Source organism: Esox lucius, chromosome 18 (assembly GCF_011004845.1).
Source record: "Esox lucius isolate fEsoLuc1 chromosome 18, fEsoLuc1.pri, whole genome shotgun sequence".
In the NCBI taxonomy this organism is placed as follows: domain Eukaryota; kingdom Metazoa; phylum Chordata; class Actinopteri; order Esociformes; family Esocidae; genus Esox; species Esox lucius.
Genome location: NC_047586.1, coordinates 11,011,568 through 11,117,772, shown reverse-complemented (window position 1 = coordinate 11,117,772; position 106,205 = coordinate 11,011,568). Strand labels below are relative to the sequence as shown.

Here is a 106,205-nt window from a genome sequence, read left to right as displayed (position 1 = left end):
TAGTGTGTTACTAATGGTTTTCTTTGAAACTGTGGTCCCAGCTCTCTTCAGGTCATTGACCAGGTCCTCCCATGTAGTTCTGGGCTGATCCCTCACCTTCCTCATGATCATTGATGCCCCACGAGGTGAGATCTTGCATGAAGCCCCAGACCGAGGGAGATTGACCGTCATCTTGAACTTCTTCCATTTTCTAATAATTGTGCCAACAGTTGTTGCCTTCACACCAAGCTGCTTGCCTATTGTCCTGTAGCCCATCCCAGCCTTGTGCAGGTCTACAATTTTATCCCTGATGTCCTTACACACCTCTCTGGTCTTGACCATTGTTGAGAGGTTGGAGTCTGTTTGATTGAATGTGTGGACAGGTGTCTTTTATACAGGTAACGAGTTCAAACAGGTGCAGTTAATACAGGTAATGAGTGGAGAACAGAAGGGCTTCTTAAAGAAAAACTAACAGGTCTGTGAGAGCTGGAATTCTTACTGGTTGGTAGGTGATCAAATACTTATGTCATACAATAAAATGCAAATTAATTATTTAAAGATCATACAATGTGATTTTCTGGATTTTTGTTTTAGATTCCATCTCTCACAGTTGAAGTGAACCTATGATAATAATTACAGACCTCTACATGCTTTGTAAGTGGGAAAACCTGCTAAATCAGCAGTGTATCAAATACTTGTTCTCCCCACTGTACCTGTCCCAAAATGTTTCAGTGACAATAGTTGCATTATTCTAAGTCAGTAATGTAGTCTGATTATTTTAGATTTTTTTATTACTTTCTTCTTGAGAGGCATGATAAGATGTCTGACAGGATTCATCCAACATATTTGGGGTCATCACTGTAGTGGTCACTGACGTATGCTCAGCCTTGCTCAGGTGTAATGAACTTAAATGGGCATCTTTTTTCAACTCTGATTGTAATTAAGAAAACAGCTACAATTGTGTATTAAAAGGTTTATTTTCAGCTATTTCATAAAAAAAAAAATGTAATCTGACTTGTTAGAATATTTTGCTGGTAAGGTATTGATTTCACCAAACCTCTGATCAATAGTGTTTTCCGTTATTTTGTTTGACCCATATATTGACCGTTTTGACAATAAATAAAGATTGTTATCGTTAATCTTTACAAAAGTTATTTCTTTGACTTTCTGAGAACACCTACTGCATTTTCAATTAAAAAATGTCTCCAATGGGTTTTGTTGGATTGCATTTAAATCTCCTACTGTGTCCTTCAGGCACTACTGGACACGGAAGTGGATATGAACATTGTCTTGTCTTGTGTTTTTGTGACTGCTTGTAATGGCCTATTTGTTAATTTGCCTCGGTGGATCCTGATAAGCTGAGACTTTGTTGTACAAGTCTCTGAGTGTTTGTCTTTTATCAGCAAGAGGTGAGTGGCCTATTCAGACGCTACATCAATTAGACAGTAAACTGATCCATTTATTGAGCGCCACTTGTTAAATAAAAGCTTTTCAGATCAGGATTGTTTTGGTTTTGTGTGTGTGTGTGTTATGTTCCTGCCTTGAATTACATTTAAGGGACAATTTTTCATTGTTTTCCAATAGAAATACAATTAATGAATTGGGAATTATTACAAACCATGTAATAGATGCACTTCATAATTTAAATAAACATTATGTATACCTTCAGACCTGTGTTTTGTATTCAGTGCCTGCCTGTAGCCTATTTGTCCATGCCTGTCCGAGGCATCATTGAAGTCAAATTAATCATTTGCTTCCTTTATGCTCCTCTTCCCTCACACAAGCTTAGAGCATGACTGATCCATTTCAATGTGATGCTTTTGTGAGGACACCCTCCCAGTCTCTATGGCAGCCCAGATGAGGTTCAGTTGCTTTAGGACATGTGATGTCTAGAGAAATGGCCAGGTGTGGACTGGCTTTGTTAAAGGGATGAGGGAGGGGACCTGTCGGTCTACAGTGATAATGTATTCAGGCAGGTCACCCACCAGAGCAAGCACTCAGTGTAACTCTAACAGTAATGCTCAATGAAGGCCTATAACTGAGCTCTAAAATCTGAAATCCAGATAAGACAAATATATTTGCACCAAGGATTCACATCATGTCTTTTATACTGTAGTTGTTCTATAAAGTTGAAATTGCAAAAAAAACTGTTGCACTGTGAATCAAACTCATAACTGTCCATGTGTGCTATTTAAAATGTAAATATGTCTATTTTTTTTAAGGCCAGTGATTCCCATTTGTGTTTAATTTATCTCAATAGTTGCAGGTGTTCTGTTCAGAGACCTTCCTGTAAAAAAGTGTGTTAAAATATTATTGGTGGGATAATTCCATTTTGTGTTTTTTTTTTTTTACCTCACTAACAATAAACTATATGTCTAATAAAATTAATTTAATATAAAAAATGAATCAAAGCCTTCTAATGCATCTGAAGAATTGTTGACCAACTGAACTAATGGTCATTAAACAGAACAGAGGAAAAGGTCTGGTCTCCATTCTCTGTGTCTCCATTCTCTGTGAAAATACAATTTGTTGTTATTTGACCTTGAGAAAACAATACACACTTCTATACAAAATTCACATGGAAGAAGGACCCTGCTCTTCCTTACAGAAAAACAACCCCTTTGAGTTTAATAAATGTTAAAATATATATAAAATACACATATATAAACTACTTTCTACAAAAAAAAACTCGTTTAAACAGCTCCTTCAGATGGGTAAATAAGTTCTATGACACTCTCATGGCCAGACTTGAGGAGAGAGGGGAGGTATGTGCAGCACAAAAACGCTGTACATTCTTACCCTGAAGAATGAATGTCCTTCTACATCTATGGAGAAAATACTGTAATTCACAGAGCATAAAAATGCTATCATTACTGTGAAACGTGAGTTTCATACTGTGTTGAATATGTTTGAACGCTAAATCTGTTCTATCATCTGAAGCCCTCAGGACTAAGATTATATTTGCGTAAAGCATTGTTCCGAGATGCTGAGAAGCAAAGATTTAATATTCCACATCTCAGAATCAGGCACGTAACTAGGGACTCTTAGTGAGGTCCAACTTTTCAGAAAGTTCAAACTAATTTACAGCATACTTCAAAAACGTTACAATGTGATTTGAAGACGGCATCTGTCCTGTGTAATTACTTGATTTATTTCCCCCCTTTTATGGGGGCACAGCACGTAGGTTATGACTACTCCTCATGAATAACCGACGTTATCCAAATTATTCTCATTTATTCATATATTTATTATTATACTGAATTAAAATATACTTAACAACTGCTCGATGTTCTCAATCACGTTAATTCGTTTTAAACGAAAAGCGAGCTTCTTCGTTGGTTACAGTAGCTACGTAACTTTAACGGCAAAAAAGCGAGTCGCTCCGGCCTGGAGTTGCTACCGGTTGCTACGCAACCATAACAAGCGGACGTCCAAAATGACTGTCACTACAGAACTACGGCTACAGTTGATATAAAGGCAAATCATAGCTCTGGGACAATATTTAAAGGAAATATTTTTTTATTTTTACCGCGGTCCGGACTTGAAACAGCCAATGAAGTGCTCATTTTTTCCCATTTATATCGTACACGGATTTTTTTTCAGACTTTCTGAGCTTTATAATGGTTAAGGTTTTCAGTCATCACTTGCCACTGACTACAATACAAAATGGACTTATATTATCTAATTTTGAATAGTTTCTCTGCACTGAACTTTTAGGATGAAAAATAGATTATCCCCATGAACCCATAATCACTAATAGAACGCTAGAATATTTAAATTATATATATATTTGAGAAAATAACCTTTGTTCTTTCTAATCATGTCCTGAAATTATGCATATTGATACCCCAGCTCTGTATGACTGAATTGCAGAATATTATCAAATACATCTCCAGGTGAATTTTTGATGAAACTATAATTTCTATACTCTCAGCATGCTTTGATGAGGGAGTTATTTTTGTCATTTCATCTACCTGTTTCCTGTGTTTGTGTTTTTATTGTGTTAAGAGATGCTACTTTATTGACTTCTCTCTCCACCTTCATTGGCCTGACCTTCCATTATAAGTTGCTTAGAGACTGCTGGAAAAAAAGAAGTAGGTTCTCCCACCAACCTTTTGTATTCCTTTGCAGTATTCCGAATGTCTCTCTTTTGTCCGGCTCCCTGACATATATTCGGAGGTCGGTACTCCTGTGCTGCTTTACATTTCATAATGCGTTATTCTCCTGTCTGTTGGCCTCCACACAAATTCTATGGTTTTCATTGTCTGCCAACTTACCTCTCTCATTCATATAATATGAGACAATGGCCTTGGGAAATGAGTACAGCATTTTCACTGTCCTGGTTGGGGATCCTCCTCTGAGCAGCTGGGATTATTTTACTAAAATCTGCGCCCCCAATAAAAGAAATAAAAATACATCTATGGAAATACATAGTGTTTCCGGTCTGTCTAAAATCACCTGATGGATTTGATTGTTCTGTATTTGCACCTGTCTGTTTTCAGTGTGAATAAGAGGAATATGTAACATACTAATCTTTTTCCTCTTAACGAGCCAATTTATGAGCTGTCTCCTAGGACATGTGTGGATCTTTTCATCACTAGGCAATGCCCTCCCTCCTGGCCCTTGTGTCCCCTCAAGGCGTTAGCATTATATGAGCATTCAATTAAACTCTTTGGAGATGGTAAAAAAATGTAGCACTGCAAAAAAATTGAGGAAATCAGTCCTTTTCTTTCCAGCTGGAAGCTGAAAGAGGCCGAATGATTCTTAATTAGCAGATCCAGTATGTTTAATTAAGGAGATGCTGGGGCAACAATATCAAGACGCTGCCTAATCAAAACTTTAGCCATTCAAAAAGGACCAAAGCTACAATGTGAGCAATGTTTTTCAAATGCTGTACTTTGGCCTGCATAATTATATGTTTTATAGCACCAGGACAAATGACCCGTGTGACTTCTAGCAAATGAATACTTTAGATTGGCCCCTGAGCAACTGGAATATATTCCTCAACAAGTGTCTTCTAGCTTTGCCCCGGCAACTGGAATGTATTTACCCATCTCTGTGTCTGAAGGAACCATTCCATAAATCAATGACAGTGATGGTGTTGCTTGATAATTGACCGAATATTCATGTAATTATTTAATGTAATTATCTGTAATTATACTGTACCAGAATCAAAGTGACCTTTATAATGGGCCACAAGCAAATACATATTTACTTTATCAACAGGGTTTCCATTTAACTTTCAATGACAGTACTTGTCAGGAAAACCAAAATGCTACTACAAAATAGGTAGCCAACAGGAATGATGGCTCAAAATATGTTTGTTATCAAAATAGTTTTTTTTCCACTGAGGAAGACAGGGCCATCATTTATTCCTAAAAGGTCAACAGCACATCCCTAGTTCGTATAACTGTTCTCCCCGACCACAACCCATCCCCCCAAAATACATACACAGCGCCCCCCCCCACACCCCCATCCTCAGTCTGTTTCTTCGTTCTCTTTTTCAGCTGTCCTACTAGGGTTACAGGGCCATTTCTAACTTTGTGCCTGTCCAGGACCGCTGAGATGAGGCCACATGACCGTTGATTCATGTGGGCGCCCATAGAGCTGTCACTTTTAAGGCAGGTGTCGAGAAATTGACAGACAGCCTGTGCAAAGAAAAAGACTCTGACCTCATCCTGAAATATTGTAAGATCATGGCCCTGCTGGTCATAGGACCCAAGATACTGACATAAAAGTGTTTTCAAAATATTTAAATGAAACCTGATCCTGTCTGAGTAGGAATCATATCAAGAGATATTCGTTTTTATTGTGATTGCTTATGTTGCAACATTTCTCTCAGGTTCTTTTGGATGGTTCTTGATCTGTATGGTAGTAGCATCATAGATTCTTTAGGTACAAGGTTATGTATAACCTGTCCCCTTTTTTATTTAACGTTAAGATATGAAAATATTTATATCTATTCCCCCCATGTGAACTAATCAGATATACACTACTGTTCAATAAAAATGTCCTTGTTTTTTAAAGAAAAGCTAATTTCTTGTCTATTAAATAAACATCAAATTGATAAGAAATACAGTGTAGACATTGTTAATGTTGTAAATGACTATTGTAGTTGGAAACGGCAGATTTTCAATGGTTAATCTACATGGGCGAACAGAGGCCCATTATCAGCAACCATCACCCCTGTGTTCCAATGGCACTTTGTGTTTGCTAAACCAAACTTATCATTTTAAAAGGCTAGTTGATCATTAGAAAACCATTTAGAAAATGTGTTAACACCACTGAAAACTGTTGTGCTGACTAAAGAAGCAATTCAAGTGGCCTTCTTTAGACTAGTTCAGTATCTTCAGTGTCAGTGTTTGTGAGTTCGATTACAAGCTCAAAATTGCCAGAAACAGAACTTTCTTCTGAAACTTGTCAGTCTATTCTTGTTATTAGAAATGAAGGCTACTTCCCTGTGAAAAATTGCTAAGAAACTGAAGATCTTGTAAAACTGTGTACTACTCCCTTCACAGAACAACACAAACTGTCTATAACCAGAATAGAAAGAGGATTGGTTATTAATACAGTAAGCAATATGCTCATAGCTTGGAAAAACATACTCCTTACAGGAATGGAAGAAATAAAGAGTATGGGTCATAGTTTTAAAGTTAAGCTAACTACTTACAAAGCTGTTAGCCAAAGCTACCATAACAAAGCTAAGCTGGACTGGACGAAGATTGTTGAAACAATTTGACTATCATGTTCAGCTTTTGAGCTGGCAGCTAAATGAAGCCTGACTTATTTGAGAATTCAGAACAATTTAAGGAGACTTTGGAATTGACAGTACAATCAATGAAAAACATATCTGCCATAATGAAAGGTACAGTAATAACTCAGTTGTTTATTTTCTGTACTTTGATTCAATCAAAACATTGCGAAGAATGGCCTGCCTGTCTTTGCCTTTGAGGTTATACGCACAGAATGTCTGTCTGTGATTGTCTCTCTGCATGTTTGTCCCTGAGCACATAAGGTACAATCTGGATAAAAGCACCCACTAAATGACTAATTATAAAATAAAAGTCTTATAGGAGGGTACTGCTTGTTTGTACAATCAGACAAGTAAAGGGAGGGGAGCGATTTAAAAGTTGGTCACCACTTTTTTTGACAAGGCCAGTTACATTATAATTTATTTGACAAAAAATGTAACTTCATTTAAATAATTACCTGTGTGTCATTAAATACAGGTGGGCTGACGTGCCACAGTGGAATCTGCAGTGCAGTCGAATGATGCTGACCACACCTGAGGGAACATGGACATGTAAGACTCTCTTCATCCAACTGGTCACTGAGTTGACTGCCTCTCCAAACAGTCCCATCTCAGATATTGGGGTGTTGAGAAGAAGTTTCTGGTCAGCCTGGCTTATAGAAGTAATCGCCAGCCGCAGGTGTTGGTTCTGGACCACTTGGGTGTTCAGAAACCTCTTTAGTAAAGCAATCATTCTGAGAAGGTAACACCTTCTTGGTTCAGAACACACTAGGTGCCTGGGCCAGATATAACAGCCATGCCCTTCTCCAGCACCCCATTCATGTGAACGACACACAGGTGGAGAATTAGTGGAAACTTTGAATGCCAAGGGTTTATTCCATGACATCTTAACAACGTCATCCAACAAAACCAGAGCTAGATCATCCTTGGCTCACTTCTGCCTCTTCCAATACTGCTAGTCCACCTTTTGTCCTCCTGTGAAGGCTGCTTATATCAACACTGCTTATAATAAATTGTGTGCTTATGGGTGTTAGCCTATATGGACGCTAAAGGAGGAGTGGGTTTATAATACCGTAGTTTATACTAGTTTGGCTAGCTTCGCACGTGCACAACTAGTTAAGTTTGTTAATTGAATGTCAATTGTCATGTGTGATTTAGTTTTTATACTATAACAATATAGCCTTATAATTATAACAAGGATAATATTGCAAACAGATGAGAATTGCAAATAATCTGCATACCCAGACAGTTACATTACCTATTTAAAATGAACACACAGAAAAAATACAATTTGCTTGGCTTTCATTTTTATTTAATTGACCAAAACATACATCTGTAAAGTAGGCTAACTACTAGACGATATACCAATACCTAACTTCGCCAGAGCATTGTTATTACTATGGTAACAGACGCAAACTCAGCCACTGTAGCTGTCATGTGTACACATCGCATGGGATTACACATGGTAGGGGGATTTTTCTCGCGGTGCAGTTGTCGCTTGCTGTGGCCGGTCTGCATGTGCCTTCAATTGAAGCGTGCAAAAGCAAGATTGCGATCTGCCCTGACAAGAAAATACAAACATTTGAGATTTTTTTTTTTTACTGGATATGTGACTCTAACTCCTTATTAACCTTATTTCAAAACTGACATATATTCTACAAAAACAAACGAGAATCAAACCTTATTTGTGGGATTTCAATGTCAATTTCAATTCCAATACAGTATACAGTATGTGATGAATATTTGTGGTGTGGAATGTATGTTGATTCCAATATTTGATCATAACATGTTTAAATATATGTCACATTTAAATATGTCATTAACATATATGATCATATATATTAAATATATGTTAAGTCTTTAAATGTATATGGCCATATATATGGCAATATATGGCCATATATAAGATATCCCTATGGGAGGCATTAGCAGCTTAGGTATTTCATGTTTTTGGTAAAAACACTATGCTGTACGGTTTTAATATAAGATGTTTGAAACAAGCATGAATAAACCAATGGAGCGTAGTTGTTTAGTAGAACTTATCCTTACCTGGCCCAACAATATTTACTGGTCTGGAGCACATGCTATTGCCAGTTATCTTTTCAATGTATTCCAGAAAAATTAGGTGATGGATTAATATCTGCTATATTTATTACATTATCACAGGTTAATTAGGCACCTCCTAACTTGACAACATGTATTCTCATCTAGCAATTTTCCTTACCATGGCAGTCATTCTAAACGCAGGTTGTGGGTGAATAAACATTCCTCTAAGCCTTTATGAGGTTATTTTTTGCCACTTCAAATAAAAAAAAATTAACAAATGGCTTAAGGCAAGGTCCATTTTTTACCTGTACTATCTTGTCCCTTGAGGCTCACTGTTGACTCTTTTAAAGCATTTAATCAGCCATGGAAACAATAACAAAGCCCTGCCCCTCTTTTTGTTAAAGCTGAGGAATGGGGCTGAAGTAATGTAACCAGCACAAAATTGATACACAGAACTACTGAAATACATGATCCCTTAATTAAAATACACAACTTAAACAGCTAAATTCAATTTTTACAAGCTGTGTCCAGTTTTATTGAGTTCCCTGAGGGACACCAGAGGAATCAAGAATGTGTCTTATATCGAATATGATCCCGCTGATGCAACACTGTTTAACACTCAAGGCATAACTGTTACATTTCAGGGAGGACAGAGACTAACCAAATCATTATTCTTAACCACTTCCCACAGTAAAAAGAAACACATATCATTTCCATTTTGTTGCCCCATTCCTCCAAACCATCATTTAAGGGATTTTTAAGCCACCTGTCCTGTCTCCAGGAGCAATATGGGGAGTGTTAAGTGGAACAGCGGAGACTAAGGAGATTTGCTCCTCTACAGGGGGGAGAGACCACACAAAAGCAGCTACTGCTCTGAGATAGATTTAATATAGATAGATAGGAGGATAGATGGACAGACAGATAGGTAGATACAGTAAAGAGATAGAAAGATAGGCAGATAGATAGGCACCGACTGACAGACCAACATAAACAGGGGATCCTTTCTCTTATCAGAAGAGAATGCAAATCACTTTGCACCCCTCGGTGCCTTCCTAGTGATCCGGGCCATGGTGTCGGGCTAGAATCTGGATCCTGGAAAAATTATAATGGCGAGAGTGAATGGCTAAACTGATCTGATCCCCGTAACCCTGTAGGTCCTGCTGAAGGCTGGGAAGCATGGTGGTTTAAGCCTAAAATTCTCAAGATTCCCACAACATAGCAGCAATGCTTTAGAGAGTTTCTGCAGCTTGTTATGTGAGATGCCTGGGATGGTTCCTGTAGTGTATATTTTCATTTAGTCTGAATGCTTGGCACAGTGTCATCGTAAACAGAGACCTAGGTAGACACTGATGGCATTCTTAGTTTGCACTTCATGTGATGAAATAAACCATTCATTAACATATCTAATTTACAAAGCCGGGAGACAGGTTTTAAACCCAATGAAATGAGTAAAAAGCAAATATTATTATTACATATTACAGAATCTAGGGACAGCTAGGTATAATATTTGGTGAGTGCACTTGTTTAAACATTTTGGCTATTGAAGCGATCATTTTGTTCAATTGAAAAATTATTATAAATGAATGGAACTCAACATTATGAGTTCATGGTGAACGTGAAAAGGTGAGTTTTCAAATAAGTGACCTTTATTGTAGAAAGTCTTGAGTTTCCGAGTGAGGAACAGGTTTTGAGTGAAGAACAGCAGGGTCAAAATTAAGAGATCACTGCAGATTGAACACTTCTGTTCCTCTCTCACAACTTTCCATTTCAACCTTTTTGGAAAGGAAAGAAAAAGGTGCAGTGGTCTCTTAATCTTTTCCGGAGCTGTATGTATATATATATATATATATATACATACAGCTAGAGCTACATACATATACATACTGTCTCCCGGCTCTTCTGATATATATATATATATACATCATTTTATTCTAACCTAAGTTATTTTTGCAGTGTTGATTGTGGCGATGGTCGATGGTGACCTGTTGTACAGGGGTTAGCTGTCATGCACATGTTGTTATGTACCCAAGTTGCGATTCCATTCCCCCCATGTCTGTCATGCACCTTGTCTCCAAGTATGGTCACTATGAGGGAGCTGTCACTGGGGGCCTTTGTGGGAAATTAATGGCCGACAGAGAAGGGCAAAAAAGACAGGACAGCTGCCTCTGTCACCACCCAGACCGGGCTCCTGTGAAAAGCGCCTGTCATATCATACAACGCCCACTGTGCTCCAATGTTCCTTAAACCTTCTTTCCTGTTATACTATTATTCTGCTCCCTTAAACATTTTCCCATTTTCCGCTGTGCATTATCAGCTCTCTCTGTCCACGAAGGTTTGATGATAAACTAGTTTGGGTGGGAGCTAAAACGCCAAAGGCCTACAATATGTCACACAATGTTGTTTTTTTTCACCCGCCGTGTTTGTTTGTGTCATTAAATAACGGTGAGGTCATCTCTCTGGCTATTCAGTCCTCGGTGCGACAAGTCACGTGGTGTGTAAGCTAAGATGTTTGGTTTGTCCAAAAGGGGGATGGGGTCTGTCCAACTTGTGTTCCCATCTAGTTGGCCATGTCTGCAAACTAAGTCATGCAAACAAGGAGAGTGGACAGCAGCAGTGGGCTTGCCTCGTCAGTCCACGCTGGCCCCTATAAATAAGCCACAAGTGTGACTGAACGGATGGAGCCAAGCCCAAATTCCAGCTCACAGCGAGACAGTGGCCTTCAATCCTAAGGCCATTAAGACACCCATTTATACATTTGTTGTTGGACCATATAAACTGTACCTCTGCATATCTCATATTTACATACTGAAACAAAAGTTAATTAATTAGCTAAAACGTATCCACTTTATAGAAATGTATATTATCGATATACTTTAATGTAAAGAATCAGAATCAGTTGAATACCAGTTAATTGTATGCCCATCATTTATTGAATAAACCAGTTTGGTTGGGTTTTCAGTTAGCAATGTCTGAAAATGTGCCTATTTAACAAACACATCACCATTATAACCTTGCATCCGGAGGACTTTCCCTTCAGCTGGTAAATAACAATTTTGTAAAGGGGTTTAAGACTGAAGTTAGATTTCACTTAATAATATGTGGGGTTCTTTCAAAGTTATCACTAGATACTAACCTAGGGACATATTGCTCATTGGAGATTCTCTTCTCCTTCCAACGAGGCATGCTGTCTTCAGCTCCTAATGGCCCCTGATAAAAGAGGTGTTGAAATCAGAACCACAATGGGCAGTTCAAAGTGCAAGGACAAGCCTTCCCATATGGGCTGCACCCTCAAGCTCAATCAAATCAGCCCTGTTTCATTGTGTTAAACAGTTTGCATTTTGACCTCCTACTCTCCGCAGCAACACGGGAAACATCTCTTCTTGTCCTTGGTAATATTTTGCTCACAAAAACGATTTACTCATTGGTAGCCGCTCCATAGATGCCTTATTGACATGCTGGCAATCATTCCCAATGATTTTGTATTTCAATCTGTCATTGGACAGACAAGGCTTGTGAGGACTAGCCAGTGTGAGATACTGACAATAGCTTTCATGATATAATCTGATAGTGATGGGGGGGGGCACTGAAATTCCCAGCGAACGGGATCAAGTGATATCTGTTTGGCCATGGCTGTGAGTCCAGAGAAGACAGGGGTCAGTTGATTCAGACACTAGCTACCTTCATTCAATAGACTTAGCAAACATGTACATAAGACCAGGGTGGGTTGTCACAGAGGTAGGTTCTAACACTGCTCAACTATAACTAAAAAATAGTTTGTAATAATTGTAAGATAAACAAGGTGTGACCTCTGTAACGTAGGAGAGGTCCCGATTTGACAAGAGCTTCGTCTTTCCTCGTACTATTGAATAAATTGTTGTGAGGTACACTGCACTGCTACTGAAACACACACACACACACACCCTCCCGCCCCATATTACCCAGCTCTAACCCTCAGCTGTCTTCTGAATCACAGGACTGATCACTGATGGATGGCACATGACCGTGACGCTGGGCCACGACTCTCCTCCGTCCAGCCGCGTCTCTCCTTTGTTGGAAGTGAGCGTGCGTTGTTATGATCTGGGCCACCCTAATTTTAACAGCTAATGGGCTCGCTCCTCTCTGGATCCAGGTCCCTGACCAGAAATAGGAGGCGCCTGTGGCAGTCACGGGATTGACAAGGGGCAAGACCCCAAGCCAAAACACATTTGAGCCGGTTGGAATTTCTTGCCGCCGTTGAAACCGTGGCGCTAAAGTCTTTCCCCTCAATTTCTTCCTGACTACTCCACAAATGACCCCTGGTCACCCACCCACCTCATCCTTCCACCCCGTCATCGCCCCGGGTTAGAAATGTACCCCACCCGTAGGTGGCAGGAAAAGATATGACTTCAATATGCACCAGTGGGTGACGTGGGACTGTTGTAAGGCAGCTCTCTGCGGAGCAGGCAGTGTTGAACGTTTCTCATGCCCCACCTCAGAATGACACCACTTGGATGGCTAGGAAATATTTTGATGCAATTTACCTTTCACCAATAATTAAACATCGGTGAGTGGCCAATTTGCGGACAAGGCTGCCCTAAAACCATCAGACGCACACACACACACACATATATACACTGGACACCTACGCTGCTGATGAATATTGCAGACACGCAAACACTGCTAAAACTCAATGCTGAAACACATAATGCAGATATATGCAGTGCTGAAACAGACACACTCAATGCTGAAATACATAATACATACACACTGCTGAAACATACAGCTCCGGAAAAAATGAAGAGACCACTGCAACTTTTTCTTTCCTTAATTTTAATCCTCACTCAAAACCTTCTTTTTCAACTTTTTTGGAAAGGAAAGAAAAAGATGCAGTGGTTTCTTTAATTTTTCCGGAGCCGTATAATGCAGATATACACACTGCTGAAACAGTGACACTCAATGCTGAAACACGTTGGGGACACTGCTGAAATATTGTACTTCTGACAGACCACCCTAACCCTGCTGAAACACACACTCAATGCTGAAACACGTTGGGGACACTGCTGAAATATTGTACTTCTGACAGACCACCCTAACCCTGCTGAAACACACACTCAGTGCTGAAACATAAGTATGTAGTGAAGTACCGATAACTGACAGACACACTAAACAGAGGGCTCACTGTCAATAAATTGCAATACACCCTTTAGCTTTAACATATAGTGCTCGCTACAATTGGATGAAATTGGATAATTCCTGTGAGATGTTACCTTAAGATGCTTGATGGTAAAAGTCCATGATGGATTTTCCACCATGATGAATTGTCCAACATTTACAATTTAGTGAGAAAAAAAAACTACTTCTCTATTAAAAAACTTAACATGACCATGACCATTTCACTCCTATTTACTATACTTTATGTACTTTTCTCTATGCACACTTTCTTTTGGGCATGATTCCTTAAAATATTTGTTTGCATTGAAGTCTCTGTTTAGCCCGTGTGTGGGTTTTGATTCCTTCTAATATTTCTTTTATTTTTTCATTTAACCTTTATTTAACCAGGTAGGCCAATTGCGAACAGAGCAACGGCGACCTGGCCAAGATAAAGTATAATAGTGCAAAGACCACAATAAAATGACACATAAAATACACTAAGTATAAAATGCAGGATAATTGAAGTAATTAATAGAAAAAGTCTGTGTATGGTTTGTGCAAAAGAGGTCTGTTTAAAGAAAGTAGATCAATAAATACGCAGAGGTGACACAGCAATAGTAGTGGGACAGTAACATCTGAACATGTGTTAAATCTCAATTAACTGTGCAGGTAATGATGTGCAAGTATGCTTTGGGGCACGGCAGAGAGACAGAGGCATACAAAATGCAAACACACAATGTACATATGCTAAAATGAAGGAGGAGAAATGAACATGTGCAATGATCAGAGAGCATCTTTAACCACAGTTTCTGAAAGGCGGTGAAGGAGATGGGAATTTCCAGTTTCAGGGTTTTTTGCAATTCGTTCCAGTCGCTGGCAGCAGAGAACTGGAAGGAGTGACAGCCAAAGGAGGTGTCGGCTTTAGGGATGACCAGAGAGATACACCTGCTGGAGCGCAGACTACTCATTCTGAGTGGGTTTTGTTATAGTGACAAGTGAACTTAGGTAAATTGGGGATTTACCTAGCAATGTCTTATAGATGAGCTGATTGATACCAGTGGGTTTGACGTTGAGTGTGTAGCGAGGGCCAGCCAATGAGTGCATAGAGGTTACAGTGGTGGGTGTTATATGGAGCGTTGGTGACTAAACGAATGACACTGTGGTAAACTACATCTAGTTTGTTCAGGAGAGACTTGGATGCAGATCTGTAGATGACATCCCCAATGTCTAGAGTTTGTAGGATAGTCATTCTCACACGGTCATGTTTAGCAGCGTGAGTGAAGGAGGCCTTGTTGCGGGAACAGGAAGCCAATCCTGGATTTAATTTTAAAATTGGAATATTCCTGTTTTGAAACCTACGCATCTGGGAAATGATACTATCTATAAAGAAAATCCAATTTAAGAGCACAGACAGCCATTCACTATCAGAGTGATACAACTTGGTGTCTATCATTGCAGTGTTATACCTGCTGTGTGTTCTGCACATGAGAAACAAACTTTGTAAGTGGATCTCCATTTCTTAACCCTAACCCTGTAGTCATAGGACAGGAAGGTTGCCTGGGATAAAACAACAGGGCTACTTCCTAGACCACCTGGGACAACAACAGTGTTGAATGACACAGCCAGATCTGAATCAGTCTGAACTCGCTGAGCCCTGTCATTCAAGGACTAAAGGCATTTTGAAGTTTAGGGTCAGGTTTGGAACCGTGCGTTTCAAAATGCCTTGGTGTGTTCCCTAAAATGGAGAATCAGTCGTATTATATGAATATCAAACTAAATTAATTCTCAGACTATCAATGCCTTTTCAAGCAGTGCGTAAGGTGGCGTAATGTTTCCTTGCCTCAAAGAAAATACCCATTTGAAGACTAAACCAGTAAGAAAGCAGCAACTGAATTGTCAAGGTTTTCTGTTTGAGAGCTGTGGACAAGTTTCTTTCAGCTTCTGTAGCAAACCAACCATCACTGCCCCAACCAGTCACTCACATACACTTTGAAAGGACTGGCCTTGCTTTACATGGTTTGAGAATTACTTTACAAAATTTGTATTTATTAGTTAAAATAACAATGAACGTACTTGATGTAGTTTGGTCTTTAAAAGGAAAAGACTGGCTTTGTTAGAAGACATTCACATGATGACCAACATCACATGAATGTACAGTGGGGAGAACAAGTATTTGATACACTGCCGATTTTGCAGTTTTTCCCACTTACAAAGCATGTAGAAATCTGCAATTTTTATCATAGGTACTCTTCAACGGTGAGTGAATGAATCTAAAACAAAAATCCAGAAAATCACATTGCAGGATTTTTAAGTAATTCATTTGTATTTTATTGCATGACATAAGTATTTGATACATCAGAAAAGCAGAACTTAATATTTGGTACAGAAACCTTTGTTTGCAATTACAGAGATCATACGTTTCCTGTAGTTCTTGACCAGGTCTGCAGCAGGTATTTTGGCCTACTCCTCCATACAGACCTTCTCCAGATCCTTTCAGGTATCGGGGCTGTCGCTGGGCAATACGGACTTTCAGCTCCCTCCAAAGATTTTCTATTGGGTTCAGGTCTGGAGACTGGCTAGGCCACTCCAGGACCTTGAGATGCTTCTTACGGAGCCACTCCTTAGTTGCCCTGGCTGTGTGTTTCGGGTCGTTGTCATGCTGGAAGACCCAGCCAAGACTCATCTTCAATGCTCTTACTGAGGTTTTTTATCCATGACGGCGTAGTGTGTTACTAATGGTTTTCTTTGAAACTGTGGTCCCGGCTCTCTTCAGGTCATTGACCAGGTCCTCCCGTGTAGTTCTGGACTGATCCCTCACCTTCCTCATGATCATTGATGCCCCACGAGGTGAGATCTTGCATGAAGCCCCAGACCGAGGGAGATTGACCGTCATCTTGAACTTCTTCCATTTTCTAATAATTGTGCCAACAGTTGTTGCCTTCACACCAAGCTGCTTGCCTATTGTCCTGTAGCCCATCCCAGCCTTGTGCAGGTCTACAATTTTATCCCTGATGTCCTTACACACCTCTCTGGTCTTGACCATTGTTGAGAGGTTGAAGTCTGTTTGATTGAATGTGTGGACAGGTGTCTTTTATACAGGTAACGAGTTCAAACAGGTGCAGTTAATACAGGTAATGAGTGGAGAACAGAAGGGCTTCTTAAAGAAAAACTGTGAGTCTGTGAGAGACGGAATTCTTACTGGTTGGTAGGTGATCAAATACTTATGTCATGCAATAAAATGCAAATTAATTATTTAAAAATCATACAATGTGATTTTCTGGATTTCTCACAGTTGAAGTGTACCTATGATAAAAATTACAGACCTCTACATGCTTTGTAAGTAGGAAAATCAGCAGTGTATCAAATACTTGTTCTCCCCACTGTACACTGTCAATAGTATTTTAATTTTACTTTTCAACCAGGAAAATTGATTAAGAACCAATTCTTATATTCAGCAACAACCTGGCCAAACTAAGAGCAATTAGGGTTAACTCTCTTGCTCAGGGTCAGAATGACATAGCTTTAACCTGGGACCTTTCGGAAATTAGTCTGATGCCTTAACCACTAGGCAACCTTGCCTCCCCGAAAACAATCATTATCAAATAAGTCTAAATAATATAGCCTCCATTGTCCTGGTTGAGCATGTACACATCTTAGTCAGCCTGGTGTTTTTTTTAATGAACTCTATTAGACTACTGTGTGGCGTGTCCAAAGGGATAAATGGGTGGATGAATAGAGTCAGTGTGAATGTAGAGGCCTGGAAATGGCCTGGCAGCAGCTCCACAGCTGACACTCCCTCCTCACTCGGTTAGAGTCACCCCAATGTGTCTGGATTTCCACATTTCCTCCCCACGTCCAACCACGACTTCACTGCGCTCTAATACTAGCGACAGGTGTCTTCCACAGGAAGAGTCTGTTGGGGCTCTGCACTGAGTAGCAGGCTTCTGTTACGCCATGCCGTGCTATGTAGCCGCGGCCCTGTTGAATCAATCGGACACACTGAGGGCCCATTGTTTCCTAATTGTCATAATATTGTTGGCTCCTGATATAGCAAGCCTCCTATTCAGAAGTGATGTAATAAGAAACGAGTGAGGTTTGTTTTATTAATGATCAGTATGTATTTGAAAGTATCTCTATGTGAAAGAGGAACAGCCATATACCACCTAGGATTTGACCTATGACCCCTGAACCCATGTGTCATCTTCTAAGCAACCCCTCAGTGAGCCTAGGACTTATCCTCCCCCTAGTTTTAGTGACCTCCTGGAGGAATCTGTGGCTGTTCTATGCAGTTTAATGGCTTACTCACACACTGCTGGACTGTGTGTGGCTGTGTAGCTGGGACAGGTGTCACAACACCATGAAACAGAAACTCTCTGTTTCACATTTCACACTGTAACTCCCATCAGAGACAGTTGTGTGCAGGGCTTCACACCCAACCTAACACTGGATCCCAGCGATAATCATTGTGACAAATGACATTCAGATTCATTCAGTTAAGAGGTGAAACATTACATACTGTACATGCAGTTTAGAAGTATTTTAATGGTTTAAAATACTCCTGAAAAAGGTAGTGTTAGTAATTATTTGAATAATACACTGATGAGCCAAAACCTTAGGGACACTCACAGGTGAAGCGAATAACATTGATCATCATCGCGAATGTCTTTGCGTGCCTCCCCTTTCAGCAGCTCACCTCACCTCACCCCTCCACACCTCTCTTGGCAGCAGCCTAGGATGAACCCAGGCCAAGGGACCCCCTCCCTCATGGGACCTAAAAATGTATTGGTACAGACAGCCCCTGGGTCGAACACAAGAAGAGATAAAAGCAGTCTGTGAGGTTAATTGTCCTTCCAAAATGTCCATCACTTATCCTTTGGTTGTGTTAAACTGTTGACCACTAGTTACAAAACACCTCACCAATTAATCTCTTGCCTTTCTTTAGACATTATGTTTTGTTTCAAATAGAGTGTGTTGCTATTTAAGCCAGGACTCTGAAAAAATAAAAATAAATGAATCTTGCTAGGACTAACCTGGAAAATAAAGGTTAAATAAATAAAATATGTACCTGGTGTTAACACTTGTTTCTTTGTCATAAGGCAATTTGTGTAGTAAATTAGATACCATTCACTGACTAAAACCCCTCGTTGTTTCTGAAGGTGCAATATCAGAAATGTAACATTATTTCAAATTGTAATATTATATGACTGACAGGTGGTTGCCCTGCCTCAGAGTGAGTATAATGTTCAGGAAAGGAAATGCATTTATCACGGGGAACTTTACGCTCCCCTTTCACACAACATCCCTCAACAATGCCTGTCTTTACCCTATGTCTTTACCGTCCGTTTCCCTACCACCTGCAGTAGATTTTCAGTCAATTATTTCGCTCAGTGAAAAGGAAATGATACGCCTCTCACAAAATTCAGAGAACACTTTAATCAAATTACGTTTTTGATAACTGTTAAAAAACAAGATGACAGATGATTATGGCACCAACAACGATGATGAATGTGCAAGTGCCCGGGACACCCATCAATTCATAAAAGGTACTTTGTAGAACATGGACAATGCACAGTGGACTAGACAAAACAGAAGTCAGCATGTGTTGCATGCATTCCGCTGTTTGACCAGAGTGATACCTCCAACTGTGCGGTGGTGTTGGGGGTCAGTTTTCATCTGAAAATCCAGAGCTGTTAATTGTGGGTTAAAGACGGCTGGTGTGTGAGAGGCCTGGTTCACCCCGGCACAGCACTGGGCTGGCGGTTTCCCCCCATGGTCATATTTCTGCCACAGCCAAAAAGGTTAATTGGGTGCAAAGACGTTGTCTCATCCGACTAGTCAACAGAGGACTAGACTCATCTTTACCTTGGATTTCCTTTGTGATTTGTCCAGAATATTTCTGGAGGATATGTTTATCAAGGCTTGTGTCACTTTATTGTTTTACACATTTAAATAGATATTCAAGGTGTAGGGAAACAAATGTGAAGCCCACAATGATCATGGAAGCAGAAAGAGCTTCTGAATATAGTCATCACCTGTTTGACCAGGTTCACAATAGACTAGAGTCGCATTTCTCTACAGTAGCTTCATTCTCGTGCCACTTTTTGTTTGTTGTGAAGTGATCTAAATGTGTGATCTCGATCTCTCTGGTCAGAGCAGGTGGAAGTGACTTCTGCCTGTATCCAGCAAGCGTCACAGAGAACAGGAATGCCAAACATTCCAGCCACGTTCCTAATCAAATCAAAGAGATGCCAGGCAATAACCATCATTGGAAATGAATAGAGTTAATTTACATTAAAAAAATGTCTCTCAAAATAGTTGGTGAGGTGAGGTGGTTGTGTATTCACATCATTCAAGCTCTTGATAATGCACTCTGACCCTGACACATATTGTTACCAAACTATTTCACACTGTGACCTTGGAATCTTACAGGCCACTGAGGGATTGTGGTCCTGAACTGTGTGAGACTGGAGACCCGCATTCCTTGTATTATTTTTTCCAATCTGTTTACACAGTCAAATAGCACTAAAAAAATTATGTTATATTCCTTATGACGAAATATCACACTCACAGTGTTCCCATTTTGGGGTAATCTGGGTGAAACCATTCATGTCCCTACAGAGACCTAAATTATACTGATAGTGCTCCTGCCTAAAATACACTCAGGGGTGTTCTTAAAAAGCTTCTATGGCAAAGATAAACATGGTCTTATTAATAGGCCTTAAGGCTTACAGCAGACAAATGAAGCCTGATGCCACATGTTTATCTATCCAGGGATCATCAGTGTAAACCTATTAGAGTATAATCGTAAAAAAGTTATATAAATAATTGAGATCAACTGCATGTTTTTTACCATAATTTGTCACCGGTGAGTGACTACTGCCTTAAGAAAACTTCGACTACAAATTCAATTCGCATGATATGTGAGACATTTGCATAATGGCCTGTAATACAAATTGAATACACCCAGGGAACATGCAGTTGCGTGTCAAAGAAATGCATTCCAGCCAACAGTTGATATCCGATCATACAGTAAACATTCTTGTCTTTCCACTGATCTATTTGGCAGAGCACCACAGGCTTTTTTCATTTACAGTAGCATCTTGCATATCATGACAGTGGCCTAATGAAACCAATCCACTGTATACTTAAAGAAGACAAAATACACAAGGTTGTGAAGTGCTTTTGCTCCCTCATTGGTCAGATCGGATGCAGGCTCGTCCATAGACTCGCAGAAACGGCTGGCTGTGTAAAGTCTTCAGTTTTGCCCGCCACGCGCTCGCTGTCGTACTGACTGCGCACTCCAGGCTAAAGACCCGACCGCAGGACGTGCAGCGCAATTTGGATATAAACTCTCCAACGTTTCAAATTACTTTGATTTCTCCACGTTTTGAAAATTACGCCTCTGCAATCTCAAATGAAGCTTCTGCTTTTTCTGTCAAGTTATCATCCCTGAGAATTCTCTATTATTTTCGCAATGAGCTGCTTGGATGTTATGTATCAAGTATATGGTCCTCCGCCTCAGCCTTATTTTGCCGCAGCATATAGCCCATATCATCACCAGGTATGTAATTACTTGTTTTGTGTTATTTAGTATATTGGCGTACGTGAAAGTTTTAATCAGACTTTAATTGACCGCGAACATTTTGGCGTGGTCTATTAAATGAATCTGCTTGACAGGGAGCTAATAGCCTAGACCTTATTAACAGTTATCTAAAAAACGAATTACCCCATTGACAATTGGTGGCCTAGTTTTGATTAGAATTAATTAATAATTAGCCTAATTAATAATAATATGTAAACACAACCTTCCTTCTTGTCTTCTTTAAGCCCATTTGTTATTTTGAAAACATTTGTGTATTGTAATTCAACATTTTATTTTGCATGTTACTTATAAAAAAATACACTATCTGTTCTGTTTTGCAAAAATCATTAGATTTTACGTACGTTACCAACTAATTAATTTATTCTACTGCAATTTGTGGTATTTATATAGACCTATATGTATACTACTTTAGGCATATTCTGAATATATTTAAATTACCGAGATATATCAGCACAAGTCAATACAAAAATGACCATGGAGGAACTCGTAGGTATATTTTAATACATGTTTGCAACTTTTACCAACCTTTCAAGTTTTTCGCTTTTTTATTTTAAAACGATCTGTAGACGAGTTTGCCATTTAAAACTCTTTACGTTCACATAAAGCCTGGCCTTGTACATTTTATTCATAACGTACAATGAGAAAGAGCGGCAATTAATTAGCAGTGCTCCAGTAAACGATTTCGTTGGAACTTAGCATATCCTCGGATACAATTGGTTAGTGTCATTTAATATATTTAGTTAAGGCTTGTGCACGCACGATACCCAGCATATATTGGCTAGTCAGCGTCCATGTCTTTTAAAATTGCTACTTGCTTTAAACCTCTCAGTCAATATACAAAAGCAGATCTTAGTTTGCACAGAGAGCAGGTTTTCACATTTCAAATAGTGCGAAGTCTTTTTTAGAGAATGAATAGGCTACTGATATTCACTTCACGCTCCCACTTCACACAACAGCCTAATTAACAAATTAACTGTCCACGGATTAAAATCCATAGCTTGTACTTGAATCCAACCACTGTCTCCTCCAAGAAAACTTACAGTAGCCATATTAAAGAGGATCATCTTGAAAATTGCATTTTATTTAGAATAAGTTGGAGTTTATAGAGGTCACTACGTAACGCAAATACGCAGCTATGGGACGGTGCAAACAAAGTGCAGAAATGTCACATCTTGCTGTCACACAAATGTGCTTGTGAAATACATCTATATGATTGTAAACTGGTGCCTTGAAATTAATAAAATACAAGATGTCAAGGCTATTACATACTGACGTTTGTTCCTCCCACGTTCCAGAAACTGGCATTTTATTCAAAAATGCAAGAAGCCCATGAAAGCATCAGCGGGGGCAGCTCGTTCTCGAACTTTCCCGGGCCGACGATCAAGGAGGAGGACTGTGCGCGAGAGAAAGAACACCCTCCGGAAGCTGAGTACCTGAATTCGCGATGCGTGCTCTTCACTTACTTCCAAGGGGACATCAGCTCCGTTGTGGACGAACACTTCAGCCGGGCCCTCAGCCAGTCTAGCAGCTATGCCCCCGGGTCCGCAAGCAACAAGTCCACACGAGGTAGCAAACCACTCCAAACACCTGCCTGAGAGACGTGTGCGGGTTCATTTTACCTGATGATAGCCTATCAGGGATCGTCAATTTGGTTCAGACTCCGGACGCATTCTTTTCATGAGCGGATGCTACAGTGGCCAAAACATATAAAAGTCCAAACAGATAAAACATTTGTCTACACCATATTATTTCTAAAACCTGCATACCTCTAGGCTATACCATAACATAGTTTAAGGTATCTCAGTGTGTGAGAATTATTTCGAACAGATTTCCTACATTGAATTTACTTGTATGCAGATTTCCTGGTGTTTTTACAGTTTCGTATGTCCTGCATTGCTTCCATAACTTTGACAGAGGGATAACATAGGCTAACCGCAGCGTCTTGTGACTATATTTAACTTTCAAGTTAAAGGATGTTTTTCCATGAAATACAGCATTAATTGGGCAAGTGGTCTAACTTAGACTAGTGTTTGTATGCAAGTGAGTTTCGTTTTTGGTGTGTTATTGTGTTCACATCATACTCAAATAAACGACCTTTTTAAAGTTTAGATTTTTGAACAAATACAGGAATCACGTTTTGCTCCATAGTTAGTTTTTTTGCCATTCTCTCGCATGTGTGTTTGATCAAAGTGGCAATGGAATCATAAAGTCAAACAAAATTGATGGGCATAATATATTGCTGTAAATAAAGCAGTTGAAAATATAATAGCATGTGAGTCCGGCTCTGACATGTTTATATATTGTTGGGGAATTTGTAGCGAGGTTTAGGTATTATTTCTCTGTTGCTTGTTACTCCCTAAATAAAGTAACCATTTACCTACCATTTTCAATTTTGATCAAACCTGAGGAATAACTTACAACATACAACATGCAATGATATGTATCCATTTATCTCCTTTTTGCCTGGTTTATCCTGAATTTTGTTACATCCTCAGAAAAACAGGCTTATCCATCCTAACGCACAGATTCATAAACTTTCAATAATTAATTTAACATTTTTTGTTAAATTAACTTCATTGCTAAATCAAGCTATACACGATAAAGAGTTTCAATATGTATATCTTTCATTGCCCAGATGGATCATTCCCGATGAGCCAGAGGAGTTTCCCCCCATCCTTCTGGAACAGTGCGTACCAGCCCTCATCCCTGAGCAGTGCCTTAGGAGCTACCCACTCAGAGATCCCTTTCCCTGGGGAGCCTTATTCATCTGCCTCCTTACACAGCCACCTCCACCAGGCCACCCCAGAGTCCTGGCACCCGTCCCATCACCACCACCACCACCCCTACTCACTCAGTGGGGCCATCGGCACGCAAGGCTCTGGATACCCTCGACCCAGCATGCACGAGGTCTACGGCACGCACTTTGACCCCCGCTACAGTTCTCTGCTGGTTCCTTCAGTCCGCCCCCACCGTCTACCTCCGGCCACTGTCCCCGGGCCCAGTGCTGCGCCGTGTGAAATTGGAAAGAGCGAACCGGCCAGTTCGGCCTGGACCGGGGCCTTCACAGGGGCGGGGCCGGATATTGCCCTCAACGTGGACGCAGGTAACTACAACTTCAAAAGAACTACAACAACGGAGTGTTAACTCTTTCGGAAAGTAGTGGTGATTCACTGCAGAACAGCTGAGTTTTATTATCCCCAAACCTTCACAGTTACTTTTGTTTGCTGTGTAGTTCATTTAAGGTAGAAGTTAAGAAAATTAACTACTCCTCACACCGGTTTATGCTTACATTCATAACATTATGCATGGTTTCTTTCTTCCCGGGAAACAGTTGTCTTGTCAAGGCCACTCTCCAACAGTAAGAAAGACAATGTCTCTTTGCTTCACCAGCTTGAGTACTCTCAGTCTGCTTTTCTTCCTAGGAGGCTTATGCTTTTTCACACCTTTCTGCTTGAGGGCTTCCTCCTTCTAAATATAAGCCATTTGTCTACCTCTTCCTAATCTTATTTTCTTGCCCTCCCTTCCCTTTTTCTCTCTCTTTTTTTCTCTTTCCTTTCCTCTCAGGTCTACAGGCTCAGGATAAGAGCAAGGACTTGTACTGGTTTTAAAGTCCTCCTGCCCCCTTCCAGGCCTGAGCTGGCTTCTGTGTTTCTCTGCACTGTATGATGTTGACAGGCATTTTCTGTAACAGATTCTAATCTCACTTGCAGCTCGACGCTACACCCTCTGTGGCAGAACCATCCTCAGCTGAAATGACGCCATTGTGGATATCCCCTGCTGGAAATACAGCAAACCAGGAAGAGAATCTAAAACCCAGTCTCTCCTACTTAAAGAAATGTGGTCTAAGGACTTGTTGGACAGCTTGGCTGAAATACTCAGTGGTACGACTGACAACTGTTATATAGCCAAGACCAAAAACTTTCAACTCCTCCGAAGAGGACACTTGTTGAAAAACAAAAGAGAAAACCCTTTCATGGCGAAGATGTGACACAGGAGCATGAAATAAATTTTACATGAGCATACAGTGAATGGACAAGATTAGCCATTGTTGTTTCTTTATCCGCAAAAGGAGAGGAAGCGATAGAGGAGCATTCTCTGACATGACTGAAGTGAGCAGCGGCTATTTGAAGCCACTTGACTCTATCTATGTTGCCTCCCCAGCAGCTGTCAATGACAACTGTTTCCGAATGGACATACACAATCTTATAGTGTTACTGCTGTGTTTGACCAGGGGCTCCAAAGTTCATAAAAGGAGCATTTTGTCATATCTGGACCCCGACTCGCATGGAACAGCTGGTTTTGACTGGTGACTACGAGGAGGAGGAATGGACAGGGGGGGTAGCGGAGGTGGACGCAGAACTCGGCTCTGTACTGTATGTCTGTGTGCAATCAATGGGCAGGGCTATATCTCAGAATGATGCATTAAAAATGTAAATCTTCAGGAGTTTATTCCTCGTTTATTTTTCGGTCGTCGCAGATTTCAAGCAGTCAAATGATTACCCATGGTATATTGTATTGTGAACATATTAATATATTACCTTTTAAAATGTTTTTTCCTTGATACAGTTCGGATGTAAAGTCAATGTGTTGTCAGCCTGTAATTATAAAGCATTGGCACAATGTGATTAAAGCTCAACTCTAGATTGCATGCTCTCTGTCAACTGATTAGGCATACATGTGCAGGGCAGATAAAACGGCTGATCTATAGAAAATATTATTTATAGACATTGATTCTGGTGTTCAGTGATGTGTGAGTTCATCTGTAATTGGGTTTTTGCAGCTTGTCAATATCATCAATGCTGATGCTTCACTTCAATATTGTCAAAGCTGATGTTTCAGCTTGTCAATACTGTCAAATGCTGAAGCTTCAACTTGTCAATACTGTCAATGCTGATGTTTCAACTTGTCAATACTGTCAATACTGATGTTTCAACTTGTCTATACTATCAATGCTGATGCTTCAACTTGTCAACTCTGTCAATGCTGATGCTTCATCTTGTCAGTATTGTCAATGCTGATGCCTCAACTTGTCAACACTGTCAATGCTGATGCTTCATCTTGTCAATATTGTCAATGCTGATGTTTCAACTTGTCAATGCTGACGCTTCAACTTGTCAATATTGTCAATGCTGATGCTTCAACTTGTCAATATTGTCAATGCTGACGCTTCAACTTGTCAATATTGTCAATATTGTCAATATTGTCAATATTGTCAATGCTGATGCTTCAACTTGTCAATGCTGACGCTTCATCTTGTCAATATTCTCAATGCTGATGCTTCAACTTGCCAAAACTGTTAATGCTGTTAGATTATGTCCACCTTTGATCTATGAACAAAATCATAAAACCGGAAAGTAAGGGGAGAAGGTCTTTATTTGTATTAGTCCAAGATGTTAATCTTTAGGTCTTACCAGTTCACCAAATAATCCAAAGTTTAACACAGTCTTTTATGCCAGAACACATAGGAGTCGGTCAATGATCATGTAGCCAAGCATTGGTCCTCAGACCACTTAACAGTAATGCTCCAATCATGTACTTGCATCGCATGTTCATACCTCCCTTATGGTCTTGTATAGTGTCCTTGGGTCTATTGATGAGTCGCATGACGGTAACATGCTTCATTTCTAGAGGTGTGGACAGGATGTGTGGACAGAAGGTGTGGACAGAAGGTATGGACAGGAGGTATGGACATGAGGTATGGACAGAATGTATGGACAGGATGTATGGACAGGATGTGTGGACAGGATGTATGGACAGGATGTGTGGACAGGATGTGTGGGCCCCATCAGTAAGGAGGGTCCCATGTTCTACGTATTTTCCTTTGTTTGGTTTTCAGCTAGCACTTCCATGCGTTGTGTTAAGCTTTTCATGCCCATATACTTCCGAAGCGCTGATGCTTCAACATGTCAATATTGTCAATGCTGATGCTTCAAATTGTCAGTGTGATGGCAATTTCTAAAGGGCATTCAATACATCACACCAGCAGAAGTGAAATATTTGTACAGAACAGTTGCTATGCACATTCAACTCAGACGTTCTTGAGGATAAGCCAAGGATCTTCTTTTTTTCTAGTTAAGGTCACAATACTCATCACCACCTACATTTTCCCTATAGACATACTTTTCTCTGTACAATCCGATCACACAACAGATAACGTAATGCTCGAAAGAAGAGAAATACAGTGGTTGTTGGAACACTCATAAGAAACAGGCTGAAAAAGGAAATTGGCGGTCAAACAAAAGAAAGTGTGATGCTGCCGCCATATGTTCTCTTTCTCAGATGTCCTTTTGGTTGTGTGAGTTTAGCACTGGACAGCTGTAGATTAATATCAGCTTCTGACAAAAGTGATGAGGGATAAGAGAGGGGTGTGGGTTCTCCCTCCCCAGGGTACCCCTAACAAAGGCCTCTTTTCAGAATGTTTTTTTTCTCTTAAATTATCCTGAAAAAGTTTTTTAGCAGTTAATGGGATAAAATGTGCAATTGGCAGGTAAAATAAGCTACATGATGTCAGGGGTTAATTACTACATGATGTCTGCTAACTGCAAAATAGATATTTTACTATCTTAACTATCACTGTGTAGGCCAAGAAAATGTACTGAATCAAATGTTGTTGGTCCTGCCATCAAAGTGGGGGATTTTCAATGTCATCTGAGTAAAATATAATATATTGGTTGTTATTATGGCTACAGAACTAGTTAAATAAAATAAAAAATTTAAAAAGTATATATATATATATATATATATATATATATTATACTCTGTAATAGATTGGTGTGTACCCAATTACAAACAGTTTGAGGCTGAGTATGCCACACTGTGTGAATGAAAAATTGTTAGACATGTTTCAAAGCTGTCGGCACTCAATGCCTGACTCTGACCTTTTACCAAGCAGTCCTCTGGGACAGGACAAGCAACAGTCTTTAGCGTGGTTACAGAGGAAGTTCACCCTTTTTTATGAACATGACAGGGCCAGGGTGTGGAACCAAGCGCAGACACAGAGGCAGAAAGGAGATGAAGTTCACAGATGTTTAGTGTAGGAATAGGCAGTCTCGTGGTTGGCAGGCACGCAGAGGTCAGACGATGAATCAGAATCCTAGAGGTACAGAGGAATTGTCTGGTTTGAGGTTGAGGGCAGGCAAAGGTCGTAACGAGGCAGAAGCACAGGGGTCAGGCAGGCTCGGGGGGTCAGGAACAGAAGGGGTTCGGTAACTGGGAAGGCTGAGCAGAGAACGGGTAACAGGAAACAGGTAACACGGGAGTAAACACTGGAAACGCATGAAAAGACAATACGACCTGGCAGCGGGGCGAACACAAAACACAGGCATAAATGGACACGAGGTAACGGGAACACAGGAGACACTTGGTGGGGGGGACAACAAGTGAGACAGGTGAAACCAATCAGGGCGTGACAGTACATGGTCTTATTTTCACAGTCTGTTTTTGTACATGACCCTGAATTACATCAAGATATCATTCTGAATAATGTTGCTGTACCGAATCCTGATTTGCAGATTTTTGTTGTTGTCAATAACATTATGGGGTTATGGCACAGTGGGGGTAAGAACTTAACATTTGGTAAAAAGACATAATCCACTGTAACATTCTAATGTAATGAGAGTTGGCTTCAAGTATTCTGAAGTATTAAATAGCTTGCATAAATACATTTTTTGAATGCAATGTAGACATCAAACACTATGGCCCAAAGTTCTCTTTAACACATGAAATATGCAAATAACAGTTTGGCTAACAGAACAGAAAGAGAGAGAGAAAAAGAATCTCAGGTTACAAATTGGGAAATCTTCCCCTTTAACAAATAACACAATTGAAAGCCAAAACTCATAATAAATCTGTGTTAGTGAGCACTTCTCCTTTGCCAAGATAATCCACCCACCTCACAGGTGTGGCATATCAAGATGCTGACTAGACAGCATGATTATTGCACAGGTATGCCTTAGGCTGGCCACAATAAAAGGCCACTCTAAAATGTGCAGTTTCACTTTATTGAGCGGGTCCGGGGGGGTCCAAAAACCAGTCAGTATCTGGTGTGACCACCATTTGCCTCACGCAGTGCAACACATCTACTTCGCATAGAGTTGATCATGTTGTTGATTGTGGCCTGTGGAACATTGGTCCACTCCTCTTCAATGTCTGTGTGAAGTTGCTGGATATTGGCAGGACCTGGAACACGCTGTCATATACGTCGATCCATAGCATCCCAAACATGCTCAATGAGTGACATGTCCGGTGAGTATGCTGGCCATGTAAGAATTGGGATGTTTTCAGCTTCCAGGAATTGTGTACAGATCCTTGCAACATGGGGCCGTGCATTATCATGCTGCAGCATGAGGCGACGGTCGTGGATGAATGGCACAACAATGGGCCTCAGGATCTTGTCACAGTATCTCTGTGCATTCAAAATGCCATCAATAAAATGCACCTGTGTTTGTTGTCCATAACACACGCCTGGCCATACCATAACCTTACCGCCACCATGGGCCACTCGATCCAAAACGTTGACATCAGCAAACCGCTCACCCACACGACGCCATACACGCTGCCATCTGCCCTGTACAGTGAAAACCGGGATTAATCCGTGAAGAGAACACCTCACCAAAGTGCCAGACGCTATCAAATGTGAGCATTTGCCCACTCAAGTTGGTTATGACGACAAACTGCAGTCAGGTCGAGACCCCGATGAGGACGACGAGCATGCAGATGAGCTTCCCTGAGACGGTTTCTGACAGTTTGTGCAGAAATTCTTTGTTTATGCAATCCGATTGTTGCAGCAGCTGTCCGGGTGGCTGGTCTCAGACAATCTTGGAGGTGAAGATGCTGGATGTGGAGGTCCTGGGCTGGTGTGGTTACACATGGTCTGCGGTTGTGATGCCGTTTGGATGTACTGCCAAATTTTCTGAAACGTCTTTGGAGACAGCTTATGGTAGAGAAATGAACATTCAATTCACGGGCAACAGCTCTGGTGGACATTCCTGCATGCCAATTGCACGCTCCCTCAAAACTTGCGATATCTGTGGCATTGTGCTGTGTGATGGAACTGCACATTTTAGAGTGGCCTTTTATTGTGGCCAGCCTTAGGCACACCTGTGCAATAATCATGCTGTCTAATCAGCATCTTGATATGCCACACCTGTAGCATATAAAGATGTGGTATTTAGACAGATGTGTGAACAATATTTAAGAGAAATAGGCCTTTTGTGTACATAGAGAAGGTCTTAGATCTTTAAAGATGGGGGCAAAAACAAAAGTGTTTTGTTCAGTGTAATTAGAGATCGAGCGGAATTGTGATTAACATTATCCTAAAGCACACAGACCCCCATGTCCTTTAACAAAACGCGTGAACTGGGGCCAGTTGTCACCATGCTTGACCTTCAGTGGGAGTGGGACAATGAAACCAGGTCAGTCAGGTCCAGGCACCCAGCAGACAGCCAATCTACCTAAGACACTGTGATCACTGTGCATATTAATAACTCTCGGCTTCTTTGCGCACATGTGCTATAAGCCCTGTGTCATGTTGCAAATTGAAATGTGCACAGTGATAGATGGGCTATCATATTTTCCTAAAGCATTTTCCTACATTGGCTTTCTCAATACTGTCAAATACACAATTGACTGTATCTAGCTACAAGGATTTGTAATGTCCAAGATGGGCCTACCCATCAACCAAGGCCTGTCGGTTTATGTGTGCTTACGTAAACCAACAGTGGTGGTCTTAACCGTGCAACCGTATACAGTTGGCGCTCTTTCTGTTTGTTTGGTTAGAATATCATTACCCTTGGAATCAAAACATCCATCTGTGATTTTCAGTCTGTAACAGCTGCAGGGATGCCTGCCTCGCCATAGAACCTTTGACAGTTGAATAGTTAATGTAAACACACGCCACAGAACAAGGTACGGGGGTTATGTTGTTGTTCCACATCCCGATCTGTCTCACGCCCTCTGCTGCGTTAGCCTCCTCTCCGTCACCGTCCCGTTGGGGGGGGGGGCACCGGGGTAACGGTGGGCCTCCACCACAGACAGGATCACCACGTGATGGGCTGTAACATGATCCATCCTGCGATGTTGCTCTAAAGCCTTCTTAGCCGACTCTGTTCAGCCTGTTTTGAGAGGAGCCCTCCTGACCGCCATCACGGCGGGTCATGTCTCTTAAGCCCCTGTCGCTCTCTCTCTGTCTTGCATGCAGTCCACTTTTGAGAAGAAAATAGTTGAGGCTTCTTATGAAAGAAATGTATGTCTACGATGGGCCCATGTAATGCAATGCAATTAAGCCAATGGTTTGTAAAGATAACAGTCGACAACATAAGCAACTTCTACATACATAATTAATCATGAATATAATAAAATACAATATATCCAACCACCATTCCACCAAAGGCAGGTCTTAAAATGTGTATATATATACATCATTAAATACTTTATATATATATATATATATATATGTATATAAGTATTTCATAATGTATCTGGGAGTTTGCCTTTGTACATAAACAGTTTGATAATACAAAGAGTTGGGGCTCGTATTGTAAAACATGATTTGCCAGCTCCCAGCGGGCCAGTTATCACCCCAGGGCCTCTGTCATATCACGGCTGTAATGCCTACTACTTGGCCCTCTCAACACCATTGAACAGAGGAGTCGGATGTTGGAGTTTGTGTAATAACGCCTCTCTCTGGTTGTCGAGGAATGCCAACCATGCTAATGCTGGGGCTACAGAGCAGCTCTGTGGAACATTCAGACCAGCCACGTGTGCCACATGGCTGACAATTCTCACATTAGTGGCCATTGGCATTTTTCGCATTAGTCAACATAAGCACTACAAATGCGATCTTGGATCCCTTTCCATTTAGCAGTCCACCTGGTGGTGCTATGGAGCAAACCTATTTTGTATTTATTTTTTATAAATCTTCAAATTTAATTATGTAATTTTTTAACTAAAACATTGCTACCAACGTTTGATTTTGTTGCTTTAAAATGTTTGTGATACTGAATATCCACATAACTACTTACCCAAGGAGAATGGATACGCTCCTCCACCAAGACTATATCATCTGACTAGATCATCTGACTAGATCATCTGTTTTTGACCTCAAACTAACATTCCATGTCAGAGGAGGACAGTGGATGTTACTTAACAAAAAGCTGATGGAAGACCATCCAGACCAATGCAGACGACAGGTCTTCAGAAAACCAATGGTCTCTATGAGGGTCTACTTTAGAATAGCACTTTTACCCCAAAGAGACCTTAAGGCATGCGCAATGTGTGTCATTAGTCATGTGAAACATGGTAACCACAACCTCACAGTGGAATTACAATTGGAAATATTATACATTTGAAAAAAGTAACCATTAAGACTCCTATAACGCAGTATGTTTACATAAGCTAAAGCCAAAACCACTGCCTCAAACAATGCAGTGCAATACAGACATTACATTTCAAGGTAGACTTGGGGGAGCTGGGGACTACAAGAGTATACCGTCTACTTTTACTTTTCAGCCATGCACTTGCATCTCAGCACAGATCAGTGTTAAGTGATAATATCCCATTTCACTGCAGCGCTCAGTGTTTGCGTGTTAACTGAGCTGGAACACTCCTAACAATGAGAAGGAATCCTTCATGTCTTGTTCAGGGAATTCCTCACATATCTAATACTCTTTGCTACACTCCTCTGGGTGGGAGAAACAAAGTCAGTGGTTACAAATGACTGACAAAATGACAGAGGGAGGTTACAGAAGATCTTGTGGCATGAAAGAGGCCTCAAACACAAATTGTTGACGAAGAAAGCGGTTTTTGTTAAGTATTTTTATGTGAAGCTAAGATGGACCCAGGAGCCCTCTAAAACAATGGCTGGGATTGTGAAAATGACAATGAAGAAAAATTCACTTTCAAGTCCCAGTGTCAAAGGAACTCCAGCCAGAAAGAGGAAAACTTTCCACCTGCAGCCGTACGAAGGAATCACAGATTTTATTCTGTAGCTTTATTTAGTATTTTCATCATTTCCTTTCCAAAGCCTTCCATTTTAGCCAACGACTGTCACCTGCCCCCTGGATTGTGTACAGTGGGAGAGACTGTAAATGAATGTGAATTTACACACAAACACAAAACTTTCTCTGGAACTGGAGCCCTTGGTGAAATACATGCATCAACAAAGTCATTGACAACCCACATTAACAAATCACTAAATGTATGAACTTGTTGTCAGAATCGGCAATTACTGACCCCAAATAAGTGAAATTAAAAGAGAGTAGAAAGAGAGTGGGAGTATGGAAAACCAGCTGTGGTGGTCGTTGGCCAAGACTGTACCAAACTGTCCGTTGTTAAATAAAACAAATCTTTTGAAAGGCATACGGTGGAGTGAGTTTTACTGAGGTTTGTTTATAGGGGAATTTACAACACTGGCATCTGTGAATGTAAAAATGACAGTAATGTGTACAAAATACATGCCAACAAAACGTTAATTCATACTTATTAAAATCCATTATACATTTTACAAACAGATTTAGCTATTCAGGTGTGCTGTCTGGAGAGTCAGAGTTAGAACATTAGAGTAAACACGAAAAAAAATTTAATCTACCAGAATCTCCCAGGGAGTGAAATCTATTTTCTGTTGACTGAATATTCCATAGTCAGAAGTTGAGGGTTAGGAAAGAAATCAAACAAAACAAAGCTCACATGCATTAAATGCATTATTTATTTTCATAAATGTCCATCTAGAGCTCAGATTGTACTCCCTGCTTGTTCCCCTTTGAGCAGTGTGTATACTGAGGACCACCTCCCAGTGGGATATAATTTGAGGCAGCGTTTAAACTGATGTGCCACACATTGAGCCCCGGGATTAAAGGACCACTTCATTCCTGCAAATTAGGAGGGCAGATTGAGATGGAAAACTAGGGTTTTCAAAGGGAGGCAGCTGGTTACATAAATCATAGTCATATGAGCGGAGGTGAACTTATACAGTACTGCGCTCCTATTTCATACACCCCCCAATGCATTCACTCTCACTCACACTCAGTCTTACACACACAGATGCACACGCACGCATGCACTTCATCCACGTGCACTCTGTTCAAGATCCTTTCCCATGTTATGAACACTGGCTACAGTATTATTTGCGCTGGAACAGAATCCCATTCAGATTATGGACATGACTGTCCAGTTTGAATCGTACCCGCGTGGACTTTGTGTGTTCATGTTCATTTTAGGTCACTTTGTTTTATCCACTGCACCGTTTAGGGAAACCGCATTTTCTCACAAACGCAATATCTCACATAATTTGCCCAAGGGACAGCATCTGTTAGTAAGTGCAAGCATGAAATAAACATTGAACCCCCCCCGAGATGCTTTGTTAGTTGGGTGATACCAAGCACAAGCAGGGAAGTAGCTGATGTGGCGCGAGAGAGTCTAAGTAGGTAAGCAGAGCCCGGTCAGCCACTCTCTAAGATGGCTGCCATGTACAGTATCCCCTTGCTCTATCTGATTTATGAGACTCTGTGGACCCCATCTGGCCAACATGCCATGGTCCACGGGACCAGCAGCTAGGCCACCGGGCCCTCTTGCCCAGCTGTTTCAGAAGCTCTCCGAGGCAGTGAAAGCTTGGCCTCTGGCGGGCCCCCTCAGCCAACATTTCTGCGTCAAGTCGTATCTGTAAGATGAAATTGTTCCCATATATTGCAATCACTTTATTTTTAATATGATGGACGCTGGATCTGCCAGTTTTCCATCTCAAAGCGGTAGACCTGTCTGACAGAGGGTCCCCTTGGAGATAAACCGAGTGTGTGAGCTAGAATGGATTATGGAGTAAATACATGGGGGCAGTGGAGACTTCTCCTGCCAGAGGAGCACTCCAACATAGAGAAACAGTGGATAACAACATGTCGATTTCTGTTTGTTGCTGTAATTGATCAGGTGAAGAATGTCTTTCATGCATGTGTGCATAAGTGTGGGGTGCCTCTAGGTGTGGCAGGACCACAGAGGAACGCCTACTGAAAAAGGGCCTCTCACTCACACCTTTTGACTTGCGCTGTCCGTCCGTGCCGGGTGAGGAATGTTGAGAGCCAGCAAGCTAGAGTGCCGGGTCCCACACAATGCCCGGATTAGATGTCAGCTATTCTAAACGTCAACAGTTCTTCACTCTCCGAAGCCGCACCACTTTTTCATGTCCCATGACTTGCTGTGATAATGGTAAACAAACATGGTCTTACCTGGTCAGGTAATGTGAAACCCCCCTACTTCCTGCTCTGGCACCCCTAAGAGCCCAGGTCCAGTCCCCCACACCCCCCACACCTCCACACCCCCCACACCCCCCCCACCCCCACACCCCACCATTAGTGTTGTGCCCCAGGGTTGGGGCTTTGGAAATGGATGAAGTGGTCTGGGGGAGGGGCATAATTAAGCTCGACTGTCGGAACAGCAAAGATTGGAGAAAACAACAGAAGAGAGCAGAGAGGGAAAAAAAACAGGTAAAGGATGAGCAGAGGTTGGTGAGGTGTGAAGGCGAGGTGGGCTCAGAGCACCATACCTGCAGGGATCCTCCACTGGCCCAGGGAAATGGTAGAGCCTGACCAGGGGATGGATGGAAACTAGAAGAACAGAGGGTCTGGCAGCTTCAACAGGATGAGGGTCAACAGGGGTCAAAGTGCACTGGGGTTTTGTCTTTCTTGGTGAGGAGGTTGTTTAAAATCGAAACAAAAAACAATGTACAGATTCGTTGAACTTCACGGATGTGATTTCTCACTGCTAAAGGCGTAGGAAGTTAAAGGTTCCAAGTTCCAGAGCTTACTAGATTCACACAGTGACTCACTGTCCTTGTTGCATATGTTACAAAAAATTGGTTTAGGGCCTGTTACAACATTAAACGATATAGTATCATTCAAACTTTCATAAGTGACCTCTAGGATAACAAAATGATGCGGAAAGGACATCTTGTGAGATATGTTAGCTGTGGGACAACCCTGTCATGACAGGGATGCGTATGTCGGCATGATAGCGACAAGGCTGAGAGTGAGAACACGTGGGTGACAGAAATTAGAGGCCCGGGTCGACACCAACATGCTACTGGTTGTGACACATGTAGGCCCAGTGCTGGCCAAAACACAGACCGGGACTCTGATGAACAGGTGGGCATAGCGACCTGTCAGCCTGCTGGAGATTGATGCAGTGGGTTAGAGTGAGGCCGGGTATTCTCTTACAACGTGGACAGCTGTGCTGGGCCCTGCCTCAATGGGACGTCTTTTACAACAACAGGACACTCCGGGGCCTTGGGTAACGAACTAGTTGAGCACTGACGTTCGTCCAAATCGGCGGCGACTTGCATCCCATCTTTCCCGTCATTCTTTTGATTGTCTGAAGGTTGATAGACAGTGTGAAGGGAAGCAGATGTCATTGACAGAGAGAGGCTTGTAAATTCAAGGAGCCACACAGCAATATTGCTCATCGTCAGTCTCATTAAAATTCATTTCAGCATAAGTTACTAAACCAAAGTACCATTGTAAAACATTTCGGTCACACTTCATGATATAAACTTTGTGCCAGAGATAGAGCAATAGAATCGGATTAAGAATAAGATCAAGAACTACGCCTGCAGTAACAGAGTAACTTTTTCTCTATATGGGTTACTGATCATTTCTGCCTTCAGTTGTTTGGATTTACTTAAAAAACCTAGTTAAACATTGGTTGAATACAATGTCGTAGCCTAAAATGGTCCTGAAGATATACAGTAACCATTTCACATTGCTCGCTCATCCAGGAAGTCTGTCGAATCAGGGCTCGAGATGACACGCTCCTTTGGCTAACGACATCAGTAGAACTTGCAGGCGCCCAATCCGTCTAAGGGAGTCTCTAGAGCATGATGAATCAAGGAATTCCCTGTCGGCCATGACTTCCCGACCCAGGGCTGTGTTGGGTCAATACGCACCCCCCGCCCCTTTATGGGACTCCCGGCTTTGGCAGGTGGGGCTCGAACATGATATGAACCCAGTTTTAAGTGACGCAACCACACCGCAATGCAGTGTCTTATGTTGCTGCGCCACTCGGGAGACCCTGTCCTAAATACATTTGAATGATGTTTAATTGGCTAAAATGTGCCAATTTTGTTTTTGCTTGGATCTCAAAATAACACAGATTGTCTGATTTGTCCTTCTGCTTTTATAGGCTTCTATGGATAACAAGAATGTAATTGACTTTGTTTATTTGGATGGCAACATTCTTGGAATGACTTGTGTTATTTGACAGCAAAGCAATTATAGTTCACGTGTATACTCTTTGAAAGCAATTCTTTATCATTGTAAAATATATTTAAAGGACAGATTAAAAACTTTAAAAACTATTTTCACTTATGGACTGGCCACAGAAGAACAGTTTTTAGTCCTTAATAAGTTTTGAGTCCTTATTAAGCCAAAATATGTTCTCTTTTAAGTTCATTCTTTTATCAAAGCTTGGTCACTTTGATATCGCAGGCTGATAAGGATGAACATGCCTCCATGTCCAGTGTATGGGTCTGCTCGGGTGAATTAAAATTCCACAACCATCAAACCTCCGGTGTAGCTTGTTGCCTCCTGTCTGTGCTGCAGAGGTGCAGGTGTGCTGGGGCCAGCTGTATTTAAACCCACCCTTGGTCCTGTCCTATTTAAACAACAACATCTCAAAGGACACAGGCTGGGACACAGATCTGTGAGAAATAAAGAAACCACTTATTTTTGTCAATGCAGCCCATTAGAACCCATACGAAACCCTGTGAAAGATGTCAGCATCCCAGTAATTAAACTGTGCAACTTCTCTATGGCATGGAATGTCTTTGTTGCCAGTAGTGGCTTTCGCCCATTTTTCTGTCTGAAATTAAAGCATTCAGGAAATCTGAAACCTCTGCAGTGCTATTCGGCTGCAGTGGTGTCCCTCTCTGGACGAATCCCAATTGGCAACCTATTCTATACATAGTGCACTACTAATGACGTGAGCTATGTGTGTTCTGTTTAAAAGTGGTGAAGTACATAATGGATGGAACGCCATTTGGAATGGAGCCTTTGGCAATCTCTGCACAGATTGATACTGGAAATGAACAGAGCAATTCACAAAGAGTTTATTGATCTACAATTCTAGATGGAATATTCACCACACACATATTTAGTAGGAATTCTTTACATTACATTTTTGCCATTTATTAGGATCTCTGGCAACTACTGTCTTAGCAGCTCTTCTTCTTAGGGTCCAAACAGAGATGCATTAATCTTGTACAGTTAAGTATCTAATTTGAATACACCCTGTTTTAATTTCACAGCATTTTTTGCTTGCTTATTGTTGAAAGTTTAAAAAGGGGTCAGAGTTTTATAATTTACACTTTTGCATTTCCAGCAGAAAAGTTTGTCGTTTACAAATATGCTAAAAACATGTGTCAAGGACATACCTTATTAAGATGCACCCTGGATTTCTTTCAAACAATTTCACCCAGTAGTTGTGAGTAATATTGCTCATGAACCTCAGCATCCCCCTTGCATATTTTGTCATCCAGTAGTTTATTACATCACTCATTAAAATAAAAGTCCTCCCGGATGGCACAGCAGTCTGAGGCCCTCTTCAGTAGCACTTGGCTGTCTACACAGACAGTATTTCTGTCATTCATAATTCTGATATATCAAGCAACAACAAGTAATGATGCAGACTCTTCCCCCTCTCTCTTTCTCTCTTCTCTTTCCACCTCCCTCATTGACCCATTCTCTCCCTCCCTCCTCTCTCCTTTAATTTAATGTCATATTCTTGATGTGTTTTTTTTTTTAAGATGCCAATCTTTGGTTGTTGGAGTCACATATATTGAAGGTTTGGCCTACTTATAGAAATTGTTCTAAATCTAGACATTCAGTTACAAAGCATTGTTTAAATATTACTCATGTACTGTAAATGTTGAGCTAACCAAGACCCCATAGACTGTAGAAGTGTCACGTAAATGTCACTGTACCTCTCAGGAATCAGTATGAACATAAATCGGTCAATTACGTTCACAATCAACACATCCCCAGTGCTATTGGTCCTTAATGACTCGCTATTACGTTGTTCCTTAAGGTACTATTACGTTGTTCCTTAACGCTTTGCTGTTATGTTGTTCATTAACGTTTTGCTATTACGTTGGTCCTTAACGTAATCAACTGAAAATGAAAAATACCCTGTTACAAAAAACATTTACGATTAACGTTTAAGTCAATGTTTCAAACAATCTTCAAAATTAGTCAGTAGTTTCCTTGCCAGTCCATCTACCAGTATGCATTGACTTGTAATCTCATTGTGCGCTTTCGACATTCGCGGTACTATCCTTTCCACCCTGAACCATCCTGGACTATAGCAATATATCGGTCTCATTCGGTAAGGGACAAACGAAGAGACAAGTCGCGTTATTGTTTATAAGCAGGATTCTACACAGTGCCCCTTTAACTCCTACAGTAACAGTTAAATATAATTCACATAAGAATTCATATTGCTGTCAATAATATACATTCCTATTGCTGCACGATTATTTTCGTATTGTAGCAAACGCTGTTTAAATTAGATACTGCATCTACTCGTAATGATTAGTCAGTCACAGTTTACAACTCATATTCCACATCCAGCTCTCACAATTCATGTACTGTTGGAACACTGAGTTTAGGGGTAACAACATTTTATGATTATTTTGGAGCTGCTTGTGCTAACAATGGCACTACCTTCAGTCTGCTCACTCTTCCTCCATCTCAAGGCTTTTAGTGCTTAACACAGAATGATTCTTTCTGTCCTTATGTCCTTCCATCTTTTCCACATTCAAGTATAGAAATCGTCTAAAATATATTGCAGCAGTCCAGGGTTTAGTTCAAAGATGGAAGTGTGAGTGCATGAAAGGATACAGTAGCATTTGTCCAATGCTTCCCTTTCATTCCTTGAAGACAGTAATTTCTCCTTCTGTTGGCTTTTTTAAAAGCCTAATTTGAAAGTCCAAAGAGATAAGAGACTTGTACAACAGAACAGCACAAACACGACTGACAATCAGCACTTGATGTCTAATTGGCCAGATGATAACTGTTTGTACATCACTCCCATCTGTCTTATAGTGTGCTCAATTTCCCTTTCTTTGTTATTATGCTTTTACTATCCAGTTACATTCCCAGTCTAACAAGACGTTAAGCAAGCACAGTCTTCATGAAAATGGTAGGTTTCAATCTATGAAATATTTATCCTACTTTCTGATGTATGGTGGTTCATTTAACCAGCACTTACCAAGTGGAAACATTATAAGATAGTAGTGTGTGATCAGAGAATCTGGCCCCACTCAGTCAAATCCAGCAAAGACTAGGGGAAAGGACTATGTATGGTCCAAAACCAGCAAGTCACAATATAAATCCTCTTGTCAAGGAGGTGTATTTTCTTATGGCCAGCCTTTGTGTTACAAAAACTGCCGGTCTAAAGAGACATAACAATGAATGTCTCAACGACATTCCATCTTCGTTTTTCGGAGAACTGGTACATTGCAGTTTCTGTCTGTAATCTTTTTAATAATTAAGGCTAAGAAGTGTACACTAGTGTACAGAACTCTTGAAAACAAAAATAATAAAGAGGTACTGAAAGATTTTTATTGTTGACAGACATTTCGTAGATTGTGGTTGTGGCTAATGCCTTAATTTACATTTTGTCTGTGCTTCTTTCCATTCAAAGCATTCTGCCATTTATTTTGCAAATATTGCTACTCTCAACAAAAATGTAAACTAAAGGTTAACTTTTTATTTTGTGAGTCCCAATTTCCACCTGTAGATACTAATACTATCAATAGCATTTCATGAATCAAAGAATATTGCGATTCAATAAGATTGCTTCTCAAAGTAAAACACACTAAACGTTTTCTGGAATACATAACTTTTACATACACTAGAAGGACTTTAACCATGGCTGCAGATCTCTCTAAATGCTAAGAAACAGTGCAGCCTAGTGTTAAATGTTTCCTGACCTGAATTTTGAAAGAAGCCCCAAGCCAAGGACATTCAATATGCTGTATCTTTGGATCACATTATACCAACATGGATGACAGGGAAAGCAAACATTTTAACACGTTCAAATTAGTTTGGGTTTTGAAAAGTCTGTGCCCATGATTAGGAATCCAATGCAGGCCTATTCATGTTAGAAGATATTAAATAAAACAACAATGCTCAAAGGAAATGCACAACAAAGACAACATCTGAAAACTGTGGGGGAAGAAAATAAAATATAAAATAAAAAAACTTTACTGCTGAAAGAATAAAAAGGTAAGAATTTGTTATCCTAGGTCAAAATTTTAACTAGTGGACATATTTTATTTTTAAAATGTGTTCTAACCAGTCTGTCCTTGCAGGCCATTGGATATAATGCCTATTGTGTTGTGAAATTAACATACAAAACTTGTTGGCTTTTGCATCTTAAAAATGAAATGGAACATTGAACAAATCCATTGCAGAGAAAGCCTCAACCATTCTCTTAATTAAAAGAGAGACATTTTCAATTGTGATCTGAAAATGGGATATTGATTTAGCAAAAATCCTGAATGGGGAAGTGCCCTCTCCTCTCTACTGAAACCTTGGAAGAAAAAGTATTAAAGTTCTTTGGTCCCCATAAGAAAGACATGGCTGACCTTGAACTTTATATACTATGACAATACAGGCATTCTATTTAGTTTAAACAAGGATTTAAAGGTACAATATATTTTACGTCAATGTGTAGCATTATTCTGAAAATAGTATTATTTATACTATCCCCTCTTTTCTCGATCACTCGAGCACATTTCTTATATGAACTGCTTTTCTTGTCTTGGTATCTGGCTTGCATAAAAATGTGCTAAAATGTAAGTGCAACTGTCATCAAAGAACACAACATTCACTGTGTTTTGTTCAGAGATTAAATGTTGCAAATGTTTGTACTGAAAATGTAGTAAAAATTACAATATACAGAAATATCTAGGCACATGGTCTGCTGTCTACTGTAATGTATATATTTTTTTACAAACTTGCAGCTACGCAGATATGCAGAGAAGGAAGTTTAATTACACGTTATTCGTTATGCTTTGGTATGAATTGAGGGCCAAGCTATTCCTTATAATGTGGATCTGCTGTGATGAAAAGTGTACAAACCTATGCGGGGCACAAGCCTATTGAATGACTGGAATTGGACTGTGATGGTACGTTATATGGGAATTAATATCATTTTTCATCAGTACTAAAATGTAATTCTATATATGGAATTGTTTGGTAAGAAATGCTTGAAAAGATTACCCATAATTCTGCACATTTTGATAGCTGCATTTCCAAATGTGATCATGATGATAGCTGCAAAGATGTTACTGCAAAGACTTTAGTGTCATGCGTACACTGTTTAAAAAAAAGTTTGAACGTTGTTTCAGATTTCAAAATACATTTTATTAAAATGTTTTTCATTATATATTCAGATGATGTCAAAATAACACTGAATTCCAGAAAAATAACAATCTGTTGTGTAATAGCTGTTAGAGAATGTATTCCCGAAATATCAGCTAGTTCACTTTTCATTCAAGCCTTTCAGCCCACAATTAATTCAGAGTGAATTAATTAATGCATTCATCTTGTTTTATTAAGCATTTTTTCCTAAAAAAATTTACTTATTAGCAAACTCAGTGGTAGTACAAAAAGACGTGATTCTTTTTGTTTTTTTGGGTTATGGAATAGTATGGGTTATGGAATGGTTAAGATATTAGTATGGGTTATGGAAAGGTTAAGATATTTTATTCAGTATACTGAAAAGGTAAGTTTGTGAAAAGGTAGGTTTAAATACTTTTTCACAAGATGCCAGGGATTCTACTGTTCTAGCATCAGAGAGAGGTTAATTCAGTAATTGACGATTTAGGACAGAAAAAGCATTAAATGGGCACAGCTGGATTTGATTCACAGTAAGAATTGGGCAGGAAAGAGACTGACCTTTCTGAAGCGTTGTTCCCAGCCACTGTGCTTTAACATCTCATGGCTTGCTCTTTGGGGTTTTAGGCTGGGTGTCGGACTAAGCACATAGTGGCTGCTGATGTGAAATGGGTATTGCACTGGAGGAATGAATGTAGGGATATGGAAATGGTAAAACAGTTGCCAGAAGTAAACCATTAACTCTTCCAAGCAGGGATATTGGGAGGGTTATCCAGAATTATATGTCTGCTTTGAGTTTCTCTATCAGAGAGGGGAAGTTCGCTTTAAACATGGAATTATCTTATTTTGTAACTTCAGTCCCCATGTAGTTACATTTGTCTGGAGAGAATGGGAAATCTGCCATAGAATTTCAGAGAGAGAACTGTGCAGTAATATGATATTACTATTCAGATTATGAGGCCAATTATCTTTATGTATTTCATCTGAAGTACATTTATATCTATATTACTGAGCTACATGATATGCAGAACAACCTAAGACCAACCAATGAGAGAAAGGTGGGGCTTACATGTTCTTCTGGAAAATAAAATCAACCAATTAAGAGAAGCCAATTAAATACCCACCTGATTTCCTCAACTAAAATATAGGTGTGTGGATCAATCATATTACTCAACTTGATCCACTATGACGAGAAGTATGGTATGGCTGACCTTCAGTGAATTCTCTAACAGTATAAAATGATGATCGCTGATAGAAATGGCAATTTGATTTGACAATCTGAGGCATTAATCCATCACTGTATGTCCTAACGTTTCTTATTAAGTTTACCTCCACCATTGCGTCTATGAACTGTGGCTTTTGCCACTGGCTGTTTTAACAGGTTATTAGCCAGTAATAGGGTACTAGCAGTGGCGTTGTTAGGCCTGGGCGTCCGGGGCTATAGCCTCGGATCTTTAATGAATAGCCTCGGATCTTTTATGAATAGCCCCGGATCTCAAATTGACAAAAAAAAATAAAAAAAGAGAAATAGCCCCAGATCTATTCATCTATAATTCCGATCGCGCATTATGACAATTTAGACTTCTAGGCCGCTAGCGCATACACCGAAATTTTCCGCTTGTACATTTACAACCCTGTACTTTCTGTCATGGACGGGGCGGGTGGATGTATTGTGATCCTAGCAACGCCTCTGATTACTAGTATCTACTAACGTCCTAGGAATAATCATAAGAATTGAGCAGTTGCTAGCGAGACTGAAGATGAACTTTTCCATCGCAGTATACAGTTTCAGTTAAGGCTTACCATAACGTAACTACTGTATGTTGTAGCCAGCTAATGTGTTTGTCTATCCTGACCCAAAACGCATGCACGGATGCATACTTCGAAAGTCCACAAGAAACAGTCGCAATATAAGCGTAAACTGTTTTATTTCAGGATTACAATAATGTAGTTATTGGAGGTTTTAGCCTGCGAAGTTTTCGTCTATACCGAACAATTCATAATGCGTACTTGGCTTCGCCTGCTAGGAGATATAGTTCGCATGTCCGTGTCTCTAACCACTACACAAGGTATACTCAGTCACTCAGTAAGAGACATTCGCTCTTCTTGGCCTGCTCCGCTTACGCGGTCCGGCAAAAACACAACCCTATAATATTTAATGTTAGAAGGATCTTTAACGCAACAGCATAGAACATTTTATATCTCTCCTCTCCATCAAACACTTCTTCCAAGACTGTGTTTCATCACTTCAACAGAGAGAATGTGGAAGTGCAATACTCATTTCCTTCAGAGATCCTGCATTCTGTGAATATATAAGTCCAAGTCCTCCTGATCTATCTTTGAGAAACTGTTCTTATCTGAGGGATTGTATTAAATCATATTTATATAGAGAAACAAAGCAGTAATTATGAACGTTTAGTTACAAAGCACATAAATTATATCCAGACAACTATGTAAAAAAGATTGTTGGGATTGAAATAACTCAACTGTAGGCTACTCTTTCCTATGGAAAGCTAACTTCTCCCCTCTGGTGGACAAACTGAAAGCAAAACTACAACGAGAGCTGGGAATCCAGACCATAGATGATATATAACTGGAAGGGGCCTTCACCTCTTCCGAACAACTGAGAGAAAAGAATAACCTACCTACATTTAAATCATTTAGCAGAGGCTCTTATATGAAGCAACTTATACAGTACTGAGTACATGTATTCTTATACCGACCTCATAGGGGAATTGAAGCCATAATCCTTGTTTCATTCATTCAACCTATATGCAATCTCTATTTCTTTGACACATTCCAATCTGTCAACCCACTCTCTACTCTTTTACAGTATATTCTTTCCACAGTTCTGTGAAGAATGGACTATGTTCACATACAATGGATATAAAAAGTCTACACACCCCTGTGAAAATGCCAGGTTTTTGTGATATAAAAGACTGAGACAAAGATATATCGTTTAATGTGACCTATAATCTGAACAATTCAATTGAAAAACAAACTAAAATCTTCCAAGGGGGAAAAATGAAAAATAATTCCTTACAATAACAATAAAAAGTGTGCACACCTTCTTATAACTGGAGATGTGGCTGTGTTCAGAATGAACCAATCACATTCAAATTCATGTTAAATAGAAGTCATTACACACCTGCCATCATTTAAAGTGACTCTGATTAATCACAAATAAAGTTCAGCTGTTCTAGTAGGATCTTCCTGACATTTTCTTAGTTGCATCTCAGGGTAAAAGCCATGGTCCACAGAGAGCTTCCACAGCATCAGAGGGATCTTATTTTTGAAAGATATCAGTCAGGAGAAGGGAACAAAATAATTTCCAAGAATTAGATATACCATGGAACACAGTGGAGACAGTCATCATCAAGTGGAGAAAATGTGATGTAAAACAATGAGACAAAGATAAATCATGTCAGAACTTTTTCCACTTTTAATGTGACCTATAATGTGAACAATTCAATTGAAAAACAAATTGAAATATTCGAGGGGGGAAAATGTTAAATGTAATCCTTACAATAACCTGGTTGCATAACTGGGGACTTGGCTGTGTTCAGAATGAACCAATCACATTCAAACTCATGTTAAATAGAAGTCATTACACACCTGCCATCATTTAAAGTAACAACAGAGACGTTACCAAGAACTGGACGTCCCTCCAAAATGGATGAAAAGACGAGAAGAAAACTGGTCAGGAAAGCTTCCAAGAGGCCTACAGCAACATTAAAGGAACTGCAGGAATTTCTGGCAAGTACTGGCTGTGTGCTACATGTGACAACAATCTCCCATTTTCTTCATATGAATGGGCTATGGGGTAGGGTGGCAAGACGGAAGCCTTTTCTTACAAAGAAAAACATCCAAGCCCGGCAGAAGTTTGCAAAAACAAACATCAAGTCCCCCAAAAGCACGTGGGAAAATGTGCTATGGTCTGACGAAACCAAGGTTGAACTTTTTGGCCATTATTCCAAAAGGTATGTTTGGCGCAAAAACAACACTGCACATCACCCAAATAACACCATACCCACAGTGAAGCATGGTGGTGGCAGCATCATGCTTTGGGTCACTTTTTTTCAGCTGGAACTTAGTCAGGGTGGAGGGAATTATGAACAGTTCCAAATACCAGGCAGATTTTGGCACAAAACCTTCAGGCGTCTGTTAGAAACCTGAAGATGAAGTTCACCTTTCAGCACGACAATGACCCAAAGCACACATCCAAAGCCACAAAAGCATGGCTTCACCAGAAGAAGTTTAACGTTTTGGAATGGCCCAGCCAGAGCCCAGACCTGAATCCAATTGAACATCAGTGGGGTGATCTGAAGAGGGCTGTGCACAGGAGATGTCCTCGCAATCTGACAGATTTGGAGAGCTTTTGCAAAGAAGAGTGGGCAAATATTGCCAAGTCAAGATGTACCATGCTAATAGACTCCTACCCAAAAATGCTGAGTGCTGTAATAAAAGTGCTTCAACAAATAATTAATTTAAGGGTGTGCACACTTATGCAACCAGGTTATTGTGAGTTGTTTATTTTTCATTTTTCCCACTCAAAGATTTCAGTTTGTTTTTCAATTGAATTGTTCACGTTATAGGTCACATTAAAGGTGGAAAAAGTTCTGACATGATTTATCTTTGACTAATTCTTTTACATCACAAGAACCTGGCATTTTAAGTATTTGATTCACTGCCAGATTTTGCAGATTTTCCTACTTACAAAGCATGTAGAGGTCTGTAATGTTTAACATAGGTACACCTCAACTGTGAGAAATGGAATCTAAATCCAGAAAATCACATTGTATGATTTTTTTATAATTAATTAGCATGTTATTGCATGACATAAGATTTTATCACCTACCAACCAGTAAGAATTCTGGCTCTCACAGACCAGATTCTTTAAGAAGCCCTCCTGTTCTCTTTGGGGATGCTTTTCTGCAAAGGGGACAGGACGACTGCACCATATTGAGGGGAGGATGGATGGCGCCATGTATTGCGAGATCTTGGCCAACAACCTCTTTCCCTCAGTAAGAGCACTGAAGATGGGTCGTGGCTGGGTCTTCCAGCATGACAACGACCCGAAACACACAGCCAGGGCAACTTAGGAGTGGCTCCGTAAGAAGCATCTCAAGGTCCTGGAGTGGCCTTACCAGTCTCTAGACCTGAACCAAATAGAAAATCTTAGGAGGGAGCTGAAAGTCCGTATTGCCCAGCGACAGCCCCGAAACCTGAAGGATCTGGAGAATGTCTGTATGGAGGAGTGGGCCAAAATCCCTGCTGCAGTGTGTGCAAACCTGGTCAAGAACTACAGGAAACGTATGATCTCTTTAATTGCAAACAAAGGTTTCTGTACCAAATATTAAGTTCTGCTTTTCTGATCTATCAAATACTTATGTCATGCAATAAAATGCAAATTAATTACTTAAAAATCATACAATGTGATTTTCTGGATCTTCTAAATGCTTTGTAAGTGGGAAAACCTACAAAATCGGCAGTGTATCAAATACTTGTTCTCCCCAGCGTATATACTGATATAAACCAGTAGGTGGACTTCACTATTTGCAGTATTCATTTCATTTGGAGAGATGCATATCTACAAGGCCATATTTTATTGGGGTGAATAGAGAAACATTCAGCTGTATAGGCAAGGATATTATAAAATAATATTAAGTTCCTCACTATTTTTCTATTCATACTCTGAAAGTCTGAATACAGTAGGTCAGCAGTAAAAAAAAAAAAATCAGAACGTTAAATTAACCAAGGACTTCATTGCTCCGCAATTGCTTTATAAAAACACACTGTCTGATAGGCCTCAAATGCAAAATGAGCTGGCATGTAAATATGTTAAGTAGGACGGGTCAATGAGAATGACATTTTAATGCAAAGCATCTCCAAGCAGTTCTCTGTGTGTCCATGCCCTTTGAGATGTCACTATGCACCAAACCCACACAGGCTCAGGGAACCTCTCTACAGGGAGCAGGCTGTACAAATACTTGCTGCTTGTTAAAGGAAAAATTTGATTTTTGTGTCATGTGAACAGATTCACTCTTTGTATGTCAGTCTCATCTGAAAATAACCTTTCATAGGAACCATAAGAGGTTTTGTATATTATAGCTAATGCCTACACATTCAGATTTACAGATTTAAAAAAAATCCTCTACATTCATTGTCAATAACAACTATATTTTGCTATCGTTTACAACATTAGCTACATGGTCAATGGTACATGGTTGCATTTGTGCAAGACTCAACTGGGCAGACAATGTCTCATTTCTAAAGGACAGTTTTCAATAAGTTATTTCTCATTTTTACCCTTTATCTATATATCAGTGGAAAGCTATGATTCAGAGAAATGTGTATGGCACATCTTTGACCTTTGGTGTATACCAGAATTATCTGCACAAACTGCTTTGAAAATAAGATTCAGACATTACCACCACAGAAGCATTTTCTGGGGAAATAACTATATATGTAGGAAAAATATTTGTAGTATGTAAAATGTTAAAATGTTCATAGTGATCTACTGTAAACTACACAACCACATTAACAAAGTGTGATTAATTATTCAAAGAACTGTGGTAATCAAGTGCATAAAAAGCTGTCTGAATCTGGGATTTCTGAACATGTTATGATTTGTAATTGCAATATTTAATCTTCAAACAAGCAATTGAATGTAAAGTAAAATGTTTCGAATAACTTCCCTGTTATCATTTTGGGAGCCCAGAGTGGAATAAGGCTTTGGTGGAGTAGAAGAATTTCACTATTGTACAACTTGATTGTAAATGGTTCATCAGCCTGCAATTGTCTATTGGCCTAAAAAAATACTATAAACCATGTCGATTCAATTAAGCCCGACCCAGCCTTTGGCTCAAGGCCTTAGTGATGGGAAGTTCGACTCTTTTCACTGACTCGGATCTTGTTGAGTCGTCCAGTAAAAAGTTCGATTATTTCGAGTCATTACATTTATGTAAGTGATTCCCGAGTCACTAAAAAGATTCATTCAAAACAGACGAATCGTTCGCGAACTGCGCATGACTACAAGGACTAAAAGTAAGCATCGAACCGATCTTTGCCTGAGCGCGGTGACTTTCTCCCGGTCTTCCTGCTTGCGAAAGGTTCATTTGTGGGTCAGGCAGACCGCCAATTCGAATTAAATTGTCTTTGAATTAAATAAAATAACCAACGGTTGTGCAATTTGCTCATTGACAGGCATCAATATAGTGTAAACGCAGGGTGAGATCCCCTTCCTTACCCACATCACCACCAGCGAACTGTTAGCGAGATCTAGTGAGGTTATATGCATATTTCCATCCAAAATAGAGTGCCATAGCAGAATCATGTCAAAAGTAGGTGGTGACCGTTTTAAAGCCCAGTTTCTTGAAAACCGTAAAACCGGTCATTGTAGTTAAACATGCCTCGCTCCCAAAGATAACGATTAAAATACCTATTGGTTTCCTTGTGCCATGTGCCTGCAGTGCACAGACCGTGCTCTAGGTGGAACCATAGTTTCACATATCAATTAATCTACCAAATAATTAAGATTAAAGGCACTGTTACAATTTACATTTAATAATCGAAAGAATAAATGGAAAAACGTGAAGAGAATAGGGCAGAAAATTCGCAATACTTTAAGGAAAGTGCAGTAAATAGAGTAAATTGAATTTGGATAAAGAAATTATTAATCGATCATTATCAATTGCCATCAGACTCACCGTACCTCCGCAAATAAAATGTAATTCGCTTGTTTCAATGAAAATAGAGCTTTCTGTAAAGAGTCCCCAACACCAAATCAGTATATACAATATCATAAACCTTTCAGCACAGGTATGTAGCTGAACTCAGCAACATTTTTTGCTGCCTATAAACGTGTACTTTCTTGGCTACTCAGCAATTGCCTACTATCTCGATACTTTAGGTTACTCTCCCCCAACGTAACCACACAGAGGCAGTCTGACTGGTCTGTCGACCAAACCACTGGGTGCCGCCTGTGGATGTAACACGGAAGAGTTAATTCAAGGAATTATACACGGGAGAAACAGTCGAGATAGAAGCACAAGGAGCGCGTCGGGAGTTACAGCAAACCTTCCTAAAGAACGATATTCCCCGAAGACGAGACAAATGTGTCTTCATATACACATTCGGTGCATAACGTCGGATAAAAGCTGAGATGTCTGGAAAGAAGAAACTTCATGGATTCTTTGTCGTTTGGTCAATACTTTCCGTGTTCGGCGAAAAACCCGGTAAGCAAACAAACCGTTCGATTATAATATAAATTGCTTGTTTCTAGGATAACACAACATATTAACTTGTTTTTTTCTAGGTGTCCTCTCAATTCATGCTAAGATAATACTATTTATTAAGGCGTTGCTCCGGTAAAACGTTTCTCTTAACTTCATTCCTACTTAGTATGCCTTCAACACATGGTACACCAAGGGTTAAAACTGAGTATTCTGTTTGGCTAGTTTATTAGCCGCGAATGTAGTGTACTTGCCAATAATGAAATGTAGCAATAGTATGTTGCCTATAATTACTTCGTATGAAGTAAATAGTGTGTTTCTTACATTGCAGCGTTATTAGGCTCTTCGAGTTCAGTTCGATAATGCAAAACGTTGTGTGAATCTTAAATATAACCAGTCATATTGCTACTTTAATCTTTCAAACATAACTTGAAACTTGTTTCTAGGCTGTATTATCACAGATGAGGACAGTTGAAACTAAGCATATCGTTTTCACCAGTTCAATTGACGCCTGTTGACATGGTTTAAAATGCACGAATCTTCCTTCAGGAAATGTTTCAACCTTTTCTCCAAGTAGCTTGTTGTCAGTTTGGACCTCTTTGGTCTATCACACAGGTGTTAAACCAATTCCACGGAGAGCCTAGTGCATGTTGTTTTTGCCTTTAAATTGGTTCCTAGTTCAGACCTTAAACAACCAGGTGAGGGTACAACCTAAACAATTAGTAACCCAATTAATCAAGTACAAGATGAAAGCGAAAACCTGCAGACACTTGGCCCTCGGTAGAACCAGTTCAACACATGTAGACTATGTTGTGTGCATGTCCTACATACCTATCTACATACCTATCAAATGCAACCCTACAATCCCTTAGAAGACAGGTTACTTTCACTTGTGACTAACCTCGCACAGGGAAGGGACTGAATGTGGCTTTGACTATTATAGCTGTGTAATTAATGTCCTTGTCCCAACATTGATCAGGCAAGGGTAGGCTTTCCTAGTAATTTAGCCCGATATGCTGATAGTAGGTTATGTGCCTCAGAATTACAATGGAGCGGGGCCATCTTTTTGTGCCTGTTTCTCTGTTGTGTTGTCCCTTAGTACCAAGCGGCCGGTGCTGAACAATGAACTGCGGCTCCACGCATGCCTTAACATTCACAGGCCGACAGCTCAGGACCCCTCTCCCACCACCTCTATGGCATAATGTTGATTAAGGATTCAGTTGTTTTAGGCGCCCATTGCTCACAAGATCCAACACAAAATGAATCTAGATTGTGCGCTAGGGAGCTGCTAGAGTTAACCGTACATGCACTGAATGGCAGGTTTTTCACCTCACCTTTTGGTCAGTGATCCGGTGTGTTAGGTGCTGGGCGAATCTGCTGCCCCCGCGTCCCTGTTGTCACATCACTTCCACAGCAGGCCGTTTGAGGATCTTTTCATGTTTGTCCTGAGGCCTGTCAGCCAGGCGTTCAGTAGACGCAGTGGCATTTGAAATGTAGACGGCGTGATTACTTTCTCTGATTAGTGCATTTTTCTGTCGGCTGGTCTGTATCAGTTTGCCTGGATTTGAAGAAGGATAGATGGATGAATGGATGGCAGGGTAGCTGAGCATCTGACCAGGAACTGTGAAGTTGCTGTATCAAATCCCCAAGCCGGCTAGGTTTAGAAATATGTTTGTTCTGTCTCTTAGAAAGGCAGTTAAACCTAATTGCTTCCAGGTCGTTGCTGTAAATGAGTGTCGTACTTACCTAGTAAGATAAAATATATACATGGAGCTTAGCGACCTTGCTATGTTCACTGTATGGAGAAAAATCATTCCTTGCTATGAATAAGCATTCTCACAAACAAGACCTAAAATCCGACTGAAAACTGCAACTCAGGGGCTCATCAATAGCCTTAGTGGGCCTGTTTGATGGGGACGCTGTCATGTGTAAATATTTGGTTCTAGGTATTTAAAGTGCATGTGGGCTAAAGCTCTAAAAACACTCCAAAAAATCCCCAGTCCAGCATAAGCAAAGGACACGAGATTGGTTGTTATTGTCCCAAACAAACCACTAACTAAAAAGAGTCTTGAGTGGATCTTAAAGGGCCCGTTTTGCCCTTCTCTGTTTATACAAATACGGTTGGTTAGCTGTGCAGCGCGGGTATAGTCAACCTCTTACCAGGACTTGGTCTGTCATTGTGGTGATGTCACCGCTCCTGCACCTGCCCCAAGGTGGGTAGATTCCATCCCACTTGCATCTGGACTGAGTTCAGCCTTGGACCACAAAGGCCACTGTGTGCCTGCTCAGTGTGTGGAGCTGATGTAACCATTGCTGCTGCGCGTCAGGAACCAACAGCTGCCATCTTGTGTTTTTCTTCTTTAAGGTTAATTTGGCTATAGGCCAGCTCATTTTGCTTTCATGTTAAAGCAATATTTTTATTGTTTTTCTTTTTACATTAAATGTGATTTTCCTTAGACATTCTGTGGAGATGCCTTTATTTTAGGCCTTTATGTTTTTTGTTACATTAGCATAGGACTTGCCATTAATGTCTAGACCCTGCCATGTGTGGTAAATCTGAGTTGAAGGACCAAGCTCGAAAGCAAACCCCTTGCCCTGACCTCGTGGCCACAGGGATGTGAACCAAATTATATCTTTTATAATAAATAGGACATCTGTAGCAATATGCTCATTTAGTAGCAGCACATTGCCACTGCACTGATAAGATCACGGTTAAGATCACCTTTTCACTATTGCTAATCAATAATCAATCATTTCACAACTACATGAAATCTATAGGGGTTAGAGGCTAGAACTGGGCCAGTCTAGTGACTGGTCCCCCTGGGACTGAGCTTCCCTGAGGCCCTTGCGTGCCTGTTAGTGCTGTCACAGGTGTTAGGACCACACTCACAGGGACAGAGGATTAACCTCCCTGTAAATGGGGTGACCTTGTCACCAGGGTGCTGGGCCAGGCCCCGAGGCGTGGGAGCCAGTGGCACGCATCATTGCATGCACCAACACACGCGAACGCGCACACACTGCCAAAGGGCGCCCCACACCTACAGGATTCTGGCATGGCCCCAGCAGCTGAGCATCTCGGAAAGACACCCCGCCTTGTCAGCCGCCCAATGGGGTTCCCCAGTGGGGGGCTGTTGCCTTTCTTGGAGGCTGCGGGTCTTGGGCTTTGCTATGCTCTGCAAAATCGCAACAGGTATTTCATTGCAGTGACTCTGTTTTAACTTGTCTTTTTGAAAAGATGTTGACTCATGAGACATTGGCACATTTTTATTCACTGTGATTTATGTAATTAACAATGTCTTCCAATATCTCTCATCAGGGGTTATGCTATATTTCTGTCTGACACAACAGACATCTTCACCGTGTGTGTGGTTTCACATGTCTTCACTTGTCTCACTGCATACATTTCTGCGTAACATGAGTGATTCTAGAACAGAAAAAGCACATTGATGTCTTGTACGGTCAGAAAGTCCCACCATAGAAGAGTGCTTTGAAGGGTGGATTTAAAAAAAAAAAAAAAGAAAAAGTGAGAGAATAATTGAGAGAATCAGTTATCAAACATGTTTAGGACATTTTGATTCACCCAGGCCAGTTTTATACAACACAACCAGTTTTATACACCACCAAGTTCACTCTTTCTGCTACAAAGCAAACACAGCTTTTTTATGAATCTTGGTTTGTAAGTGTTGTGTTGATAATATGCTAATTAATGAATATTAAAAATACATAAACATTAAAAATATACTGTTCTTATTTGGCAAATGAACTGTAAGTCACTTTTGTTTGTTATCTGGTGGGAAGTCTGTGTTTTGTTAATTTATACTGGCTGTTCTGGAATGTTGCTTTCTTTGATAATTCCAATTTGTTCCTTATTTCTATATTTTTGGCATAGTGAACTAGTAATGTTGGCTAGCTGACTAAACATTGTCCATTACTAATGAGGAGGTTTGTTGTAGTGTTACTCAAGTGCAGGTTTAGCTATTAATGCGCAAAGGTGATTGTCCCCTCCCAAAATTTTAAGCATACCGTTTGACAGCCTTTTGTGTTTTTGTTTGCTTTTCATTCCACCAGGTGTTTCTCATCACGCTCTAGCGAGTCTTAAAATGTGTATTTGAAATAAAACGCCAACATCTCCGAACCTCCACTCTGTAGGTGACGGCTGTGGTCACTCCGTGCTGGGCCCGGAGAGCGGCGTCCTCTCCTCCAAGAACTACCCGGGAACCTACCCCAACAACACCTGGTGTGAGTGGAAGATCCAGGTGCCGCATGGCAAGAACCTGGTACTCCGGTTCGGTGACCTGGACGTGGAGGCACGGGACTGCCAGTCGGACTACGTCAAGGTCCTCAAGGGGGGCTACGGAGGCAGTGGTGAGTTGAACGTCCCGACCGCGGCTCAGGATCTAGCTCTGGGGTGTGACCGAGCTTGCTAGCTAGTTGCGGTGGGGCTTCACAGACGGCCACGGTGTTAACAGCATTCCTTCCACACAGATGAGAAGCATGTGTCAGGCCGAGCTTCCCTGTTCTCCTTGTGGGGGATGTGTCTATATATAGGGCGCTGGAGGAGGGAGCGGAAGTCTTTGTTGTACTTGAGAATTGCCGCTCACAAAGGACAAACGTGTGGGTGATCCTGCTGGTGTGACGGCCTCGCGACGTGCTTGTCACAGGATCAGTTACCTTGAGATGTCTACGTGCTATGGAGGGGTTTGTTGGTGGGTTTGACAGGTGCATCTAACTGCCCTTTAATGTAGGGAATTCCTGCTTGGGGACTTTCATGGCCTTGGACAGTGAATGCATGTTTAGAGTGTTTGGGCTGAATAGACAGTCTTAACAGATAGAGGGCTCTTGGCCGAGTTGTGCTGTAATGCACTGTGACAGTTTACTGGGAACATAATACTGCTTTCCAGTTTATTGTCAGTTTCAGTGCTCGGCAAGAAAGGGTGATTCGTTTGAGTGTGGCGTTTTGCGAGGGCCGCGAGTCATAACCTGAGTACAGCGTCAGACTACTGCAACGTCTAGGTTAGTCATGGTATTTGCTCGGGCAGGTAATGAGACGTCTCGGGCTTTCTCCGTGTTAGTGAAGCTTAGCCCCGCACGGCAAGCATTTGTCATACGGCACTATGGAAGGAAGTGTCTCCTCCAGACTGCCACTAGCTCTCCAGAGTGTCTGCCGGGCTGGAGTGCAGAGCAGGATATGAGCTGAGGGTTGTGTGAAGTTGCCAGAACCATCATACCGCGGTGACTGATCGTGTTGCAGCCCACCCACAGCTGAGGTTACCAGTACAGCGGTCAGGGTGTCAAAGGCCCCTTGTCACCTCAGTGGTGAGACATGCCTTTGCTTCTTTCCTCCGCTGCTTCCTGGTGGAAACATTCAATTACCAAAAAGGCTTTACAACGTGTGACACCCGGACACATTACCGATATTTACTTTTCTCACACGAAGTGGTGTCTGGACCGTAGGCGTGTTTGCGGACGTCTTTGAAACGCCTGATATGACCCGTGAATCACTGTGAAACCCTCGTTGTTGACGCGTAGTTCAGGGACACGGCGGATGTGTGACATCCTCCCAGAGGCTGTGGCGGCCACGGATCTGTCGAGTGACGGCGTCGTGTTACTTCATTGTTGTCAGGTGAAAGCAATGCCACAAAGACCTTTGAGTAACCAACACACTGGCTGCCTGGCTTGACCCGGTCTTTGAAAATGCCCCGGGCCCATCTCTGGCTCTGGTCTCTCTTTCACTCTCCCTTTGTCTGCCCTGCATAGTATTTACAGTCAGATTCCTGTTGCTGACATAAAGGAGGGATTATTTTTTTTTCCTGTATGAAAGGGAGAGAGGAAGATGGGTTTTGATGACACGATGTGATTTGGCTTATTGGGGCTGAAAAATGGAGTGCCTGTCAGTGAGGCCTGGAGTGGAATGGGGGATAGAGGCAGGACTGCCGTCAGGAATCCCAGGGCCCTGGACAGAATATTCTTGTTTGCCCCACACCACCCACCCACATGTTAGAAACAGTATCACAATTCGGCCCAGCCAATGTACTGCATGCCAACTGTTCTTATGAAATACCTGTGCTGTTCTCTCCTGTGTCAGCATCTGAGTTCTGCGGCAGCCTGAAGCCTAACCCCAAGGTGCACACAAACTCCAATGAGGTTATCGTCCAGTTCCAAAGCGGACGTCACATCTCGGGCCGAGGGTTCCTGCTGTCCTACTTCACAGGAGATCACAAAGGTTAGAGGCTCTTCTCTAGAATTACGTCCGCACCAATGTTTATGTCAAAACACTGGTTGAATGGTGACCGAGGGCAGCTGGGGCCACTGGTTAAACGGGGACCGAGGGCAGCTGGGGCCACTGGTTAAACGGGGACCGAGGGCAGCTGGGGCCACTGGTTAAACGGGGACCGAGGGCAGCTGGGGCCACTGGTTAAACGAGGACCGAGGGCAGCTGGGGCCACTGGTTAAACGGGGACCGAGGGCAGCTGGGGCCACTGGTTAAACGGGGACCGAGGGCAGCTGGGGCCACTGGTTAAACGGGGACCGAGGGCAGCTGGGGCCACTGGTTAAACGGGGACCGAGGGCAGCTGGGGCCACTGGTTAAACGGGGACCGAGGGCAGCTGGGGCCACTGGTTAAACGGGGACCGAGGGCAGCTGGGGCCACTGGTTAAACGGGGACCGAGGGCAGCTGGGGCCACTGGTTAAACGGGGACCGAGGGCAGCTGGGGCCACTGGTTAAACGGGGACCGAGGGCAGCTGGGGCCACTGGTTAAACGGGGACCGAGGGCAGCTGGGGCCACTGGTTAAACGGGGACCGAGGGCAGCTGGGGCCACTGGTTAAACGGGGACCGAGGGCAGCTGGGGCCACTGGTTAAACGGGGACCGAGGGCAGCTGGGGCCACTGGTTAAACGGGGACCGAGGGCAGCTGGGGCCACTGGTTAAACGGGGGCCGAGGACAGCTGGAGCTGTTAAATAGTCAGGTGTGCCACAGCTAACCTAACCTGACTTCTCTCTGTTGGGGCAGTGTTTTTTCAGACAGCATGTTTTAACAGGTAGTTCGATGTAAGCAACACTGACGTGCTGATCCAGGAGATTATAGGAGTTTATAAACTGGTTTTAGTGGATATTCTTGTTTCCAACGTTATCTTGTTTACGTGTGTGTGTGTGTGTGTGTGTGTGTGTGTGTGTGTGTGTGTGTGTGTGTGTGTGTGTGTGTGTGTGTGTGTGTGTGTGTGTGTGTGTGTGTGTGTGTGTGTGTGTGTGTGTGTGTGTGTGTGTGTGTGTGTGTGTGTGTGTGTGTGTGTGTGTGTGTGTGTGTGTGTGTGTGTGTGTGTGTGTGTGTGTGTGTGTGACTGTCCCAGAGGGCTTGAAGGAAGCAGGGTCATTATCCTGTTGTGGTGATGGTGTCCTGTTGTGGTGGTCCTTTCTGCTCTGCAGGGACTGGTTTCCTCTGTCTGCTTTGCTCTGAAGCCACTGGTCTCATGATATTTTTATCTCCTCATGGTCTCTCCTTTGTTTCTCTTTTGTCTTCCCTCAGATCTGCTCACATGTTTGGACAAAGGCAGCCATTTCTCTGTCTCAAAATACAGGTGAGGGTTTTCAATGTCTGAGACCAGCCAGGTATCAGTCTTTTCTGTCCTTGATGATAGTTAAATTTTTCACTAAATGCATCGTGGGCTTGAATGAAAGAGGGGGATATCCACTAAGCCCATTAGGTCCCATTAGCTTCTATTAATGTTGATAGACACTGTCTCTGGTGTGAACAGATTATACTGACTCCCCACTCCATCTGGGGAAATGTACAGGATGGATCTGTGCATTTTCAACAAGTGTGTTCTATTGTTGTCTGCCTTCACAGGAAGTACTGTCCGGCAGGATGCAAAGCTGTGGCAGGGGAAATATCCGGTGACATTTCCCAGGGTTACAGACATGTAAGTAATGTCCCCCTACTGTCCTCCTCAAAGGGAGCCTAACCTCTGGCTTTTTACTGGGTGTCACCAGGTTTGTAAGGCAGACAGAGACGCCGTTTAGTCCCTCCCTCCCCCCTGGGGAAATAGTAACCATGGACGTTTTATTTACGAGGTATCATCTGTTCCCGACCGCAGTTCTGTGGTAACGGGTGCTAGTCCACGGAAGCGGCCACAGACACGTTTGTTTGTTGTTGATTTTGTTAGCCCGTCCTTTGTTGTCAGAGGAACTCCCGGACGCTCCACTCGAAGCAGTCTTGTCCTTAGCCCACAGGTGCCTGGATTAATAATGGGTCTACTGAATGGGTCAATGCCAAAGCCTCGAGGGGAAACTGTGGGCCCCAGGCTAGCCGGTCATTGCTGGTGCTTTTGTCTGGCTGTTGCTGTGGAGGTGCTTGGGACTGCGTTGCCCGCGGGTGCTCTGAGAGCCCGTAGGGGGCAGTAAACCAGGCTTCTTTGTTCCCCCGTCACACGCACACAGAGACTGTGTGTGTGTGTTTTTTTCTTTTTGTTGATGGGTAATCTGTTTATGTAACAGTGTTTCATTCATTTGGTGTTTTTTTTTTTGGAGTAGAGCTGGGTGGTGTTGTTTAGTAGGTTACATCACAGGACGGCCAAACCTTCAGGGCAACGCAACTGTGAAAGCGGGTCGAGCTGCGCTGTTTGGATGTGACTGGATCATGTGTTTTGGCTTCGAGGTCTTGAACCGTAGACTTTGGGCCCTTGACACCTATCTAACTGAAAATAGGAGCTAACACTACAAGACACGTTAGAAGTGATCAGACACACACACACAGATTACAACCAACTATTTAAGACCTAAGCTCTGTGAGAAAAGTCCGGTCACTGACTTTCAGTTGTTTCACCAAAATCACTCCAGCGCTTTGGCTCCTCCTCGATGGTTGTCCGGATGCAGGTCATGTGGGCCACCTGGAGGGGTGTTGTAGCTGTCTTCCCTGGGCCTCTCTGGGGTGGGATAAGGGCTCTCAAGCGGCCGCCCCCTGGCCGAGCGGTCAGTAAGCCCAGCAGGGAGTCCCAGCCCCACAACAATGGGCCTGCCTGCTGGCTCCACAACAGAACCTCTCAGCACTCCACCGTCTGCTGCTGGGAAGACACCATATACTGTACTACTTTAGCTTAAGATCCATTGGGTTGGTGCCCAGGGGCTCTGGTTGAAAAGTAGGGCACCATATAGACAGTAGGGTGTGGTTTGGTACGGAGTCTGGGCGAGAGCATTGGGTCGTCCACGTTTGCTATTGTGTAGAAGGGTTTGGAGGAAGGCCTAGATTATGAGGAGATAATGAGTGTGCAACAGAAGGTGTTTATCTGTCCACTGCACACATTCAATAGGTACAGCCATTAGCATTTAGATTAACACCACAGTGTCTGTTCTGTTCTGGGCAGTTCCTTATTTGGTAGTAATGATTCTTGTGTATGTTTGATACACAATACTGTATGTAGGTGAAATATATTATTCCACGTGTTCATTATTCAGTGTTGATATGAACTGTAAGGTATGTTTATCAATCAAATGTATTTATAAAGCCCTTTTTACATCAGCGGTTGTAACAAAGTGCTTTTACAAAACACCTGGCCTTAAACCCCAAGGAGTAAACAACAGTAGTGTTGAATTTCAGTGGCTAGGAAAAATTTTGGAAAAAACCTAGAGAAGACCCAGGCTCAGAGGCGTTGACAGCAGGGAACTAACTGTAGATGGTGTAAGAAAGCTGCTCTAAAAGACTTCTGACCTTGTATTTCTTAAAAATGAATTAAACAATTCATTAGACTCAGTCCAAGTCAGTTTGTTTAAAGAGGTAGACTACTGTTTCTGCCAAGAGCACTTGCAGTCTCACAACAGAGATTTAGATTTAAAATATATATATTTTTACTACACAAGTGCATTTTTATTTATGACTCTGTATACCTATAACTAGGGCCATTATGATGAAAAAACCTACCAAAGCATATCCATCTGCTGGCAAGCAGAGCATTCAGGGCAGACGGGCAGGGCAGAGCAGAGCATTCAGGGCAGACGGGCAGGGCAGAGCAGAGCATTCAGGGCAGACGGGCAGGGCAGAGCAGAGCATTCAGGGCAGACGGGCAGGGCAGAGCAGAGCATTCAGGGCAGACGGGCAGGGCAGAGCAGAGCATTCAGGGCAGACGGGCAGGGCAGAGCAGAGCATTCAGGGCAGACGGGCAGGGCAGAGCAGAGCATTCAGGGCAGACGGGCAGGGCAGAGCAGAGCATTCAGGGCAGACGGGCAGGGCAGAGCATTCAGGGCAGACGGGCAGGGCAGAGCAGAGCATTCAGGGCAGACGGGCAGGGCAGGGCGGTCCGGGCAGGGCAGAGCATTCAGGGCTGGCGGGCAGAGCATTCAGGGCGGGTGGGCAGGGCAGAGCATTCAGGGCGGGTGGGCAGGGCAGGGCAGAGCATTCAGGGCGGGCAGGGCAGAGCATTCAGGGCGGGTGGGCAGGGCAGGGCAGAGCATTCAGGGCGGGCAGGGCAGAGCATTCAGGGCGAGTGGGCGGTCTTGCCAAAGTTAAGTATTAATTTAGGGTGTGCTAGCCTAAACTGCAGTGGAAAAAATTGTCAGGTAATGAGGCCGTAACATCTGACCCCAGAGAAGCTGTTAGTCTAGATAAGAAAAGTAAAGACTGCAATAAAGCAGTCAAGCAAAATCCCAGAGTGGAATATTTGCTCAGCGCTTACTTACAATATCACCTAGTTCCCGGACCTGCCTGTCTGTAATAACTTTCTACAGGGAAAGTGAGCAGTGGCTGGCTGAAATGAGCCACAACTGAGCTTACACAAGCTTTCACCTTTTCTCAATGTTCAATTCCGTATTCATATTTGAGTATTTTTCTAATCTAATTTGAATAGCAACATGTTTTCAGAAATTACCATCTTATCTGTATTTTAGTTTCTGAGTGCTAGTTTCAGTGGGTGCTTGATTAACCTCATGGACCATTTTAGCAGCAGATCAATGGATGTTTTTTTTATTTTTTTTATAGCGCCCCAGATGCAGTCAAGTTAATTGTGGGTTATTTGCCCTTGATCTTATGGAGGAAATGATTGTTTTTATGCATGCACCCCCTAAGAGCTCTTTACCTGTTCCAGGGGAGGGAAATCTCTGATCGGTAGGTAGTTTGCTATTCCAGAGGTATGTTCTGTGACAAAGTACTGTTTCCTAAGTAACGCACCACTGAGAAGTATGTTTAACATTCCTGCTATAGCTATAATTACCGTAATTGTCACCCCCTGCATCCAATTACAATGTGTGTGTGTGTGTGTGTGTGTGTGTGTGTGGCTTAACAAGGTTTGAGACTACTGTGGCTCCATTTCATAAGATTGCCTCTTTAATTTGGGTTTAGGTGCTCGTTTCTGTGCTAGCCGTTGACACATGCTAGATGGGGAACTGATTGCATAGACACAGTTTGTCACGTGGCAAATGCTGTACTGTGGCCCGTTCTCTATAATAGGAAGCCTGTGAAGTGAGAGGACTGGCGCATTCATTGGAATGGAAAAACAAATTCTCTGATCGGAGCTGTTGTCTGGGCTATTTCACTTGTCCAAGGGACCAGGTATTAGTCTCCGACCACCAGGGTTTGCCTTGGACCACTTGGATCCTTACACACAAAATGCCCTCGTGTGTATTTTAAGCCTGAGGACATGTGGATGTATGTGTGGCGCTGATGTTATATCAGCCACAACTGCCCAGTTTCGACCAACTTGGGTGAATTATGGTTTTTGCTATATAGATCCAGCATTGATTGAGCAGATGGCGGTCATGAAATTGGGTAGATATCAGATTTTTTTCTCTTGCAACAAATATTGGTCATCATTGCTAATACTATCAAGACTCAACATACGCATGGACATTCATATTGACCATGATGTGACACTGTAACAGCTTCTTGATCCTTCTGACTCACTATGAGTGACGACATTTGGCACCCATGCTCAGGCACAAGTTTTGCCAAACTACACTATATTTTAGACACCACTGGCTTGATTTTTATTTTAGATTCAAATTTTCCACTTAATAATGTGCATTCTCATAGATCCATCTTTTACCTAATTACAGTGATTGGCCCAGGGTGTCAGTGTGCGATCGTTGTGATCGTCAGGGGTTGTTGCCTTGTTGTTTTCATGTTCCCTGGTCCATTGTCTTGATGAAACGCTTTTTTTTGCCATACATGATGTGTCTGTGGGATAGTAGTTACAGAGTTTAGCTAGCTAACGGACAGATTTTTATTATTAGAATAGTTTTCATCCATTTCTATCACACTTCTGTGTTTTAGTTCTGGTTGTTATCTGGGGTGTCTGTAATATAGTCTCTTATTTCTGAACTCTGTACCGTTGTAACTAATATCATATCTCTCTCTCGGTGTGGTTTCAGTCCTCGGTTCAGTGTCTATATGTGTAATATAATTACTGACTTCTTCTGGTTTCAGACGTCTGTGCTGTGCAAGGCTGCGGTCCATGCTGGGGTTATCCTGGATGAGTTAGGAGGCTGGGTATCCGTAGAGACCCACAAAGGCCTGAGTCACTACCCAGCCACTAGATCTAATGGGATCCAGTCAAAAGAGTGAGTACTGGGGAATGACATGCCATGATTCCCAGTATGGACTGTATGACTCAAGCATACCTATGTTTTAGGCACCATGTATTTTCCATAGCAGCTCTATAACCTACTGCAGATGTAACCGATTGATGTTCGTGTACATTAATTACAGGCATGGCTCTACCCTTTGTACGATTATTTTGTTGCTAACGACCCTTCAAAGAGGACCATGAACTTGCATGATGAAACACCTCAGATTCTTTGAGTCCCCTTTACCAGTCAGTATTAAGTTAAAGGCTCCAGCCCTGACCGAGGCTAGTTTACCTCAGTGGAGACTGGATTCATCAAGCAGAGCTAGAGGCTATAGCATTCCTGAACTGTTTAATTGATGGATTAGCCAGCTCCCATCTAATGTCGTAAGGACCCAGTCTGGCCTATGGCAGTCCTATAGATTTATGATTAAAGTCTGAGGTGGGGGAGGTGAGAATAATTGAGGCCATCACTCATTGTTGACTGCAGCATATAGTCTACAAATACACATGTAATACAGTGAGGCATCACTAATATAACAATAGAGTCTTTGTGAATGGGGGCTTGACATAATTGGGTTTTGGGCCTTAAAGAAATGGCCCGTGACCAATGACATTTCATATATTCAGTGGGCGAGGAGGACTTTGTAATTTAGAAATAATGCATGCTCTCATAACTAGAGAAGTCGTGCATATCAAACGGTCTTCGAAGCCCTAGGCCTAACTGTTTGAATTGAAGCAATGATGGCAAACAGAAATGTGAAGTTTTAAAATGTATAGGGTCATGTTTTCACGAATCACCTCGCTTTGGTTTGTCCTCTACGCGTAGCCAATGCTGCTCATCAGTCAATGCATCGCATGCTAAATGTGTAAATGTCACCTCATTATGTGACTAGCTGTGTACTATACAGTTTATCACATAGTGGATGGATCCTACAGTGAGTCAAGTGACTTTGGTTTGCTATACAAAGTAAACGTCAAGGCAAGCAGTTACTGAACGTTACGGGAGGATAGAATGAGTGATGTAAGCCATTCTTAGCGTGGTACAGTGATTGTCGGTTCCAGGTGCCAGTTCCAGTGTCTTACGAATCTCCCAAGAATCGTGTAATTTGACAGGCGGGCCGAAAACAGCGTAGTACCGCAGCCATGTGCAGACCGGCCCTCGAAACCCAGGACGGTGGCTACACTGTAATTCATCCTGGACAATTTAGTAGTGAAAACACACTAACCCGACTAGTCCAAGTTCAGTAAGTTTACTTCAGTGGCCAGCTTAGTCCCCTGACCTCAGCATAATGGGCCATATTTGAGATGAGATGGAATGTCCTGTTCGAAGCCTGATTCTACCCGCCTGGTGCTCAATTGGAGTACTTAATAATCTGTCCACTGAGCGTACTCCATTTGTTCCACCGAGCTGGTTTATTAACATTGTACACTGACATTTCTTTTTAACAATATTTATAATCGCTTTGCTAACAGATTCTGTTGTGACACTCTTGGGAATGCAACAACGTTTTGTTGTGCTGCACTGTTCAAAGATAAAGACCTCAAGATCCAGGAGTCCTAGGAGAGGTGGAAATGAGAGGTTGTCAAGTGGTGACTGAGAAAGATGCGTTTCTCCCAACCAGCCCCCTTTAATTAACAACACCCCTTGTGTCTTAATAGGTTCAGGTTCATCCCCAATTACGGGCGGCTAAGAGAAAAGAGAATCCCAGGCGTGTAGGAGGGCAGGGGAGACAAAGCTCAGGGTCCTGGGTGACGGCTGATTTAGGAAGAGAATGGGGAGGGGTGACTATCTGGGGCTCCTTTGTGGCCACAACGGGTGTTCATCCACAGTGGCAGGCCCTCAATTTATCACTGTAATTGTAATCATTGAAACTAACAGGCCGCCATTGATGGATATCTTATTTTTCTTCTTCCAGCGGCTCTTTGTCTGATGCTCTCTTCATGTTTGTCACAAATGGTAAGATATTTAGTTTTCTTTCAGTACTTATGTATGCCTTTTTAAATATGTGTTTAATTTAACAAAAACTTTTCACATGTGATGTACTTTCAGTAGAAATGAGTTGCAACAAGCTCCAAATGTGGTGAAATAAATGTAGCTTAGAAAAGGAAAGTTACAGTTGTCACACCTTATCTTGGTGTGAACCGTGGGAAACCCTTATCTACTGACTGTGTTGATTTTCCTGTGGCGGTTTTCAGTCTCTTCTACCTGTGGGGACAGGTTGTAATTAGCTAGAAGTCAGCTGTATTAGTCTTACGTTCAATAACTCTGGACAACAATCCTAAGCTTGTAGTTAGAAAAGTGACTCATGCCCAATGTGTAGTTAGGTTTCCTGTGGAAATGTAGGCCTAATTGTGTGGAAGTTTGTTTATTGGCTCAAAGTCAAATGCTCCGTTTTAGACTAATCCATCTTTGAGATGTCCTAAATGTTCATATGATGCCATGACATCCAGTCTGGACTCTTCGTGGGCTTGTCTACGCCTTCATCCTGCAGCGGACCAGCTCTTTATTAATCCTCTGTCTGCGCTTTGTTGTTTGGTTGGAGTAGTTGTTAATACAGGGATCCTAGCGCTCTTAGGTTCAGCTAACAAAGGGTTTTAGTTGGTTATGTAGTTGACAGGGATTTGGTTAAAATAGTTCCATATGGTTTTAGTTTTGTGGTGGCGTTGTAAGGGGTTTAAGACAGACTTGGTGCTCCTGGGACGGTTTTGAAAGTGGGCGTGAGAAATGAGTCTTGAATGCTTCTCCTCTGCTTTTGTGCTCTCCCTTTTTAACACGTGACTCCAGTTAAGAGTTTAGATGCAGATTTTTAAGACGTGTACATTTCCTGTTGAGTTCATGCTCACCATAAGTGGTTGGGGTATTAGTTCCAGATGTGTTTTATGATAATCAAATTCTGGTGCAAAGCTGAGAAACAGTGTACAGTCCCACTCCTTTGATGTTGTTTGTCTGAAACTACACGCTTTGAAACTCCATTACATATGTTATGTATAGTTCATGTTAAACCCAAAAGCAAGCAGTATTGTTGGGTGTCAGACAGAAAATAATATTTGGGTTACATTTAGTTAAGGAGGATCTTTTTTCTTCTGTTCTGTTTTCTAGACTGCAGGAACCAGTCTGTCCTGCGGCCTGTGGCTGTGACTGCCAGTTCCTGGTGGCAGAAAGGAGGGGAGTTTGGCCTTCTGTCCGGCTGGGCGCCCAACAGCTCCCAGGCTGACCCAGGATCAGTGGGGCACACCTGGGCTGCAGACCAGAATGACAGCCTGCAGTGGCTCCAATTAGACCTGGGCGAGAAGAAGAGGGTTACAGGTGAGATGAGTCCTTCTCAGGGGAACCTACTCTAAAACTAAGAATCACTTTTCTCTGCGCTTTCTCATTTACTGGATCCCCCATACTGTCTCCACACTATTCAAGTTATATCCATCTTGGCCTGCATGCAGTTGGGTTACCAGGCTACGCCTGTTTTAGTTTTGGTGAAATATGGCTGTAGCTAACATATGCAGGTTTCCAGTGTTACCACTGTCTCTGGGCTGACTATTGCCACCCCCTGTTACAGGTCCTACTCAGAGCTCAGCATATTCTTAAATTATCTGTAATAAAATAGGAGCCCTGGCATCCTTTTGCCAAGTCTTAGAGGATTAACGGGTGAGCTTCGCTGTAGATTTTCACCCCGTGGCATCGTTTAAAAACAGCCGTTTGGTTTTAACCCTCTTCTGCCTGGCGGCTTTTCACATTTTCTACTACTCTGTAGTGGATGGTAGGTAGATTCAGACTCAACACATAAAAACCTACACATCTGTTGGGAAAAGCAGAGAATTCAGTGTAATGGAATATGATCCAGGGGTTGTTTCCAGGGGGTAATTATCTTTATAAAGGGGTCTTTCTTCTGATTTCACTCTGGAGGACTCACCACTGCAAAACCGTAGTGCGTGCGTGCGCGTTAGACCACCCTCCCCCAGCTTTGATATCTGCATTTTTCCACCAGTTCTCAGTAATGTGTAAAGGGACAGAATGCCCCTCTGTATTGCTCCTCCACAAACAAGAAAGTGAGTTAAAAAAGGCCTGTTTAAATATAGGACCATGGCGGATGCAGGGTTTATTTGGAGTGTGGTGTGTGTAGTCACCCAGTCCTAAATTGTCTTCATGCTGCTTTACAAACACATTCGGTTCCAGTCCGTGAAGGTCCGCTTTGTCCGCCCATCTAGAAATGCAAGGTTAAGGGGAACATCGTTTTGATTGGAATGCGATTCCTCGAAAATGGAAGAACTGTAATCATAGAGTCATTGTTGTGCAGTAAACGTTACACACAAAAGCCTGAAGAATAAGACCCTTTCTTTCCTAGAGGGTCAGGCTCTTTGGGGTCTTGCAACAGTCATTAGTTGGATAATCAATCCAAGAACTACTCTAAATACCTTGAGCTGTGCTGCGTCTCCACGAAGCCCTGTCTAATGTGGAGTAATGACATGTTGCGTGCCGCCTTTCTGGCTCCATGCCAGGTGCTTCTCTGCCACAAAAATGCCCATCAGGGCTGGGATGATGTGAGGGTACCCGTTGATGGGATGGTGTGAGGGTACCCGTTGGTGGGATGATGTGAGGGTACCCGTTGGTGGGATGATGTGAGGGTACCCGTTGGTGGGATGATGTGAGGGTACCCGTTGGTTCTGCAGGGACTGTTCTGCTCTCTGAGATGACGCGGGCTGTCCCTGTTCCAGCACATCTTTTTTTAGGGCCTGTGTTTTTGTTTGACAGGAATTATCACAACTGGCTTTACTATTTTGGACTTCTATGTGAGGAGCTTCAAGATCGATCACAAGGAGCGGAATCGGTGGAAGGCATACACAAAGGACAACCGCAGTGACTACATGGTAACATATAGTCGCTCTGACTACAGTATTACGTTGTTGTTTATTTAATCATGGAACATTTTCCTATGTATTGTTGTTTAACCAACTTTCATATATGGATTATCCCTTTTAAATCCTGTGGATCTCTCTTTATCTCGGTCTGTCTCGCTCTCAGATATTTGAGGGAAATCAGGACAGCGTGCATCAGACCAGGAACACCTTAAATCCACCAATCACAGCCCGCTACCTGCGCATTATCCCTCACACCTGGCACCAGAAGATTGCCATGAGAGTAGAGTTAGTGGGGTGCCCGCATGTCAAAGGTACCCGTCCTTAAACCTGACCCCCAATGTCAAAGGTACCCGTCCTTAAACCTGACCCCCAATGTCACATTACAACACTGAAAGGGTCTAGCCGGAGAACCAGACCATATGATCCTTAAGTCTCTACAGTGATTGATGACTGTATAAAGATTATGTTTTGGGATGTTTTTCTCAGTCTGCTCACAGCTGAACGCCCCCTTTCTTTGCCACCCTCTCCTTCCTCTCTTCCTGTGTGTCCTCGTCTCTCTGGAACTCTCCCCTCAGTGACCCCGGTACCCATGGAAACGGTACCCACCAAACCCAAGCCTCCAATGACGGTCGAGGAGGTGACGGAGCCGGTCCCCTCTCAGACAGACCTCGGTACCCCGTCTCATTAAAACACTACCTTAACTGTCCCTCCTGATCTCTCCCAACGGCTGGCTAACCTGCCCTCTCCTATGTCTTCAGTGAAGCTGGCCATCATCATTGTACCGACCGGGTTGTCTGTGGTGATCCTGCTGATTGGGCTTTGTGTATTCAAGATGCTGCAGAAGTAAGTGACCCTCCATGTCATTGCAATAGGCGATGTAATGATTTTAGAGACATTAATGTACTTTGGCGTAGAGGAAAGGTGCTACCTCCAGGCCTGCTAACTTGTATACATTTTGCACACAATACAGTGTCCAAGTCTGCTGGTGTGATAAACAAGAAGTGTAGCCTCTGCAAACTGCTTTTCTGTACGCCTGTGCTTGATTTGTCCGGTTTTCCATTTCTATCTTAACGCTGAGCAGGTGCTTTGTTCTCCACAATGGTAGTAGAGTAGTACAAGCAAATGGACACTGGGAAATGGGTAGTGTTTGGATATTTAAGCTCTTTGCAGTGTGGTTGGACCGCTGTTCTGGTAATACTGTTCTGAACTGAATGTCATGTTGGACATAAATATCAGAAGGCTATGTTGTCCGAACTTATTTCTCTTTTTTTACCTTAGCTACTTCACGGTAGCTTTTGCTGTGCACTTTGGGTTGTCATGCTGAAAGGTGAACTTCCATCCCAGTCAGCTTCCTTGCAGAGTGCTTCAGGTTTTCCTCAGGGACTTACTATATATTGCACTGTGTATTGTATGTGTGTACGTATGTTTGTCTGCCTGCGTTGGGTTGCCTGACTGCAGTGCATAGGAGCACACATTCCTCAACCGGAATAAAGGGACTAGACTGGAGTGAGTGAGGGACAAAGTATAGTGAGAGGTCCCTAGTAGAGGTTGACACGGGAACAGGACTCACGTGGGTCTTGCTGGTCCGGTGTGATTCTGTCAGGAACATGAGTGAATCAAGATCAACAGTCCACAGGAATGGGCAGTACAGGAAAAATTCATGTTTTACCTGTTAATGTTATTCTTTTCCTGTAGCTGCATCAGCTTTCTTTTCACTGGAAAATGTGATTGGCAGACATGAATGGAACAAGGGTTTTAATTGGTTAACTGGTATTGTTAATTGGCAACGTTGTGTACAAATTGTGGATGAGATGACAGATCTAAAACGTTAAATGAGAAGCACATTCTATAGGATCAAATGGGTAGGCTGGCTATTTGGAATTGGAGGGTTAAAGCACAGTTAGATATTTTGTATTCTCATTCTTAATATGCCTTAGCATTGCATTAGCTGGTACAGCACTGTGATTTAAAGAAAGATTGTTTGTGATTTTTCTTATAAGTGACTTCACTGTTTTTCACACCCCAATACTCATAACTTCCCCCCCCCAAATGGAAATGTGCACGGGAAGGGACAGAATTAATGTTCTTATATTGGGACATTACAGGAAGGTTTTGAGACTATCCAACTTTTTTGAGGGATTGGGACAGTACGTAAAAATGTGTACAGGACAAGAATGAAAATGGACTCCTGAATCTAGGGTCCTGTTCCCAAGAGGTTCCCTTTGGAATGGCTGGCTGTGTTTAGCTGTGAACACAACCTCCCAATCCCTGTTATCAGGGGGAGACACTGGAGGAGGGCGAACACTAACACATGAGCCTGGATCATCCATCTCTCCATTCATCAACCTTCATTGTCTTTGCTTATGTGAAAGGGGCTTAAGAGGTCATGGGTCAATGTTAGAAGATGCGGCCAGCTGCATGATCCCCAGAAAGGAGGGGGCAAATGAAGATTGAGGACAGGCTGCTCAGCTGAGCCAGGCAGTTGTGTGTAGGAAACAAAAGGACACTAACCCTCCTGCCACCCCTCCCCTCCTACAAGCTTATTCCAGGAGAGGGAGAATCCCTGTCCAGCCTGGCAGTGGAGTTCACCACAGAATCTGTTTTCTCTGTCCCAGGAAGAAGACAATGGAGAACGCGTATGGACCCTCCGATGCCCAGGAAACAGGTCAGTGAGCGATCTCAAGTTATCTCTTTCTTATAGCCTAATGTTAGTGATTAATTTGGGAACGGTGTCATTCATGATATATTTAGTTTATTTTTTTCCCGAGACAGCGTACCTTCGAATGTGTCGTAGAAATAAGCCTTTGTTTATAAGCTGTTGGGAGGAAAATGTAAGCCATAAAGTAATCTGTGTTGTGATGGTAATGCCCAGTCTGCTGATAAGAGGCCAGCTTCATTGATCTGTGACGACACATCAGTCTGTGCAGGGATTTGTGGGTAGGGAAAATCAGTCAGTCTTGGGCACGCCCACAGCGGGCACACCCAGCCACATTGACATGCATAGACCCAACTGCCAGCTTGTCAGGCCCCTCAACCCTTCACATCCAACCTCCACCTAACTAAAGCAGGCACAAAGGACTAATATTTTAACATTTTAGAATTTGATTAGTACAAGTTAATTCTGTCTTGGCACAAGTCTCACAAGTCTCCCAGGGAATCCTCAGCAGATTGAGTCAGCCGGTCTGTAATTTGGGGCTTATCTCTGTGCTATTTCTGATAGTCCTGTCATTACGTCTGTCTGTCTGTCTGTGTAGTTCTCTATTGTCTCCTCTCTAACTGCCTGCCTGCTGGCCTTCAGGTTGCTGGAAGCAGATAAAGCAGCCATTTGCCAGGCACCATTCTACAGAATTCACGATCAGCTACAACTCCGAGAAGGACCCCATGGAAAAACTAGACCTGGTCACCAGCACCATGGCAGGTGAGGAGACGAACAAGTCAAAAGGACGAGGCATCACACTGACACTTACACTTCCAAGTGATTCTATTTTACTACAGATAAAATGTTATCACCCTCGTGTCTTCAAGCATTGAATTCCCAAGCAGGGGTGAAAGGTCTTATGTAGGCCGTTCTCAGTGACATCACTTCCTGAGACAGGAAACATGCAATTTATCACCTTATATTAGCATTTGAAATAGTGACATGTTAAGTGTGTATTGGCACAATATTCAGGAAGCTTAATGACAATGGCTCAGGCATAGGTTTTAAAACCAGAAAAGGAACCAGGCAAGCCTAGTTCAGCTGGCCCGCGAGAAAGTGATAAATGTTGCCTTCACTGGATTCGAACCTGTGTCTTTTACCACGACGCCACAGTGATATACAATTGTCCAGTCGCGAGACACCATTAAGCATTGTTTTAAACTGACTATTGTTTCTTACCTCCACCACAAAAATCGCATCTCTGAACTGTATGGCTTCTGCCACTGGCCGTTTTAACAGTGTATTAGCCAGTAATAGGCTTACTAACTTACTTCTTGGAATAGTCATAAGAATTGAACAATTGCTAGCGAGACTGAAGATGAACTTTTTCCTGCCAAAGCAATTTCATTTTATGGCACAAAAATATTAGTTTTTCTTTCATTTGTGAATGACATTGATACAATAACTGTCAGTATACACTCACCAAAAGGATTATTAGGAACATCTGTTCAATTTCTCATTAATGCAATTATCTAATCAACCAATCACATGGCAGTTGCTTCAATGCATTTAGGGGTGTGGTCCTGGTCAAGACAATCTCCTGAACTCCAAACTGAATGTCAGAATGGGAAAGAAAGGTGATTTAAGCAATTTTGAGCGTGGCATGGTTGTTGGTGCCAGACTGGCCGGTCTGAGTATTTCACAATCTGCTCAGTTACTGGGATTTTCACGCACAACCATTTCTAGGGTTTACAAAGAATGGTGTGAAAAGGGAAAAACATCCAGTATGTGGCAGTCCTGAGGGCGAAAATGCCTTGTTGATGCTAGAGGTCAGAGGAGAATGGGCCGACTGATTCAAGCTGATAGAAGAGCAACTTTGACTGAAATAACCACTTGTTACAACCGAGGTATGCAGCAAAGCATTTGTGAAGCCACAACACGCACAACCTTGAGGCAGATGGGCTACAACAGCAGAAGACCCCACCGGGTACCACTCATCTCCACTACAAATAGGAAAAAGAGGCTACAATTTGCACAAGCTCACCAAAATTGGACAGTTGAAGACTGGAAGAATGTTGCCTGGTCTGATGAGTCTCGATTTCTGTTGAGACATTCAGATGGTAGAGTCAGAATTTGGCGTAAACAGAATGAGAACATGGATCCATCATGCCTTGTTACCACTGTGCAGGCTGGTGGTGGTGGTGGTGTAATGGTGTGGGGGGATGTTTTCTTGGCACACTTTAGGCCCCTTAGTGCCAATTGGGCATCATTTAAATGCCACGGCCTACCTGAGCATTGTTTCTGACCATGTCCATCCCTTTATGACCACCATGTACCCATCCTCTGATGGCTACTTCCAGCAGGATAATGCACCATGTCACAAAGCTCGAATCATTTCAAATTGGTTTCTTGAACATGACAATGAGTTCACTGTACTGAAATGGCCCCCACAGTCACCAGATCTCAACCCAATAGAGCATCTTTGGGATGTGGTGGAACGGGAGCTTCGTGCCCTGGATGTGCATCCCACAAATCTCCATCAACTGCAAGATGCTATCCTATCAATATGGGCCAACATTTCTAAAGAATGCTTTCAGCACCTTGTTGAATCAATGACACGTAGAATTAAGGCAGTTCTGAAGGCGAAAGGGGGTCAAACACAATATTAGTATGGTGTTCCTAATAATCCTTTAGGTGAGTGTATGTGACAATAACTGACTTTCTCATCAAGTGAAAAGATGAGAGAATTGTGGAAACCCCTACACTTTTACTGCCCAAGGGGTTTTGATAAAGCCTGTATTACCCCCAAAAGCATGCATGGATGCATACTTCGATAATCCACCAGAAATAGTTGCAATACTGTATTACCGTAAACAGTTTTAGTTTAGGCTTACTATAACGTAGCTACTGAATGTTGTAGCCAGCTATGTGTTTGTCTATCCTGACCCCAAAAATGTATGGATGCATACTTCGAAAATCCACCAGAAACAGTTGCAATATAACCATAAATAGTTTTATTTGAGGCTTACTATAATGTAGATACTGAAGGTTATAGCCAGCAAAATTTTTGTCTATCCGGAACAAATCCTAATGCATCATTTGTTTTGACTGTGAGGAGATTGGGACACGGGACCTAGAGTTTGCGGATCGACTTCTTTAACCACTACGCTATCTAACAAGGCGTAGTCAGTCACTCAGTAAAAAACATTCACTCTTCTTGGATGGCTCCGCTTACGCGGTCCGGGAAAAGGTTTAGTCAAATTCCTGGTCAAGGTCATAAGACAGTGTTGGGTCCGATTTAACCACAATGTCTCTTACATTTGGTGGTCTTTTAAAGACCCAATGTGAAGAATGTTTAAAAATGGGCTGTAGTTCTGGGTCAGTTTCAACAATGTACCAGTGCTTAAAGATGATGTTCTTTAGTTCCTTCCCCAATGGGGAAGTACTGAGTAAAACAAGAGGGGGCACGTTCTGCTTAGTCTTTTCTTTTAGGTTGAGGGCTTTCCAGTTGTGTTAGCACTTCAAAATGGTAATTGGCATGCTTGATTCACTAGTCTTCATAACCCTTTCCTTGAATCTCTGTGCGAGTTCTGTGGCCTGTTTCAGGTAGGAGGCATCAGAGCTACATATCCTTCTGATTCTCCCAAATTGACTAACAGGGAGACTGAGTGGATGAAGCGATAATCTTTGCGGTTGTTCCTGTCTGTAGGTTTCCTGTTAATTTGTTTTCTCCCTAATAAACATCACAAAAATACTATATTTATGATTCAAAGGGCTTGTTTACAACTTGTCTTAGTTTGCATAATCATTTCCATTGCGTTTGAATTTACACCTGCATGTTCGAGACACGCTAAGCTGGATTGTGACCATCAGTCGAGGGAAAATCAAGCGATATGCGCAGACATTACCGATGTTGAAAGGACATTTTCTTTTTAATCTCTAAAATAGTCAAGTTTCGTAACAAAGTGAAACATGTTTTATTTGGGTTTACATTTGCTTACTCCAAAACATCTTTTTGCTTTTGAACCATGGCACTGGTTTGTTTTTCAATTACCTGTGTCCTTGTCCCTCTCCAGAATACCAGCCGCCTCTGATTGGAACAGGCACAGTGAGCAGGAAGGGCTCCACGTTCAGACCCATGGACACGGAGACCCGGGAGGACCCCAGCGACGCCACCACCCACTACGACTACCTGCACACAGCCAACCAGTACGCGCTGCCCCTCACCAGCCAGGAGCCAGAGTACGCCACGCCCATCATCGAGCGCCACATCTTCCACAAGGAGGGTTTCCTGCCCGACCCGGCTAGCTACAGTGTCCCAGGGGTGGTCTTAAGCAAGACCCCGTCCTTTAAAACCCTGGAGAGGAAGGCAGGGGTGGGCGCCTCCAGGGTTTACCAGACCCCCCAGGTCAAAACCGACCGGGGACACAGTAACTCTGAGGGGGTCTATGACAGCCCCAAGGTAAATAAACCTGTTGCTAAGAGCAGCGGAGGCTCAGACTACCAGAGGCCCCAGGCCAAGCCGGCCGTGATGGAGAGCTATTCAACCCCCAGGGACTGTGTAAGGGTGGCCCACAGGCCTGACTATAGACTGGACCCTGAAGGCAGCTCTGGTGGGACCTGAGGACGGGGGGAGGGGGGAAGTGTCTGGGACTCCAGGAACTGTCGAAATGTGTGTCCCTATCAGTTCCCTGTCGTTTTGGAACAGACCTCAGCTTAGGAACCACTACTGAACGTTTTGCCATGTGGGAAACGTCAGGGTTTATTTGTAGGAAAAGGACCTCGACTGGGTGAACTGGAGTCATTTTGTGAACCGATTTTAGTTTTGAGATGAATAATTGAAAACCTCCCCTCATTCTACTCACTCTGCAGTGAGGCTCCTTTCGGTTGTGAGGAAGCAGAGGGCTTGTTGAGTGGCGCAGCACCCCAGATTAAAGTAGCAGATATGTGTATCCCTCACTTGGCCCACTATGGCAGTGTTTTTCCCTAGCTGTCAGTCGGGGACCACTTTGTTCAATGAGGCTTCACTGTGAGGGCCGTCACAAGACAAAATACAGCAATATTTAGTACAGGGAGTGGGGGGGGCGGGGGGGGGCACGTCATGAGCCACACTGAAGGCCGTCAAGGGACTGTCTGAAACCCAGGGCCCTGCAGTAAAGACCACTGCACTATTCCTGGATGATTAGGCAGTCGGTCCGTGGAGCTGTGTTTTAACAGAACCGTAAGGACACACTTCATGGAGGTACTGAAAGGACCGACTTCACTGCATGAGGTCCACCACAATAGGGGCTTTGTCATGCCCCAAAGCCCAACTCTGCATCACCGCTCCACATCAATGTCTGACGGCAGATCTGGTCCATGTGAGTAGGGAGCCTATGAAGAGGCACCAGGGGAGAGGGTGTACAGTTAGTCTAACATGTTGGGGAACAGCCAGCAGGGGGATTTAGGAGGCTACAACTGGACTACAGTTAGATTATCTGTTTGAATAGACTAGGTCAATGACTACTGTAAAGATGAGTTGTTTTCAAATGGATGTTGAATACAAAGCCATGTTGATTTGTGCCATTACTACAGCGTGGTAGTGTGTGTATGTGTGTGCATAGTTTGAAAAATGTGTATTGCCAAGAGGACAGGAAATAGAAATATTAAGGCTGTCCTGTGCTGTGGACTGTATTAAAAGCACCTGTGTGGTGTTGCTGCTGGGTATTGACAACAGACAGGATGGAACCAAGAACTCATTTCTGTGAAATACTTGTGGGGGGGATCTTTCAAGTGGGTTGTGTGTAAGAACAGAAGTGTCCGCGTCTGTTATTTGCAAGACGTTCTTCTCTTCAGACTGGTCTCTCCGTGATACCTGTCACTCTCATTCAAAGCTGTCTGTTGGCTGTAAGCTGAGCCCTGAATAAAAGTGGCAGCAGTTGACCCCAGATGTCAGGGTCTCTTTACTGTGTGAGAAGGGGTCCCAGCAGCCGTTGCCTGGGACCTGTGACACCCGGCATTCCGGTGCCCCTCGGAGAAGCAGGAAGAGGCAGCTCCACCTCCCCAGCCCAGGTCCGTCTGCGGGGGGAATGTGGCAGTTTGGTGTCAGTCGTGACGCGGCAGCTGATCCCCGGTGACACTGCCCGCCCCTCCTCCCAGCTACGGCCGTGGTGAGGGGAGATGGGACAGCCCCACTGAGGATAAGACCACACTCTTCATAGGAGGGGGGTGGGGGTTAAGGTTGACAACCCTAGTCTGAGAGGAAACTGTGTGTGTGTGTTAGGTCCTATCTGCTAGTGGGCTGGGCCTTATCCAGGCTGTTCATGCGGTGTTGAGCCCCGTTTACACCTTCAGCCACCAACCCAAAGCTACATGAAAGCTGAGAGCAGCTCTCTGTGAGCACACTGCCCCTGGCTATTTAACTTATCTCCACGAATTCCAGTCGTGTCTCTTCTTGCAGACCGCTGACTTCGTGATTCTTGCTTTTCTCCTGTGAGCTTGAAGGTTATTTGTTTTGTGTCTTCCGTTGACAAATTTCAAATGGTAGGAAAACCGTTCAATTCTAAAACTAGAGCCTATCTGGCTAATTCTTTATACCATAACGTCTCAAAATCATTAACAATATAAATATAGTTGTGATTCAGATTCTATAACATGCTAAATGTTAAATAGGCTTTTTCATATTCACTGTGAATGACTGGCATGATGTTCCCATGTCCTGTGTGAATAAATCTGGGAATGAACTACGCATGGTTCTGTAGTTTACATCTCCCTCTAGTGTTCATTGTGATGTAGTAAAGAAAGCAATAGCCAACTTACAGTACTACAGCTCACTAAATCAGTGTCCCTGTTCCCATGGTTAAATACTGTCTGGATTTCAACCTAGTTATAAGATCTCCTGAAGGTTTGGGTGGTTGAGGCTACACATTAACTACACAGGCCACATCGGGCAAAGAAATGTACATTTATTCAAAGGATTCATGTTATACATTAACTACAGCTAGAAGACAGCTATCCCAAATAGTCTAAGGTTTCAGGGAAGAAAAACTTGGGACAAAAAAAAAAATTAAGAACACAAGGTTGGATAAAAACTGTACAAAAGTGAGCCTTTGTTCCTTTAGGAAAAATGACTTGGATCAAGCGAAAATAACATTGTGAACATATGACATGAGTGTTCAGTGTGGGGAAGACGGCACAGCGATGCCTCGCAAGCGCCACTATGCCTGTCCTTTCCCGACATTAAACCATCCTCGGCTCGGACACGTCCTTCATGCTGAGCGTTTGAGTCGGTTTAAAGTGTAACTTAACTGTAGAATAGCCTCAGCTAGTGAGGACCCCAGTCATCCATGGGTTTGTTGTAATAGGAACAGCAGAGATATTAGTTCCAATATGCTCTGATTTGATGTTTTTAAACAGCTAATACATTAATATTGTATATACATATTTCATTCTAAGTCTTAAACTTGTCAGATTTTATTTTATGGACCTTCAGTGCATAAAAACCTTGTTTTATTGCTATTAACCTCTGTATAATATGTTTGCAAGAACAAATACGTGTTTTGGTTGTGTTAAAATAGTAAAGCAGGAAAACTCCCCGGCCAGCCATCAGAAAGGTGATCCTATGACTGCTCTTATCAAATCAATGCATACGCTATACTGCAGTCAGTCATCTTTGGGCACTAAAGAGTCTGACAACAGTTTGACCATCACCGATACAACAAGACAACACATCAGCATTAGAGAAGGGTGGAGAAAACCAACTGGCAATGGACCAAACGGAGATACAAAAGCAAGACCTGGTATGTACAAAGGCAGTTAAGACGTTCTAGTTGTGTTAAAAGGGGGAAATAAATAGATATTGCACGTTTCATTTGTGGCGACAGAGCAACAACACGTACTGTATGCGAGAGAAGAAAAAAAAGGTGCAGTGGCCGTCCAATCAGGCGCTCCCACTCTGTCCTCCAAGCCATCCTCCTGCCTGCCTGCTTCCTGTTATGGGTACGGCCACGCCATTGGCAGTGCTAATTAATGTCATGTAGGGGTTGTCTTCCTGGTACGGTTCGGTTTAACAGTGGGAATTAACATCGTTGTCATAATCAGTGATAGATGAACACTACATTGAAAAGAAACCCATCGACACAAGCTACATGTGGAAGACAAATAAAAGCCAACATTTCTGAAGGGAGAGGGTCCTCGTTAGCCTAGTAGAACAGTATTCATGACCAGCAGGTAGGTGTCACAGTTCAGAAGTGTATTCAGTGTGAGGGCAGAAAGGATCAGTAACCATAGAGAGCATTTGACGGAGGGACACATCCATCTAGTAATCATCTCCAAAACATCAACCCAAACCCTGTCAATCTGTGGTTCTCAATGACTTCTCACCACCTACACAACGTTTTTAAACATTCCCCCCCCCCTTGAGCCATTCTGTTCAATCACACGTCCTCCGGTGGACGGTGAACCGGTCCAGTCTTTCACCTCCTCTTCCTCTGCGTCAACCCTCGCGCTCCTCCCAGCCCTCTATGAGGAGCTCTCTGCAGACTCGGCAGTCTTAGAAGGCGTCTCCTCGGATGGTGTCTCGCTGGAGACCCCGGTGTCTCCATTCTCTGGCCCGTCACTCACAGACATCTTTCCCAGGACTGCGGACAGAGACAGACATGAATCTACACCTGCAGCATCTATCCTCACTCTTTCACCGGCTGGGAGAAATGCCACTTTCTGTTCCTTCACATAATTTCAGCATTTCCCAAACTAGGGATAATTGGAAATGAAAAATGCAAGTGTGAGAGAAACTGCAAAATAACTACTTATGACATTAAAAGATTGCCTGATTATATTAATCAACTTCTCAATATCTTTGAGGCGTTTCACTTACAAACATACTTCCTTCTGACTGAAACTGTTCAAAAAACATCTATACACTCTATGTACATCAAAATGGTTGTGGGCCAAATATGTTGGGGAACATCAGTCAAATTGTGTTGTGGCGGTACGTTGAATCAATGTACACGTTAACATAAACGCATTCGTTAGCAGGTGGACGTGGAGAAACACGGCGTCATTTGAAACACACACACACAACGCTGGTTTTCTGTGACCAACGGCAGCCCGGGCAGTGGTGCAGTAGACTTGCCTTGTAGCGATGCCGCCTCCGCGGAGCCGTTGTTCCTGCAGGCGGCCGGCCCCTCCCCCAGCTCATCCAGATAGAGGCGGTAGGGGTGGCCGCTGTCGTCCTCGTACTCCACGTTCTCGTCGTCGGAGTCCACTTCCGGGGCCACGTACACCACCTCGAACTCGATCTCTCCCCTCTGAGGCAGGACGCAGACAGGACACACAGGGTTAATGAAAGCCAAGCCCTGAGGGCTCGGTCAGCGAGTTTGCTTCCTGAGGCGTAATTAATGTTTGTCCCCATAATCCAGATCCTCAGTCCAGCAGACTGATGAACTGAACCCAGCATGAATCTCCGCTGAATTCCTCTGAAGACCGTGCAGACTGAGGTCGCCGCCGCCGCCGTTTCAGGGAAAGAACAGAGCGATATTACTACGAGCTCCAATCACCAGGCTGACTACCAACTGGGCACACAGAGGGCCAACGGGGTTTTCGCCTGAAATGTTTCTCACATATGGAGTCTCTTAGCTCTTTAATAAGGTTTAACCATGCAGTACGCAGAGGATTTTTTATTTTTTTTATAATGTAGCAAAGTCAGTTAATGTTTGATATGACAACAAGGATAATAGGACAAAAGGGTTGGCTAAAGCCCACACATCTCTGGAGAGGTTTGCCTAAATTCAAAGCCCTGGGCCTCCCTGCTGGTCTGACCTGCTGGGAGAGGATGGTAACAGCCTCCTTGTGTTTGGCGTCCCTCAGGTTGATGCTGTTGACGGCCAAGATGGCGTCTCCCACATGGAGCCCTCCACAGCGCTCCGCAGGCTGGGTGGGGTGGATCTCTGAGATCAGGATGGGCACACCATGTTCCTTACCCCCCTATCCATTCAGAAATACCACATTTAGACACACAGTAATGGGGCATGGATGACTGCGGACAAGCATCGCACTAGAAATTTGGACATTCTGATTCGGGCTGTACTGTTGGTGGAGTGTACCGTGATTGAAATGCCAAGTCCCTCGTGATCTTCTTTGGCCAGCACTACTTTACGAATAGGACCAACGCCTTGGGTCTTCTTCAGTAAATCAGTTTCCTGAGGGAGAGAAAAAAAAAACGGAACATAAATGGGAAGGAACTGATTCAAAACTGACACAAAAAGGAGGAAACCAAGACCTTCACTAGAATGAAAATCAAAAGCCTCTAGCTGCCACTCACATGCCCCGCAGGAGATGGTAGGGGTTTCTTGGGATCATTGCGCCCCCTGCAGGCTCGGATGACCGTCTTGTGACGGTGGAGGTGGATCTCAGCCTCCAGCTGATTCCACAGTTTGTCGTGAGCAGGCCCCTTCATGTCCCGACCCAGCAACTGGATCTGCTGTACTCTGGAGACGATGGATCAAAGGCCAACCAGTCATTTAACAATGAGGGCACCATTAGTTTCAGTTTCTTTCCTATTTCAGGGTGAGGTAGGGTTACCTTCCAGCCAGCTCTTTGTCCAGGTACTTCGCTGCCAATCTGGCCCCGTAGACCTCCGCCTGCAGCACAGCGATGTGCCTTCGGAGGGCCTCGTTCTCCTTCTTATGCAGCTTGACCTCGGCCTCCAGTTTCACCTCCTTCACTTTCTCCTTCTTGTTGGCCTGCAGCTCCTTCTCCTGTCACACGCACGCACACAAAGATCAATGACGAGTCCAACTCTAGACAGAGAGCGTTTCGCTCCTGCCAGCCCTGGCACGGTACTATTCAGAGACAGAGATCCCTGGTCCACTGAGACAGACTGGGACCGGAGCCGTCTCCTCTGACTAACATTAGATCAGTCCCAGTTGACAGGAAACCAGGCGATGAACAGTCCCCTGCATCCATTTAAATAAAAGATCTACTTGAAGGCGAAAGACACACATACATAGCAAACTAAGGGTGGGTAACTGTGTCATGCTAGAGGTATCCATAGTGATTTCCTGGTAAAAGAGTATTTTGACACCCACAACCTCAGATGGTTCTGTAATCTGTTGTGGTTCAGTGATAGATTTGAATAGCATTGCTGAAATGTTATTTTGTTGGAATATAATAGACTATACCCAAATTGGTATTTTTAGGTATTTGTAGGAATCATGAAATATTAAATCCGATTTGGGCACGAACTCTTGATAATGATTAAGTTGAGGAATCCCAGTAAATGTCAAAAAGCTACGCAGGACCGGTGAAGAGTATAAATGTCTGTTTGACAAGTAGTATAAAGTAGCACTCTCAATGAAAATGGTGATGTTTTTCTGCCCATTCAGATAAATTACTAATTGAAGTACATCGATTTATGTTCATTGTTCAACCAGATGTTATTATGCTTCATACAAACATATATAACTGAATGTATACTGTCTAGAGCACAGTTGTCGAACCAGTTCCATGGAGGGGCCAAGTATCGGCAGGTTTTCACTCTTATCTTGAACTTGATTGACTAATAAGTTCACTTATTAGTTGGCAACTACCCTCAACTGGTTGGGCACCAATTTAGAGGATGAAACTAAAACCAAGGCCGTGTTGAATCAGTTTGACACCTGTGGTATAGAGCGTTTTTGCATATATAAAAATATTGAAATGATATTGAAAATTAAATTTGGTTATTTACGGAAAGGAAAATATATAGAATGCAGATATTCATACACAATTATTGGAATATGAATATTCACTAGGTACACAGTACTTTGTGGAAAATGTGCCCCCTGGTGGTCACCTAGGTGATTTATCTTAAGATAAGAGGGTGTCATTGGTTGTGACGTTCTATATAAGTGTCTCTTTTAACTTCAGGAACTGCCCACTCTTGGGTTGGCTTTTCCAAGGGTGGCTTTTGAAAATTATATTTGTTTATTACTTAGTGGTAGGAAAACATTTTGTTTTATACAAATAGAAAATAGAAAAATAAATTATCCTAGTTTACCTGAGATTTCAAAAAAATCTACAAATGTTTGCCGCAATGCAAACCCAATCTGCTGCTAACTACGGAAACCATCTGAGATGGTTGGGTTCATGGCTTGTGGAAATAAACGACATCAAAGTGTTATTGAGGTTAGAACCTCAAGTTTGCGTATTAACAAAGGCTCAAAGATTTGAACACAGATTTAGCCAGGTGGTTCAATTAGATCATGGTTGTTTGTTACACATCAAAATCAGACAAATGGGTAATTTACTCTGATATGTTAAAAGGATTACATGACCACAATTTCAGAATAACTCTACTATGAAATAATCTTGGAAACCATTTTAAAATGGAGCAACAGAGACACATGAATAGACAACAATAAAAATGATGAAAGAAAGCTTTTTGATTTTACCAGGTAGGTTGACTGAGAGCTCATTCTCATTTACAGCAACAATATGGGAGCAATTCAGGAAAACTACCTTGCTCTGGGACAGAACAACAGATTTGAATCTTGCCTCTGTGGTCAGATGTTCTAACTACTAAGCTACATGCTACCCCAAATGTTATTAGCCAAAGCATGAAACTGAAGGTAGAATGAGTACACAGAACAAGGTACAGACAAACAAGACACAGACAGACAGCTATTACTAACCATAAAATCAGACGAACAGCTATGAAAAGCCATAAAACCAGATGAACAGCTATCATTAACCATAAAACCAGACAAACAGCTATTATTAACCATAAAATCAGACTATCAGTAACCATAAAACCAGACACACAGCTATAACTAACCATAAAAACAGACTCACAGCCATCATCAACCATAAAACTAGGCGAAAAGCTATCACTAAACATAAAAACAGACTCACAGCCATTATCAACCATAAAACTAGGCGAAAAGCTATAACTCACCATAAAAACAGACTCACAGCCATCATCAACCATAAAACTAGGCGAGAAGCTATCACTAACCATAAAAACAGACTCACAGCCATCATCAACCATAAAACTAGGCGAAAAGCTATCACTAACCATAAAAACAGACTCACAGCCATCATCAACCATAAAACTAGGTAAAAAGCTATAACTAACCATAAAAACAGACTCACAGCCATCATCAACCATAAAACTAGGCGAAAAGCTATCACTAACCATAAAAACAGACATACAGCTATGACTAACCATAAAAACAGACTCACAGCCATCATCAACCATAAAACCAGGCTAAAAGCTAGAACTTACCATAAAACTAGAATCACAGCTACTAACCATAAAAACAAACACACAGCTACCACTAACCATGAAACCCAACACAGCCATCAACCAGAAACCAGACATACAGAAGACATGCATTCACTTACCATCTCCTCCACTGAAGGAATAGGCTTAAGGTGAGGAGAACAAAGAAGGGGTCAAAGGTTAGAAAGATAGAAGCATAATCACAGCCAAGCATTAGGGAAGAATAAAAATGATTTACCAATTAACAGCCCACTGTAACCAAAATACATTAGTAGCCTTTAAGAGATGTTGTTAAAAAGGTATTTGAATTACTTCCAAATCATTTCCAAATCACATGGATGAACAGTGTAATGAGAAACCTCAAATACATTTTAAACCAAGTGGTTTGAATCCTGAATGCTCATTGGCTGAAAGGCATGTGACGTCTACTACAGGTATGGTTATAGATGTTTTTACTGTACTATTACGTGTAACCAGGTTTATAATATAAAAAGGCATCTCAGGGATTTGTGTTATACTGCCAATGTACATGACTAAGGGCTAAATCCAAGCATTCAGCATTGTGTCAAGAATAACAACAGTCCTTAGCCGAGGTATACTGGCCATAAACCACACCCCCTTGTGCCCAATAGACTGAAATAGTACGAGTCATAATCATCATAATACCCATAAAACCTTGTGGTGTATCTGAAAAAGCAGCTTTTTCAGCCATTACACCATTCATTTTTTCCATAGGTAATTTTTTAGAACCACTTCAAATAAGGTCTGTGTAGGCTTACACCACCTTGCCATTTTAATAACTGTATGTATGTAATATATATGTGACAAGGTGTTTTTTTTAATCAATATCTTTGCCTAGATTTTGCCAAAAAAAGACATTAGCTAATTTGTCACTAATGTGGCTATCATACAGAACTACATTTTACAATAATGTCATCAAGTGCAGCGTGCAGTAGCTGGAAAAAAACAATTCCCCTCCAAGTATAATCTGATCATCATGTCATAGGTCTTCAACCCTCCCCTGGGGACCCCCCAGCCATCCCACAGTTTAGTTTTCGCCCTGAACTAGATCACCTGATTTAACAGGTATGGGCTTGTTAATTAGTTAAAAGGTTTATTCGGGTGTGCTAGCTCTGGGACACATCTAATAGTTGGAATGGCTGGGGGGTCCCCAGGAGAGGGTTGAAAACCTATGGTATATGTCATTAATATAAAGATAGAATCTGATTGTTTATCAGCCTTTGTAGTCTGTCACTTTAATAATTGATGGGCTAAGTACAAGTGTATGTTTCATGGTTTTCCTACCTCAGCGAGGGAGAGGTGTTGTTAGAGCCACGCATTAAGGTACCGTACTAAAAACTTATTCATGTTAGATGCAAACATCATTTTGTATGATTTGCATGATGAACTTTTTATTATTTACAAGTTCTTCATGAAGTACAGTATGGCATTAGATAGTCCTCCAGGCCAATGTACTTTAATATGAACATGGTACCTAGCGTGCTATCACGTTTTGGAACACTCTTAAGTACACTAACAGTGACCTATCCTAACATTAAAGCTAGCAAAAAGCCCTAGCCAGTTACACTAGTTAGCGCCACACTACGGTGATGAGTCAAATAACCAGTGTTGTTGTCAAGATCACGTGAAGCAAGACAGATTAAAGACCAAGACCATGGGAAATCGAGTCTGAGTCAAGACCAAGACCATAGGAAATCAGATTCTGTCAGTTTCCCCACTTTAATGATCTTTATCACCAGATCTTTATCACCAAAAAACCTTACAAAGTTATTATTGTAGATAAGCACGACTATTCAATTGAAGAAACCTTTTTTTGTTTATTCATGTTAAACTTCAACGAATACCAGCCATACAGCTTTGAAAATGACTAATACCAAATTGTATTGTCAGATTCTTGCAAAACCAATGTTATTTTGTTGATGTGTTTTACCATTATTACAGGCCATTATTTAAAAATAATTATGCTTGGAAGTAATTGTTAAACTTTTCTCTTTCAACCCTAACTGCACGTCCTTTCCAGAAGCCATTTGTCTGTGCCCTAATTCACAGACTTACACCCCATATAGCGCCGGTGAGCCAAAAACCCTTTTTAGCAGAGACGGAATGATTTGTTTCGCCCCCAACACATATCCTAAATCGCTAGCCGCCAACCCCCCCCTCCACATGATGTGCCATAAGGGGTTGGAGCGCTGTCTTACTGTTGCTCGCCATGCCAGCCAGGATGCCTGGAGGGCCCGGGTCCCAGTTGGAAGGGTACCAGTTGTTCTGGCTCAGGCTCAAGGTGCCGTGCCTGTAAACCTGCCTCAGAGACAGTTCCTCAACCACTGAAGATCCCTTGAGTTTTCTCTGGACAGTGGGTTACAGTCCTCAGCCATGTACATCTCCACAGCATCGTTGGCCTCTCCCATTCACACTCCATGTCCATATCACAGGCTGAGGGTGGCTCAAAAACAACATGATGTCCTGTCTGTGTACCTTCTGTGTTATCCCCACAACTAAAGAGCGACCCATTGGCTGGGTCGGCAGCATAGAGTAAGGCAAGGGGTGGTACCCAATACATCCGTGTAAAGCTGTTCTATTTGTAGTGTTTCACCCTTTATGCACAGTTGCCGTGTAGACCATAGAATACTGAGTGTCCTCATTTGCGTGCCGTGTTAGAACATATTAGAGCCACATTCGGAGACCTCTGTTGTACCCACATTGACCGGGGAATGAAAGGACGGCAGTTGTGGGAGGTGGAACATAGGCCCTATGAATTGTTGTACTGTCCCAGTCTAGGACCCTGTGGTAATACAATGGACTTTCCTGTCACGCGTCATGGTATCGGTGTTGTGTGCTGGGGAATAAAGTCTTCTGTGTGGTGAAGACCAGGTTCATCTAAGGCCATTCTTTTGACACATGAACATCTGATGTTGTGCACCTCAATAACAGCCAATGCCGCTGCCTGGCTACATTAATGTGCTTGGTAATTTAACACAAGACTTGTTAAATTACATTGACAAATAAGGGTGAGAATCAAGACTGAATACCTGTTGCTATATCACAAACATCAACAAATGCTATCTGGTCATACAAAGTACATGCAAAATGTGTAAAAAGAAAATTATATTCAGAATGTAAATACATTTCAATGACAGCATTAGAAATACATTTGTCCAAGGTACTGTCCTAGGTAATGTTTACTGATTACATACAAATTCTATGGATTTTTCCTTTTATAAATCTTATGTATCTTGCTAGCTACTCTCACCAACACAGGATTCCCTTTAAACGGCAAGGTGGTATAAATCTACACGAAACACAGACCTTAATTGAAGCAATTCTAAAATCCCTTAATGGAAAAGTGAACGGGGAAAAATGGCTCGCCAGGATCGCATTTTGCCGCTAGGTTTTATGGGGATTATGACGCGTCGACTATTTCAGTTAACTGCTCACGTAATACAGTGTACAAGGCGGGAAAGTGAGTGGTCGGCGACTTACCATCCGGTCTTTGATTGAGTCGCTGTCTACAGTCTGTCCGGCCTTGGCGTGAAGCTTCAGCTGCATCGCGTGGAGCTGGAGAAGCTGGTCGTGGACCTCCCTCTCCACCACCTCCTTCTCCGCCTGCACGTCAGTCAGCTCCGAGCGCAGGTCCACCAGCTGAGCCTGAACAAGAGGGAGGAAGAGGACAGAGGATAAGGATGGAGGAAGAGGACGGAGTGAGTTATGTAAGTGTGGGCTTCTGCGGGCTCCCTTGATTCTCAGCAACCCTAACCATAATTTACATTGGCTAGTAAAAGTCTACGCACCCATTGGCGTTCTTTAGACGTCATTTAAAAGCAACAACATCTATCATCTCCACAACATGCTCCACATTTACAAAGTTAAAAGTGTATTATAAAAAGAAACTGGCAAACGCTTGGACTGCTAGTGAAGGAAGGCAGAGTAAATATTTGGGGAGTCCAAATGAGGAAAAGACATGGTTAGTATGAACTGGTAGTTTAGTTTTATGGAAACTCTTGCAGTGTGAATGTAGAGCTCTTACACTGGTGTGGAGGGTTCTTTCTTGTTATTAAGACTGAGGTTGTAGCCTCCCATACCTTTCTAGCATCCACTTTCCTTATCCCAGAATAATTCCTTGCTATCCATTAGAATTTTTTTTTTCTGATTTAGGGAGCACAACAAGGCAAATTGAAATGCTAAATCCTATACAAAAAAACTAAATTCAAAGCTCTTTTTACTATGCCCATTCTAAATGCCTGTTTACTGAAAGATAAAGACTAGCAGTGGTTCCATTTTGCTGAAGTATTGGTAGGGCTGAACACTGAGATCTTGGGGTTCTGACCCCTGATGGACATCCCGGACGGTGAGAACAGACCAGAGATGTACAACAATGTCTTATCCTTTCTCTAGTTTGAAACAATTGCCTCTGATAATGTAACACACTCTGCAAAAGAAAACGTGTCATACCCTGAAACCACAAGGTTGACCCAGTAGATGTGATTACTGAACTCCAGCATTTCTGTGTGGAAGATTGTTTCAACATCCTTTTTCGCTAAAACCCCCACATATAGTACGCAACCAAGGTCTTTATAGAAAGGCGGCACAGCACCAGAAGGAGCTGTGGAACTGTGGGATAGATCAACCGTTGAGTCATATATTTTGGTCATGTCCCTTTACAGCAAATGTTTGGTTTTTATTGCACACATGACCTTTACAAACACCCAACAAAGTGATAAAATGTATAGCAGAATTTTATGGGTATGTTGTCTTAACCTAACCTTGGGCATGGGTCCTCTAATTGCTAAACAGTCCTCCACCTGAAACATTGAAGGCTTCTTGCCTGGCTGCATCACCTGCTTGTAACCCAAATTCGCAAATCTGCCTGGCACTATATTGTAGTGAATGAGGCCCAATAGCAAATATGGTTAATTCACATATTTAATAGTCATGTCTACATTTCCAACCGCAGTCAGGTCAAGACACTGGTGAAGAAAACATTCACACAGATGAATTTCCCTGTGGCAGTTTCTGAGTTCCCCCTTCACCCACAGGTTTTCAATATGAGACCTGCCATTTAAAACTTTTGATTTTGCTTTCAATTAGTCATTTCTGGATTTCAATATTTGCTTGAGTTCAATGCATTTAAACATTCTTGCAGGCACGTTTTTTCCTCCAGACAGTACATTTTTACCAAGATATCTTGGTAAGGCGTACATAACGTCGTTGACATTACCAAGTGCCCCATTAACAGTTGAAGCAAAACAGTCCCAAGATAACAAAGATCCACCACCCTTTAGTACATATGGAGTTATTTTCTGCTCATGCATTCTCATTTACACACCAAAATAACTGCTGGTGCGCATTGCCCAAGAGACAGATGCAAATACACATTTGAGTTCATTAAACAGAAACAGCACTTGGATTAAAACCTGGGCATTGGTCAGATTACATGTAAAGAGAGATCCTGGTGTTCTCCAATCTCATACAAAATATTAAAAGTCGCAGAGCTGTCATCCTTGCAAGGTTCGAGGATGCAGCAGTATAAATAATATTGATAAAATCAGAAATACAATTTTTATAGACCTAGAAAGTTCCCCCATTTCTAAGTACCATAAGTATTGAGACAGATTAACAATGTACACATTTTTATTTTCTTTACTTTACCAGGTGACAATGCTGAGAAACATTTTTTATTTACAGAACCGACCTGCGAGCAATTAGGGAAAACAATCTTGCCCAGGGACAAAACAGTCTGTCCGTCCGTCCCCAGCAACCAGCATTTACTTGGCCAATGCTCATGTCCACTAGGATACCCCACTGTCCCCATGAGCCCTTACGTTTATTATCTGGTCACAAATCCATTCTAAGCAACGGTTGCCTGAAGTCTGTGATCCATTGAAACCACAAAGCGCTGGATACCTTCTCTGGCGATGATCTGCCATACCTGCACTGCAGCAATCTTCAATTGATGTTTATATTGAGGTATTTTTTGCCTTCAAATTGAAGGCATGTTCAATCGGACATGAAAAAGTGTTTGGGGTCAACGTCCTCTCGGATGAACACCCATTGACCGATGAGTTGACGCCTAAATTGTAATTTGGCAGACACAGTGTTTCTGGACACTCCAGAATGAATTCTACTGTTGCCGTCAGTAGTTACACAATCAATCAAGACAAGTGAGCCAGTTCCAGTGGCTGTCTTACACGCCCAAGTCATAAAACCCCCTCTATCATATTTCACAGATGAGCTGGTGTGCTGTGGATCTTGGGCAGTTCCTTTTTTCTTTCCAGACATTCCTCTTACCATCATTCTAGTACATGTTCCTTTTTCTCTCATTTGTCCACAGAACATTTTTCCCCATTCTCTTTTTAGTGCTTTTTAGCTAACTGTGACCTGGCCATCCTGTTTTTGGGGCTAACAAAGTGGTTTGCATCCCAGGAGAGATCAAATTTGACTTTTCATCATTCAAGTTAAAATGTAATCTATTTGTATATTAATTTAGAATGGATTCTCTGAAACTCAAAATCAATCATTCCAGGATGACCTACTATTGAAAAGCACAGTGCATCAGAAAAGCTGAAGAAGAATAAACATTGAACATTTTGAAATAGTTAAGTCAATGTTCAGACGTATACCTAACAGATGTCGTGGTAGGACCAAAAAAGAACAGTACACAGCTTAACAACCCTATAAACATGGGTTAGTGGGAGACTAAAATGACTGATGATCAACTAAAGGAAGTGTTCGGTTGCAGCCATCATAGCTATAGGTGGAACCACAATGTATTGAGTGTAATGGTGCAATCAATGTATTTATGTACTTTTTTACAGGGGGCACTGGGTATTACATAATACACTATATTACCTAGAGCAGTCACGTGTAAGATAGCTTGGATTACCAAAGTTTTCAGCATAAACATCTTAACAAAAGGACATTACATTACAAGTTTAAGGGTTTGATGTCGATGTTAGCCTCTATTTAGACTGGGACTGCCCACATGTCGAGTTGCACGGGTGGCAGGAGTGTTGGCCAGGCTTATCAGGAGGTACACTGCACAGTTGGGCGAGGCTAACCAACCCTATACAAACATATACTACTGACGCAACCTGAGGCTAGGGCCGTAAACGCACACATACTCCTAATCGTACCGTACAGGGGGGCTCTTTAAGGTTCTCACATAAACCCCAAGGAATACATTTTGGGTTTTAAATCGAAGGAAATAGCTAGCTATGCTATGTTAGAAATCTCTCTTGAATGAATCTGATTGAGCTGGGGGAAAAAAGGCTATGCGGTTAAAACGAGAGCCTTTGCGCACGCCGTAATCACAAAGAGAATATGGTTGTTCTGTGGGCCTCTGTTCTCTTCTGTGGGAGAACAGTTAGTTCTACAATGTCAAGCAGTGGTATCGATAAAACCAACATTGTAGAATCTTCCAACCTTGTTTAAATCTCCCGTTTGGCAACATTTTAACTTTCCGGTAGACTACAATGTTGATGGACAGAGAAGTGTTGATAAAACATTAACTGTATGTGGCCACTGCTTGATGAACACAGCCTACCCAGCTGCTAACAACTTAAAAGACATCTACGCCAGCCTCACCCCGGCATCAATATCCACGGAGCAACACGGAAACGCAAAGAAACAACACAACTTAGCAGAAGTCTGATGGAGCTAAAGAAATTAGAAGGGCAATGGATGTGGGTACAGTCATGGATAAGGGCCCATACTCTGTGGTTGAGAAGAGGGTTTCAGCATGTTCTACACTGCTCAAGCCAAGTTACGAATTTCCCTCTCGCAACCCATTTCAGCGAACAGGTACCCATATGTTTGCGTCAGGTTTACATGTTGCACATTACTTTACACTGTGCTCTCATCAGGCATTATATCTTCTTCCTAGATTAGTGACGCATCTTTTGCCAAATTAACCAAAAAAGACATCTTGAGAAACTGTTGACAAAACCTTTTTGCACTGTACTTAAACCGTACCGAACAGAGACAATTAAAACCCACAGTTTGTACCGTACCGTTGCACCTGACCTAACACTCATGCAACAACTTCAAAAAGCAGCAGAACTTCCTGACAGCGACATGGAGGGCTGGTTGAGTTTGGAATGTGCGCTTCCCTTGGCTGGAGTTGCTGAGACTGACATACTTCCTACTAAACACTGTGCTCTCTAAGCATGGAGGAAGGAAAAGACATGCGTCCGGCAGACCTCTTCCTGGTGAGGCCTGATGGATTACAAAAACAGAGACTGAGCTGAGGGAGGCTTAATAGTTGAGCAATCACTGTGTGTGGTTATTACTCTACAACAGAAATGTATTTGCAAAAAAAAAATCGAGATCCCATCACAAAATACACAGTTTAGCTTTTTGATCAAGTGCTAGATCCACAATGACAGAAACCAATTCCCCTAAGCTTGGGTTCTGCATCTAAGCTTTTTTAAGTGATTCACACACATGTAAAACTGATTCGTCTCGCAGGAGGGGATTAAGCCTCTACTGAACTCCCAGTAGAACTATGGAGAAATTCATTTTAATCGATTCTTAACATCTGAATTAAAGGAGGTACATCAGCGGATCCCCTGGTTGTCTAAAACGGCAGCAAATGTCCGGACCTCTATCTAGCAATTAACAGCTGGTTACCAGAGCGGCCCTGGATCTGAGGACATCCTTCTCAGTGAGTGTCTTCAGCAAATTATTCAAAATGAGCTACTATACTATCTACAGGCTGAACTTACATTTACATTTCAGTAATTTAGTGGACACTTATTCAGAGCAAGTTAAATATTCAGAGTTTAGATACTCTTTACGAAGGTAGGGTTTCAGAATTTCTATGAAAATAGACAAGGACTTTGCTGTCCTCGCATTAAAAGGGAATCTTGTTCCTACCCTGGGTTACCAGAACATTGAAACATTTTCTGATCTGAGCTGGAGTCGCCAAGAAACCAGATGTGGCAGAACGAAGATAGCTTGTCAGGAGGTACGGTTTGATGATTGTCTAATGGAAGGGACGGGCAGTTTGTCTTGCAGCTCTGTAGGTAAACACCGTGGTCTTATAGTGGATGAAATTTTAACCAGATGGGCAACAGAATTCTGGATAGGTTGGGTTTGATGGCACACAAAGGGAGCCCTACTGATTGGAGAGGTCCAGGCGTGAAATGACAAATGCCTGGATTAGTAAATGCGCTTCCTGAGTGAAGTACGATTATACTCAATAGGCCTAAATGTTGTAGAGCATGAACATGCAGGTAACTGTTATTGATGATGATTGCAAAGCATGACAGGGTTTTGTCTAAGGTCACGCTAAGGTTTCTTTGCAGTCTAGGAGGGAGTGCTCAACGATTCTCATGTAGAGTAGATGTGCGATGTACCGGCATATATTTTATCGCCAGATTTGAGCAATTTACTGATATTTGTAACAGCAATTTATTGACAGATATATTTATTTGGACAAATGTTTTGCGCACTACAACAGGACATCACATAAACTTTAAAACAGTAGCAGGGAAGAGCCTGCGAAGTCTTTGCACTACTCAAGCTCGGGCAATACAATTTTTTCAGAGAAATATAAAAACCGCCTGGGGCAACGTACCGATTCATATTAACGTAATGATGTATAGCTACTCAAAAAGTCAACACTTGCATTTCCTCATGTCCACGACAGCTAGCAAGCGAACTAACATTAGCGCTGTGGGGCTGGGGTACTGCGTTTGGCTGCTTTCAACCAGGGGCACGTTTAGTTAAGACTAAAGCACAGTAACTTTGTCACTGAGGTAATGTTAGTTAGCTTTGTGACACCAGTAGAACAGTTTACTTAGTGATTTCCCTTTTAGATTATGACAATCAGAATTAATTGGCCACATTCCAATAGTTGATAAAAATTTAGCTGCATATCAATACATTGTAGCTAGTCATCTAGTTTTTGTCACGTTGGCTAACGCAAGGCAGCTCAGAGCAAATAGCTATACTATATGTTCTGCTGTATAATATAAATCATTTGTTTGAATGTAAGAAATCTACTCTCCAAATTTTAGTAGGTTGGTTTGAAGAAGAATCCATGCAGAAAAAGCTATATTTTTCATTTGAGCTATAATAATATAATCAGTATGTGTAAATATTTTCACTAAGAAAATCTGAATCATATTGAATACAAAAACCCCAAATTGATCGAGCACTAATGGAGAGGTATATAAAGAGTAGTTTCAATGGCTCGGCAAGGAAAGCAGGTTCGACACACAAACATGAGTTCTTAACAACTAGAAAACCGGTGATTCTACTTCCACAAATGTCTCCTACTAACTCTGACAACATAGCACACACTCATTACCACCCAAGCATAGAAAAAGGCAGGACAAATATAACAGGAATATACCTGTGTTTTTGTTTTTAGACAAAATGCTAGATAGAACACTCAAATACTACATACAATAGTTTATAAGTGAACACTGTAAAGGGGCATATTTACAATGGCTAATTTGGTTTGCCACGATCTTTCTAGAAACAAACATCAAATTCCTTGTGTTTATTATGCGGTCCCTGCGTAGATGAAGTCTGACACTACTGCTATGAATACAAGGCAGCCTCAAAGGTCAACATTTCACTCGTTTTATTGGTTTCAGTTCTGGGTATAACAAAATGCCTGTGGTATCAGCACTTAAACAATGGTCAGCAAATAAAGGCAGATGTTTAATGCAGAAATGAGCATCCATGTGCATCAGTTCAAGTAGCACTGGGCATGTGTGATTGCTTAGGTGTAGAAGCTTTATTTGAAGTCTCTGAGCTGGTCCGGGGGGGGGGGGGGGGGGGGGGGGAGGCAATTGCTACCACTGCTACTTCCTTATGCTATTAAATTCATTAAAAACATACCTCCCGGGGTCACGTTTTCAACAGCCAACATGACTAGGGGCAGTACATATTATTAAATTGCATCAGCTAGCCAACCACAAACCTTCACTGGCCACCATACCAATAAGACTCGGCTGGCTCACACTATGAATGCCATCTCCCAGCAAGCAGCCCGACAACAGCCCAGTACCCAGGCCCAACAAGACCCAGGCCCAACAAGACCCAGGCCCAACAAGACCCAGGCCCAACATGACCCAGGCCCAACATGACCCAGGCCCAACATGACCCAGGCCCAACATGACCCAGGCCCAACATGACCCAGGCCCAACATGACATTTCCTGCCATGCATACATTCCACCACCACCACCTTCACTCTCCCCAGCCTCCACAGTCTACAACTAAAGCATTCAACACAGCTTTCACATCCCAACAGTGACAGTTCCCACTGATGGCCAAGCAACTTCCAGTAGCACAGCCCCTGCTAGCAGGCCTCTTTTCCACCCTCTTTTTCCCCCTCCAGAGCTCGGGCAGTCTTACCATCTACCTTGTCTCCCTCCAACCCCACTCCGCTAAGACGTTTCCCATCCGCATGATGTCACCCCAGGACTCTGTCAATCAGAACTACAATCCAACTACTCCAACACACAAGCCCAGTGACACGTTCACATTGCCTCATTCTCAGACATTGTGTAGGGAGTCCTGATCCTTACTTTTTGGGCATTAACTATGTACTGAGAAGCAGGGATCACCACCACTCCCACTACTTTTTTCCTGTGGACAACAGCACCAAACAACTACAACAAAAAAAGCACAGCATCCTACAGTAAATCCCACACACACACACCAAGATCACTCACGGCTCCGTCCTGCTGATAACCTCACCGCTACACTAAGAGCGCTTACTCCAATACATCTAGGCTACTTTAGGAATGTTTGCCCAGACAAACATTTTACAATTCAGATCTAATCTGCTTTCTCTAAATAGATATAACAATTCTAAATGGTGACATACTGCAACACCCAGTATCAGTGGAACAAAAACTATTTTGCGCAGACAGGGTTTTGTTTAGGCATATCATATAGGCTACCTTTAGGCAATCGCCTTTTAGTGTTTTTGGGTGTCAAGCCAGATATCCTGGCAATGAAAATGCAGTTAGGCAATAATAGGAGGTCAACGGTCACAGAAAATGTTCGGAAATTCTTGTTGACACTGTAAACTACACCCTTCAATGAGTGAGTGCTATTTCCAAAGAAATAACACAACTGTAACCAAAACTGATTGTGTGTGGTGTCAAACTTTTGGGAAGGGACAAACTACAGATAATGTTGTTGTGGATCACGTCGAGCAAGCTAGCCGTAACCTGTCCGTCAACAGGATGGGCAGAGACCGAGAGAGGAAATTCTGAATTCTGACAACTAAGAGCTAGCATGTTGGCCTGCACAACATAACTTATAAGCAAACCATAAAATATTAAATGAAAATGTCTATAATTTTCATCATTGATACAAGACAACAAGCAGGTACTCACCTCTAATTTGTGATTAAGTTGAAAAATCGTCTGGGCTTTGTGGCAAAGCTGAGCAAAACAGGAGCTGAGACTGGTCATCTTTTGACGACCCTCGTATGTGATATCAGCTTGATCTGGGTCGATTTCTCCAAGTAGTAAATCGACGTCAACGAACGCCTTGTCAAACTCCTTCTCCAGAACCTCAAGCCATCGAAACATGGACATCCCCGAGCCTGGACTGACCAGGGCCGTACCCTGGGCTGACGGAGACACACCGGCCGATGCTGACATGTCCAACAGTGCAGGCTAGCTAGCTGGCTAACCTAGCCGTTTCCCTAAAAACAGCGCTTTGTTTTTGCCTCCCCGTACCGTGGAAGTTTACTGACTCATATTACCTCAGTTATACAGTTCTCGAAATGCCCAAAAGCATACGAAATCTAAATTTAGAATCAGAAACCAAAACCTAAATTGTATTTATATAATTCTTTCCCAATCCCTAAGCATACCAGGAAATCCGAAATCGGATACGGATCATAGCTACGAATCGACTGCAACAGCCTGCCACACAGCAGAGAAAAAGCAATCGATCGCGAAGTCGATTTCCTGCCTGTTCTTGCAACGGACTTAGTGACAAAACGTTATATTGTTTTTTGTTATCCCCTGTTTCGTTGAATTGAAACTGCTCCAGAATGAAATAAACCCATAGAATGTGTTGGTGAGAGACAGTAACCTTATAAATTTAGATATTTTTGGAACAATCCTCCTGACAGGGCGGCACAGATTTTGGTGGGGGTTTACAGAAACAGTATCGCCTTGTTTATAAAATTAATATCTATTCCATATATTTTAGGATGAATCACTATTGTGGGTATAGCTGAGTTTGTAGAGCATATTGCTTGCAATGCTGAAGTTGTGGATACGATTCTGGTTGGGGATTGTATTTATTCCTTATTTGGGGGAAATTCCATTTTGACTTACTAGGGGGCATAGATCTTGCAGATGGCTGACAGACTGCCCCTTGTGTACTGAATGAAAATCGCTCCAGAATGAAATAATGTGAATGTGTTAGTGACAGAGACAATAATGTTGTAAGTATAGACATTTTTGGAACAATCCCTCTCGATGACAGAGGGGCCTGGGATTTTCGACTCGATTATTCACTGAATATCTACTATATTTTAGCATGAATCACTATTGAGTGTATAGCTCAACTGTAAGAGCACGGTGCTTGCAGTGCAGAGGTTGTGGGTACAATTGCGATTAGAGATTGTATTAATCTTGACTTAGCAGGGGTACAGATTTTGCCAATGGCTGACAGAAACAATGCCCCTTGTTCTTTGAATGAACATCTCGATTAAAATATAAGTGTCTGGCCTCCTTATTAAAAGGATGAGAGGATTAAAAAAGCCGTCATTGACCAGGTGGACTCTGATGAGGAGTGGACCAAGTTGGAAAGGAAGGTGTGAAAAAAGGGGAAGTCCACACATTGTAATAAAAGCAAGGTATGAATGAGCTCTTATTCTTACTCAAGTAATAACTCCTCCCTTATCTACTCCCTCCAAACATGCACCACGTTCTGTCCTTTACATTCATTGACTTCAATACAAAGGCAGATGCCACTATTGTAGCAATTTATTTGATATTTTCTCTAAGTGTCTGGCTAGAAAAACTATATATTTTTAATGTATTCATATAAATATTACCCTTAAACTATGACCAGTGTATTTTGTATATTATACATTTCTCATACATTCAAGAAACAGCACGAACCAGCCATTGACCCTTGGCCTGCACCACCTGTTGTACCACCTTGACCTTCTCTAATTCAGACATTGTTATGACAATTTTTTCCTAAATTAATCTCTAAAATCTGAGAGATCCATTGATATACACAATGTGCTGGATAAATCACGCTTGGAGGATTTAGTTAATGTGTAAATGTTTGTAACATGTACTTAGTGTAAATTAAATTCCCATTCTGTCATTTCTTAGAGAGAAACCATAGAATCCTGGTTGCTCTGGAGGAGATTAAGGTGTAATTCCGCAAGCACACGTTGCTCCTCCATGCATTGACTTAAAAGCCTGCTGAAGAGACAGAACATATCAATTTTCAGTTCCTCAGAGAAGCCACAGGGACCCATTAAGGCTGGAAACTGAGCTTAGTGAAAAGGTGACTCAAAGGGCACTGGTATGTTAAGACTTTAGAAACAGTAAGCCAAATTAAATGCTTTTGGATTTGAGTTGCAGCACATGTGCAACGTTAAGTAGACTCCTGTAACACAATAACCTCTTTCAGAACAACCAGCTGTCTGCCATTGGAGGACTAAGCAGTGGTGATGTGGTCAGGAGAATGCTTCGCCATGTCCTCTCTGATGAGCTTGTCTGGCCTTCGACTGGACTGGAAAGGGAAGTAAGAGTCCATTCACCACCATGAACATTACTGCCGTGATGAAAAACGAGACAATAAATAAAATGTATTGAATGATATTCCCTGATAAAGCACAGCTTCTAAGGTTTTATTTCTGTTACAGAATGATAGCCAAAGTACCAAATGTTAAAAGATCTCTGTTTAACACTTGTCTGGCCCGGGGCAAAAGATTGAAGTTTTCCTGATGGTTCAAGACTGGCACGCTTTGTGGGCCATGTAGTAGTATTGAGTATGTAACTATCAACTGGGTGGCTGGGTACTTGTAAGATTTCTGGCCATTCCTCTGACACTGCCTGATGAACTTGTATGTCATGTTTTGACGCCAAAAAAGAAGAAACAACCATAGCAAAATATCCCCAAAAATTTTATCAAAGCATCATTGGTCCAGAAAAACTAGAGTAAAATAATATAAATGTTAACTTACACAATATACTTTTTGTGTAAGTTAACATGTGCAATCAGCCTTAGTGCTATCAGCAGATTTACTATACTTTTTTTAGTATCTTTACATTGTTAAGATTTTACTTAAATATTCATTTACTTACCTTCTGAGCATAGGAAGAACTTGAAAAGGCCTAGGATTAAATAATACGTTTTGAATGAACAAACCACAATACTGTTCTCTTTGGAAATTCAGAGCTTATTTGTGTTCAGTGTTTTTTCACTATTTTCACTGTTGTATCAATTATTTATGCCATTGGTAGAATTTGTACAACATTTGCATATATGTGTATACAACAAAATAGGGCAATTTTAGTTTTGACCAGTCATATGGTATTGTACTTGGTATAAAAATGCACACAATCTTAGGCATGTACATAGGGCGCTATATCTCTGATCTTAACTGGTCAAAATAATTAATGCAGCATCACAGATTCCCTTGTACCGCCAAATGGTATGGATCACTTTTTTTAAGTGGATATCAATACATTAACAGAAATCAGTGATTTATTTACAAAGCATGACTGACAAAGTCAATTGTCAGAATTGATTTAACCAACTCTGGGCAACGATAAAAAAAATATGTCTTGGTTTAAATGACCTGTTGATAATATAATTGTTAAGGTAGTTAATCTGACATAAGAAGCCAACATAACGCAACTCCTTCATGGCAGTGGCAGACAGAGTATAGAAATAGACAGAGGAGGAAATTGCATTTGTCTAACTGAATGGGTTGTAAATGGTTTATCAGCAAGTTTCTCACGTCCACAAACAGAAGGGCTATCTATGACTGTTTGTGTCAGTTCCTTGTCAGAGTCAAATGTTGTTTTTTAACCAAGATAAACATCTCTGCCATTGTTCCAAATGAAGCAGAGAAATCCTACTCTCACCCACACAATTCTTGCTGAGGTATATAAACCCGAGGAAGAAGGAATGCTGCTCTTTTTACTGAGATGCCAAACTAGGCTGTGTTCATTATGTGGTTTCTTGTGATCTTGATGACTAGTGTTACATTGCATCCTGTCTTGTGCGTCAGTATCAATACTTGTCCAAAGAAGTGTGTGTGTGATGATGCAAATTCAGTACAGTGTTTCAGAATTCAATCAATTCCCACTGGAATCAGTAAAGACTTAAGGAAACTCAACTTAGGATACACCCACATCAAGGAACTGAAGGTAAGAAAATAATTCATATGAACCATCAATTAAATGGATTGAAAAGGATTCCCGACTTTTCCATGTTCACATTTTTCTTATTTGGAATCTTAAAATACATTCTTAGAAATACATTCCAGATTTCTAAGAAGACTAATGAGAAATTCTTTACTTTATGACTGATAGACAATTGTTTGTATAAAGGGTGTACATTATTTACAGTGGATATAAACATACCCCTGTGAAAATGCCAGGTTGTTGTGATGTAAAAGAATGAGACAAAGATAAATCATGTCAGAACTTTTTCCAATTTTTAATGTGACCTATAATGTGAACAATTCACTTGAAAAACAAACTGAAATCTTTCCAGGGGGAAAAATGAAAAATAAAAACCTTACAATAACCTGGTTGCATAAGTGTGCACACCCTCTTATAACTGGGGATGTGGCTGTGTTCAGAATTAACCAATCACATTAAATAGAAGTCATTACACACCTGCCATCATTTAAAGTGACTCTGATTAATCACAAATAAAGTTCAGCTGTTCTAGTAGGATTTTCCTAACATTTTCTTAGTTGCATCTCAGAGCAAAAGCCATAGTCCACAGAGAACTTCCACAGCATCAGAGGGATTGTTGTGTGTGAGTGTATCTCTCTCTCTCCCTGTGTGTGGGAGTGTGTGTGTCTCTCTCCCAGTGTGTGGGTGTGTCTCTCTCCCAGTGTGTGGGTGTGTCTCTCTCCCAGTGTGTGTGTGTCCCAGTGTGTGTCTCTCTCTCCCGGTGTGTGTGTCTCTCTCTCCCAGTGTGTGTGTCTCTCTCTCCCAGTGTGTGTGTCTCTCTCTCCCAGTGTGTGTGTGTCTCTCTCACTCCCAGTGTGTGTGTGTCTCTCTCACTCCCAATGTGTGTCTCTCTCTCTCTCCCAGTGTGTGTGTCTCTCTCTCTCCCAGTGTGTGTGTGTCTCTTTCTCCCAGTGTGTGTGTCTCTCTCTCTCCCAGTGTGTGTGTCTCTCTCTCCCAGTGTGTGTGTCTCTCCCAGTGTGTGTGTGTCTCTCTCCCAGTGTGTGTGTGTCTCTCTCTCCCAGTGTGTGTCTCTCTCTCCCAGTGTGTGTCTCTCTCCCAGTGTGTGTGTCTCTCTCTCTCCCAGTGTGTCTCCCTCTCTCCCAGTGTGTGTCTCCCTCTCTCCCAGTGTGTGTGTCTCTCTCTTTCCCAGTGTGTGTGTGTGTGTGTGTGTGTGTGTGTCTCCCTGCGTGTGCCTGTCTATCTCCCTGTGTGTGTCTGTCTCTCTCTCCCAGTGTGTGTGAGTGTGTCTTTCTCTCCCTGTGTGTGTGTGTCTCCCTGCATGTGCCTGTCTATCTCCCTGTGTGTGTCTGTCTCTCTCCCTGCGTGTGTCTGTCTCTCTCTGTGTCTTAGTGTCTGTAATTGTGGATCATAGGGGACCATTTCCATAACACAAAGCCAAAGCAGTAGTTTAATCATTCTCTGTCTGTGCTATTCTACTGTGTGCTCGTGTGTGTACTCTGCAGGTGTGCACTACAGCATGCTGGACAATTAATGAAAGATATCAGTCAGGAGTAGGGTGCAAAATAATTTCCAAAGAATTAGATATACCATGGAACACAGTGGAGACAGTCATCATCAAGTGGAGAAAATATGGCACAACACAACATTACACAACATCACAACAAGACCTGGACATTCCTCCAAAATTGATGAAAAGACGAGAAGAAAGCTGGTCAGGGAGGCTTCCAAGAGGCCTACAGCAACATTAAAGGAACTGCAGGAATTTCTGGTAAGTACTGGCTGTGTGCTACATGTGACTACAATCTCCTGTATTCTTCATATGAATGGGCTATGGTGGCAAGACGGAAGCCTTTTCTTACAAAGAAAAACATCCAAGCCCGGCTGAAGTTTGCAAAATAAAACATCAAGTCCCCGAAAAGCACGTGGGAAAATGTGTTATGGTCTGATGAAACCAAGGTTGAACTTTCTGGCCATAATTCCAAAAGGTACGTTTGGCACAAAAACAACACTGCACATCACCAAAAGAACACCATACCCACAGTGAAGCATGGTGGTGGCAGCATCATGCTTTGGGGCTGTTTTTCTTCAGCTGGAACCGGGGTCTTAGTCAGGATGGAGGGAATTATGAACAGTTCCAAATACCAGGCAATTTTGGCACAAAACCTTCAGGCGTCTGTTAGAAAGCTGAAGATGAAGTTCACCTTTCAGCATGACAACAACTCAAAGCCCACATCCAAATCCACAAAAGCATGGCTTCACCAGAAGAAGATTAACATTTTGGAATGGCCCAGCCAGAGCCCAGACCTGAATCCAATTGAACATCTGTGGGTTGATCTTTGCAATGAAGAGTGGGCAAATATTGCCACGTAAAATTTGCCATGCTAACAGACTCCTACCCAGAAAGACTGAGTGCTGTAATAAAATCAAAAGGTGCTTCAACAAAGTATTAGTTTAAGGGTGTGCACACTAATGCAACCATGGTATGGTATGGTTATTGTGAGTTTTTTATTTTTCCCCCTCAAAGATTTATTTTAGTTTTTCAATTGAATTGTTCACGTTATAGGTCACATTATAGGTGGAAAAGGTTCTGACATGATTTATCTTTGTCTCATTCTTTTACATCACAAGAACCTAGCATTTTAACAGAGGTGTGTAGACTTTTTATATCCACTGTATATGTTACTTATATGTTTGTCTTTTCTAGGGTAGAGACCTATCTGGCATGACAGAGCTGGAGGAAGTGATAATTTCATCTTGTGGAGTAGAGGTGGTAGAAGTTAATGCTTTCAGAGCTCAAGGAGCACTAAGAAGCCTGGATCTACAGAAGAATAAACTTCGCCAGATTCCCCGTGGTCTCCCACAAAGACTGGAGATGCTCAGAGTGGGCCACAACAGGATTACAGGCCTCCAGGAGTCTGTTTTTGAGGGGCTGAGGAAATTACGTCTGCTAGATCTTCAGAACAACCAAATCACCAATCTGCGTTCAAACACCCTGTCTGCTCTGGTGAAGTTAGAGTTTCTTCACCTTGATGGAAATAAAATTGAGACAGTGCAAGGTGCACTGAGACTCTCTCAACTAAACCTATTAAGTTTGGGGAACAACAAGATCACCTCTTTTCCCTCAGCTTTTTTCACACCACTACAATCTCTGGTGACACTGCGTTTACCAGGGAACCTCTTATCAAGGGTTCCACACGATCTCCCTAATGCCCTATCCTACTTGAACTTGGACAGGAACCAAATACGAGCACTGAGGAACCGAGAGATGGGCCAACTCCGCAAGCTCACGTCTCTATCCGTGTCTTTCAACAGGTTGGTTTCAGTAGATGGTGGCCTTCACCTGCCCAACCTCACGGTGCTGGAGTTGCCAGGAAACCACCTGCGCACGCTGCCCAGTAGATTGAGCCCAAACCTGGAGAGACTGGACTGCAGACAGAACTCCATCCATGAGGTCACTTTCCAGCACCTTTCTGGAATGAAACTGCTGAAGCATCTCTTCTTGGAGAATAACACAATTCAGAAATTTGAAGCAAATGCTCTGAGGAACAATGTTCAGTTAACCAACCTGGCTTTGGAACAGAACTTCCTGTCCTCTATTCCAGATGGGTATGTACACTCTTAGAGCTGATCATTTCGTTTTCTTCTTCTAATTATTATATTATATATTTTTTTACAGTCATGTCTGGTAAAGGACAACACGTGGTGAGTTAGTTTTTTATCACAATCAACGCTTTGCCACATTTAACATGGCATCTACAGTATAACTGTGAATATTTATTCACAGCCATAAGCGTAACAAAAAAAAAATCCATGTTGTTGTCTTTTGGATTTCCTCCCATATGAATTGTGCTATATTTGATAGAAATCCACTTTACAGTGACCTAGGTTGGTGTAGGCTGCTGCCCCCAGTGGACATATACCGCAGCATCAAGGGTTTCATTCCAGTCCCTTGGCTATTTATACACACTATATTTCCTCCTTTCCTTTCTATCATAAAGCATAACACGCTCCAAACGACAACTTTCAAAAATATATACTTTATAGTTCTTTAAAAAAAATAAGAATACAGTTGTGGAAGACAAAATACCCAGTGTAATCTAACATTTGTGTAATACTGACCAATCCATCAAATACACTTTTAGTGATAAATTACATTTTAGTACGTTATAGATGTAATTTTTTTTTTTTTTATGTTTATGTTTAATTAAAAAGAAAAGTGGGGAATGTTTTTTATTGAGCATTGGCTGGATTCCAACTACCCAGGACCACCCTTTCCCCTCCTTTGGTATTGAAATCTTTCTAATATGTTGCATACATCTGTAGAATAATGGCTTTAACCACATTTTAAGTCTTTGATTTAACATACAATATTTGAGTTTTAAACCATAAGACAAATAAATACTTCTTAAATCTAGATTCATAGGACACCTTTAGCTTGGTGGTGTAATCAAACCCACAGTGTTTAGTTGATATGTTTCCCTGGCAGGCTTCCAGAGAGCCTGGTTCGCCTGGACTTGAAAGGAAACCATATCGTAGCCATCCTGGAGCACGAGCTGAGGTCCCTGAAACATCTGCAAGTATTGAACCTGAGGAGGAACAAACTGAGCTCCCTCCCCCAGATCACCCAGGACCTGCTGCCCCGATTAAGGACCATTTACCTAGACGAAAACCCCTGGAACTGCAGCTGTGAGCTTCTTGGGGTCAAGAGAACCCTGCTAGCCAGGAGGGTGGAGATCCCTAATGAACTGTGTACTGAGTCAGTGAGTGTGCCAGAGGACAGTTGGAGAGCATACCTGATGGCCCAACACAGGTGTGAGGAGTACCTCAAGGAAATTGAGTACCAAGTGGAGCAGACAGACGCTGAGGAATATTATGACTATGACTCATAAATGGAGAAAACAGGAGTACTGTAGCAGTTTATCAAAACTATTTCATGTTTTGATAAAAATACTAGATATTATTAGTCTACTGAATCTTTCAAAAAGTATTACTGTATTTGTGCATTCAATACTGTTACCTTAAGCTGTGTAACCTATAGAAAAACAGTGACCTACTGTATTTACAGCTATTTTACTTTGCATATTTACAACAGACTTTCAAAACCTTATGTATATCTAGATGATAATAAAGAAACAAGTAAATACAGTTTCCATTTACTTACGACCATCAGATGCAAATAATCTGCTATAGAATTAGTCTTTTAATTAGTGTATAAACAAGTAAACAAATGAATTTGATAGCGACACCTTATTTGATACTGTTACAGGAAGGATTACGCAGACTTTTCACAGACTACAAAACATATAAGCTACCATTCAGGAGGTTCCAAATGACCGGAGGCAGCTGCTGACTGACTGATCTACAAATCTCCTTGCATCATAGATAATAACTAATTTCTTTTT

At 42.1% G+C, this 106,205-nt stretch overlaps 4 protein-coding genes and 1 long non-coding RNA gene across 8 annotated transcripts in view; 4 read left to right on the top strand and 1 right to left on the bottom strand.

The window, feature by feature from the left end:
- Window positions 1–1,625, top strand: part of LOC109616869 — a 7,703-nt gene extending 6,078 nt beyond the window's left edge. For both annotated transcript variants that reach the window (XR_002198152.2, XR_002198153.2), the window contains exon 3: window positions 1,234–1,625. This is a non-coding gene — a long non-coding RNA (uncharacterized LOC109616869). The remainder of the gene's footprint in view (window positions 1–1,233) is intronic.
- Window positions 1,626–21,123: 19,498 nt separating this feature from the next.
- vgll2a (vestigial-like family member 2a) lies at window positions 21,124–26,865 on the top strand. Of its 2 annotated transcripts, none has more exons than XM_010883031.3 (4): window positions 21,124–21,467; window positions 22,805–23,075; window positions 24,145–24,612; window positions 25,074–26,865. In XM_010883031.3, exons 1-4 carry the CDS (start codon window positions 21,381–21,383, stop codon window positions 25,115–25,117), a joined length of 870 nt encoding a protein of 289 aa, XP_010881333.1. In that variant the 5' UTR covers window positions 21,124–21,380; the 3' UTR covers window positions 25,118–26,865. The 2 variants fall into 2 exon arrangements, with proteins under 2 accessions (XP_010881333.1, XP_010881334.1); XM_010883032.3 differs by having other exon boundaries at window positions 21,125–21,467; window positions 25,220–26,865.
- Window positions 26,866–50,823: 23,958 nt separating this feature from the next.
- Window positions 50,824–77,087, top strand: dcbld1 (discoidin, CUB and LCCL domain containing 1). The gene is made up of 15 exons (XM_010883030.5): window positions 50,824–51,126; window positions 55,273–55,488; window positions 57,209–57,346; window positions 58,648–58,699; window positions 58,969–59,041; window positions 63,532–63,665; window positions 65,590–65,630; window positions 66,774–66,980; window positions 68,421–68,536; window positions 68,691–68,838; window positions 69,103–69,198; window positions 69,286–69,370; window positions 71,143–71,192; window positions 71,826–71,945; window positions 75,242–77,087. The coding sequence occupies exons 1-15, from the start codon at window positions 51,054–51,056 to the stop codon at window positions 75,787–75,789; spliced, it is 2,097 nt and encodes a 698-aa protein (XP_010881332.2). The 5' UTR covers window positions 50,824–51,053; the 3' UTR covers window positions 75,790–77,087.
- Window positions 77,088–78,094: 1,007 nt separating this feature from the next.
- Window positions 78,095–97,354, bottom strand: gopc (golgi-associated PDZ and coiled-coil motif containing). Of its 2 annotated transcripts, XM_010883028.5 has the most exons (9): window positions 96,784–97,354; window positions 87,907–88,071; window positions 84,528–84,551; window positions 81,726–81,901; window positions 81,466–81,631; window positions 81,248–81,343; window positions 80,964–81,128; window positions 80,278–80,452; window positions 78,095–79,783 (listed from the first exon to the last, which is right to left on the bottom strand). In XM_010883028.5, the coding sequence occupies exons 1-9, from the start codon at window positions 97,051–97,053 to the stop codon at window positions 79,665–79,667; spliced, it is 1,356 nt and encodes a 451-aa protein (XP_010881330.1). In that variant the 5' UTR covers window positions 97,054–97,354; the 3' UTR covers window positions 78,095–79,664. The 2 variants fall into 2 exon arrangements, with proteins under 2 accessions (XP_010881330.1, XP_010881331.1); XM_010883029.5 differs by lacking the exon at window positions 84,528–84,551 and having other exon boundaries at window positions 96,784–97,353.
- An 861-nt stretch (window positions 97,355–98,215) lies between these two features.
- On the top strand, window positions 98,216–105,798 carry LOC105017978 (nephrocan-like). The gene is made up of 5 exons (XM_020056140.2): window positions 98,216–98,264; window positions 98,755–98,950; window positions 99,059–99,172; window positions 104,116–104,409; window positions 105,290–105,798. The coding sequence occupies exons 3-5, from the start codon at window positions 99,099–99,101 to the stop codon at window positions 105,690–105,692; spliced, it is 771 nt and encodes a 256-aa protein (XP_019911699.1). The 5' UTR covers window positions 98,216–98,264; window positions 98,755–98,950; window positions 99,059–99,098; the 3' UTR covers window positions 105,693–105,798.
- The last annotated feature ends 407 nt before the right edge of the window (window positions 105,799–106,205 follow it).

What these genes read in the sequence shown, in the direction of transcription:
- vgll2a (XM_010883031.3), top strand. Translation starts at nt 21,381, where the DNA reads ATGAGCTGCTTGGATGTTATGTATCAAGTATATGGTCCTCCGCCTCAG. An exon ending in ATAGCCCATATCATCACCAG is followed by an intron (nt 21,468 to 22,804) that starts GTATGTAATTAC and finishes CCCACGTTCCAG; the next exon opens with AAACTGGCATTTTATTCAAA. An exon ending in TGCCCTCAACGTGGACGCAG is followed by an intron (nt 24,613 to 25,073) that starts GTAACTACAACT and finishes CTTTCCTCTCAG; the next exon opens with GTCTACAGGCTCAGGATAAG.
- dcbld1 (XM_010883030.5), top strand. Translation starts at nt 51,054, where the DNA reads ATGTCTGGAAAGAAGAAACTTCATGGATTCTTTGTCGTTTGGTCAATA. An exon ending in CTTCATGTTTGTCACAAATG is followed by an intron (nt 65,631 to 66,773) that starts GTAAGATATTTA and finishes TCTGTTTTCTAG; the next exon opens with ACTGCAGGAACCAGTCTGTC. An exon ending in CCCCTCTCAGACAGACCTCG is followed by an intron (nt 69,199 to 69,285) that starts GTACCCCGTCTC and finishes CTATGTCTTCAG; the next exon opens with TGAAGCTGGCCATCATCATT.
- gopc (XM_010883028.5), bottom strand. Translation starts at nt 97,053, where the DNA reads ATGTCAGCATCGGCCGGTGTGTCTCCGTCAGCCCAGGGTACGGCCCTG. An exon ending in TTCCTTCAGTGGAGGAGATG is followed by an intron (nt 81,902 to 84,527) that starts GTAAGTGAATGC and finishes TGCGTGTGACAG; the next exon opens with GAGAAGGAGCTGCAGGCCAA. An exon ending in TACCATCTCCTGCGGGGCAT is followed by an intron (nt 81,344 to 81,465) that starts GTGAGTGGCAGC and finishes TCTCTCCCTCAG; the next exon opens with GAAACTGATTTACTGAAGAA.
- LOC105017978 (XM_020056140.2), top strand. Translation starts at nt 99,099, where the DNA reads ATGTGGTCAGGAGAATGCTTCGCCATGTCCTCTCTGATGAGCTTGTCT. An exon ending in CGACTGGACTGGAAAGGGAA is followed by an intron (nt 99,173 to 104,115) that starts GTAAGAGTCCAT and finishes GTCTTTCAACAG; the next exon opens with GTTGGTTTCAGTAGATGGTG. An exon ending in CTGTCCTCTATTCCAGATGG is followed by an intron (nt 104,410 to 105,289) that starts GTATGTACACTC and finishes TTTCCCTGGCAG; the next exon opens with GCTTCCAGAGAGCCTGGTTC.